The sequence below is a fragment of the Argiope bruennichi genome, chromosome 8 (assembly GCF_947563725.1).
Source record: "Argiope bruennichi chromosome 8, qqArgBrue1.1, whole genome shotgun sequence".
Lineage (NCBI taxonomy): Eukaryota > Metazoa > Arthropoda > Arachnida > Araneae > Araneidae > Argiope > Argiope bruennichi.
In genome coordinates, this window is record NC_079158.1 from 115,401,785 (window position 1) to 115,545,963 (window position 144,179).

At 29.9% G+C, this 144,179-nt stretch overlaps 3 protein-coding genes and 1 non-coding gene across 5 annotated transcripts in view; 3 read left to right on the forward strand and 1 right to left on the reverse strand.

Moving 5' to 3' along the window:
• Positions 1-2,709: 2,709 nt before the first annotated feature.
• LOC129981374 (prostatic acid phosphatase-like) lies at positions 2,710-42,978 on the forward strand. 2 transcript variants are annotated; one of them, XM_056092200.1, is made up of 11 exons: positions 2,710-2,842; positions 7,560-8,542; positions 8,668-8,854; positions 22,929-23,024; positions 26,302-26,382; positions 28,861-29,013; positions 31,366-31,461; positions 36,432-36,521; positions 37,697-37,817; positions 38,953-39,038; positions 41,650-42,978. In XM_056092200.1, the coding sequence occupies exons 2-11, from the start codon at positions 8,502-8,504 to the stop codon at positions 41,962-41,964; spliced, it is 1,266 nt and encodes a 421-aa protein (XP_055948175.1). In that variant the 5' UTR covers positions 2,710-2,842; positions 7,560-8,501; the 3' UTR covers positions 41,965-42,978. The 2 variants fall into 2 exon arrangements, with proteins under 2 accessions (XP_055948175.1, XP_055948176.1); XM_056092201.1 differs by having other exon boundaries at positions 2,736-2,831.
• Trnar-ucg (transfer RNA arginine (anticodon UCG)) lies at positions 14,964-15,036 on the reverse strand. Its single transcript has one exon. It is a non-coding gene; the product is annotated as a tRNA-Arg (tRNA).
• An 11,699-nt stretch (positions 42,979-54,677) lies between the features above and the next one.
• On the forward strand, positions 54,678-93,855 carry LOC129981127 (nose resistant to fluoxetine protein 6-like). The gene is made up of 15 exons (XM_056091818.1): positions 54,678-55,283; positions 59,506-59,678; positions 59,781-59,901; positions 61,391-61,484; positions 63,388-63,584; positions 65,423-65,599; positions 67,965-68,058; positions 70,924-71,016; positions 73,131-73,293; positions 75,782-75,861; positions 79,791-79,937; positions 84,734-84,860; positions 87,071-87,245; positions 89,776-89,918; positions 93,363-93,855. Exons 1-15 carry the CDS (start codon positions 54,950-54,952, stop codon positions 93,480-93,482), a joined length of 2,238 nt encoding a protein of 745 aa, XP_055947793.1. The 5' UTR covers positions 54,678-54,949; the 3' UTR covers positions 93,483-93,855.
• Positions 93,856-99,942: 6,087 nt separating this feature from the next.
• Positions 99,943-144,179, forward strand: part of LOC129980897 (nose resistant to fluoxetine protein 6-like) — a 45,923-nt gene continuing 1,686 nt past the window's right edge. Inside the window, exons 1-14 of the mRNA XM_056091358.1 lie at positions 99,943-100,539; positions 104,339-104,511; positions 104,615-104,735; positions 107,348-107,441; positions 109,472-109,665; positions 110,769-110,945; positions 120,010-120,103; positions 121,828-121,920; positions 127,545-127,707; positions 132,538-132,617; positions 134,811-134,957; positions 135,804-135,930; positions 137,347-137,521; positions 142,761-142,903. Coding sequence (XP_055947333.1) covers positions 100,209-100,539; positions 104,339-104,511; positions 104,615-104,735; positions 107,348-107,441; positions 109,472-109,665; positions 110,769-110,945; positions 120,010-120,103; positions 121,828-121,920; positions 127,545-127,707; positions 132,538-132,617; positions 134,811-134,957; positions 135,804-135,930; positions 137,347-137,521; positions 142,761-142,903 — 2,112 coding nt within the window. The 5' untranslated portion in view covers positions 99,943-100,208. The remainder of the gene's footprint in view (positions 100,540-104,338; positions 104,512-104,614; positions 104,736-107,347; positions 107,442-109,471; positions 109,666-110,768; positions 110,946-120,009; positions 120,104-121,827; positions 121,921-127,544; positions 127,708-132,537; positions 132,618-134,810; positions 134,958-135,803; positions 135,931-137,346; positions 137,522-142,760; positions 142,904-144,179) is intronic.

Below are 144,179 nucleotides of genomic sequence, written 5' to 3' on the forward strand. Positions count from 1 at the left end.
GTTTGGTATCCTTGTTACAGTTATAAAGAGAGAAAGGCAAGATTAAAAAATAAAAATGTATGAACCAAAGGTACAGAGAATTTACAATTTAAATAATTTGAAGAAAATATTGCCTGTACTTGCGCATGACATTTTAAAAGATAATTTTTCTTTGAACAAAAAGTAAAAAAGAAGGATGTAATTTATATTGTTTATTCATGGACTAGCAATGTTTATCAAACATGAATTTAGTACACTTTTTATTAAATACTTTACTTCCGCCAATTGAGCAAGAACACTGGCCAATCAATGGTGAATTGTAATTTTTTAATTAATTTTAGAAATGCTGAGATAGAAATTTGTAAGTTCAAAGTTCGGCTTAAAATGATAAACCTTTAAACATTTATAAATAGAAGAATAAATTCCTTGGCAGCGAAAAAATCAAAATATGGCAAAACTCCTTCATCAAATTCGTAAGAAAAATTCTAAATGTTCAAAAATATACGTCGAACGCATGCCATTTTATCGGAGAAATTTGAAAGCTTTCTACAAGAAGCGATGGGGGAGGGGGTCGAAGGAAACATTTAGCAGAGAATCAAACTTTAGCTACACATGTCTTTAATTTCAGATGATATCTGTAATATCTTTTAATTAAATAATTCTAAGTGATCATAGTGATGTGAAAGAGGCAGCTGACTGTTCGTAAAATAAAAGTTAAAATTCTCCTGAAGATCAAAACTCTTCAGAATTTTGTTTCAACATTACTAATTCTTTCCGACATGCATCGGAGTTTTTTAAATGAGATGAAATATATGTGAAAGCAAATGCCATTTGCATCAAAATATTAGCAAACAAAATTAACAGATTTGTGTAAAGTATTAATTTGTGTTAGACAGAAATTTAGTTTCACTATTGGGCATATTTCATTATTTTTTACATTAATCGATAGAAATTCGGTCTGTCAAACAAAAACGAAAAAATATCTGCAACTTAAATGTGGCTTTTATCAATAACTTTGATGTTCCTTTACAAATCTTGTGTTTTCGTATTATAATTTTTGATCCTTCTTGAATTATATTGGTTCAGAATTCTTACGTATCGTTGTATTCTCGATGGAAAATATAAAATATTTAAAAAAAATTGTTGAATATTGAAAAAGGACCATATTACTGAAAAGAAAGAATAATCGATATTACTGAAAAGAAAGGATTTTTTTTTGAATGACTTGAAACAATTTTGTATTGTAACATTTTCAGTAGTTATCGCTGAAAAAGGCTCAAACTTTGCTTGATTTTTTAAATCAAAATTCCTGGCAATTTTTTTAAAAGATCGCTTCGAAGTGCACATTCTTACCCTTCAAAGCATATATGTGCCAGGTTTGATAATTATCTGTCTAGCAGTCTAGCCTGTAGATCACCAACATACAAATACATGTTCATCTTTATTATGAGTAAAGATTTTTTTTACTTATTGTCAGAAAATTTTTTAATTTTGAAGTTCTTAAAAAGTTTAAATAATTTAAAATTTTAGTAATATAGTTTTTTATGTTCAAACTGACTATAATGATAAACAATATTTTATCTGGGTTCTTATGGCATCATTGCGAACAGGTTTCATTGTATAGTAAAAAAAAAAAAAAAAAAAAAAAAGAGAGAGAGAGAGAGAGAAACGTAAATATTTTTTCTTTTTCTTTTTAACAAAAAGAAAAGAAATGAAATGTGAATGTCAAAGGAAAAATTTTAAGTAAGTGAAGGACTATAAGTATGTTGAATTGTGATTTTATTCAAAAGAATAACATAATTTTTTTAAAAAAAATTTAGAATATATCTCTTATGATATTCAGTATGACTCAATTTCTGCATCATTTTGCTCTTTCCGTCATTCTTTTCATGAATTTTACTTTCACCTTTATATTTATAACGAAAAAGTGTTATTTTCTTCTATTTAGTTTATAATATAATCAATTCATTTTCAAAAATTTTATAGAATCTTTCAAACAATTTTTTACAAATTCAGTAGCAGATCACACTTGTCCGATTAAATCAAGAATTAGAAATAAAGTTCTGAAAATATTAAAGGAAATTATGTTGCCATCGAAACACCCTAATTATTCACAATTTTCGAACTTCAGTATGTCAGGAAGTCAGTGAAAAATCAATTAAAAATTCCTTACTGTGAAGAAATTTAAAGTAATGAAGAGATTAAAAAAGAGCGTATAAATTTGAGTATTTTCCAGAATAATTTCAAATGGAATTATATAAAAAAATTTATAAAATAATTCAACAATAGATTTAAAGACAAAAGGTTCCTTCATTCAATATTGAATTGCTACTTTAATGGAATGAAAGAAGTTTGAATTAGATGATAAAATGTATAAAACCTAGAAATATAAATCGTTTTATAATAGTAAAGATAGAGAACTAATATAAAATATAACACACATAAAAGGATAAATAGACGGAAAAGTAATTAAAAACTTGGAAAGATATTCATATAAAATCCACGCGGTTTAATATAATCAGTTAATATAACAATAAAACGGGAAAAAGTAAAGAAATTCCGCATTTATAGAAAAGTGCAAGCATATAACTGCAGTTTAATGTCCAGTTTTGAGTAAGTCATTCTCGTTGAGCAAATCGTCAGCAAATATTGACTGATATAATAGGATTTTAAATTCAGTCTTTCAGTCTAGAGTGGTTTTATTGAAGCCGTCATGTTTCATTTCTGACACGAAAGCAGATTCATTTCAATTGATATATATCTAACACGAGAGAAACAGATAAGCTCTTTCTGGCTTAGTTGTTACTGGAAAAATTAGTATTTGAAAGGTTTTAGTAGAAGAATTACAGAAGGTAAATTTATGGTAAATAACATTTTTGTTATTACTTTTTATTAATACTTTCATTCGTATTTTATTAACACTTTCAGTGCAGAAAAATGGATCATACGGATTAATTAACTAAGAATATCCATTCATTTGTCATTTGCATCCTGGTCATGCTTCCTTTTAAGAACATTAAATGCAATATGTGTAAGTGCGAGTACTGGTATTTGTTGATTACTGAAAGCAGGTTATTCTAGCGATGGCAAATCACCAGAATAAGAATTAGTTTATTTTGAAAGTTAAAAATAACGCACCTGACCTAGAAATGGGCCACAAAATTGAAAGATTTCTTGTGACTAACAGACACACACTTGTTTTTACTGCTTTAATTTTCATGTAGTTCACTGCTTGAAAGATTTCTTATGACTGTCTAACAGATAAGCACTTGTTTTTACTGCTTTCATTTGCATATAGTTCACTATTTAAAGGATTTCTTGTGACTGACTAACAGGCACACACTTGTTATTATTGCTTTATAAATATACTTTTAGGTAATGCTTTGCATTGCTCTATATTTACTGATTTTTATTTTCTAAGTTTTTACTATCAAAGTATCTTCTTCTTCTTCTTTTTTTTTCAGGTTTCCTAACTTAGAAATCAGGATATGAAAAATGTTAAATGTTTGTTTTGATAGTATTTTTGAAACTTTTCAGATTATTTTATTTCTCAATGTTTCATACTATTTTTTCTGGTTAATGATGCCGTATATATTTTGCAACTTTCCTAATATATTGTTTTTTTAATTTAAATTTGACCATATAACCGATATTTAATTCAAAACATTTAATATTAAGATGCTTTTATTTTGGAAGTAGGCTGAGAAATAGATAAATGATTTTCTCATAAATTTGAATTTTTATTTAATTGATATTATTTAGTCTTATCACGTAATAAAGGGAAGATTCTAAATAGTTATATTTTGGGTATTAATAGCTTAATAGATTTTATTTAAAATATTCTGGACAAACAAGTTGGTCACCAAAGGCGGTATAATATTTGTAAATTATCTTTATCGCGCAATGGGATTCACAATCTTTCGTTTGGATATGAGTGGTCTAGATTGTTTTAAACGGGCAACTACACTGCAAAACCTGGTTTGATGAAAATCTATAAATCACTGTAACCTGCGATTGAATTACGACAAAAAAAATGGATGACAAAGGAAGGGAAATAAGTTTTAAAGATAAAATTGCTCTTATCAGGCAAAAAAGTTTACCTAAAATAAGCAAATGCCATACTGTAGCTCAAATGAAATGAAATTTCATTTGAGCTACAGTATGATAAAAATGAAAATTTCACAAATTCTTCTTTGTAAAATTTTAAAAAATCGTGAGTTTTTTGTAAGCAATACCAAATAATAAATATTGATGATTACGACAAAGACGAATGTGTTGAAGAAAATCCTCCAATTTATAACGTAATGAATCAAACACTTGACATTTAGCAACCCATTGTGCAACATAACTCAATAAATAAATAAAAAAGAAAAAGAAACGACGCGTACAAATAATATTCAAATGAAGTGAAGAAATAATTGTCTATGAGTAACAAATATAGAATATATTTAATTGTTATTTAAAAAAAATTAATAAACACGTCGAAAGTAAATGTTCTTTTCTTTTCATTTGATATGATAAAAGGGCAGCTGATTTTAACCATTTGGTCTATTATCCTCAATCGTATAATGTTGGCAAAACTCTCAAATTATCAAAGTCTAGAAATAATCAAAATTAAGCAGCATTTACTATAGCATTAATATGGCCTTACAAGTTTGCAGTTGAGTAAAATTTAAAGTAATGCTAACTTACAAAAAATTGTTTGTTTACTATAAAGCAATAAGCTAATTATGGACTATTTGTTAAAATACCACTGCTAGTCAGCAGTGAAAAAAAAAACACTAATAGATTTGTACATTTAATCATAGCCTTTTCAATGTCAAAGGATTTCCAGTCTAGTAATTGAAGTCTTTTAATTTACACTCATGCCCATAAATCAAGAATAATGCAAGTTCAGGAAAAGAAAGAGTCAGAAGCAAAACAAATGTGATTTATTTGTAAAGCCTATTTATTAAACAAAAGGTAAAGAGCAAAAAAGAAGCTATATGTTTGATATCATTAATAAAAAATTGCAATTTTTTACTCCGTAGAGCAAATTACAAAAAAAAAAAAACAAACAAAAAAAAAAAAAAACGATGATGGTATGATTATGATGGTATGGTATGATGGTATGGTATGATGGTTAATAGTAGTATGTTTGCCAAATGATGCAATACAGTCCGTACAACGCCTAGGCATGCTGAGTATCAAATTATCGATCTTGGAGAATATTACACCACTCATCATCAAGCAATGCTCTCCAAAGTTCCGGTAGATATGTAGGAGGTGGTTGACGGGCTGCAACTCGTCGGCCAAGCATGTCCCACACATGCTGTACTGGATTCAAGTCCCGTGAGAATGCTGGCCAGTCCATACGGGTGAAATCCTCCCATCGAAGGCATTCGTTTACGATGTTTGTACGGTGAGGACGGGCATTCTCATCCTTAAACACGAGTTCTGAGCCCGTGGCGCCCCAAAACAAACGTACATGTTGTTCCAGAATGAATAATTCCTCCCCAAACGAGCAATCCTGCACCACTGTAACGGTGTCGTTCAATAATATTCTCTTGGTGGTAACGGGTACCTGGTGCTCCCCATATGAAAGTCCGGTGAGAATCAGACCGCAAGCTAAACCTGGACTCGTCGGAAAACATCACACAAGCCCACTGTTGCGGTGTCCACAATGCATGCTCTCTACTCCAGGCTAACCGCAGGCGACAGTGAGTTGCAGTAAGTGGAACACATCTGACAGGTCTACGAGCAAATAGACCAATCTGCCCTAAGCGTCTGTACACGGTCTGCCTTGAAACTTTCGTACCAGCGGCTGAAGAGAGCTGACTAGACAGGTCTGATGCTGCTCCGTCTGTTTCTTTTTGCAGTAATTGCCAAATACCGGTCCTCATTCGGCGTTGTAATTCGGAAGCGAACTGTACTTTAACGTATACTCACATTACCATTATCTTGGAATTATTGACAAAGCCTGGATTGGATTGGAATTATTGCCAACTCTGGGCTATTCCAAGTTCCTCGGATACTTCTAGCTGGGTACGCCCACATTTCAGACGGCCGATAATTCTACCACATAAAAAATCATCCAAATGCGTCCTTTGTGTCATAACTATGCGGTTATTGCACTGAAAGGCTTATAAAGCGCTTGCGAACAATTTTATTTCTTTGCCTGTATTCCTTATACACCACTCTCTTAAACTCACGTCATTGTGACGTACTATCGGTGTCCTCTGTAGAGATGCATAATCCACGATTTTTTGAATAACAAATAATATTGCTATTGTATATTTTTAAATATGCGTTCCAAATATCTGTTATTTCAATCATATTATTAATTAAAAATTATTACTTAATATTAAATATAAAATTTATTAATTGTAATTAATACATAATTTACTAATTTAATTAACGTGTGATTGAATTAATTTATCTGTTTCAGCTTACTTCTTAAATTTTATTTTGTTTCTCAAAACTATTTATTTAATTTATTTATTAGAGTGAACCATTTTCTGGAAAAGATGAGTTAAAAATATATGTAATTTCTTTAAAATGTTTACTTTAGTCCTATATTCTACCAATAGATGGCGCCAGCAGTAAACAGAGTACATGTAATCAAAGTCAATCATGTCACGAGCAATTCAAAATGATCTGTATGGAATAGTGCATCATCAAATACGAATATCGGTCACTCCTGTAAAGTGGAGTGGTGACTTCTCACTTTCCGGTGACATCACCGCTCTGATAAATTTTAGTGATATGCAATTCAATGATACGATACGATAATTCCAATAACCGGTCCGTTCACTTTTCAATCCAATCACAGATTTCTTTCGAGAGCTTCCATTGGACAGATCGTACCGTCACCGCTTCGGCAAATTTCAGTGATATCGTATCGATTGTTAGTTTCTATCGTGATCCAAAACCTGTAATCGAAATATCATCAGTAAAATCGTATGAAGGGTTTGAATCACACCCCTCTTTGAAAAGTATTGATCACTTGTATTTGTGACTTTTTGATATTAGTTACGTAATAACCGCTCTGAAAATATTCGTCATCCCTAGTCATCTGATGATCTCCTGCAATTTGCATATGATTTTTGAAGATGTGTGTAGTCATTTTACGGGTGATATAGGTATTTTAAAATTCGATTTCCGCGTGACTATGAATTATCCTTAACTTATGGACATGAGTGTATATTTTAATTTAATTACATTTCACTTGAAATATTGTTTTAACAAATCATAACAGAATTATACTCCAGATGATGCTATAGAATAAGACTTGTTCTTCATTTCTATGTTCGGTAACTTTTTTTGGTTATTCTATACACCATAATGTGTTATCAATTTAAAAGCTACACGTTTATAAGAATTAAAGGATATATTAATTACTTCAAATGAATACTGCCCTCTTTTAGAGTGGATGAATATTCAGATGGAACCGTTATTTCAAGCGTTTTTTTTCATATGATTAAAAAAAAAAACTTTCCAGTAAAAACATTTACAATATTACTAAGTTAATTATCACCTATATTTTTATCAGTATCTTTTTTATTATCTATTATCAACATTTTTTTTTCTATTTTTTTCAGCTTACTAAATTTGTTTGAAGACCTTCTTCAAACTGTTCCAGTCCAGTTGAAACTGAGCAAAAGAATTTTATTCTCCGCAATTTTGATCGAATATTATCTTGAGCAATTATCTCTTCAAGCAAAAAGGAGAAAAATAAAGAAAATCATGTCACTCAAAATTTTAACTTCGGAACAATAAAGGTCCAGTTGAATGAATCATGGTATTGTCAGTCTTTGCATTATTCTAGCCTAGTTGCAATTGATTTAATTTTGGCGCCAAAAATATTCACAGTGTGATAGTTCAAACCTCACTTCACCGAATTTTGTCACCGGTTTTCAGGCCCAAATGAAACTGAGAGTATCTTTGAACTAGGTATCTTGACATCATAACAATCCAACTGCCGCCCAGAGAACTTTGCATCCAGTAATCTTCACATCATCACAATCCAATTTCAGTCTAAAGAACTTTGCATCTAGTAATCTTCATATCAACACAATTAAACTGCAGTCTAAAGAATTTTGCATCTAGTAATCTTCATATCAACACAATCAAATTGCAGTCTAAAGAATTTTGCATCTAGTAATCTTCATATCAACACAATCAAATTGCAGTCTAAAGAATTTTGCATCCAGTAATATTCATATCATCACAATCCAATTTCAGTCTAAAGGACTTTGCATCCAGTAATATTCATATAATCACAATCCAATTGCAGTCTAAAGAACTTTGCATCCAGTAATCTTCGTATCAACACAATCAAATTGCAGTCTAAAGAACTTTGCATCCAGTAATATTCATATCATCACAATCCAATTTCAGTCTAAAGAACTTTGCATCCAGTAATCTTTACATTATCATAATCAATTTGCAGTCTAAAGAATTTTGCATCCTGTAATCTTCACATCTTTTCAATCCGATTAGAGCTATGTGAATCTTCATACCCGTCCCGTTCAGTTGAGAAGATGCATCCTATGCAACTGAATGATTTTACAGTTATTTTCAGGTACATCATACAGAACATCTTATTTAATATTGCATTCAAATGCATCATCATACCTTGTATTAATTGAATATTTAGACATTTTTAAAGGACAATAGAATGACGTGGACAGTGTCTTCTTCCTCTAGGCGATTGCTCGCACCATGCATTCGGAAACGCCGCTTGCTGTTGTCCATAGTCATTTTGTACGGCATCGCTACCTACTTTTTACGGGATCAAATAATGAATGCTTTTAGCCATATTAGTTTTAAGACTTCAGCTGTACAGACTATCACAGAAGAAACACCCATGAGAAAATTAATTTTCCTTCAAGTGGTAAGCGACCTTTTCTGTTTTTTAAAATCTGGTTTGTTATTTTAACTCTTCTATTATTTTATATTGCAAATTAATTTTCCCGCAAATGGTAAGAGGGTTTTTTTTTTGTATTTTGCTCTGTTATTTTAACTCTTCTTTTATTTTATCTATAAAACTAATTTTCCTTCAAATAATCAAAGATTTTTTTTGCATTTTGTTTTGTTATTTCAATTTTTCTGTTACTTTATCTGTGAAGCTCATTTTTTTTAAAAAAATGTAAGAGACATTTTTGTTTTTGTATTCTGTTCTGTTATTTTAACTCTTTTATTACTTTATCTACTGTAAAGCTTATTTTTCTTCAAGTGGTAAGAAATTCTTTTTGTTTTCGTATTCTATTCTGTTATTTCAACTCTTTTATTACTTTATCTGTAAAGATCATTACTTTTTGAAATGGTAAGATACTCTTTTGGTTTTTGTATTCTGTTTTATTACTTTAACTCTTCTATTACATTATCTGTAAAGTTCAGTTTTCTTGAAATGGTAGGAGACTCTTTTTGTCTTTGTATCAGTAATTCAGTAATTTAATTTGTTATCAGCGGATTATTCTTAGATTCTGACATCACGTTGAATATACTGTTTGTCCACCACGAGAACACTTTTAGACAACAGCCTATGTTTACAGCGGGCGTTATAGAAATAGGGTTCGGCAGGGAAGATCCATATTGAATGGGTGGAATCGGATGGAAATCTGGGGGTTATTCTTTTTCTTGGCATCAATTTGAAGTGATAAAAAAAAAAAAAAAAAAAAAAAAAACCTGTTGCTCATTCGTCTTCTCGCTTTAGCTGCAGTTGCACGTGTCTTTATATTCGCTTAGCTTACATCTTTTATATTTTATTATTATGTTTATTCTTTGCTTAATATTAACTGCATTTCATTTTTTAATAATTTTTTTGTCTCTTAAATTTTAGCATCTTTTAAAATGCTTTTTCAATTTAAGAAAGCAGAGACTTTAAAATCGCAAAAACTTAAAATTATGCATAAGGTTGCACAGTTTTGCTCCGAAGAAGCTGCAGCAAAATCTTTGAAAGTTTATCTTTCACACGCTATGAAAAGAGCTTCTCAAGTGACTGGAGTGTTGGAATTTATTATTAGGAAAATTTAAAATGAAGTTTCGACACTGGATGAAAAGGAAGTTTTGAGAACACTTAGAAAGTACCGTAAAAGACCTATATTCACCGAAATTGTGAAATTGACGATTTCGACAATTGTATATTTCGGCAAACTTTCCAAGTCCAACAAAAGAAAGTGTCTTCTTTAAGAAAATTACTTTCCGTATTGAGAGAGAAGTTAGATTAAAATAAAAAGAATAGTCGAGCAAAGTTTTACATTCCATAAATTTTCACTGGAAGAAATGCGCGAATAAAAGAAAATTTCTCATCGGAAGGCCTGATGTTATGTTGACTACTTGCGAAAAATGAGGCAGTACAGAAAAAATAAATGCCAGATAGTTTTTATTAATGAAACGTGTGACGACAGTAATTTAACATTTAGAAAATGCTTGCAAAGGGATACAATTTCAGAAGCCTAAATAAATGTTAATTCAAAAAATCGATTGATTGTTGTGCATTCACAATATGAATGTTCTCATAAAATAAATTAATTGTTTAAAAAGATTTTTAAGTTATAAATATATATACAATATTTAGAAATATGAATTTATATTATTTCTATTTATAATCAAAATTCCATATAAATAATATTTACAATGTGATAGATAATAACAAAACAAAAAGTACAAAATCAACTGTTTGTTTCCTTTACATTCAGGGAATTCCGTCTTGTTTTTCTACTTTGTTGTGAATTTTTAATGATTTACATTAAGTGACGTAAGACATACAAATATTTATTCAGTTTTTCTATTTGATTTGCATTGTTCTTTGTATACATATGACAGGAATATCAGATATTTTCAATATTCTGAGTACGCAAATGATTTTTAGCTTAGTCAATTTTTTTTTTGAATTTGTTTTCAAAAATTAAATACAATAATAACAAATATCGCCAATTTGGCGCTAAACGTGCCAACGTAAGAAACTTGAATGAATTTCTACCTCTGCGAAATCAACTCTTCCTACAGTAACCTGTTTCTATAACGCCCGCCGTAAACATAGACGGTTGTCTGGAAGTGTTCTCGTGATGGAAAAAAGTGCTTGTATCTAGAATTAGTTCATGTTAATGTGTACAGATTTGTTTCTCTGTTAATAAATCATATCCCTAGAAGATAACAAACAGTGTAAATTGACAATGAAATATTTTTAAAGATTAGTAGAAGTCTAAAAATATTCCTTCAATAAGTTGGAAAGCGATGATAGATTCCTATCGTCTGAAGATATTAAGAAAAAAAGTTCACATTTTCTGATATTTCTATCATTAATTTTACAAGAAATAAATATGAGGATGTGTGGGAGATGCTGCAACTGATGAAAGCTTTCGAATTAGCTTAGTATAGGTTAAAAAGCAATCGAAGGTATGGATTGGAAATCATTTTTCAATTCATAATTTTTTTAGTTAATGGAGCAATTAAAAATACCTTACTTTGAACTAAAAATTTTCGAACTATTTCGATTCCCCAAATTTAATTCAGTTTATTTTTCTATCTTCAATCAAAATGAAATTTCATCCTGTCGTCAACAATTAATCTCATTTGGTTTGAATAGCCTATTTACGAACAAGACGAGACTTGTATCCTCAAGTCCCATCAAAATTATTCTAGTAATCTTACGAATCGGATGATTATGAAAAACTATCCCGATATATGAGACATTAACTACTATACCGTTCATAGGAACGAAATAAAATTTTGATTCAAAGTATTTGCTCAAGAATAATGTGAAAAACCACAGCTAAACTCTAACAGTTGTGGTTACAGAATTTTCAAATGTCAACAGCAACTTTTTTTCATTTGAATGAGTTCTCCATAGCAAAAAAGCAATAAATGGCATGGAATGGTACCTGTATCAAGAAAATCACCTTGCGATAGAACGGAATAAAAAGAAAAGAGAAAACAACCAATAACAGCAGAGAAGAAACAGAAAGCAAAATATTTTATCATTTTTTTCCAAATATTTTACTTCACCTATTTCAACTATGATGACCCTTTAATGCGGCAGATGGTGCCTAGAACCAAAGCATGTACCATGCCTAAAGGAATCTGTTGAATTTCACGTCTCTGGTAGCACACCATTGTTGTTTTCTAGCGCTGGTTATTTTCCTGTTACAGGTCCCGTTCCAACACTATTAATTCTTTTTTTGCTACGGAGAACACATTCGAATAAAAAAAAATGATGTTACCATTTGAAAATTTTTGAAATTTTATCACTGTAACCCTAACTGTTAGAGTTAGGGTTACAGTAATACACACACACACATACATACATATATATATATACATACATACATACACATATAATATATATATATATATATAATCACCCGGTATTTTTTTTTCTTACTTTCTTTTTTCTTTTTAATTTTTTCCTTTGGAAGGGTTTTATTTTTTTAAATGTTTTATCCCTTCTTGTACAACATGAATTTTTTCAATTGCGCAGTTTGAACTTTCTTTAAATTATAGCTTTACTGATTTCTTCATGATTAAGCAGAATGTTTAGCTTGCAAAAATTTACTGTTATTACTTGGAATTCGAATGGCACATTCACTTCAACAAAGTAGAAGAAGGAAAAAGAGTCAGTATGAAAGCAATCAGAATGTATGTAACTTACGAGAAGAGGATTCACCGACATTTTACGGAAATTTAACTGATTTTCACATGATATTACACGTTTAGCAATTGATGTTACAGATATTATAATAGATCCTGAGATTTATGGGAAAAATCAAAATCCTGCGGGAATTCAGAAGTTTGACTCCAAGTGGTTCAAAATTCAAATATAATACCTAAGAATTAATACTGTTCGTTTCAGGATTCCGAAGCTAGCACTTTTTAACACCTGCACTTCATTAAATAGTGAGGCCGCGGTGACCTGGTGGTAAGGTCTCGGCTTTAGAACCGGAGGGTTTTAGGTTCGAGACCCGATTCCACTAAAGAACCGTTGTGTAAGGGGCTCTGATGCACGTTAAATCCGTCCGTGTCAAACGCCCTCCAGCTGGTGTGGGGTGGAAGTTCGTAGAGGCGGATGCTAGCTCAGTTGTTGTCTTGGCCCTCTGACCGAGGTAAAAAATTATGAAGTACGTCCCAAAATAGCCGTAGTGTTGCTTTAAAAAAACTGGACGTTATTGTAACTAAACTAAACTAAATTCGTTAAGGGATGATATGCAGAAAGATAGCGGTTATTATGTCTCTTAATTCCACAAAAATCATCGCTCACTTTGCCGCTAAATGAAACGCATCTCTTCTCTCATTCCTTTTTTGATGATATATGTAAATCCTGACGCATGTGCAAAAGGGTTTCGGAATCCGATATTGATCAGTAAAAAGTAATTAATTTTAAGAGCGCAATCAGTTTGAATTTATTACACTCAATAGATCTAATAATGGTAGCTTTAAAAGATCATATTTTAAAAACTGGAATTCTTCTAAATTTCATTCCCTGTCTTTCTATTTTCCTGTCGGCTATCTTCAAAGGCGCTTGTTAGTAACCAATTACACCGTTCTAATTGGCTAGTCAATTTTTTTTATCATCACATTTGGTCCTTTATGAACGATTAGGTGGGGGGTGAGTTTTTACTTTTTTTCTTCTTCTTTAATAAATATCAATTTTTTTTATCGTTATTTTGTATATATTTCAGTACATACTTTTTTTATATTTTAGGAGACTTGTTTTTTTTATCGATTTGTTTTGGAGTGTGGTGGTAATGGCTATTATTTAACATCAATACGTTGGTCATATCGTAGGAAAAAATATCTTTTTGAAGAATGGTATTGGAATAGCTTTTTCCCCGAAGACATTTTTTTATAATCTTTCTATAGATTTTCTTCTTATTTTTCTGTTATATTCCATTTTTTTGTATGTTTATATGTAGCTAAGTAATGTTTAATAACAACAACAAAAATTTCAGAAATTATAAGAAAGCCGTTTTCGTATTATTAGTAACTGTATTATACATAATTATAATAATGATTCACTCAGGTGACATGTATTATATTTATATAATACACGTTTCAAAAATATAATTATAATTCATGCAGATGAAAATGACAATACAATTTTTATATCGCTCATTTTATTTATATTGCAAAATTATTTTATATATATGCAAAATTATTGTATCAATATAAGTAAACGTATTATGTATAAATATAATTATAATTCCTTCATGTGACAATCTTTACTGCCATCTGAATAAATAATTAATTCGCACAATATCGCTTTTTACAGTGGTAGTCAAAAAGAACGTCCTCATTGCCTTTTCTTTTCTTTTTTTCCCCAAATTCTTTAACATTTGCACAAAAAAAAAAAAAAACTTAAATATAAAAAAAAAACTTCTCTAAATTTCAATAACTATTTAATTTTTAATTTATTTATTAATGATTATTATTCATTTTCATATTTATTTTACATCTTGAGGATATAACAAAATCCTTCATTGCAACGAGACATTTTTCCTCCCTAAATAATCGATCACATAGGAAAACGTTATTTCCGAATTTATCGGCACTGAAAATTCACCAGCTGTATATATTTTGGTCTGAGTAGGTCAAAATGTGAGCAGCTGGTATTTAAAGATACCAAATAAATCATCTGCGCGCCAATTCAAATCCATGTTGTTTTATCACGATGACACAATAAACTTATCATTTTTTGATAGCGCAAATGCAGCCTTCGCTTTTTTTATATCATTTTTATGTGTCTTATCCACTAGTTTGATTCAGCCTTATATATTTCGGAGTAGAGAATATATATATATATATTTGTTTGTTCCTTCATATTGTATTAGTTTTCAAGAGTTTGATAAAATAAGCGATTTCAATGACACACATACATGAAAAATTCATACCATAAGAAAACATTGCAGACAATATACAAAATTAAGATAAAATCATAAAATTATTGAACACTTTTTTTTAAAATACTAGTTGGTGAACGTCTAATTTTAAAAATTGTTGCTCATCGTCCGCGACAGGACTCGAACCTGCAATCTTCTGATTCGAAGTCAGACGCCTTATCCATTAGGCCACGCGGACTACATACGATGCTTAATTATTAAGACAAATTTTGGCATTAACATTTTATAGCATTTGTGGAAACTGTTGTCATACACTGAATTGAAGTTCCTATAATTATTTTATATTAATATTCTTAATGGCACACGATTTTGTGTTATATTTTCACGACATTGAGCGATATTCTGAATGCCCGATGATAATCGTAACAATATTGTTGACCATTTCTCTCCAAAAGCTTAGAGGCCAATAATAGGTATTGTACTAGACAAAAGAATTAATTTATTAAAATTTGTGAATCGAACGATATATATATATATATATATATATATATATATAATATATTTTTGGTTGAGGCAGAGTACAGGTTGAAGACATAGACGAGACGTTGTATTTTTAATTCCGTTTTATTCTCTCATTAATATATCCATCCAGAAAAGCATAATTATTAACAAGAAGGCGCAGCCCGGCACATAAGCAGAAGTAAGAAAGAATGCAAAAAAGGGACGAACAAATGATCACTAGTCTTATATCGGATTTCTGGCCAGGCGCCAATTCAATACACGTGGTGACTTTTGACACCTTTTCAAGGTCAACCGAAGATACCACTTTCTCGATACGTAGTACTTACTGATGGCGCATTATTTTTACAGAGGAATTAATTAAACCGAAAGTGGAATTGGATCACGAAATAAGAGAGTATTTTAGAATGAAGTTACGATGAGCTAAATTAACATAAAATCTTAGAAATTAATTTGGATTAAATTAAGAGTTTATAATATCATTACATTTATATATATATTTAATTATAGCTTTTACATACATGCGCCAGTACTGATTGGCAGATGGTGAATTCATATTCGGATTTTGCCAAAACATCCAATACTGATGATAAAATCCTATACTAAATTTTAGCCATATAACATTTTATATTTTTTTATACATCATGTTCATTGAGCACATACTTACATAATACATACATAGGCATGCCTACATAAATACACATATAGACATGCAAGGGCTACATAGAGACGTATAGACGGGTTTCACTCAAAATTTGATAGAAATCTATAATTTCATTATAGATGCTAAATTTCATCCATCTAGCTCTTTGCGTTTTTCAGATGTTGTGTTCGCAAGCAGATCGCTATACGTAATTTCAATAAGAAATACAAAAAACTTTAAAGCTAACTATTTTTGATATTGTATTTAGAATGAAAAAAAAAATATTTATAAAAAATCTGGAATTAAAAACTGAAATTGTAAAAGCCTAAGAATCATATTCAAATACTACAAGTAGATTGCAATTGCAATGATATTTATTAAGTATTTTAATTTTTATGTCATGAATGTTTAAGGATATTTTTTATGATAATCATGGTGGATTTACGTCCTCCTCCTCTCATTTTCATGTTTTTACGATTTTTCTTTTATCTCCAAGATTTTTTTGTAAGAAACAATTAAAAAGTTTAAAAAAACACACATTTTTATATCCATTAATAAAAAATAAGCATTCCTAAAACGTTTTTTAATTTTATATTATTCTTTTCTAGTAAATTTTTTATTTCTTCTTTTTAATTATTATAATCTATTAATTTCTTTTCATCAAATATTGACTATGAAAGGTAATTCCACTTCCATTGTTTGAGTTATCTGCTCTGGCAGTAGAAATCTAACTTGAGCTCTCATAAAAGACCCAAGCTTTAAGGCTTAATTTATTATTTATTTTCTTTTTAATAAACCTATATAATTTTAGTGTTAATAAATCCCTTTTAATAATTTTTAAATGTTTATTACCTTCTAGTTATTTGCCCTTATTTAAAATGGCTGAAAAATATGAAGTAAATTATTAAGTATCATACATCAGAGCTTCTCACATGGGTGCTATATCATCTTGCGCAAGAAATCATCTTATTAAATCGTATCTTTTACTCCACATCCATCTCTAAATATTTGTATAAAATTTTGAGCTGAACAAAGTTTCTGAAATATTATATATTAGACCATGAATGATAATTCGATTACAAGATTTTATCTTCATAAACAATAAAGAAATTAAGTTTTTGATTTTTTTTAGAATGTCCTTTTTTACCAATGACCAAAATGAATCTTTCTTTATTTTTCACTGGCAGAATGCCAAACAATCTTTGTCTCGTTACAGCATTTTGAATGAAATATAATTCACTATTCAGCTGTCAGCGAGGACACTTAAGGTGTGAGGATGGGAATTTTGTGGTGTAGTGGTTGTTTCTCGCTTTTGTGGTGTATATAATAATGATGTTAGTTCGAGTTACCTCCACTTAACGATGAAATGAATCTTCTTTTGGAGGCGTTGCACTTTGGTTGTTTATTAGACTGTTCCATTGTGCAAGAGGGCTAACAGAGTATTTGAATTCGTTCTTCATTTTCAGATAATAACACTTGAATCAAGTAATAGCATGGCAATGAAATTATTTATTAAATGGTTATGCTTTAAGAAGACATTGTAATTTTCATTGTACAATTAATTATAATTTACTTAAGAGGTGAGGGAAAAATAGAGTAAGAATGAGAGAGTAAGTTTACATAAATGAATTATCGGCAAAATTCGGTTCAGAGTCAATATGTTGGGCAAATAACGTTGCTGGAGTTATTTTAATCTCACAGAAGACGACAGAGACACCTGGAGTTCTCTGGAAGCTTGGTGAAATAAGGTTGAATTTCTTTGACTACAGTTTTCATTTTTGCCCAGTTCTTCGAAGAATTTTTTAATAATTTCTTATGAAATCCGTTAGTCACTGCAAAATGAAGGTCTTTGCTTATGTCATTATTTCATACAAACTACGGAAATCTTAATAATTTTGTGGAATAGTATTAGAACTCTTCCATTATATCGGCTTTGATACTTCAGCGTGGATGGTGGCCTATTATATTATCCTTGGATTCTTTAGAGTGGACCGGATATAACTTCGGCAGTTATCTGCATACAGTATATAATTTTTTGGTTTAATGGTTGGTCTCACTTTTGTGTTGAGCATAATAATGTTGTCGGATCGAGTGACCTCCTCTTCGATGATTATATAAATCTTCTTTCGGAGGCGTTGTACCTTGATTAACTGAATTTTATCATGCGCACGATGTAAATAAATTAGCCCATGAAGTTCTGTTGCAGAATTATGGTTTGCAAATGAAGTATTTTCTTCCATCTCAATTTCATTAAAGCATCGATTTTCATACATTAATTATTTTTATAAATTCGATATAATTTCGTCAGTTATCTACATACAGTATATGATTTTTTGGTTGAATGGTTGGTTCTCACTTTTGTGGTGAGTATAATAATGTTATCGGATTGAGTCACCTCCTCTTCGATGATTATATTAATCTTCTTTCGGAGGCGTTGTACCTTGATTAACTGAATTTTATCATGCGCACGATGTAAATAAATTAGCCCATGAAGTTCTGTTGCAGAATTATGGTTTGCAAATGAAGTATTTTCTTCCATCTCAATTTCATTAAAGCATCGATTTTCATACATTAATTATTTTTATAAATTCGATATAATTTCGTCAGTTATCTACATACAGTATATGATTTTTTGGTTGAATGGTTGGTTCTCACTTTTGTGGTGAGTATAATAATGTTATCGGATTGAGTCACCTCCTCTTCGATGATTATATTAATCTTCTTTCGGAGGCGTTGTACCTTGATTAACTGAATTTTATCATGCGCACGATGTAAATAAATTAGCCCATGAAGTTCTGTTGCAGAATTATGGTTTGCAAATGAAGTATTTTCTTCCATCTCAATTTCATTAAAGCATCGATTTTCATACATTAATTATTTTTATAAATTCGATATAATTTCGTCAGTTATCTACATACAGTATATGATTTTTTGGTTGAATGGTTGGTTCTCACTTTTGTGGTGAGTATAATAATGTTATCGGATCGAGTCACCTCCTCTTCGATGATTATATTAATCTTCTTTCGGAGGCGTTGTACCTTGATTAACTGAATTTTATCATGCGCACGATGTAAATAAATTAGCCCATGAAGTTCTGTTGCAGAATTATGGTTTGCAAATGAAGTATTTTCTTCCATCTCAATTTCATTAAAGCATCGATTTTCATACATTAATTATTTTTATAAATTCGATATAATTTCGTCAGTTATCTACATACAGTATATGATTTTTTGGTTGAATGGTTGGTTCTCACTTTTGTGGTGAGTATAATAATGTTATCGGATTGAGTCACCTCCTCTTCGATGATTATATTAATCTTCTTTCGGAGGCGTTCTACCTTGATTAACTGAATTTTATCATGCGCACGATGTAAATAAATTAGCCCATGAAGTTCTGTTGCAGAATTATGGTTTGCAAATGAAGTATTTTCTTCCATCTCCATTTCATTAAAGCATCGATTTTCATACATTAATTATTTTTATAAATTCGATATAATTTCGTCAGTTATCTACATACAGTATATGATTTTTTGGTTGAATGGTTGGTTCTCACTTTTGTGGTGAGTATAATAATGTTATCGGATTGAGTCACCTCCTCTTCGATGATTATATTAATCTTCTTTCGGAGGCGTTGTACCTTGATTAACTGAATTTCATCATGCGCACGATGTAAATAAATTAGCCCATGAAGTTCTGTTGCAGAATTATGGTTTGCAAATGAAGTATTTTCTTCCATCTCAATTTCATTAAAGCATCGATTTTCATACATTAATTATTTTTATAAATTCGATATAATTTCGTCAGTTATCTACATACAGTATATGATTTTTTGGTTGAATGGTTGGTTCTCACTTTTGTGGTGAGTATAATAATGTTATCGGATTGAGTCACCTCCTCTTCGGTGATTATATTAATCTTCTTTCGGAGGCGTTGTACCTTGATTAACTGAATTTTATCATGCGCACGATGTAAATAAATTAGCCCATGAAGTTCTGTTGCAGAATTATGGTTTGCAAATGAAGTATTTTCTTCCATCTCAATTTCATTAAAGCATCGATTTTCATACATTAATTATTTTTATAAATTCGATATAATTTCGTCAGTTATCTACATACAGTATATGATTTTTTGGTTGAATGGTTGGTTCTCACTTTTGTGGTGAGTATAATAATGTTATCGGATTGAGTCACCTCCTCTTCGATGATTATATTAATCTTCTTTCGGAGGCGTTCTACCTTGATTAACTGAATTTTATCATGCGCACGATGTAAATAAATTAGCCCATGAAGTTCTGTTGCAGAATTATGGTTTGCAAATGAAGTATTTTCTTCCATTTCAATTTCATTAAAGCATCGATTTTCATACATTAATTATTTTTATAAATTCGATATAATTTCGTCAGTTATCTACATACAGTATATGATTTTTTGGTTGAATGGTTGGTTCTCACTTTTGTGGTGAGTATAATAATGTTATCGGATTGAGTAACCTCCTCTTCGATGATTATATTAATCTTCTTTCGGAGGCGTTGTACCTTGATTAACTGAATTTTATCATGCGCACGATGTAAATAAATTAGCCCATGAAGTTCTGTTGCAGAATTATGGTTTGCAAATGAAGTATTTTCTTCCATCTCAATTTCATTAAAGCATCGATTTTCATACATTAATTATTTTTATAAATTCGATATAATTTCGTCAGTTATCTACATACAGTATATGATTTTTTGGTTGAATGGTTGGTTCTCACTTTTGTGGTGAGTATAATAATGTTATCGGATTGAGTCACCTCCTCTTCGATGATTATATTAATCTTCTTTCGGAGGCGTTCTACCTTGATTAACTGAATTTTATCATGCGCACGATGTAAATAAATTAGCCCATGAAGTTCTGTTGCAGAATTATGGTTTGCAAATGAAGTATTTTCTTCCATCTCAATTTCATTAAAGCATCGATTTTCATACATTAATTATTTTTATAAATTCGATATAATTTCGTCAGTTATCTACATACAGTATATGATTTTTTGGTTGAATGGTTGGTTCTCACTTTTGTGGTGAGTATAATAATGTTATCGGATTGAGTAACCTCCTCTTCGATGATTATATTAATCTTCTTTCGGAGGCGTTGTACCTTGATTAACTGAATTTTATCATGCGCACGATGTAAATAAATTAGCCCATGAAGTTCTGTTGCAGAATTATGGTTTGCAAATGAAGCATTTTCTTCCATCTCAATTTCATTAAAGCATCGATTTTCATACATTAATTATTTTTATAAATTCGATATAATTTCGTCAGTTATCTACATACAGTATATGATTTTTTGGTTGAATGGTTGGTTCTCACTTTTGTGGTGAGTATAATAATGTTATCGGATTGAGTCACCTCCTCTTCGATGATTATATTAATCTTCTTTCGGAGGCGTTCTACCTTGATTAACTGAATTTTATCATGCGCACGATGTAAATAAATTAGCCCATGAAGTTCTGTTGCAGAATTATGGTTTGCAAATGAAGTATTTTCTTCCATCTCAATTTCATTAAAGCATCGATTTTCATACATTAATTATTTTTATAAATTCGATATAATTTCGTCAGTTATCTACATACAGTATATGATTTTTTGGTTGAATGGTTGGTTCTCACTTTTGTGGTGAGTATAATAATGTTATCGGATTGAGTCACCTCCTCTTCGATGATTATATTAATCTTCTTTCGGGTCGTTCTACCTTGATTAACTGAATTTTATCATGCGCACGATGTAAATAAATTAGCCCATGAAGTTCTGTTGCAGAATTATGGTTTGCAAATGAAGTATTTTCTTCCATCTCAATTTCATTAAAGCATCGATTTTCATACATTAATTATTTTTATAAAAGATATCAACAAATATAATTTGATAAGTACTTTTATTTGTTTATAATAAGGAAAATCAATAAATGTATTTTGGAAGGAAAATCAATAAATACAATTAATTCTGCTGAACAAATTTGAAAATATTTCTTTAATGGGAATCGTGAAATTCTTTATTCTTGCCTGAATCACCCAAAGATTTTTTTTGAGCACAAAACACATTCTTTTTTGACTGTTCTATACATTCTACTAGATTTATTTATCGTAACGTTTCCATATTTATATGTTTCTTGCATATGCAGATGAAAATGTGTAATTGGATTTTCATTTAATTTCTGGTGTGGTAGAGTTCTGAATTTTTTTTACGGTTATGCAAATTTTACAATCGTACAATATTTAATTTTTTAGAGCATAGTTATCAATCAATTGATTAATTTAAAAAATGGTTTTATATCAGTGACGCCATCTGGTAATCAATTTGAAAAAATTAGTTATAAGATTACTTAATGGAATATAATAATTATTTAAGAGAATTAAACTTTAAAAAAATATGTATATTAATTTCATTTTCCGCTTCTAAAAAATAAAAAACAAGATTATTTAGAATACATATAAATCGAAAATAAAACTTCTATCAAAAATTTAAGAGAACAAAACGAAAAGTAAACAATATCATGAGGAAATTTTGCTATAAAGAATTTTACAAGTTAGAGAATTCATATTAATTAAAGTTTGATCTACATATTTATGTGAATAGAATTCCAAATGGAATATTTTTATTAATGATTTTTGATTCGATAAAAATAATGTTTTGATTAATCTAATTATCATTTTGATTTTGATTATTTTTGATTATTTTCTTCATTTCAGATCTCTAAAAAATGCGTTTTAAATTTGTTTAAATTGATTAATCTAATTATCATTTTGATTTTGATTATTTATTGATTATTTCCTTCATTTCAGATCTCTAAAAAAGGACTTTTAAATTTGTTTCTATTTTTATGAATATTTTTTTAAAAGTTCTTCTTTTTAGAACTCCCTTCTTTTCACAAAATTTAAGCAGAGAACTTCTCTAGCATTAGATTTAAAATTTACATACTTTTCTTTTTCTTATAGCTATTTCGGCATGGTCATCATTCGCCTTTCAGTATTTTTCCGACTGACACAAATCCAGAAAGTTACTGGGTCGAAGGCTTGGGCCAACTCACGAAGGTAGAGAGCAAAATTCCTTTTTTTTTTCATTTCATTGCCAAATACGAATTCTTTTAATGTCGATCAAATATAATGGTTTGGAATAAAAAATTATGTTATTTAAAACAGTTATAACTATTACACATGGTTATTACTCTTTCGTCAACAACATTAGGAAGAAAATATTTGAACGCATTGCAAAAGTTTAAAATTATTTTTGAGGATGTAATAACCTGTCTTTTCTTTTCTCATACGAGCAAAGGAAATCACATTCAGATAATTCAGCTTTCGATAAATTCTCTCGCCAATTTTAATTTTCTTTGTTCGATAAAATGTATGAGGCTAATATTACCGCATTGACGAAAGACAGTCGTATCTCCATGGCCGAATGGTCATGGCACTGGTCTCATAATCAAGAGGCCGTGGGTTCGAATCCCACTAGAGACAATGCGATTTATAGTATATGTAAATATTTAATTCCTTAATTTTATGTTTTCCTTTATTTCATGTTCCAGAAGATACTGGACATTTCTTTAGTTTACCAGACAAGATACTGGATACTGGACTTTCCTTACTGTCTCCAGAAGAGCATTTTGGAACTTTCCCTGCTTGTATAAAAGCAGAGGATTTGTCAGTCACTGTATTCTCTCAGTTCTGAGTTCAGTTAATAAATTGGTTTAGCTCTACTTCGTGTGTGTGTGTCATTGAGTTCCACACTTGAGTATCTACGTGACAATATTGAATCTCCGAAACGGAGAGTCGTAATTAATGTTCTATTCAAAAAAGTTTCCTACGATTTAAAAATTTAAAATATTAACAGAACAATAATGTACTCATATTGCTTTCAATGTAGTAATTTATTGCTTGTTATCAGTTATTACTGACAGATGATAAATAATTATTGTTTTTGATATGTTGAATTTCCACAGTCTTTTTTAAATCCGTTTTATTTTATGTTTAAACGCTCATGGACTAGAGTTTTTACTGTTAGGTACTAATGGTGATAATATAATACTATAATGTTTTTACAACTTAATTAGGATCAGTTAGGGAAATTGAGAACAAATTTTTGCAGACTTTGTCATTTTTTTTTCGATTTGAAATGATTGTATGAGAGGGAAAATTGACTAGTAATTTATGTGAATGCATAATCATGCTCATTAAACCATTTTTTCCTGCTCATAATTTTTCCAAATTAATTCATTAATTAATCAGTAATATTTATAATGACGTTCATCAATATCTCGATTTGCTCCGAATTGCTCCAGAGACTTTGGGGTATTATATTCTACAGATACAGAGACTACGCATTTCAAAACGATCAAAAAATAGAAAATACAGCTTTCTCTTTAAGTAAAAAGTTCAATATTATATTCAATTCCTTTTTCTTTGACAATTATGTAACCGATAAAGTCTAATTAAACGATAGAAATAAATTTCTATCTGAATTGTGGAAATCGAACTATCATTAATCGCAAAATAAATTTGATTTACTCAAATTGATATTCTCCAAGCATGTCACATTCAGCGAGCCACGATTTATCATTAATTTCCCAAATTTACGAATAACAGTCTTCATCCTGATGATAACAACATAATCAATTAAAATATGAATATTTATCAGAAAATCAACCATGGATGACCCAAGAAAAAGAAGAATATTACATATCGAGGATGGTGGTAATTCCAAGTGTCAGCCAGCTTTACGTGCACTGCTAATCCCTGTAGCGGATTCTGGCATTAATGTTTCCATTCTTGCTGCCACGCGCACCGAACGTATTTGCCTTAGACTTGGTAGTCTAGACCTTACACGATCCTCCAGCGATCCAATTCCCTCAAATCGCTGAATAGGCTTTATAAGGCTTGCCACTCTTTTCCAGTCTTCAAACTTTTCTGAAGTTGGAATTTACTCAGTGCAACAGTCGCTGATTCTTTGTTCACTTACATGGTATGCAACGGAGAACTGGTCCTGGATCAAGAGCGTGTTTCATTTTCACATTTCCAACTAAGTCGTTCGTACCAGCGCCATCTGTCGGATGTTTTTTCGTATCTTAAAAAAAATCCCGTGACCTATCAATGCTCAGCCTGCAAACCGTTTTTTATTTTTCATATTTTTTCGGGTTTTATAAATTTTTAAAGTTTGTACAGACTTTTTGCCCACCCTGTATTTGAGAAATGTATAATACATAGCTGATTTCGTTGCCTTGTTTGTTTAGTAATTACTCTGAAGGCCGAAATGACCGAGAATACAATAACACAAATTTTATTTCCTCTCCTTTGGAAACTATTCCATTCTATTACGGAGAAAAGTGATATTCAATAGTGCAACTTTTAGAGATCCAAAGAATTTAACTGAATGATATTTGATTTGCAGATAGGTGCTACAACATTTTGAAATTTAAACAATAATAATTAAAAGGCTTTGTCCATATCAAGTATCATTTGCCCGGGTAATTGCATTTTTAAAAGTCTTGAATATCAGGATTTGCAAGACGGGTCAATGATATTTCACAACTGAAAATATATCAGATAATTTAGTTAGCTACATGCAAAACTTGCGGGAGATTATTGAAGGTGCAACTATGCTCAAGAACATGCTTTATAGTCAAGCCAGGAAATTGACTATGTCATGTTGTTTATAATGACACTTGCCAGGCGAAATCAGCGATTTTAAGCCGAGGAAGCGTCTCTTGTTCTAGCAGCGCTAACTGGGGCCAAGAGTACGTCTTAGCTACTCACGCATCACATTCGCTTGTACAACCCCTTTTTATAGAGGGATACATTCACACATCTCACAGATAGAACAGAGGAAGAACAACCATGCCCCAACATGGACTCGAACCCAGGACGCCAAGATCACGTGGAAGATGCGCTACCCCTATGCCAGGACGCCGACTACCATGTCATAGATATTGTCATCGTAATATTGAGGAGACACATTGGACAATTGCTACGCAAGTAAAATTTAAACTTCCGTATATATTGAGTTAAATCTTTTTTCTCCGTTCATTACAAACAAGGAAGTTACAGCCAATTGTGTTCGGACCAATTGTTGGAATTTTTTTATATTACTACTTTTAAATACGCATTTCCGGTAGATAATCTTCTCATTAAAACTGTTTTTATAAAAATTGTATAGATAAGTTTTGACTTATCTAAGAATCTAAGAACCCTTACTGTGTCTGAAATTAAGCCGATAAAAGAAAACTGAAATTGATTTGAAATTACTTATTTAAAAAGTCGAAAAGATAACATATATATTTTTTTCTTTCTTCTCTCAAATATACTTGTTTTGCAGATTGGCAGACTCCAGCACTACGTTCTGGGGCAATATTTGAGGAAGATGTACGAAGATTTCCTAAATCACAGCGTACAAGAAGTGAGTCAGGCTTTTGATTTTACTGATATTTATTTCTAAACGCTTTTTAAGATTTTATTACTCCTATTTTAGCACTGTCAAAAATTATGTATACATTTTTACCCATACCTGAAAATATTAAAAAAAATTTACAGAATCATATATGGATTTTAAATTTTGATCGCTTACGCCACATAACTTTGTAGGTAAATTTCCCTCCAACTATTTTAATTGATATTTCTTTTGTCCAAATTTGCTTTTCTGCAAATTGCTGAAGTTTTAAAGATTTTTTCAATTGAATTTTCTTTTTAAGAAAACTTTACTGAGGAAATGAATGATCTATGATCAGCATTGAGAAATATATCAGTTTCACAGATAATTAATTTTGTAAATTATTTATAAATCAAAGTACTGCAAACACGCCAATTCATGGGAATAATTGTATAACAATCCTAACTGCGCACACCAATAGCTATTTTGTGCTAACTGCTTTACGCTGTGTGCAAGGTTGATGTTCGAACTCGCTACGTTAGGGTTCATAGCCGAGTAACGAAGCCATTAGACAAAAGTATACACTCCTCTCCGGAAGTTGTTATCTGGCTTATGATGTCACCACCACAATACTTCCCCACCAGTGAGTCGGTGGAGTTTATCGCGCCAGTTATGGCGAGAGACGAATGTGATTATCGCGCCAAGCGTGTGTGAGTGGTTGCTGCCTGTAGATGGAGCCACGACAGCTGAACGAAGGATGTGGTTGTTCAGAATCAGGACACCAATGTGCACGGTTGAGGTTCGAACTCGCTACGTGAGAGTTGATAGCCGAGTAACAAATCCACTAGACAAAAGTGTACACTCCTCTCCGGAAGTTGTTATCTGGCTTATGATGTTACCACCACAGCTGCATTGTGGCATCATATCCTTTGTCCCAAATTATAGTGTATAAATCTTTGCTGCAAATTGTGCCCTGATTCCAAAATTAAACTAGAGAGGGACATTTGACGAATATCATGCGACTATGAGTTGTTTCTAGTCTGATTGCATCATAGTAGTTAAGAAAAAAAAATATTTTTTTTACAGGCATTTGAATTTTATGACTGTGTTTGTTTGAAGAGTAAAAATTTTATTATTTGTTACTATATTTAATTTTAAAAAAGTTAAATTTTAAGAGTGTGTGATTATATAGGGTAATAAAGTGGACAGGATTTAGAGTAGGTTGAATGACTTCCTCGACAATTGATACACTTAGGAGAGGACGAGGAACATGTTTTGCTATCATGGCCAATTTCAGAACAATGGGTGCATGACTGTTTACCACGACAACTATGAATGGTGAGGTCAAATTTTTGACATTTGTAGCAACGTAACGGGTTTGGAATTAATGGTCGAACTGAACAGTTGTAATATGCAATTTTAACAGATTTAGGAGGACAGGCTAATTAAATTTTAATTTAAGGTGCATTGTTGGGAGAAGTTTCCCAGCTCGTTTAATTTTAATTCTTTCCACTGAACAAACATTTTGAGAATTCAAAGATTCTAAAATAGAAGATTCTGTAACATTTTTCAAGTCCCTTTGTGACACAATACCACGAGAAACGTTGAGCGAGTTATGTGGACAGACTGAAACTTCATGATTTCCGATGTTTTTTAATTGCATAATTTTATTAGCCTGCTCAGCAGATGAAACCTCAATAAGTAGGTCACCAGAAAAACGTTATTTAATATTTTTTGGTTCACCAACGATTCTAACAAATGTTTTGCGTATCAAGATTGAAGACATAGTTTTCAGAGTATCAGATAGAGATCTGACAATAAAAAAACGAGAATAATCGAAACTTTGACGCTGAAAGTAAGGACCAATGCAAAGAGAACAAAAATTCGGGTTCCGACGGCACCACCCACTACCGAATCCGACAAGGGAAGGCAGTTGCCGGCTCTGGGCATTCCCAGCTTCTACACCCACTTTGGTGCTAGTGAGGACCTATACTCTCAGGGCCACTTCCGGGAACGTTGACCACCCTTAACGCCAAGCCCCGGAAGTTGACCACTTTTGCTTGATTTCCTTGATCATACCAGCCATGTGACCAGGATACCAGCCGATTGGTACATCAGGGACCTAAATGCTTCACCCATCTGAAGGGTCGCCACGCACGGCCAACACATGGGGTTTTTGGTTGTCCATGAGAAGCAGGAAGCAAACAGAGAGGCGACGGCTTCTCATGTAGAACTCCTTCGCTTGCCGTCGAGGGATGGAAGGATCAAGTGGATAGCAGAAGGCGTAGGGCAGAATAGGCATAAAGGGAGTATAGATCCCTAGGAACCTCGGGATTGGGACACCCGTACTCACCTAAAGTAGGCGAGCCTCTAAGGGGTGAAAAGTTAAGAAAAAAAATCATTTGAAAAACATATTGTAAGTAATTTAACCTCCAAATTTCCTTTCTTCACAGACTTCAAAGTTCTAGGGCTAGTCTCAAGTTACTGAAATTAAACATATTTGTTTAGGTAGAATGTATGAGCTCGCTCGCATCCCGCAGTCTCTATGGGGCCTACGCCTTTCTGGCAGGCTTCTACCCTGCTCCACCGGACAAAAGAGTGGATGAAGATCAGCCTTATCAGCCCATCCCTTGCTCATACCTGCCACTGGAAACAGACATGGTGAGAAAATATCTCTATTTTACTTTCAAAAGCATTTCAATTCTGAGTTCAAAAGGAAGAGAGGGAAACTTGGACAGGTTTTGATCTGCCTAAATACAAGTACTGGATCAAATGAAACGAAAATTTAGTATTAAGCTGGCCATTGATGAATACAAATTGTCTGACAAATCCCACCATTTCTTTTTAGTCCCTTCGCCTCCTGCCGCTTTCTTCGATTTTCCGGGTAAACATTTTGCTACAATATAATATATAGTTCTCTTCATTTTGCATTCTGGTGGGAGCCACACCATCAGGCTTTATACCATTAACTACTCCAGCAATTCATTCTAGAAATGAACTCATTGCTGCTATTCTAAATAGCATTCACAGAAAAGAAATTAGGTTGATTGAATAACGATTCTTGCGCTCGCCACCATGCCATTTTTGACCGGTTTCCATTTTGACAATAATTCTGGTGAAGGATGGTAGAATTTCCATCACGTGGAACTTCAAATGGATATTTCATAGTATATTATAAAAACCCGGGTATTCATTTTGGAAATCTTTCTTTTGACAATTAGGTTCAATATTTTATTTAGATGTACAATATTGGTTTCAAAGCCAATAAAAAATTTCATTCATCTAGTTGACTTCATTTCTGAACTATCATGCTCACGTACACACTAACAGACAGCAAATAAACAAATAGCCTATCCTTTAACGATTTTGTCCTTAATACAGAATACGTTTCAGGCAATGTTCCATTTTAATGATATTCCGCAGCTTCAGTCTGCATTAATCACGCCTTTTGATAGAAAAGGATGTTACAAGTTGTCATTCATTTTAGATCCCAATACTTCCGTTACGCATATATAGTGTGTAATGGATTGTTATGAGCGAGGACCTGGGACCTTGTGGTTCGCAGCCGAGTAACAAGACCACAAGACAAAAGTAATTACCCATGTAGAGTAGCTGTTATCTGACTTATAAGCTTTCACTATGAGTTCCAGTATAAAGCTGATTTGTTTAATTATGCTTCATCTTAAAATTTGTTGGATCTCTTGGAAATAATTATGAATCAAATTTCGCTGTTTTTTAAATACCGTTTTTCAGTGTAAAACCAATGGATATACTTTCTGACTTATTTTTATAGCAATGCAATTTAAAATTTAAATGCCAAATGTGCCTAAATATTTTACAGTTTACATTAATCTGATATCGCGTATTAATTATTTAATGAATTTCTAATTCTTATAATTTTAATTAGTCTTGAAAGGTTCAGAAGAAACCGTGCAATCCATAGAAGAATGTTACTTATTTTCAACTGAAATTTATATTTTAAGTTCAATGAGGTTTTTCTCTTTTATATCTTTGTTTACGTGTGTAGTAGAAAACAATGAGGTGGAAATTATCCTACCAATTCATATAATCCTGTTTACAATGGGCCTGTTTATTGAAAGTATTTAATGAAAACTAACAATCCTTTTACAAATATAAGCAATACTTGAAAATGAAACAAATGAAAGGACAAACAAACAAACAAAAAAAAACACACCAAGAATGACCCCCCCCCTGAAACTTTTTTGAATACTTCCTAATAATGACAATATTTCTATTCTTTCTTGTATGAGAATTGAGAGCCTTTGTCAAAGCCATAAACGCCACGAGTGCTCAGATTTTATTTTCAAAGCTCAGCGCTTTGTGCATCATATCATTCTGAAGAAAACCCATAATTCATTTTGAATCTCTCTCTCTTTCGTTAAATTGAAACCAAAATTCTGTTTTAATAAAGAAGGAATATTAAATTTGATTTTTCTAAATCCTCGCATTTTTGAGTTGTCACGTTTATCAGCCATTACTTGCAATTAATTGCAATGATGTAAATCCTGAAAAGTATACGAGCAATGTCTGTCAAAGTTTCCATCAAAATAAAAAATACACGAATGCACATGCAAATTCTACAAAGATGTGTTATCTACAAACGGATGAATTTGTTTGAAAATTTGATAGCTTAAAAACTACGCACCAAATCTTATCCATCTACCTCCTTCGTTTTGTAATTATTGCTTTCCTTTGTATTCCAACACAGAAACTTGAATTTCATTCAAATTGGATAGAAATCTACAAATTTAACCTTAAAAGAATATACTACATTTATCTCAAATTTTTATTTCTGAAACAAATCAGTTTTGAGTTTCTGTATTCAAAGACGAACATAATTCCAGAAATGTGCTTTTCGGACTCGTTGAGGTTTAAATTGCTGAAATGATAATATCTCGTTACTATACTTGGTATACGAGAAAGTTAAACAGACTGCTTATAAAAAATGATTATTGTGAACTGAGATATATTTCCCTTTAATTTTGTTGGCAGTATTTGCAATCTCTTCCTAACTGTGCAGCATCCGAAATGGACAAGACCACGATGCTTCTCACCAAAGAGGCGAAACAGTTTATGTCTGGATACGAGGTAAGTACCGACACTTTCTATAGAAACCACTATTCAGATTCAATTCAAATAGCATGTAGTATTACCCCCTCCCCCTTCTTTTACTTTTACGTTTTCGAATATCTTTTTTTTGCAACACTTTTTATTGGGTCCTTTAAAAATCCTATGATCCTACTGCATTGAGGTCTTAGAAATTTTTTTCCTTCATAAACGTAATCCTGAATTTGGCGTTCAGGAAATTTTATGCCTCCTGTCGTTTACGCCATGTCAAGCAGCAGCGATATATCGATGAAAAATAACGTCACAATCAGACAGAAATATTTTTGAGTGAACCATCTGTAGAAAGGGCCGAAAATTATTTTGCTAATTTTTATTAATTGCTAATATAAATTGAAGACATAAGAGATGCGAGCATAAAACTATCTTAGATTATAACATATTTCGGTAGAAAACTGGGATTAATGCTTTATATCTGAAATAAATGTTTATTAACATTTTTAATGCGTATTCCGTTTTCTTTCAAGCTTCGATGGATCACACAATAAAGACAAGATCAGAGAACAAAATTAATTTATCACGAAAAATTACGTATTATTATGGTTATTTTTCGACATAATCACTGTGAAGATTCAGGCATTTATTATATTGTTGGGTTAATTTCTTACTCCCTCTTGTTGAGAGTTGTCACCAGTGCCGTGAGATGTGTTTTAATGTTCCTTTGAAACTATTTATCAACTTAGAAATTCTTTGTATTTTCTTCTAAATAAAGAATTCGGAGAAGGAATGTCTAAACATTATCTTTCCAAAGCTGTAATTTTGAAATACTGGTCATCTAGCTCGTTTTATGGGATTATGGCATCCGATGTTTATCCAGTTGAACAATCTGTTGTGATTTCGTGCCCTTTCATGCAGAATGTGGTTTAAAACGAAAGGATTTTCATCTCTTTTTTATTGAACTGAAGAGTTGGTGGAGAGACAAAAATAATAATTCTAGAATTTGAAAAGAATATTTAAGCTCATCTCAAATCACTGCCGCCAAAGTTGTTCGAAGAGGGAATCGGACTATTATAGGAAACCTGATTTATAGATATAATAAATGCCTCAATCTTCAAGGCAGTTATTATGGACATATAATATACTAGCCGCCTTTGGCAACCAGCCGATTCACTAATCTTAATACTTGATAAAATTTTCTATTAAACATATTATCATGTCTTTCTATCATGTCATGTATTAAATATATCCATGTCTTTTAACAGCTTCTTCATCAAAATATTTTAAGCATCAAATTTTGATGGTCATATTATTCATTTATATTATTATAAATCCCTAAGCCATAATGTACTATGTATCTCTCTAATTTTCTGTCAGCTTCCATAAAATTTCTGTTTTAAAATAAAGCGGAAGTGATTAAACTCCAATTAATATTAAAAAAAAAACATTTTTTTTTCTTTACTGAAACCAAGCATTTTTTAAAATATGAGTACTGAAAACAGAGTCATTCAGCATTTAAGTTTTATGTGCACTACAGAATAATTTTCATAATTTATGTAAAATCTTAACAAAAATTTCTCAGATTCATCATAAAATTCATTTTTTTTTTTTACTTTCAAAACAATTTAAATTACTTGAATAACAATATTTTATTTTGTTTCGGTCTATAAATATACTTCAAAATATTATAAAATAAATTAATTATAAAATAATTCATAATTATAATAAATAATTATAATTAAAATAATTACTAAAATTATAAAATAATTTTAAAAGTCTAAATTTTATACAGTCTTTTGATCCTAAGTAATTATATTCTGCGAAATATTCTTGTCACTTCAAATTTTAAATAAAGGAATTAATGTTTCAATCCTCTATTATCAAATCTGATCGATTTTTAAAGTTTTGAATAGAATAATTTAGAACACTATATTTTCATAATCTTAGGCCAATCAGACTTGAGAAACCTTGGACATTAGGGTGAAACGAAAAAATAAATTTTTGATTTTTAATTTGTAATAGCGCAGAAAAGTTGCCTTTTAGTATAAATAAGATAAATAAAAATTATAAAAATATTAGAGTATATCTTGAGGTGGTGCAAAGTTAAAGTTTCATAAAAACACACTTTTTGCAACTTTTTAAGAATTTTTGTGGGCCTCGATTATGAAATAAAAAGCTTTCATTAGGCATTGTCATATGAATAAAAGTTTAAAAACAGTTTTACTATTGCACTGAGTCGTCGCCGGAGCTGTTGTTATTGAGGTAAGGTGGAGATTTGTCTGCGTCCGGTAACAAGGACAAAGATGGTTACAAATCAGTAGCTTTACCTAATTTAGTTGAGTTGGCGTCTCCCTTCCTTCTATTGTATAACTGATTTGTTAGTTTGCGCTTGTGTGCTTTGCTGTGAGTAAAAATGGCTCAGTTTAAGTTAGTGAAGACTAGACAATTATCAAAGTGTTCTATTTTTGGGAAATTTAGTGTTTTGCTTGAAGTTGAACACACTATTAACGAATCTAGTGCTACTGTTATATTAGACATAACTTCAAATTGCTTCAGAGAAGGATCCTTCTGTAAGCGAAATGTGTGATACTTTAGTTCCCATAATAGAACAAATATGGTCAAGAACTTCCATTCCCGTTCCTTCTAGCAAAAGAATTTCACAAATTATAAAAGTTTATCATGCTAAATACAGGAATTTATTAAGGTATAAAAGCAGAAAATGTTGTTAAGTTTGATTTCAACCTCACAGAATTAGAGAAGCTGGACGTTTATTTGCTATTGCTGACTTGTATTAAAAAGAAGTGCCAGTTATGGAATAAAAGATTCTTAACGATCAATGCTCTAACAGGAAAATGGTTATAGGTAATATTGATATTGCTATAACAAGCGCTTTGAGGAAGAAAGACTAAAAAACTACAGAGAATAGTTAAGTTTAAAAGAGAACGGGCAGAAAATAATAGTGCAACAGAAACGATTACTGGCTGCAATGACAACGAAGAAGCGATAAAACTAAATTATTTGTGCGGTTTAATATTTAGTTAAAACTTTATACAAAAGGCATCTGAAGCTGAACCAAATAGTATAGGAGACTCGATTATCGACTTCCCTGGCTTCTTTGTCACATACAAGAAGTGGAAAGAGCTGTGAGACTGGTGGCCGAATCGGCTCAAAATCTGTGGTTTAATCACCAGAGAAGGATATAAAAGAGTAAAAATTGACTCACGTTTGAATATGTCAAAAATTAATTTTAAAAAACTGTTTAATGTGATAGTGAAGTAGAAGCAAACATTTTGCAGCAGTAACATTTGTAATCATTAAGGATACTGAATTAAAAAACACAATATTGGACATAAAAATATATTTTTTTATTAGTATACTTTGTAATTAATAATTTTTTCCAATTATAATGCTTATATATGTATTTAAAATCATCTTTTGTTACATTATATGAACAAAAAATTCATAAAAATATTTTATCAAAGTTTATAATTTATCAAAGTTTTTTTACAAACTTTAAGCTCTTTTAGGTACCTCGAAATATTGTTGTATTACAAGCAGAATTTTTAAAAAAATACTTTTTGAACCTAAAAGCTAATTTCTTACCACTATTGTCAAACTAAAATCTAAGAAAAATTTTTAAGGCTCTTTTTAAAAAATTTCCATTTTTTTGATTTTTTTTACAAATTTGAAGCTCTTTGTGGCACCTCGAGATAATGTAATATTGCAACCAAATTTTTAAATATTGTTTTTGAACCTAAAAGGCAACTTTTCCGCACTATTACCAAACTAATATCTAAAAAATATTTTTAAGGCCATCTTCGTTCCACCCTACTGGGTACTGATTGGCATATCATTTTTGAGACGGCCGATAAAGTGGTCTAAAATCGGTTTAAAATTTTTATTAAATAATATTCAAATTTTCATATATCAGTAAGTTTTAGTGACTGATATCGTTGATTGAATTTCAACTCTTTTTACTTAGAATATTACTGTCGCAAGAACATTTTTTAAGTGTGATTTACAAAATAGAGGATCTAGATAAAAGCTAAACATTTGTAATTGATTAAAGAATTTATTGATTCAAATTACATAAAATAAAACTATTTACTTCCTTTTGATCATGTTAACACATGTATTTCTATTATTAAAGGTTTACAAATTAGCTATTGGCCCTGAATTGAAGGGATATATATTAAACCATGTCTCCTTAAATAAAGCTGATTTACTGAAATAACAATGCAGATACTGTAAAAGGTCATAAAAAACTTTTTCTTCCATTTTTTAAAAAAATATTATTTTATATTTCTTATTTATTTCATTCCATACAGACATGTGCTAAAAATTACACTTTGTTTGCAAACTGTGGTCATGGTGCCTCGGAGAGCTTGGATTATCTGATCGAAAAGCACCTTGCTATTTTATAATTTTAAAAAAAAATTAACATTTTAATTCAATTTCGAAGAGTGCAGTACTTTTGCAAAAAAATAAAAAATAAATACATAAAAAAATATAGAAAGGTAATTTAAGGTGAATTTTTATCTCACCGAACAAAAGACTCTTGGGCAGAAAGCTTCCTGATAGCTAGTGCGAGGTTGAGGACTGAGAAGTGATTGCCAATATTTAACTTTACAATTTTTTAACCTCAACTTGCTGCACTTCTTTAGCTCCCTTCTCCCCACTATCTTTTATCTTTATGCCCCTTACCTTTACGAAATTAAAAGAAGACAATGTTAAACTTTCTTTTTCTCATATTATGCAAATAAATAAAATCCATCTTCGGTTCCCGGTTCACCCAGAAGAATTTCTTTCGAATATCATAAGATGCTTTTTATTTATTTTTATTTGAGTTATATAAACATTATTATTTTGCAAAATGTACTTGCTCAAATCTTAGATAGGACATTCTGGAAAAAAATTCGGATTCAGCAAATACGTTGAGAGTTGAAAACCTTTGGAGATCGTTGTTATAGTTAATTATTTTCTGCTTTTTTTTTCAGGATCTTTACAGATTTTGGTCTGCATATAGTGGTCTTCCCATAGATAACTACGGAGCTGCTGGCAGTCTCTTCAAAACCCTATTGGCTTTGGTAAATTTTACATTTTGTATTATTTATTTACGTTTTAAAATATTTTGGGTTAGTCGAATGTACCCTGTAAAAAATATCAGGTGTTCTCTCCCATATATTTCCAAATAAGAGCATCACTTGAAGAGTATGTTGAAAAATATATTGCTTAAGTTTAAAGCAGTCAAAGGTTCTCCCACTATCAATAAGAATATTTAACAATATCTAAAGTTTTCTAATATGTATATATCCATTTTTCTCGTATGGTTTGACACCAGTTTCTTCCTTCCTTCCTTTCTTCTTCTTCTTTCTTCTTCTTCTTCTTCTTTTTTTTTTTGTTTCGGTCTTTTTCATTTTTCTGGTCAATAATTGGAAAGAGTAAGTTCTTGTCCATTATTAATATGAGATTATTAACTTAACACTGATAATTTAATTAAAGAAAGAAACATTATTTCATATTTTAAACAAAGTTAACTATTTTATTTCTTATTTTATATAAGTGGTGCCATCTAGTTGTCGATTTCAGAAATTATTGATTGCAAATTGCAAATAAAAAAAATCATAGAACTACGATTTTTTAAATCTTTTATAAACTGATTATTATATTTTTAAGTACTATAATAAAAGCACGGAACAGCATTTGATATTATCTGTAATAATCCTGATATTACAATGTAAGATTGTTAAATGTTAATTACTGGGAACTTTAGGTATTCCGTCTTAAGACTATGACTTTTATATCTATAAATAACTGACCATCAAAAACAAATGAAGGTCAACTTCTTTATCATTACATTGTTTGTTACTAAAAACTAACATTTTGAAATTCATTTAGTTTATCATTTAGAAGATTCACAAATCTGTAGATGATTAAACAAGTCTTTAATGTAACTCGTAAAATATGGATTATACCATAAATACTTTCGATATACTTCATAATGTATGTTTAATAATTGTAAGTAACTTGTTATTGCAGCTGAACTAAAGCTGTGCATGAAGACTTACATCACATATATTTGCTTTCCCAATTTATAAAATCTTAGAAAATTTCTAAAACAACAAAAAGAAAAACCTAACTAGAAGTTTTAAAGACAGATAATATTTCTCGCGAAAATAACAAAGATATTAGCGAAAAAACCTTTAAGTTGTTTTACAATTCCGTTGATTGAAATGGTTGACTACATTTATTTTTCTTTCAGAAAACCGAAAACTTGACCATTCCGGATTGGGCAGTGAGTACCTGGGAGTCTCTGAAGCAAAACAGTGATATCTGCTATCATTTTCACTTTAAAACAAGACTGCTTCACAGATTGAGAGCTGGTAAGATTTCATATAATTTAAAACAGAAATAAACAAAACAACAACAAAAAATGATTTAAAGAATTTTTGAATTCCTGAATTCATTAATGAATTAGAGAATGTAATTCATAATGCTTGTTTACATATAACTGGAATTTAAACAAATATAAAATATATACAAGACGAAATGCAATATAAAGATGGCAAAAGAAGAAAATATGAACTCAATTATACAATTTTAATTTAATGAAGGACAGAATGGTATGAAAATATTTTTGCTTCGTTGGAGGTAGAAAATAAAATGATTAAAAAAAGATTACATTTTTATATAGGTTTTGTAATGTAAAAGTGCCAGTTAAAGGTTCCTCTTACATTAATTTATATTTTATTATTATTCTTACATTTATTTATTTAAAAAGTTCTTCTTAAATTAAGCTTTATATTTATGAATATATATATATATATAAAGTTTCATGCTCCTACCAGCAAAATTTACAAAGATATAATTCTAAAATTTAAACCGTTAATAAAAATTAAAGAAATTTCCAATTACGTATTCTGTATTCATTTTGATTATTCAATAATTGAAAGCATTGACTTTATAAAAAAGCGCCCACATAAGAAAATAAGAATTTAGAGCTCAATGAATTAAGTCTCACTAAGAAAATTCTTTGCTCACAATTGGGTTTGCAAATATAAACTTTAGCTGAATCAGGCCATATTTCAGAGTAAAGGCAAATCTGAAAAAAAAACTAACTACAATAATTAACATTTTAAAAAAATTCTAATTTTAGAATTCTAAGTATTCTTTCCTGATTTTATTATTATTAATGATGACCAATGTCTTATGGAATGTGCTTTATGAATATTTTGAAAGGATTCCGTCAACTTCAAATTGAATCAGAGATGTGTTGATTTGGCCTTCTTTAAATTTTTTTTATAGTTTCAATTGCATTAATATTCATTTTCAGTTTAGGTTATTCTTTTTTGTTTAAAGTTAGTTTGACTTCATCCTTTTTTTCTGATCAGATTTAAACGATTCAGAATTAAAAGAGATTCGTGAATAAATTAATATCTTTTTTGAGGTATACATTATTTTACGAATACTGATTGAATGAATTGGCGGCGCATTTTAAGTATTCTTTTACCTTTATAGGTCCAGTGATTGGCGAGATTGTGGGAAAAATGAAAGATAAAATACAAAATCCGAAATCAAAATTGAAGGCTTACGTATATTCAGGAGTAAGTATTTAACAGCTTGAATATCTACTAGCGATTAACTGCTGTTGATGTTTTAATGTACTGACATTTGAAAGGTAATTGGCATATTGATATAAGGATGAGAAAGAAAATGATCTCATTATAACAGATATCAGTGTTGAATTGTAACAGATATGAGTGTTACAGAATATCTTCAATATTTTCCAATTTAGAAATATTTTTCAAAAGGAAGAAAAGTTTATCAATTTAGTTCACTAATTTTGCTGGTCTCCTGGCATAGGGATAGCGCGTCTTCCACGTGTTCTGGGTGTCCCGGATTCGAGTCCCGGTTCGGGCCTGGCTGTTCTTCTGTGTTCTATCTGTGAGGTGTGCGAATGTGCCCCCTGTAAAAAGGGGTTGTGCAAGCGAATGTGACGCATGAAGTAGCTAAGTCGTTCTCTTGGCCTTAGTTGACGCTACCGAAAATATAAGAGGTGCTCACTTGGCTTACATCGCTGGCAATTAACTGTTAGCGGGCTTGTAAAGTGCCATAAGTCACAACAACAGGTCACTAATTTGAAGTTAAATATATAAAGGGAAGAATAGAAAAAAGATGCCATACCGAGAATACCTGTTCAATCTGTTGAGACCCGTACTTCTTATTCGAGGAGGCTAGGTTGATATGCGTCTTCCATACCCAAGATAACATTTGCCCCAGTTATGCCCTAATTGTTCAGGTCAATTCGCTACATTAAGCTATCGCCATATCCAAATGGCTATTGTTGTGAACTCCAAACATACATTAGTCATACATTGTGCGAAGCGTTACATTTCCTACGTTAATTACGAATCCTGTTTGAAATTTAGAATCTGTGCACTTTTACGACAAGATGCCCCATCTTGATTATTGTATGAACAGTTTGCTAATTTCTTAGATTATTTTGGAAATCAGGCTACTGGACATGCCCTTCCAAAGTGTCTGCAGAAGATTTTAGATCGGGTGGGGGGCACCTAGAAATGAGGATGAGATGCTTCCGGCATGGTGGTTGGATCTCGCCACCCTGGAGGGTGCACAAATAGGTGGGGGGATCTGACTCCTCCCATCAATGATGGGACGTACTTCCTTCGGGCAGGGTTGTACCGTGGCCGGTGATGGCCCTTAGGACTCAACCACAGTTCCTGCAGGTGTTGCTGTTGCGGCGGTCCCGTCATTCAGCCTTATGGTTTAAATCCGTGTGCCTTCGTGGCGGATCGGAGAGTCAATTGGTTGATTTTCTATTCGAAATCCTTTCTAGATATTATACCGAAATCCTTTCTAGATATTATAAGGTTAGATATTATACCCAAATTCAATGGTAATTATCAATTCAGTATTCCTTTGTAATGTTCATAATTCTGCAAATATTTGGATATTATTTAAGTGGAAGAGCTGGATATTTAATATAGCTAAATGGGCTTATTTTCTATTTTTTGTCCATAAACTAGAATTTTAGGATTGGAAATTTATCGGTCTGAAAACATTGGGGAATCCCAATGAAAGTCAGTTAATAAGGATAGCTATGATTGAATTTTTATAAATATTTCTTACAAGAAGCTGCATTAAAATATTTCGTATCCAGTTTTTTTTTAAAATGCTAGTAAAACTGCATAATACCAAATATACATGTTTTTTTTATTCTTAAAATTGCATTTTAACTGAAATATAGGTGATTATTGATCATTAGAAAATAAGCTTTTTAAATTTGGTTTTACACATTTTCTTGACAAATATTTAATATGCACATAATTCTGTACAAATGCAGGTAATCTAAAAATCAATACAATTTTAAACTGAAGGAAAAATATTGAAGTTGGGAGTATCGTTTTATACAAATGTTTGTATCAACAGTTGCAGTAAGCCTGATTAGAAATCTTTCTCAAACAAAATAAAGTAGAAATTATTCTCTGTGAAAATCTGTCACTTATTAAAGAGTATTAATACTTATGTAAAGTCTCCTATACGATGCACATATTTGTAAAAGATTAATTTTCGAAGCACTTCATGATTTTTTTTTCATTTGCTTACTTTCAATTGTTAGTGGCCTTTAGTTTCAGATGATTGAATTAAACGGTTTCAATGAAGATGATTGCTTAGTTTTAAAATGAAAAATAATTTTCTAAAGTCTCATTAACAGAATTAATAATTTCGAACCATTTCTTACGAATGTATTATACATAGGGTGAATGGGTAATAGTATTTTTCCATCATATCTCGCCATACTTGGCTTCACTACTTTTGTTGACTTCTCAGGATGATCTCTATAAGCATTACTATGCTTGGACTTGCATGTTTTGTTAACTCTTCAAGATTCAGGAGTAATGCTCCACATGCATTACTTTGATTGGATTTCTTACTTTTTATTGATTCCTCAAGATGAATTAGTTGCCTTTTACATGCATCACTATGCTTGGCTTTACGCCTTGTTTTGATCCTCAAGATGAAGAAGTTGTAAACTACATGCATTACTATGCTTGGATTTATATCTTCTGTCAATGCCCCAAGGTGAAGGAATGATCCTCTAGTCGCATTACTATGCTAGAAAAAAATTCCGTTTCTGTATACATTCTTCCTATTTGTTGACATGAGACTCTTAAATTCAATTTTTTCTTTCAGCATGGCAGCAACGTGGCCGCCGTCCTCAATGCTCTTCGAGTGTTCAACCACCGAGTTCCAACTTATGCATCCACTATTTTGTTCGAACTGCATAAAGAAGGGGAAAGAGGACACACCGTTAGACTTCTCCTCTCCAATGCAACTCAGCCCGAAAAGCATATCCCACCTCTTCACATACTGCAACTGCCCGGATGTGGCGAGTACTGCCCACTGGAGGAGCTAGAGAGACAAACAGCCGATCTTTACCCTTTGGATTGGGAAAAAGAATGTCAGGAAATCGATAAAGATAGGATCAGGCAGCTTGTGTATGAATAAAGACTGTTCGCCACTTTTGCTAAAAACAGAAATCAAATTCATTTAAAACATATTCAAGGAGTGTGAAACCATGATATCTTAATATTTAAAGAAGGAGCACTTGCTTATTTCGTTTATCTGCTAGGGGATCATTTGGTCAAAAAACATCAGAATTGAAGTGAATTGATAAATTCATTTAAAAGCAACTTTATAAGTTCTTTAGAAAAAAGAAGGCCGAACCGCTAAATAAAGAGAGAGGAATGGCAGCATCCACAAGAATGATAAAATACGAATATCATGAAGGAATATTTCGAAATATTTTGTAGCAAGAATACGAATTATCTCGAGGGAAGAATACGAATATCTTGAAGGAAGAATACGAAATATCTTGAAGGAAAAATACGAATATATTGAAGAAAGAATACGAAATATCTTGAAAGAAGAATACGAAATATTCTGAGGGAAAAATACGAATATATTGAAGGAAGAATACGAAATATCTTGAAGGAAGAATACGAATATCTTGAATAGGGATTGCAATACCGGACCAAAATTTCAATACCGGTATTCGGTATTTTTTAGATCTTAATACCGGGATACCGGTATTAATACCGGTATTAGAAATTTTAGAAAAAGAAAGAAAACACAGGTGTTTCTTTGTTTTATTTGCCAGTTTTATAAGAGAGTGTAAATATCACAAAAAATAATATGAAACTTATAAATTATAACAGTATATAAAGAATCACAAAAAAGTAAAGGAACAACTTATTTATTTAAATCACAAAAAAATGTAAATATCACTATTCAGTCTGTGGTACTATTACAAATTTTTGAAATGTGATCTTAAAAAACATGATGCATCAATTGTACTGTCATTAAAACTGAAAAGTAATTTCGTGTAAAAATTACCAGCTGTCGAAAACGCTCTTTCGGCATCTACGCTAGTTGGTGATACTATTAGCAATACGCATTATACTTTTTTCAAGTATTTACCTCTAAATCCCTCATCTTCAAATAAATCGATTTCTCGTCGGATGGTTTTGGATATAGCTGATTTCTGTATTGTATTTTGGTTCGTTGAATTTTTTTTATTTTTTTTTATTTATCGCTAATTCTAATTTTTGTTCCAGAGACAGTTCCATTTCACTATCGACATTAGTGTCATCATAATCTTCGATAACTGAGCTGAATTCTTCTGAATGAGGATAGGTTTGTGGGTAAAAAATTGTAAGAAAATTTACTATAAACTTAATCAGATTTGAATTGATTATTTTCTTTCCTTCTTTTTCATTTTCATTTTTAAAATCATTATAATTATGTAAATACCATAAGACATTTTCTATTTCGGTATGCCTTTCTTCTGTGCGATTTTTTAATGTAATATATAATTCTTCAGATAGTGATGTGTGCTGTTCTTTCATGATTGCAACATGAAATTTATTGTTGCATTAGCTGTTAATAAATTAAAATCTCTCCGACTTAATGCCTCAATAGTCAGTTTTATTGGAAGTAGAGCTGATATAGTTCTGGATATTAAGTCGAATTCACTGTCTGAAAAATTAATTTGCAGGTTGAAGTCGATTATTGCTTTTTGGATTGGATTTCTAAATTTCTAAAACCGTTCCCTCATCAGGAGTAAACTGTTCCAAGGGTCATAGAATCTATTATTAACATATATTCTGTTTTATTTTCAGTTAGTATATATTTTTATAATATGGCATTTTTTGTAGGGGAAAGTTTAAATATCTTAACAATTTTTCTAACTTTATAAATTATAGAAAGCAATTCTTGAAGGGTTAATATTTCATCCTCATTAGCAATATCAACTTCCACAATTACATTGTCATTATCTTCATTGTCAATATCACTCTCACTCTTACTCTCTTCAATGTCGGAATCCGAAGTTTCTATAAACACAATATTTGGATTCTTCTGTTCTTTATTTTTTTGGTATAATACATCTATTACTCCTAATTGAATTCCATAAGAATAGCACAATTGCTGATTAGCACCAATCAACTTTCCAAATTCTTTCATAATTGTTGCTCCATCAGTCGTTATGGATACAATATTTTCTTTCAGGTATAATCCATGTTTCGCTAATTTAGATTTAAGCAATTAATTAAGCCATTAATTAGATAATTAATTTTGCAAGTTAGGGAGACATAAAAACAAAAACGTATACTACTTTGCTATGTTGGCGATCCCTGAATATATAGTGGAGACAATTTTAAAAATTTCTAGTAAATACCGAAAAACCGGTATTTAAACTTGTGAATACCGGTATTACGAAATTGTAAAATGGCTCAAAATACCGGTATTCGGTATCCCGGTATACCGGTATTGCAATCCCTAATCTTGAAGAAAGAATACTAAATATCTTGAAGGAAGAATATGAAATATTTTTTCCTTTCAATTATTGTCACTTATGCGTTATCAGTAACTGTCCACCCATGTGTTAGTAACAAATTCTTCCTGATCTCAGCTTCCCGAAATTCATACTTAAGTTTTGAAGAAAATTCTTATTTTCATGTTGTGGGAGGAAATGATAACACTACGTAGAATTTTACTATGTTTTACGCCGCAGATACGGGCCTTGGTATCAAATTCTTATATTTGTACCTATAGGTCAATTAAAAAAAAGACTACAAATATTTTTTTAAGGAAAGAATCGTAATTTATTTAATGATATACTAATAGGGCTTTAAAATAATTTGTTTATTAGAAGTTTTCATATTTGAATCTTATGTTTAAAGAGTTTTTCTTTTAAATTGAATAATTCGGTTATTTTTTAAAATTTTCATACAATTTTCACACGCGCCGTAGTATTTTAAGCCAAGTTATGTTTTGAGATGAAAATATTTCGGTGGAAAGAGGGACGAAATTGGACATAGTCACATAATCACATAGTCTCATGTAGGTTTCAATCATCCAATCCAACTTTCCAATCATCCAATCACATAATCACATAGTCTCATGTAGGTTTCAATCATCCAATCCAACTTTCCAATCATCCAATCACATAATCACATAGTCTCATGGGGGTTTCAATCATCCAACTTCCCAATCATCCAATCACATAATCACATAGTCTCATGTGGGTTTCAATCATCCAACTTTCTAATCACCCAATCACATAATCACATAGTCTCATGTGGGTTTCAATCATCCAACTTTCCAATTATCCAATCCAATCATCCTTTCCAATCATCCAATCACATAATCAGATAGTCTCATGCGGGTTTCAATCATCCAATCCATCATAGTCACATAATCACATAGTCTCATGTGGGTTTCAATCATCCAACATCAATTGTTACAACTCAAAAACCTATTAAACTCAGTAAATTATTGATAGCTCAAAGCTGGGATTACAGGAATAATAATCTTTGGAAACTTCACATCATCCATGTCTTTTCTAGTTTTCAATCATCAAATGTCATTATGAATTTTTCTACTGAGTTAATCATTGAAGGTTCTAAGAATTAGATCAAAGATTGAGACGAATGGAACATTTTTTGGAAGCATCTTATTAACTAGTAATCCAAAACATATTTGGATGATAATAATGTGGTTCAATCCAAGGAGAAAGAAGCAAATAAAATTTCGACAACAGAATAATTTTTAATCGTATCAAATAAAACTAATAAAACGATATGGATTCCATGAATTCCTTCTAAAAGTTTTGTTTATTCTTTTCATCAGGAATTCCTTTAACAGAAGTTTCTTCATTGCGGGATTTGGATTAATAAAATATTTACTTTCCTGTGGCTATCCTACCAAGATAATCCTCATACGGACATAAAACTGTCAAAAGTTAAATCTCAGAGTGACATCTCAGCAAGAATACACTTTTCATATGATTTATTGCGGCATTAAACTATATTTCCTGTATTTTTAACTGTAAACTGTAAACTATGACACTAGGGACCAAAAGTTTCTTCCGTCGTATTGTATAGAGAAATATTGTACTAGAAACTCGAAAATTGCCTTTGTTAAATTTTTAAATACTTTTCTGTCAATGACATTTTTAAAAAATGAATTGCCAGAGGATTAATCTTGATTTAAAATATTTATTTAAATTGCGGCACATAAATACTTTTAGTTGAAATTTCATTTAGTTCTCATTAATTTATTTTTTATCTTCTTATTTATTTCTCCATTTTGAAATCCCAGCTATTATAAATTGGCATTGTACGAAAAAAACAATTCTTAAACCCTGGACTAAGCAATCTCAGTTAAAGCAAGATATTAAGATAATCCTTCATCCAGAGTAGTCAAAGTATTGAGACATAAAAAATGTTATAGATAATGATACCTATTAAAATTTATGATTGATTTGTTTCTGTTTTATTTTCTTTGTAAACTAAATAACCGATTTGAAACCGAACAAGTATTCTAATTCATACGCAAACGACATGAAATAGAAATTTCCTAGATTAAAACAGAGACACATGTTAACCACAAGTCACAGATTTTGTGATATTCCGGATACTTATATGATGTGATCAACTTCATTTGAATTATGCATACAAAAGTAATGATAAATGTTAAGAAATCACGCATTTTTTTTCAGTATTTTGTAAAATTCCGTAATTAATTAGATGCATTCAAGAAATGTGAATTACCGATAGGATTTCCTGTTTCTATAAATCATTACAGTTTCTTAAAAATTATGGGTTTATCGTAAAAAGGAATTTAACACATTTTAAATTAAATGATTTTCCACTGCACATGTATTATATGATAACAAAATAAAAAAAAAATGAATGAAGTATATATGATATTTTTTCAGTTTCCGAGAGAAAGCTCATTCAAAATATTTTGAAGCCTGGCGTAGGGGCGGCTGTCTAGGGGCAGCATCCCAAGGACTAAGAATGTCCAAACAGCGCATCTGAAGCCCCATCTGAAACAACAGCATTTATTAATATTTCAAAATTTATATATGAAATATCTTTTTCCAACCGGAAACAAGTATAAAACGCTGCATAAAAAACCTCAAGCAAATAGTAATGTCCCGTTTTGAAGTAACATATAAGTTATTCGAGGAATGTCCTCATAAATTTGAATCAAAGTTAAAAGATAAGGACAACAATTGAGATTGAGCACCTTTTCAGGACTGCCTCAAAATACCAAGGAAGACATCTGATACCGACGTCATACATATTTATGTTGGGCATATATGTGCATTTTATTTAAAGGTCCTTTATTGTTTGCAAGGATCCCACGTCATCAAGTATAGTTTGTTCCTTCATGCTAGGTGGGGTTGCTCTTTGGCGGCCCCATCAAGTTTCCCAAATGGCCTCTGTCGAGATATCGCACGTCTTGAAATTGGGTTTTGATCCTGGAGCGTTTAATCCAGAACTCGAAACCTTTCCACTATACCACGAAAACTCCGTATCCAACTCTCCAACGAGAATTAAAATTAAGATAAATATCATATTTAGAATCTAACAAGCAATAAGTTTAATCATGAATATAATTCAATAAAAGTATCAAAAATTACAGCAAATATAATAACAGTTCTGCGATATATCAACATTTATATTATATTAAAAAATTCAATCAAAACAAATCAAAATTTACATATATAATAATAATTCTGTGATGTATTAAAATTTCTATGATATTAAAAATTCAATAAAAACAAATCAAAATTTACATATATAATAATAATTCTGTGATGTATTAAAATTTCTATGATATTAAAAATACAATAAAAACAAATCAAAATTTACATATATAATAATAATTCTGTGATGTATTAAAATTTCTATGATATTAAAAATACAATAAAAACAAATCAAAATTTACATATATAATAATAATTCTGTGATGTATTAAAATTTCTATGATATTAAAAATTCAATAAAAACAAATCAAAATTTACATATATAATAATAATTCTGTGATGTATTAAAATTTCTATGATATTAAAAATTCAATAAAAACAAATCAAAATTTACATATATAATAATAATTCTGTGATGTATTAAAATTTCTATGATATTAAAAATTCAATAAAAACAAATCAAAATTTACATATATAATAATAATTCTGTGATGTATTAAAATTTCTATGATATTAAAAATACAATAAAAACAAATCAAAATTTACATATATAATAATAATTCTGTGATGTATTAAAATTTCTATGATATTAAAAATGTCAATAAATAGAACAATTCAGTGTGTAAAAACTTAACACATATAAATAATTTAAATTTGAAAAGGATGCCCTCAATAAAAACAATAAACAAGCATTAAAACAAACTCACCAAAAAAGACGCTGACCGCAAATTCAAAATAAACACCAATTAATTATTTTCCCAAACTAAAATTTGATCAATAACAGTTTTTAAAATTTCACAATACCTTTGAATCCTGTATAGTAATCCTCCTTTAGTTAAAACATTTTTATCATTTTTTTTAAAATCTGTATAGAAGTTCATCTCAATGATACGTTGATGTAAAAGATCAATTTAAAAGTAGTGATAACCGTCATTTAAAAACTTATAAATATACAGTAGGTTATTAGTGAATCTGAAATAGTGATTTTCATAAATAAAAAGTCTATAAACTGAATAAAATATTTCAGAATTTATAAATGACTAATACCATAAAATCCAGTAACAACACACACACACGCGCACGCGCACCTTAATTATAAATAAACATTACAGATAAAAACTATTAACTGTAAACAGTTCAATTATTGCACTTTGTTTCATAATCATTTTGTTCTATTGGTTTCAAAATTAATCCAGAAATTGACCAAAATTAAAATAAGCTATTTTTGAATCCTTCTTTTCATGTATACATGTAGAAAAACAGTATTTAGTTCGTAGCAAAAATGAAAACAGCAACAATATTTCATATATTATCGCAGCGGATTTAGTAATTTTTTCAATCGTTTTATTATCTAAGTTTTCTATATAAATTTGCGTCCAGAACTAATCGGAACATTTTTTTAATATTAAAAATAAATATTGATTTTGTACGGCAAATTTCAAGAACCTGAAGATATGACAAACTACCTGCGAATACATTAAATATAACATTATTTTACAAGGTGAAAAATTTTCCACCGCCAATTTGATGAAATAAAGAAATATGAGAATGTGCGTAAATTTGAAAAGCAGACATATGTAAAATTCAGACTTGCCATATTCATAGAATTTTACCTTTATATTATAATACCCTCGAATTTTAATTATTAGATATTAATTTCCAAAAATAATGAAAATAATTTTGCAGTGGTTACGAACAAGATAATATTCATATATTTTATAAAATTAGGGCATATACTGATTTGAAAAGGATAAGAATTGCTAGAATCTAAATTTTCTTTCTCTTAACAATGTCTATAATATTCAAAATATTAAATTAACTTATTTCTTTGAGATTAATCCATTTATCTTATTTATTATTTTAAGTTATTTTTTAAAAGTTATTTATCGCTAATTATTTGTGCTTTCTAGTTTGGTTTGCATAACAAAATTAAAAAAAAAAAAAAAAAAAAACATGAAAATTTTATAGTTGCCCGAAAGTTTTACCACTGTTTTTCAAAAAGTCAATGAATTGTTATGAATTTTTTTTCGTTCACACTGTGACAGATGGAATGATTTTTTTACGAACTTGAAATAAACGAAAATATATCGAATGGAGAAAAATACTTTTAGGTTTTATATTTCTAGCCCTAAGAGAAGCTGATGCTACAAAATTTCATTTCAAATTTTTCGTGATAATAAATGTTTTTTTTTTGATATCAAAGTTTCTAAAAACATTTATCTATTTATGCTCGAAAGGATAGACATTTCTTTATCATGAACCCTTTATACTAATTAGCCTTTAATTTATGATTCATCTTTAAAAATATAAAAGAGTCTGGAAATAAATTTTTGCCAAATTCATTGCTAGATGATATCTTTCATATGGAATCAAAAATTCGTTCAATTAATCAGTTATCTCAGGATGAAAGTTTCAAAATATTAACATAAAAAATTGTCATCAAGAACACACAAATATTCAGAATTTTCGAACTCATATCAGGAAGTGGAAGATTGATTTGAAGTCATTGACTTCAAGATTTGACTGCCATGAAACAAGTCGAGTCAACTAAAGTGCATAATACCAACATGTGAAAGGAGATTAAGAAAAATTATAAATATATTTTTATATCATTATATAATTATATATTTAATGGCTTATTAAAACTAAAAATTTTAACGAAGTTTGCTATTAAATTTTTGTGTCGAATGAATTATAAACTCTTCAGTGGATGGCTGTTAAAAAAATTCTGGCTGAAGAATTAAATTAAACATTTAATATCTCTAGAAGAATCAATAATTCTTAACAATAATAATGACGTCAGAATGGGAACAACTCATTTACAATTTTCAATAGACAGAAATTAATCTTCATCTTCGCAGTTTTTTTGTTGTTATTTAAACAGCAATATTCGAAATAGATCTGCTCAAAATAGGTAATTAAATTAATAACTAGCAGAACATTAAAAGCAGCTTAGCAATTGATTATTTGAATAATAAAATTTAATCAATTGACCGATTATAAATATTTTTTAAAAGTAGGATGCAATATCAAAATTGGCAATGAGGACTACTTATTTGTGAGGAAATTACAGTTCTTTAATAGATATAAAATTCTAGAAAGGAAGGATAATAAGCAAAAGAGACGGAAATAAGCAAATGAAAGTAATGCAACAATGTGGAAATCATTTGAAAAATAATTAAAAGCTATATTTCCTGAACCTGCTTTCAATTATTATAGAACTAGCTATTAGATAAAATGTTTATCTGATAAAAATATCTGAGAAATAAAATATATAGATAACTATCTAATAAAAAAAAAGAAATTCCTCCTCAGATTATTATACTGAAAATGATCTCATATTTCCCAATGAGTTGAAATCACGATATAGGCTCTACTTTTCAATAACTGTCCCTTTTATCCCCAGAGCTCTAAAAGTTGAAATGAATATATAAAGTTGAAGTGTTTTTCAATTTTGAACAAGAATATTTTTATTGTTTTCTTTTCTAAAATATTGTCGTCATTTTTTTGAATTAAGGGATTTCTCTTGTTTTGTTATAAATAATTAATGAAAATAAATTTCTCCATATGTCACTCAGTGCAAAACCAATTTTTTTTTCTCGCAAGACCATCTCCAGGATAGAATCGTTCAGTACAAAATATTTGAGAGAAGTGAATATGAATTTTGATAATAAGGTACCATCTAATCTAGGAGCTCATGCATGTGCTCTAATCAATTATTTCAAGCACACTATTTACATATTGACAGCTACCAAAACTTTAATCTTTGAAAAATTTGAGAATTGCAGCAAAATATTTATTAAAAAATTTCGCATCCTAATTGTTTAAATTTATAATTATACAAAATTATTAAAAACTACTTATCATTGATAATTGCGATCGAATCATTTTATTGATAATTATGACCAAACTATAGAAATAATTATACCCGATTTTTACCATTTGACTTCATGTCGTAATTAACAATGTGCATCATTTAAAAGAGGGTTGCTTCTTTTATTGCTAAATTGTAAGAATACAGTTTCCTATAATAATATATTGGTGATACATCTATCGATATAATTTGAAAAACTCTCTAAAGATCAAATGAAACTCACAAACATTTTTTTTTATCAAATGACATAATCTTATATGCTTCCTTTTCAAGTTACTGTACTCTTGATAATGTAAAATGATAACACTTATTTTATGATATATTCTTTTATCATTATTTTGAATTTTCTTGTACACAAACAATTCTATTCTTTTCATATTCCACAAGCATCTCCTATCACTCTGTTCTTGAACTGGACATTTGACAGCCGGCTTCCACCTTCAAAGGCTACCGAAGTCCCAGCAGTAAGAGACAATCACAGTGTCTCCTGTACATCTGCGGAGAATCTGCTGAAAGCCCTCAGTGACTTTTATCTGACGTTATAAATGCTTATAGGACTAAATGAAATATCGGTTTTACAGCAACGGTCAAAAGGGTTAATAAGTTACACAAAAATGTTTAGAATTAATTGAAAATAATGATGAGATATATCTCAAAGTTCTGAATTTTGGATTTAGTTACTTTCACCTGAACAATAATGATACGAGGGGTGATCCAAAATAAAGTTTACAAGGCAAAGGAAAAATGCTTTATTAACAATAGACACAGGATACAAATGGCTTATGAGGCAATTAATAGATATATGTGGCGGTCACTTCCCTACATAATTACCAAACCTGTTGAGGCATTTATCACACCTCTGGACCAATTTGTTTAACTCGTCTTAGTAATAATCAGGTCCTTGGCTATTGACACAGTTCTCGGCACCTTTTTGAACATCCCCGTCTGATATGAACTTTGTTTCGAATAAGTTTTTCTTTAATACCGAGAAAACGAAATAGTCACTGGGAGCCAAATCGGGGCTGTATGGGGGGGTGGCTCCAGACCTCCCACCTAAACGTTTCCAGCAATCTCTCTGCCCGCTTCAAAAGAACGACACCATTTCGCCACCTGTTGTCTACTCATTGATTCGCCACCGTACACTTCAGCAATTTGTCTGTGAATGTCCGATGGGGACACATTCTTGGCCCATAGAAATCTTATCATGGCTCACACCTCTGTGCGAGACCATTTCTCTAGGCATCTTGCCATTACTGTCTCTGTTTCAGGTCTCAATACTAACACTATCTGCTCGAACGACCGGTCTAAGACAACTAGCGCCATCTGTTTCCTCTCTGGGTAATAATAATCCCATCCACAATTTCTACTTTCCAAATACTGCTGCTAGTAAACTTTTTTTTGGATCACCCCTCGTATGTAATATGTTTTAATCTTTAGTTTCAGACAAAAAGTAAACATTTTGGGTTACTTCAACTACATGTGAAAAAGATGCTGTTTATTGAATATGAGCACAACAAACAATTTGAACTAAAACAGTAGACTATGCATGGTTACGCGATGAACACAAAATATTGGATTCAAATCATGTCGCTTTTGACTGTTATGTTAGTTGAAAAGTAGAATAGCATTTAATGGGATTCATTTATGTATGTTCGCCATATGTGTTCATTGAGTTATTCTACAATACCTAAAACAATTGTTGAAGCAAAATGCACAAATATTTTCACAATAAAATATATTTTTCTCAATAAAATATTTTTTTTTTCACATTCAAAAAGTGTTAATAGAGATGTCATATTAATACATTTTTCTCAATAAAATATTTTTTGGCCTTAAAAAAGAGTTTTTAATTTTATATAAGTATTGAAATAATGAAAAGAAAAATCACACTAGTAAAAGGTTAAATGGAAAGATAGAATGAAGAATAAGAAGAATAAGAAGATGATCAATAATCATTCCACAATAAAATACATTTTTCCTAATAAAATATTTTTTAGACTTAAAACTTTTATTTTTATATAAGTATTTAAATCATGAAAAATAAATATGAACTAGTGCAAGATTTGAGAGAAAGACAGAATGACATGAGTGATAGGAGAGTATGTAGATGACCTTTCACAAGAAAAAAAATTTTTTTTCAATAAAATATACATTTTTTATATTTAAAAAGTGTTTTTATTTTTATACAAGTATTGAAATTATTAAAAAACTGTGACACAACGCTTATCTTGAATATATTTGAAATTTTGCTTTTAATCAATCATTAAGAATACATATTTTTGTTCAAAACAGGAATATAATGAGAACGCCTAAAAATTATTTTAAAACAATTCTGTTGAAAAAAGTTGTAATAAAATTAGGCAATTTCATTGCAAAATAAAGACATGGACAAATAAAATAGAAAGTGTTTTGATATTCAGACTCAAAACAATACGCATTTAGATGTTGGAAATTTAATGTTTTAAAACTATTACTTTTATTAATTTAAAATATTGATTACAATTATGAGAATAAGGATTAGATAAACATTGTTTTGATTTAAGAGGCATCTTACATTTTTTTCATTTATTTTCATTCAGACTCAAAACAATACGCATTTAGATGTTGGAAATTTAATGTTTTAAAACTATTACTTTTATTAATTTAAAATATTGATTACAATTATGAGAATAAGGATTAGATAAACATTGTTTTGATTTAAGAGGCATCTTACATTTTTTTCATTTATTTTCATTCAGACTCAAAACAATACGCATTTAGATGTTGGAAATTTAATGTTTTAAAACTATTACTTTTATTAATTTAAAATATTGATTACAATTATGAGAATAAGGATTAGATAAACATTGTTTTGATTTAAGAGGCATCTTACATTTTTTTCATTTATTTTCATTCAGACTCAAAACAATACGCATTTAGATGTTGGAAATTTAATGTTTTAAAACTATTACTTTTATTAATTTAAAATATTGATTACAATTATGAGAATAAGGATTAGATAAACATTGTTTTGATTTAAGAGGCATCTTACATTTTTTTCATTTATTTTTCCTAAAAAGTAATAATAAACAGTATTGGAACGGCTTTCCGCTGTGTTCCGGCAACACAACGCTCTGAGTCAATGACAGTGAATTACATCGAAATGTGCAATAAGGAATTAGATAACAGTTTCGCTCTATGACGTCATCTATTCGTAATGCATCGACTATCAAATAACCCTTCATGATTTTTTTATATTTTTTTATTTCCATTGTTATGTGTTACAAAACTTGCGGTAACAAAAGAAAGCAGACAGTGGTGATTATTTTGCAGCGTCACATGGTTTAATATGTCGAGGAATTTAATTTTAAAGTTATGGCAACTGCATGAAAATTAACGATAACTGAAACCATTCATTGTTTTTATTTTCATGTGATACAGCTGTATCTTATCCTTATTTGACAATGCTTTGTAATTTATTGACAAATATAAAGCGTAGTTAATTTGCTTGTGTAATTGACAGAAAACAGTTCCCTGTGTTTCGAGAAGCAGTTCGGATACATCTTTAAGAAGGCATAAAAATGAATTGGAGTATTAACAAAATTATTTTAATAGTACTGACTATATATGCGTTATCTGTGCGCTGCCAAAATGTGGATGATGCGACCTCAATTCATAATTACGATGTTTCCAAATCAGTTAAGAAATATGCGGAGAATATTAATTTATCAAAAAGTTTAAAATTAATTTCTGAAGAAGATAAAATTTTTTTAAATGGATTCCAGGATTTTCTGCCGCATGCCATTCACCCAATTTTACTTGAAATGCTGTCTCAAACCACATCAGACAAGTGTGTTCAGGATATACAATATGCCTTTAAACGCCTTTTGCCACCGTCTGATTGGTCAATGAAAAGTAAGTAGTAAACATTATATTTTAATATTTTTTAATGAACAAAGTTTGAATTTTTGTTTTTGCTCTTTTTTAATTTTAAGATTAACACATATGGCAAAATAAGTATGTAATAACCAAAACAATTGTCAGTGCCCCTCAAACCCCATACTACTTTTGATACTACTATTATGACTAGCTTTGTTTTATACAAACATGTTTATTTCGTGAATTTAAAGTTTTTAAAAATCACTTCAAAAAATATTGCCCGCCCGTGGGAATGTTAGACTGTGTAAACGTGCAGCCATTAAAGCGTTGATTATATTATTTTTAATTTTATTAAATATTAATTAACAAAATCTTTGAAACTCAAGATGTGCTAAATATTATATTATATATATATATATATATATATATATATATATATATATATAAACCTAATTTTGTAGATGCTAGGTCGAAAATAAAAATTTTGAAATTTACTTCAATTTACTTTATAAAGGAGACATAATTTGTACACTGAAAGAGTGATAAGATGCGCCTATTCTCATCGCAACAGAAGGGCAAAAGAGACAGAAATTTTTCTCATCAGCGATTTTACTATGAAATTCTGATAGGGATTTCGTTGACGTTGTTGACTAAAGAAAGGGAATCTTAGACATCTTTAAAAGAATGCTTCAGGCATTAGATATTTTTATTCCTTCGGTCAGAGCGTGAGAAATTGTAATAATCATGAGTTTCTTAGAGCACCTGTGAGATATAATCAATTAAAAAGAGGGATTTTGATCAGGAAATAAGGGAACATTTTAGAATTAAGTAGCTTGGGTTAATTTAAGATAAAAATTGGGTTTTAATTTCGTTTTGGAGTTAATTAATATTTAAATCAGATTGAAAATACAATACACACACACAATATATATATATATATATATATATATATATATATATATATATATATATATATATATATATATATATATATATATATATATATATATATATATATATATATATATATATAATTTTATTTTTGTTATTATTGTTGAAGATTTTTATATGAAGTCTGTAAATAAAGTTAATGAGATTGATTTTTTTTAATCTTTATTTTGTTGTTGTTCAGTTAAAATTAAAATCCCGTATTTTCTCATTCAAAATAATTGCTTTGAAAAGCCACACGGCGGTAGAGATGATTTTTTCAACTACTCACTGCTATGTTGGATTTGCCTTTAATTGGTCACTTCTGGGTATTTTAATGCTGTCTAGTATTTAAAAGTAATGCCTTTTGAGCCCGACTTTCAATCTTGAAAATAGAGAAAAATGTGACATGGATTTAAGCTAGGAAATAAAGAGGTTGAAAAAAAGCAAGAATGATTTTACTATTTTTCCTGCACATGTTGCTCTTGTTCTTTGTTAATTTCTGCGAAAGGTTCTCGGAACAATTTTATCACACATTTTGTACACTGACAATTCATCGGTTATTATTTGATGAATGGTAGCTTGATTTTATTTCAACTCTCTCAAATGTTTATGGAAATACTTCGGAACAAATATACAAAGAAGACATTTTTTAAAATTCTTCTTTTTAACATTGGCAATTAATTGCTTTAATGAATGAGATTAAATCCCATGACATTACGAATTGCTTATTATATTTAAAAGATATAATTAAGACATAAGATATATTTAAAAGATATAATTAAAATATATAATTAAGGATTTTTAAAAAAACCAGTGTTCGGAAAAGAAACTGACGGACGTCATTAGATAGGCATTTTTTTTTAGTTTTAAAATAATATAAAAGTCATTTTTATAAGGCATTAATTTTGGAAATTATGATCATCAATGCCCATGCGTAATCATAGCGGTTACCCATCTGGAAATGATTTATTTCACGCCCGTTTAAACTTTGTTTGACACTAAGTTCGTGGTTTCTTTTACATCTTCTTTCCTCTTAGTAAAATAGTGTTTGGTGAGTCATATTTAGAGTATTTATAATAGTATTTTTCAGCTTCAATAATTTGCGAAGTGTTGAATTACAACGTTCAATGAAGAAATGAATGTCATGTTTGTGTAATGATTTGATTATATATGATTGTTGCCATTCGACCACATGTAATAATCGATCGATGTTTTCGCTGTAATGAGTTATGGTGACGCAATCAGTAACCCACAATAACAAATAACTCCGTTTGTTAACTAGGGATGGCGAATATTTTCAGAGCGGTTATTACGTAACTAATATCAAAAAGTCACAAATACAAGTGATCAATACTTTTCAAAGAGGGGTGTGATTCAAATCCTTCATACGATCTTACTGATCATATTTCGATTACAGGTTTTGGATCACAATAGAAACTAACAATCGATACGATATCACTGAAATTTGCCGGAGCGGTGACGATACGATCTGTCCAATGGAAGCTCTCAAAAGAAATCTGTGATTGGATTGAAAAGTGAACGGACCGGTTATTGGAATTATCGTATCGTATCATTGAATTGCATATCACTGAAATTAATCGGATCGGTGATTTCACCGGAAAGTGCGAGGCTTCACTGGAAAGTGCGAAGTCACCGCTCCACTTTACTGGAGTGACCGATATTCGTATTTGATGATGCACTATTCCATCCATACAGATCATTTTTAATTGCTCGTGACATGATTGACTTTGATTACATGTACTCTGTTTACTGCTGGCGCCATCTATTGGTAGAATATAGGACTAAAGTAAACAATTGTAAAGAAATGACATATATTTTTAACTCATCTTTTCCAGAAAATGGTTCACTCTAATAAATAAATTAAATAAATAGTTTTGAGAAAAAAAATAAAATTTAAGAAGTAAGCTGAAACAGATAAATTAATTCAATCGCACGTTAATTAAATTAGTAAATTAAGTATTAATTACAATTAATAAATTTTATATTTAATATTAAGTAATAATTTTTAATTAATAATATGATTAAAATAACAGATATTTGGAACGCATATTTAAAAATAACAATAGCAATATTATTTGTTATTCAAAAAATCGTGGATTATGCATCTCTATTGTTAGCACGAAAACACGAATGCATAGACGAAAAAACACAACCGAAATGTACACAAGCAATACACAGTAGCATTTACAACAAACAGCAGCTCGCAAATAGTAATCTGTAGTAAATAACCAGAACAGCACACAAAGTGGCCAGACTGAACTCAGCAAAAAGAAAGAATTCTTGTAGTTATTCACTAAAGTCTCTCATAATGCCTAGTATTTCCACTATCTCTTCGCTTTAGCAGTACCCAACTGCCGACTCACTATTATACAACTAGCCACTGAATACGCCACTCGATGTTGTTTCGATATTTGTCCGCAAGACTCGACGCATGGCTCTATCTTCAATCCGCTAATTGCTTGAGTGATCGAATTCTACACCTCGTTTCTGTAAGACTGGCCAATCCATTAATTACTTCTGATCAAACTAATTCATCACTGACTCAACTCTAATTAACTAAACGACTGACTCCGGCTTTGATTGCTGGACTTTTACAGCTTTCAGAGAAGGGTACAAACGTTTCGCGAAGAATCAACATATTCATCTCCTAATGATTCTATTGCAGAAAAGACCTGAAGATTCTAGTATTATCCATTTTGTCGCCAAAATAGTCAAGTGTTTTTGCCAGGTCCGGCTGTTAATGATCCAGCATCTAATCATCATCCAATAGCGCTTCCATAAAACTATCTTTTCTATATATATACTTTTTTTTCTGTTCTTCGACAGGAACTCAGTATTTTTCTGAGAATAATCTATAATAATATAAAGTTGTTAATCAAAAAATGCTTTCCGCTACTTAATAAAAAGCTTAATTTCACCACAGAATAATATATTTTAGTTATACCTCTTCTCTGTTCATAAAATATATTCTATTATTCATCAAAAAGATTAAGATTTGATTTAGAATAATCTGCATCTATATCCATCTCATATACAAAGATATTTCTAATGATAATAATAAGAAAGTTTATTATTCAACAAAGAATAGCCTGTATAGAAGCTCTCTTCAAAAAAAGTTTGTATTGTTCGAGTAAAAGTTTAATATCCAACATAAAATAACTCCGTTGAAGTAATCTGGTGAACAACATCTCATACAGTAATAGTGCAATATTTATCAGAAAATGTCTTTTACTATTTTTTCCAAAACATGTCATTTTTAGTAATGGAAATAGAAATTTATATATCTCTGTTTCTTTTCATCAACAAGTGGTGGATTCTTTTGGAAAACCAGAAAGTGGAATACTTCTCGGAAACTTTAAATGGCTTGGCGAATACGACGAATGCCTTAAGATTTACGCGCCTCCTAAAGGAAAAACAGGACTCGGAGATTTCCATGGAAAATATTGCACCGTTCAAATTCCTCTGAAACTGGGAAGCATGGTATGCTGCCATCAATTAAAACATTTTGTCTATTAGTTTCATGCATTACATTAAATTCATAAATGTCCTACATTTCTCATGAAACAAATAATATCTTTTTAGGCCTTGCCATTATCTACAGCAGTGTGTTTGCCTGATTCTTGCAATCCGAATGCGACATTTAATGGTCTGTTTAATAGCTTACAAACGAATCTCACCGGTATGACTCAGTTCAATCTGGCAGGTAAGTACGAGACATAATCTTTTAAAGTTCATTTGCAAAGACGTTTCAACCTTCTCATGCAGGACGTAAAATGAGAAATTATTCGCCAAAAAAATTCAAATTAAAGACTTTGATAAAACTCCAAATGTGAGATTTTGCTGAGTCCCAATTTATGTTGGTCCCCGGGCATGACAACTCAAAAACGTTTAGATTTAGACAAATGAAATTTAACAGACATTTCCGAAATGTTGCGATAAAGATACACATCGATTCAATTTTATCTTGACTGAATGCAAGTGTTATTATAAATATTTTTCAAATATAAATAGTCTGGTGCTTGATAATAAGTCATTGTAGATAAAGAAAATTATCAATCATCTCATCTGTTGTTATTAAACAGGTTATTCTGCAATTAATCTTAAAAATGTCATTAATTTCCGGAAACTTTCTTTTGGCCATTCGCCTTTTACTCTCAAAAATACGCGCGCAAATCAGTAGTTTCTGAAAACATTTTTGTGGGGGTTATTCGAATTTTATTCTGAAACGTACGTATAAAAATTATTAATTGTTGAAATATTTTTTTGTCATTCGAATTTTACTCTCAAACAATCAGAAATCCTTAGTTTCTGAAAACTGCCTGTTTGATCATTTCCTTTTTACTTGTAAAAGTACGGGAAGCATAACCTGTAGAGTAGAACAAGTTTTCCATTTGGAAAATAAAAGTAGTGATTTTTGATTTTCTGCAAACCAGAAAATAAATTTCATTTCCTTTTTTTCGGGAGATATTAGAAGAAAATTTTATCTCTACCATCGTTTTCTCTTCTAATTTGACCTTGAAAAGTATAAAAAGGTAAAATTTAGTAGCCTTCTTCTTGTGTACAGCCGACCACCCAGCCACCACTGAATGAAGTAATGTCGGCAGAACAATGCAGTAGCTTGTCACAAATTCAGCAAATATCATATCAGAGAATTTCAGGCTTAAGGAAAGAGATAATTAGTGACGATTTATTTAAAAAGATATCCATTTTAAAAAGAAAACATATATTTATTGCATAAAATATAGTCAGATAAAATAAACACATAATAAATGTTGCAAAACATTAATTTCTAAAATTATACTATGCATAATTATGAGAAAATAAAAATTAAAATCTGAACGGTTGCTTATTATTTACATAGCGATAAGAAAACTGATAGCCGCAAACAGTGATCTGTTACCTGTTTAACTATCCTCGTTCGTCAATCTGGAAAGGACAAATTATTGAAGAGTCCGAATTATAGAGGAGCTATTATTTATTTATAAATATTTATTAATTGCACGAATTTTTTTAATTTTATATTATATAATTTTTAAAGTTATTTTCATTGCAGAATCATAATCTACATTTTCTGTAATCTTCAAAAACATTTTTAGACTGCTTTCCTTAAAAAGAAATATTATTGAATTTCGACTTAGAAAGAATGGAGAACGATTTTGCTAAACCTCCAATCTTTTGATTTTCTTTTTTAGGTATGGATGAAAAAATGGAATCGATATTAAGTAATGCAACTATAAGTTGCAAGTCTAAACCAAAAGAATTAACTACTGGTGCTATTGTTGTTATGTAAGTTATTTTTACCATTCATTTTAAATAAATACTACTGAAAATAAGAATTTATTTCTTTAAGCGTGGTAATACTTCGACTAAAGCTGACAAGAATCGAGCGAATTCGAACTTGAGCAATCTTTTATTTTCTCCTCCTTCCATACAGTTTCGAATATTTCCAATTTTAGAACATAGTACAAATATATGGTACAGAAATAAAATGTTATAGAAACAAGAAAGAAAATTTTTTCACTCTTCTTTCAAAAATAAAGCTGAAGCTATGGCAAAAGCTCAAATTTATTCATGAAATAAAACCAGCGTGAGTGATCATTTTGAAACTTTCTCGCATATTTTCTAATAAAAGTGATGGCCTCCAACCCCCGCAAAATATTGTGGATTTCGAGCAAAGCAGACAAGGCCTTCTATGGCAGTAATTACGAAATATTAACCAATGGACATTGGTTATATTAACCATCAGCATTTTTACTGAAACTGTACACACGAACGAATGCGATATAGCTGTAACAGAGATAAGTATAAAACCAGCAAACCCCCCAAAATAAACAAAAAATAAACCCCCCAAAAACTGAAAGAAAGTATTTTTGTATAAGATATTGAAATAATTTTCGAAAATTTATTAAAATTCGAGAAAAAATTATACTGAAATAAAATCAGTATCACGACTCAAATTTTTTTCCTAAAGTGGTGTAAAATTGGGTACAGTTTGTAAACTATTGTAAAAGTATTAGAGAAAAAAGAATTTTTAACTGTAATTAGAAATCCGATTAAGATTTTGAAAAATGTATTCTAAGAGAGCCTTTACTATCCATCAAGTACTAATTCTACTAAATTTTATAGCTCTAGATCTATCGTACAGGCATTTTAAGCGATTTTTTTCATCGTATATTATGGAATTTACAGATAGTTTGCCAACTTTTGAACATGATAATTTTAAAATTATTTTTTTAAAATTTATTATCTATTAATTTTTATTTATGCAGCCGTTTCTAGCTTGTAATTAGCATTTGCAAAGCGATATAATTAAACGTTGTTAAGCATACAAATTAAGCAGAATCGAATCATGGCTTTTGGACATTTTTTCGATCCATTTCATGCAACTGTAAAAGGTAATTTGCATTAAAATAACTGAAATATAGATACATTCAACCATTTTCTGAATTCACTTTCGCAGATGAAATGGAATTAAAATTTGTGTACCGAATCTTATCTATCTAGCTCTCTTCGCTTTATATTTAGCGTGTTAACTTATATTCGAACAGCTGGATAGACATAATTCCTCTGAATAGAGAATCTGATAAAAACCTACAAGTCTGGTGTAAAGACCAATTTCTTCCGTCTAGCTCAACGCGTTTTTTGAGACTACTCAACGCGTAGTGGTCTTAGTCGAGACAGAGATGCTTCCAAAAGGTTTTTTCCCCAAAAAAATTTGCTTTTTCGGGCTCAGGAAAGTCTAAAACATGGAGATTTGTAAAAATCTGTGTTCGAATTTTTTTGTTGATTACTGTACTTTCTCTATATTTCACATACGATAAAGTGAAAAGGCAACTTTTTGGCTCTTAAGCTACTGAAAAAAAAATTACCAATTGATTAAATGTATTTTGATGCCTATTTCTTGATCTATTTTAAATCTTCTTTTCTGAATGGAGTTTTTGTTGAGCACTATTTAGATAGTTTCTAACAATATTTTGCAGCTTTATTAATTATGGAAACATTAATTTATCAGTGGCTATAAAAACGTTCCTCGGAGCAGATCGGATGAACGTATCGTTCGATGAAACTATCGTATAATGATTTGTTTAAATCTGACTGTTGCCACTCGTCAATATGTAATAAGACCGATTTCTGTATCACGCACTTCAGAGCTTCATTTTTATATTTTTTAATTGCTCTTTCCTTCTAGAACATTTCTATCTGTCATCACTTTCCTAGCTGTGATAGGAAGCTCCATAACTGTTTTGGAACGTTACTTAAAACGGGAAACCGTTACAGGCTGCAATGCTGCAACTAGTGAAAAATCTTCACTTAATGGCGACGTTGAAACGGCATCTCATGATGATGTTTCTCTGATTGGAGCAAAGAGTGATGCCAGATTACCAAGTAATTTTTCGAATATTACCACATTTCACATTATTTAAGAAATGTTTCTATAATGTAGGGGAACGTTACCGAATTTGGATATTGGCTTTGATTGGTAACTTCAATTATATTAACTATTTGGGTCCTACATTACATTAAAACAATGTAAATATATTTTGAGAAATTATCATTTTAGAGAAAGTATTTCGTAACTACAGCTACGAACAAATAATCGCAATCAGTTATCGCCAATTAAATATTTTAACAAAAGACTAATTGTCTTTAAAGACTTTTAATACAAGTTGCAAAATAATGTTATTATATATTGTCACGTAGAACTATAGTATAGAACTCAATGACACACACACACAAGAGGTGGAGCTAAACCAATTTATTAACTGAACTCTGAACTGAGAACGCAGTAACTGACGAATTTTCTGCTTTTATACTAGCAGGGAAAGTTCCAGAATACTTTTCTGGAGACAGTAAGAAAAGTCCAGAACACTTGTCTGGTAAACGAAAGAAATGTCTAGAATCTTCTGGAACATGAAATAAAAGAAAACATAAAATAAAGGAATTAAATATTTACACAAACTGTGAATCGCATTGTCTCTAGCGTGATTCGAACTTACAATCTCTTCATTATGAGATCATTGCTAAGACCATTCGACCATGGAGAGCCGACTGCCTCTTGTCAATGCGGCAATATCTTCAGAGAGAAAATTTGTATGATTTTAATTTACAATAGCAATTTTATTAAAAAAGATAAACGATAAGATTAAGTGAGTTTTGTTTTCGTTGTTACCAAATGTTTGCCAGCGTAGAATACAAAAACATTTGCCATCGGAAGTGAAATGTCTAAATCAGTGAGGTCATTACCTTGAACGATAGCATGAGTCTAGCAAACAATTATCATGAATATAGTCCTCACGAATTGGAAAACTAAAGAAACACTAATAACATCAATTAGTAAACGAGCGGGAATATCTACCCAAAATTTTTCGTATACTCTCTAATACACTTATCATGCCAGAATACGCCTTGTATGACATTGTAGTATAATAGTTAAGAAATACTAACTTTAGGCTTGAATTTGACGTTTTTACTGAATTTGGCGAACACTCTTGGCGAGTGTTTCAGCGATCAGTCTTTGGCATGCGATTAATAGTACCCGAAAATCGAATTTGTGCTTTAGACATCTTTTCTCAATCGATTGAAACAAAAATTTGACATAAAACTGCATTTGTTGACATAAATGACCCATACCTAATTTGATATATTTTGAACATTGCGTTTTTTGAATTATCGCATTTACATGTTTCTGAAAATACAACCGACAGACAGTCAACCAGTTTTTGTTTTTGACTCAAACTTTGAGGAGACTCTACTCTATAGATTTTAAATCTGTGTACCGAATTTTATCTGTCTAGTTACCTTCATTTTGTAACTATTGTGTTAACTTATATTCGAACAGCCGGACAGACACACTCCCTCGGTGTAGATTTTACTCACAATTTGATAAAAATTTGCAAATTTGGTTTAAAGGGATTTTACCCGTCTTGCTCAAAGCGTTTTCGAGTTCTCTTTATCACAGACAGACAGACGGACGGACATTTTCCAAAAATGTGCTTTATGAACTCAGGGATTTCTAAAACGTGGAGATACGAAAAAGGTCTGAAACGTGAAAATGTAACTTCCTTCAAATAAGGATGCTAAGCATTAATAAGTTAAAATGTGATAATCTTTCAATTTTAATTTTAATTTATTTTAATTTCCGGCTCATTTTCCTTTTCTGATGACTATTTCTCTTTAAAAAAACTAAATTTATTGAAATAATTTTTTTTTAAATTTTTTTTCAGCCTGGTTAGAAAAGTGCAAGCCGTTTTTCAACTGTTTTTGCATTTTCACTAATGGTGAAAAGATATTGAATACGGCTAGTGCTGAGGGTCAACTTCCTTGTCTTCACGGCATTCGATTCTTAAGCATGACCTGGGTAATAGTCTGCCACTGTTATATGTCAGTGGCAAATGCTGTAAGTACGTATCTCATTCTTTTATTCGAGTAAGCATTAGAAAATCAAAGACTTTGTGTAACTCTTTCCACATATCAATAAATAGTGTTGTACCAAGATGATCGTTGACTGATCCGAAATAACGAAATTCAAAGTTTCATAACTCGGCTAGTTTTGATAGAAGATTGGAACTTTTTTTGTTTTAAATATTAGTTTATTAAGAATATTTTATTAAATAGGAACAAGACTATATAAATGCTTAGTTTTAATTTTTTATGTATTTATTGATATAAATTATATTAAAATAATCCTTTATTTCATTTAAAACATTTTCCCAACTGGGTTTACATACTTATGTCTGATGATTTATTATTTAGGTACTGAATCTCTATTAGAAGAGAACCAAGTGAAAAGGAGAGCTTTCTTAAATATTTAAATCTATTCCATTTAGCTAAAGGAAATAAATTTTACTATATTGTTATGTAAAATCTGTCTGGTGGGTGCACGGGGGAAATTCTACACTCTTTATTCTATGCGAAACGCAAGTAACAATAAATAGACGAAGTGTAGAGAAAACAAGATTTGCGGATATTAATTACAGACAAGCAGAAAACAGTTATTTAACTATCGCAATAGCACGAAGATGTCGGATCGGCTTGGTGGAGATCAAAAGTTCATGGAGAGAATTTACTCGACTTCTCCTTCTCCTGACTCAACTGATTTAACTTCAGATCTGTCTCTCGGAATTTTTAAGTCTCTATGATAGAAAAAGAATGATATCATATCTTCGCCCGTAATGGAGATAACGCTAAAATTTCAGTAATTTCGAGAACTTTTGTTTTAATCACTAAAATCGCCAAAATTTATAAATCACCAGTCAGATTTGCCTCTAAGACCGAATGGTTATTGACCTGGCATCCATTCAGAAGCCATTAATATATCTGTAAAAATTTCTTCCTTGCCATGACATTAGCTACGCATGGAAACATGATTATAAATTCGTAATAATATTTTATTGACTTGATGTTCTTAAAGAATTACATATTTAAATGAAGATTCTTTTGTACTGATACATTTAAAACCGAATCAGTTTTTTAAAAATTAAGTAGCAGAAATAAGAAATTCAGCATTCAGTAACTAATAAATACTTTGGAGGAAAAATCTATTATGAATAGACTCATATGACAGAGATATTATGTTGGCAACTATTTTTCCAACTTGTATTTTTCTGCATAAAAACATAAATAATAATTTTTAAAATGTATTAATAATAAAGCTTTTGTTTTTGTTTCTTACGAATAGTTTTATAGGATTTTGACTTTGATTAATCGAAAGAAAATTATATGATGATTAAAAAATATTCGAACCTCTGATACGAATTTTTATATTATGTCAATTTTTTAAACTGGATTCATTTTAATTTTAATATTTATTCTTAATTTAAGCAAGGGTAAAGTGCACACAAAAAAATACATTTAACATTTTTTAACGCACATGAGTATAAACCCAATAACTAAAATAATGAAAAATATTAATATGTGGTCAACAGAAAAATACTTAAAAAATTTATTAAATTTACGGAAAATTTGCGAAAAATTAGAAATTTTAATGAAAATTTTGACTACTAATGAAACCCCTCTAATATCGACTACTGTTACTATTAATATTAAATCTATTTCTCCTTTTTTACTAAAACTGATATTACTGAAGAGTAAGATTTTTAATTTTCAAAGTGACATGAAAATGGTTTTAGTCTATTAATGCCCTCAAAGCACTTTCGCAGACGTTAGAATTTTTTAATTAGAATTTTGAAGGGAAAATTTTTTTTCGTGAGCACATACTGACCACATGGTAACAACATATCAAATTTGATTGCTCTAGTAACAGTGGCCTACTCATAGAAACCTTTTTTTTGCCATGCTCGTCACAATTTATAGATAATATGTCAACTAATAATAAGCATTATCATATTAAAATCAGAAAGTAAAAGTTTCTACAAAAATATAACTTTTTGCAATTATTTATCGATTTATTCGATCGCTTTCTTTATTAATGATTCAGCTCTTCATTTAAAATATTTATTCTCTCCATTTAATTTCCATATTTTCCCTATTTGTTGTTCGGTACTTGACACCCCACTATATATTGTAAAAAAATGCCAACCACTGCCAATCGATGTAATTGATATTTGTGTAATATGAAAATCGCTAACTCAGAAATGCTTGGAAAATCTTGGCATAATATGGAAATCGCCAAGTAAAACTGGGAATGCAACCATCTTGGCATCCTCTTAGAATATATTGATCTTATTGAAGTATAGTGGAACTTGGCGATTTTTGATTAATTTGAAAATCGTATCTAATTAATTAATACTATATTATATTTTACAGAAAATCCTCTTGAGGCCATTGACTACGTTGACAACTGGACTTTTCAAATCATTATGAATGGATTTTTTTCCGTTGATTCCTTTTTTGTACTCAGGTGAGATATTAAATTAATTCACAATCTATTTATGTGATTTTATTATTTATAATTTTTGTTTTAATTCAATTATTTTATTTGTATTTTTTATTCTCTGTATACTTATTCATATAGTAAAAATTAATACTGAATATAGATGGCGCAGTATGCTCTATACCATATGTATGTTTGGAATGTGAGGGAAGAGAACTTAAGCTTTTTTTTATTGTAAGCACTTCAACCTGAGAGTTGAAGTGTTTACAATAAAAAAAAGAGAGTTGGTGTAAAACTGGTGCAAGCAGGCACCGCTCGCTCTTTTGTTAGCGGCAAAAAGAATTATTCGTTCGCTCTTTGTTAGCGGCAATTTCTACTTTTAAATGTATATATTATGTGTTTCCTTATATATGTGTGATCATCGTCCATGTGTGTTGTTATATATGTGTGTGTGCGAAAATAAATAAGAAAAAGACAAGAAAGCATGTTTCCTTGGATTACACCCACATGTTTTATACCCAATGGCGGATTTCTAATCAGGCAGAATAAGCAGCTGCTGAAGGCCGAAGAAGACTGTAAGAAAGTCTAACAACGCTGCGAAATGAATGAATTTCCAAAAAATATAATTATCACTGAATAGTAAAATTTTAAAAATATGAGCAATTAGGCTTAACAAAGTTCTCTTCGTCAGTTCATATTTTATTTAGTTTATATTATACTATCTGTTTTCATTACCTTTATTTTTTACTATTAGTAACATTGAATATTTGCTTAAATAATAGTATTTACAAAGTGGATATGGTAATTCGTAATTGATTCATAATACGTAAATAAAAACAACAGCACTTCACAAAGTTACTAAAATGAAAAAGTCATTAAAGAGTCATCATTAAAGAGTCATTATCATGATGATAAGTTAATTGTGTGAAACTATATTGTCCAGTTTCTTAAAAGAAGGATCTCCCATTTTTTACTCAAAATACATTTATATACAAAATCTGCCAATATTAACAGCTAAGAGATATTTTTCGGTATTTTTCTTCGTCATTTTACAAGAATATTGATTGAAGAACGATGTAAAGTGACACAAAATAGGTTTTGATGGAAGAATTTAATAAATATTATATCCTAAAATATTTATTGTACATTCTTTTTCATTGAATTTTATTTATAGGATTAACAAAAAATTGAATTCTATTTTTAGAATTCCTTATAGGATTAGCAAATTAAAAGTTATTATAAAAAAACAGTTTGTTGAAAATTTAGGTACTAGTACCTGAGCAGTGATGTAAGAAATTTAAAAATCCTTGCAGTTTATTAATTACCGCTTTAGTTCGATATTTCTAATATGGTGCTTCTGAACAATGCTAGCACGATTTAGATTTCGTCACAAATTTCTTGCATTCAGTTTGCAAGTGAAGCTACAAGATATACTGTACTCCTCAAATAGAATATTTTTTAAAGTTAAAAAACTCTGTTTGGTATCCATTTAATATGCCAGAGGTACCATTTTCGTAATCTTTTAATTCATACATTATTCATGATTTTGCAATAGAACTCTATTTGGTCGCTTTTTTGTAATTGTGTAGACATACATATTTGTATATATAACTATCAAAAGTGGCTGTCAAAGCGATACTCAGGGGCGCCATCTAACGACTAACTATTGAATTAGAGCGGTATATCCACCACTGCGAAAATACCGAAATTTAAAGAGTATTCAGAGCAAAGCAATATTTTTTCAACCTTCTTATACTATTTGTCTTTGAAAATAAAAAACGAATGAGTTATTTCTCGTTCCGTTATGAGGAATTAACTACTGTATTTTTTGAACAAATTTACAAGGTATAAAATGTACAATTCAATAAATAATTAAAAGAAGCATTTTTTGTTAAATGAGATTTTTCAACTTTGATTAATTAATTTTTTGTTTCAATTATAAAAAAAATGAATATTTCATTTATATTTATTATAAGTTCATTATAATAATTTTAAATTTTGTTGAATTACAATAATTTTAAATTTTGTTGAATTATAATAATTTTAAATTTTGAAATTTTTTTTATTTCAATTAGTTTTTGCCATTTTATTCTGCTTTTATAAACTATTTGTGTTTTATGTTATTTCACCAATTTTCTTCATGTAATATCATTTCTCTCATTAAATAAAAGTTATTTTTTTCATTTTAATTCACATTTGGTTATTTTTTCCTCTGTGAGAGGTCTATGAATAACCAAAATGAAAATAATAGTAAACATATCTCCTTTGCTTTTAAGAATAAAAACGAAGTAACAAGTAAAATATATATGAATAAGTATTAGACACATACACATGGATTGCACATTGAATAAATAGCATTCGGAACATAAAAATCGGCTTCCTATGCATAATTAAATGACACATCTGAGGGAAAAGTGTGACGTTACCATGTCTTAAACATAGAAATACTAGAGCTGAAATTTTAGCAGCTGGGATTTGGCTCACAGCCAAATTACGCTTTTCTTTCTCCTCATCTCTTAAGGCTCAACTTGGGTCTTTAGTTCAGTTTTCCTTATTATTTTTTAGTATTTATTTTCTTGTTGGAAATTATTTTTCGAAAAGTGGTGCGATGATAATTTTCTAAAATACAATTAAATAGTTTGAACTATTTTTAAGTAAAGCTACTTTTCAAGAAAATATTTTTAAAATTCATTTTATGTTTTTTTAACAACATTGCTCGTTTGTTGTCCCTATGAAAGTGGTATTATTTTATTTTTATTTTAAATCCGAAATTCCTTTATTATTTCCTGTACTTGATTTTAGCTGAACCATTCTGCAAATTTTTAAAAGGATGAAATGTCTGATTTAATGCTTTTATAAGAAAATTAGTTATTAATTGATATTTTTTTGCAGTGGTTTCTTAGTTGGTTATTTATATTTTCAACATGCTCCTAAAACAAATGGAAAAATCCCATGGTTTTATTTTTACATTCATCGATATATAAGGTAAGGTATCATACATAATTTTATTTCAATGTATAAATATTTTTTCTTCTTATAATTCATGTTAATTTTTGAAATAGTTGAAATGTAATAATAAAAAAAAATTATAAAAATACTTTTTGTTCTGAACATCGTTTATAGAAAGTAAGTTTCAGTAAGGAGTTTATGATGGTCTCAATATTTCCTTAAAATGGAAAACTAAAAATCAGAAGAATGTAAAAAGAAATATTAAAAGAAATTAAACATACTATTAAGAGTAAATTTTACGTTCGATATTTATATACGAGATTCCATTTCTTTATCCCAGTAATTTTAAAAAAGAAATAAAGCTACAAGTCATATTTCAGAAAGTACCACGGCATTTTTTGGAAAAGAAGATATATTCCTACGAAGTTATGGTTTTTTTTTTTTTTTTTTTTTTTTTTTTTTTTTGGAAAAGTGTTCTTTATATGCCCCAACCCGCAAAGAACGATGAATTTTGGGAAGTAATAAAAAAAGAATGAAAATTCACATGCTTGGAAATTTTTCAGAAGTCCCTTCTATCATGAAAACCATGATGCGAACTTATAGTCCAAATATATATGTAAACATATTTTAGAAGATGTGTGGCCGAAAAGAAGAAACTTTTGAAATTTTAAAACTTTGATTTATTTCGATTTAGGCAAATTTTACGTGCAGAGAATAACTGACGAGAAATACGTCAGTCTACATCGCGACACAAAAGGAGAAGAGACAAAAAAATTTTCCCTTCTGTGGTTTAGGGATTTCTTTGACACTTGTAGAATTATTAAATAAAAAAAAGTGTGAATTGGATCATGAAATAAGAGAGCCTTTTAGAATGAAGTTGATAACAGCTCAGTTAAGATAAAAATACGGTAATTAATTAAGATTTAAAAATATCATTACACACATACAAGCACGCGTACACTTATATATCGAACAAGAAGAAAGAAGCGAGTAAAAATGTTCCCTCAGAGAATTTAACCTAGAGATTCTTATAAGGATTTCTTTGACTCGTGTCGATTTAGAATGGAAATTTTTGGTATTTTTGAAAAGAATACCTTGGTTAGAAAAATTGAATAAAGTAGTGGGGTTTAGATCAGGAAATAAAAGAACATTTTAAAATAAAGTACATTTTTTAAATCCAATTTAAGATTTAAAAAAATAGGAAATTAATCTCGAGATTTAAATTAGATTAAGAGATAGCATTACACTCTCTCTCTCGCTCTCTCTCACACACACATTAGCCACTTTACTCCTTTCTGTATAGATTCGTTGCAAATACCAGATGTATTCTGTATATTCCTGTCAATTTAATTAAATATACAACAGCGTTATGTTCAGTATAAAAGCGTAAATGTAATAACCAACTGTTGACGTAGAGGTCTTTGTCAAAGTTTCGTCTTGAGATTTCTCTCGAAAATTGGAGGGATTTTGTGCGACAAGCAACGACTGACGACATATCTAGGAAACCATAAGCTTTCATATGAAATAAAAATTGGCGAAATCAGTTAAAATCAAACTTTTCTGAGATTGGAAAACTCTGAATAAAAATTGAAAAATCAGTGCATTTATTGGCATTAAGGATTTTAAATCATTGATTTTTACCTTCTGTTTTAAATATTTAAATTCTAGAACTGGGCTAGCCATGAGCATCGAATATCTTTTTTTGAAATAGAAATTAAAAAAGAAAATATAATTATATGAAATCTAATTTTTCCCATTTTTCAGAATGCGCAGCTGCAAAATTGGTATATTAAATTTAATTTTAGAGGTTTCTTGAAATATGTGCATAATTTTGAATAAAACATTTAATTAAACATAACAAATTTCAAGTAAAATATTCATATCTAAAAATGGGAAATATATTTCATAAGTGTATTTAAAACACTAATGAGGTAGATTAAAATATTTGTGCAATGTTAATAAATTTGCATAATAAATTACAATACTCTTAAAACTTTTTCATAAAATATGAAATAAAAAAATGCAGAAAAAAGGTAAGATCTTTAATTTTTTTTCCTTTTATTTTTATTTTTTTATTTTTTTCCATTTAGATTTTTTTCCAATTCAAATATTCAGAAACATAGCTAACTTTTTTTCAATTTTTTTTCCAGGCTCACTCCAGTATATGTGATAGTTATGTTATTTTTCACATTTATTAGCCCGTTTATGGGATCTGGCCCACTTTGGCCAGAATATACGGTTGTTCAAGCATGTAAAGATTATTGGTGGTGGAATTTGCTTTATATCAATAATTTCCAAAATATGTCTGATGAGGTAAGATTTCATAAAATTAAGAAAATATTGTAATATTTTTCAGATTTTATCTTTATTTACGTCATTAAACTTGGTGTAAACTGATGATTTCTAAATTCTTTGAGATAGTTATACACAAGGTTATTACCAAAAGACTATCCCGATATATGAGACCTTAACTATTATACTATTCAATGAACGGAATAATATTTTGGCTCAATGTATTCTGAGGCATGCACTCAAGAATCATTCGAAAAACAACAGTTCAGCTCTAATAGTTGCGGCTACAGTGACAAAATTTCCAAAAATTTCAATTGGCAACACCAACTTTTTTATTGGAATGTATTCTCCATAGCAAAATAAATAAATAAATGCCTTGGAACAGCATCTGTAGCATGAAAATCATCAGCGCTAGACAGACTGAGAAGAAAAGAGAAAACAACTGCGGTGTGCCTAATAGAGACATGAAATTACCAGCTTCTTTCGGCATGGCATATGCTTTGGTTCTAGGCACCATCTGCCGCAAGCAAAATGTCATCGTGGTTGAAGTAAGTTAAGTAAAAAAATTGTGGCTGCTGTTGGATATTTTCTCTTTTTTTCTTAGTCTGTCTAATGCTGGTGATTATCATGTTTCAGGTATCATTTCAACTCTATTTATAGTTTTTTTGTTGTGGAGAACACATTCCAATGAAAAAAGTTAATGTTGTAATTTGAATTTTTTAGAAATCTTGAAATTCTCTCACTGTAACCCTAACTGTTGTTTTTCGTATGATTCTTGAGCGCATAAGACATTTTAAGACATATGCCTTAAAATATCTTGAACCAAAACTGTATTCCGTTCCTGTGAATGGTATGATAGTTAAGGTCTCATATATCGGTATATGTCTTTTATAATCACCCAGTACTTACAAATGGAATATATATATATATATATATATATATATATATATATATATATATATATATATATATATATATATATATATATATATATATATATATATATATATATATATATATATATATATATATTAACCCTTTCTAAGGCCGTGGGAAGTATGCTTCCCACCAAATTTATCAATCTTTGCATGAAATTATGTAGGTTGGCATAATTTCATGTTCAAGTTCTGACAATACTTTTTATAAAGACAGAAACTTAGATGTTTCAGTTCTATATCTCGCACAAAATGATGTGTCTTGGTTTGTTACTTAATTATTAATTAATCAAATTAAATTTATCTAATAAGCTAAATGAATCCTTTTTCTTATTCTAATTTCAAGCCTAAATATATTTTAACAGCCTAAATATATATGACCCTTTAAAAGGTTAAATGACGTGAATGAATGTACAGCTGAAAACATTGCAATGTCTGTATTTTTGATATAATTCTCTTGTCTCCTATTTAGTAAAATAATAGTCTGATTATTAGTAAATGTTAGATATCAGTGCGAGAGAGTCAAACAAATCAGTGCAAATTATTGATAGAAATGGAATGTTCTATTCCGTTTCAATCAATAATTCGTCCCCTGAGTCTAGATCCAACTACCATTCCGCGTTCAAAGTCTATTCATTTCCAGCATGCAGTCATAATTACGTGAGAAATTTTTTCACGTGAGTCACTTGAATACAAATGAAAACTCTGACAATACACTACCCATTTATATATTTTGTATGCAATATTACTGTTATTTGTATATCTGCACGCTGCAATCCCATGACTTTTGTTACTTCAGTGTCTAATACTATTCTAATTCACCTTTTAGATTATTTTTTTTTCTGCTAAAATCACATTACTGTAAAAATAAAGTTGGTTGCTGCTATTTGAAATTTTCAAAACTTTGTTATTGTAACCTATGAGAGCTGGATTATACTTTTTAAAATCACACTTGAGTACATGTCGTATAATATGTGCATTCAAAAATTTACCTCGTTCTCTCGAACAATATTGCATCTAGGGAATCAATTATAAATGTGTCTAGTTATTTTATAATAATTTTGCACTTTCTTATTTCATTACACAATTTTAATTTTCAAAACTAATAACCAATTAATCTTTTAATTTCATTTGACTTTAATTGAATTCGAGGGGAGGGGCATCTGGTAGTAGATTTAAAGAATTAGCCGCAACGTTTTATAATAGGCATAATAATAAATTAGGAAAGTCAGCCATCTAACTCTCCGATCCGCCACGAAGGCACACGGATTTAAACCATAAAATTGAATGACCGGACCACCGCAGCAGCAACATTGGCGGGAACCGTGGTTGAGTCCTAAGGGCCGTCACCCGCCATGGTACAACCCTCCCCGAAGGAAGTACGTCCCGTCATCGATGGGAGGAGTCAGATCCCCCACCTATTAGTGTACCCTCCAGGGTGGCGAGATTCAACCACTATGCTGGAAGCATCTCATTCTCAATTCGAGGTGCCTCCCCCCGGGGGTCTAATAATAAATTAGGAAAACTTAAATTTTTTCTGTTATAATCATTAAAAATGTTTCTTTATTTTCCAGTGCATGGGCTGGTCATGGTATCTTGCAAATGATATGCAATTTTATATTATCAGTCCCTTGTTCTTAATTACTTTGTACAGGTATGAATGTATTTTCTTTTTGCGATTTTATTTTATTTTATTATTAATCACAGTTTTAACTTCTAACAGTAAACTAAACATAGAAAAATGTAATTTTCAACATGCGTCGGTATGAAATGAAATAAATAGGAAATCTGATATTTTTAAAAAAATTATATGCAAGAAAATGTTTTCTGTGAGCTTTTTAAATATCTATGTATTTAATTCAATAATTCAATTTCATTTTAGAAACATAATGTATATGTATATGGAATATATTCTCTAATCAGGCTAAAAGCAAATTTCTAAAACGTTAATAACCATATACATTTAATAAACCGGCGGGAGTAGTCTCTCCAAAATTTTCTCACATGTTTTCTAACAAAAGTGTTAATACCAAAGAACGCCTTACATGGCTTTGGCGCACAATACGAATTTACCATTTTTACCGAATCTATCATGCCATCTTTGGCGATTAATCCCTGGAATGTTGTTAATTGTATCTGAAAATAAAATCTGTATTTTAGACGCGTTTTTCACAACCGATTGAAACAAAAATTTGACAACAAAATGACATCCGCAGTCACAAAACTAAATACCAAATTTGATATATTTAAATCATTGAGTTATCGTGATCGCATACATGGAGATTCATCAAAATCTCGAGTTTGAATACTTTGATGATTACTCCACTTCTATGTTACGTGCACGAGAAAATATAAATGGGTCCAAATGAAGTCAATAATTATATTTTATGTACAAGTAGCTTGAATTAATAAACATTCTGATGATTTATGAATTTTATATTTTTATGCAGATACTCAGTCTTGTGTCTGAATCTATATTTATAATAAAGCTCAATGTGTGTGTGTGTTGGCGCTCTACAGGCCAGACCGTTTGACCTACAGCTGCCAAATTTGGTACATGTATACCTTGAAGGTCGGGAATGTGCACCTGGGGTCCTTTTTTTGAAATTTGAGGCTGGGCTTAACATTTTTCGGCCGATTATTTCAAACGATTCTGTTTATTTTCTTAATATTTGATGCATTTAAAATTAAACATTGTTAATCAATTGACCTTTCTGATTCATTCTGAAGTACTTTTGAATTAAAATAAAACAGAATAAAGAATAAAACAGAATAGCGTTACCCCAACTGGCGTAGAAAAAGCACGCATTTGCGTTACCATAACTGGCGTTGAAAATTCAAGCATGTGCATTGTGTTCTCATTTTTGACAACTATTTTCAACGGACGCTGATTTAATTTAAATTATTTTTAGGCAAGTTGTATGTTTTTGTAATTCAATTGTATTTATGTTAGTTTAAGTACATCGTTTTTTAAGTAATTTTTTTTTAACCTGCCTTCGACCGATTATTTTAAACGATTCTGTTTTTATTTTCTTAGTGGTTGATGCATTTAAAATTAAACATTGTTAATTAGCATAAATTAAGAAAGATATTATTTAGTGCCCATAAGGTTTAAATGCTCAGTGACTCTGTTTTCAGTAATCATATTATAAAAAAATGCTTTGCTTCAGTAAAAAAATGTTCTTATATATAATTGCAGTTTAATCATTTCCTCTTTAATTTAAGGCACATATGAGAGAGATACATATTACGTTATGACTGAAAGCCTTTATAATATTATGAGTGTATTATATGACTATTAAAATTTGAAGTTCTAAAATATTTTGATCAAGAAGCTATTAAAGTAGGAATTACATAAAATATTTAATTATTAAAATTTTAATGAGCATTAAGATTGGCGAACCGGCTGGTGCCAAAGGCGGCTAGTATTTAATAAAACATTATTGATACACTATTATTTTAAGACTTCTTCATCGACCGCTTTCATCGAAAATACACCAATCAGCGTCGGGAGATTCCCCAAGTCTGAGTGGCATAAAATAATGAAATTGTTGATTGTCCTCCAATAATAACATTCAAAGCTTTATATTTCGGTCAGACTTTATCGCAGGAGACTGGTACATTAGACAGTCAAAATTATTTTGGAGAATATGATTTACAGAATAGGAAGATTTTATAATATTTAGACTTCAATTTTTTTTTGAGAAGTATGTTTATTGACTAAAATAAAATAAATTAACCGCATTTAAAATTTTTATTAGTAAAACTGGATCATTAGACTGTCAAAATTATTTTGGCGAATAAGATTTACGAGGATTTATAATATTTAGTTTTCAAATTTTTTTGGAGAAATATATTTATTGATTAAAATAAAATAAAATATTACTTACCGCATTTAATTTTTAAAAAAGTAAAACTGAAAACTGAATTGGATGATAAACCAGATAATATTTTTTTGTAATTCTTTCAGATTTTTTATAAATTATAAAATTATTATGCAGTACGCATAAAATTTCAATGTTGAAAAATTCTATTTTTGATAATTCTATTTTTTTTAAAAAAATGTGTTTAATTTCAGAAAAAAAGTTTTTTATTTTTTTTATTTTATGAAGTTTTAGCACGTCCTCTTCAATTTCAAGTTCAAATCTTACAAGAGCTGAGAGGAAGTTAGAGAGATATCAAAATAAGTTATCAAAGAGTTATTATAGTATTAGAGAGGTATCAAAGTTACATAAGTTATTAGAGAGTTATCAAAATAATGGAAACACCTTAGATTTATAAAGAATCCGTTATTAGAATGGTATAGGACCGTCTTTGGAATGTAATAAAGCTTGAATTCGTCTAGGAATCGATTCATATAAGTGCTGAATAGTGTTTAGAAGTACAGTGTACTATTCTTCTTGGAGATATTGTGAAAGTTCTGAGAGAGATGCCGATGAAGGACATGGATATTTCGTATTAACACTCTAAAATAGACCATAACGGCTCAATTATATTGAGGTCGGGTGACTGTGCGGGCAAAGGCAGATGTTTAACTTCATCCTCTTCATCATGACTGGACAAGTCTCCCTGCATGGATAGGTGCATTATCACTATGGAAAATTCCATCCCTTGCAGGAAACAAAGTTTACATCATAGGATGGACCTGGTCAGCTAAAGTTTCTTTATACTTCTCCCCAGTGATCCTTCCTTTCAGGGTTACGACTGGTCCAGCAGAAAACCACGACATGGCTGCCCATACCATGATAGTTCCATCTCTAAGCTTGACAGTTGGAAGGAGACAATCACGATCATACGCTTGTGCAGGTGTCCTCCAAACGTGCACCCGTTCTGTTGTAGCTAAAAGTGTGAAACACGATCCGTCAGACCATATTACTTTTTTCCACTTATCAATCGACCAGGTTTTGTTCGCTTTTTAGACACAATCCGCTTCAATACCCGTCGGTGTCTTTCGGTGAACTTCTCTTACCTCCCACTACTTTGCTTCACCAAGCTTGTCTTGCCGCACTGTTGTATGCTGTCATGACTTAAGTTGGGATGTTTCGGCCACACTTGCTTCAGCTAGACGGGCTCCTACAATTTGACCTCTTTGAAAATCTGAGACGTCCGACATTTTACGCTTTTGAAGAAAATCCAAGAACTACAGAGCTTCAAAACATCCAACACACACTACTAGAATGTATACATTGCTTTTTATAAAAAAAAAAGTGGTGGCTATTATTATATTTTAATGGTTACGAAGCGCATTCAAAAATGTCATTTTTATTCACAGGTGTTTCCATTATTTTGATAACCATCTATACATAGTACAATGAACAGAATATCATAAGGTTTCTATAATAGTGTCAGTTATATGATTATAAAAATTTGAAGGTTAAAAATATTTTGCTGAAGAATCTATTAGGAGACAAAGTTACATAAAATATATAATTGAAAATATATTCTGGTCGCCAAAAATGGTTAGGAAGCAATGCGTCATGCACGTTAGTGTTTTATATAGAGAGAGACATTTCATAGAATCAAAATATTTAATTAATTAATTTGAATTAATTGTTTTTTTTATTAATAACTTTTTTCGAACAGATGGCCGAAAATTGGATATTCACTTCTAGGATTGTTCTTCTGCATATCATTCACGGCTAATTTTGCCATCACCTATGAATACAACTTGGTTGCAGGAATGGGCAACATCCTTGAATATTATCAAGATCTGCAGACTTATTTGCCTCGGTAAGGCTTTCTTTAATCCTATGCTTTATAATAAAATAATTTATAATGTATTCAAATCTGTATTGTTAAACTTAAGATAATTACTAAAAAGTTACGATTAGCGGAATTTGACTAGACAATAATCAAACAATTTCTAAAATTCATAACAAACTTATAGCTTTGTAACTAGGGATTGCAATACCGGACCAAAATTACAATACCGGTATTCGGTATTTTTTAGATCTTAATACCGGGATACCGGTTTTAATACCGGTATTAGAAATTTTAGAAAAAGAAAGAAAACACAGATGTTTCTTTGTTTTTTTTTTGCCAGTTTTATTAGAGAGTGTAAATATCACAAAAAATAGTTTGTAACTTATAAATTATAACAGTATATAATCACAAAAAAGTAACGAAACATCTTATTTATTTAAATTGCAAAAAAAGTGTAAATATCACTATTCAGTTAGTGGTACTATTACAAATTTTAGAAATGTGATCTTAAAAAACATAATGCATCGATTGTACTGTCATTAAGCCTGAAAAGTAATACTGTGCAAAAATTACTAGCTGTAGAAAACGCTCTTTCGGCATCTACGATAGTTAGTGGTACTGTTAGCAATTTGCTATGTACTTTTTCCAAATATTTACCTCTAAATCCCTCATCTTCAAATAAATCGATTTCTTATCAGATGGTTTTGGATATAGCTGATTTCTGTATTGTATTTTGGTTGGTTGAAATTTTCTTATTTATCGCTAATTCTAATTTTTGTTCAAGAGACAATTCCTTTTCACTATCGACATTAACGTCTTCATAATCTTCGATAACTGAACAGAATTCTTTTGAATGTGGATAGGTTTGTGGGTAAAAAATTTTAAGAAAATTTACTATAAACTTAATCAGATTTGAATTGGTTATTTTCTTTTCTTCTTTTTCATTTTCATTTTTAAAATCATTATAATTATGTAAATACCATAAGACATTTTCTATTTCGATATGCCTTTTTCTGTGCGATTTTTGAATGTAATATATAATCTTCAGATAGTGATGTGTGCTGTTAGGAGTAAACGGTGCCAACGTGTTTTAAAATCTAATATTAACATATATTCTGTTTTATTTTCAGTTAGTATGTATTTTAATAATATGTCATCTTTTATAGAAGAACGTTTAAATATCTTAACAATTTTTCGAACTTTATAAATTATAGGAAGCAATTCTTGATGGGTTAATATTTCATCCTCATTAGCAATAACTTCTTCAACAATTACATTGTGATTATCTTCATTGTCAATATCACTCTCACTCTTACTCTCTTCAAAGTTGGAATCCGAAGTTTCTATATCCACAGTATTTGGATTCTCCTGTTCTTTATTTTTTTGGTATAATACATCTATTACTCCTAATTGAATTCCATGAGCATAGAACAATTGCTGATTTGCACCAATCAACTTTCCAACTTTTTTTCATAACTGTTGCTCCATCAGTCATTATGGATACAATTTCTTCTTTGAGGGATAATCCATGTTTCGCTAATTTAGATTTAAGCAAATAATTAAGCCATTCATTAGTTAATTAATTTTGCCAGTTATGGAGACATAAAAACAAAAACGTATACTATTTTGCTATGTTGGCGATCCCTGAACATATAGTGGAGACAAATTTAAAAATTTCTAGTAAATACCGAAAAACCGATATATAAACTTGTGAATACCGGTATTACAAAATTGTACAAATGGCTCAAAATACCGGTATTCGGTATCCCGGTATACCGGTATTGCAATCTCTATTTGTAACATATATCGTCGAAAAGTTGAGAGTTTAAAATTGCATAAAAACATTTATTTCATTGTTTGCATTCCAGAATACTGCAATGGAAATGCAAAAATCAAAGTCAATTTAAGTAACAATTTATTTTTTTTACTTGGCGAGGAGTTTGGCGCCAGTTTATCTTAGTTTTATTAGACGTCAAGTTTAAGGAAGGTGACTATATTGAAAAGTCGATTTTTTGCGAAATTATGATTTTTTTAAATTTAATTTTTGGGAAGGTTTCTTTATAAAACTGTTAGAATTTTGTTTCTAAGTTTAAGTTTTGGGAAGTTGAACAGACTTTTATATTTGCATTTATTTAAGTAGATTTTAATGCCATTGTACATTTAGAACCTATTTTCTCAAATTCTAAGCTTTGATAGAATTTTCTCATAAATTTCAGCCCAGAAATTAAAATCTAATAGATTATATTTGTCAAAATTTGGTATAATAATGTCTCAATATATCCTACAGTTTCTAAACTAAAGAATAAACTATCTTTTATTTAGAAATATTTTATAGTTGTTTTACTACTTCACAATGTGAAAAAAAAAATGAAAATGTGAAATTCCGTGTTATTTATCAGTCAAGCCCAATATTTAAAGAATGCAAAGAAATAAAGCTTATTTTTTAGGTCAGGTACTAGAAAAATAAGAAGTTATCTGCAAAATTTTAAGGAAATCATTTTATAAACTTCTAAACTAGAAGATTTTTTCCTTCTACCTAAACTAGAAGATTTCTCCTAGAGTAAGATAATACAATGGCTCAGACAATTGAGCGTACACCTGATTTTTACTTAATAAATCCGACTTTCAATATAAATAACACATTAGCGAGCAGTGCAAACATGTTTTTATTTTTATACATAAAAAATGGTTAAATTTAAAGTAAAAATAAAGAACAATGAACGAAAAAATTCTAAATTGAAAAGTTTCAGAACCATTTTAAATTAACATACGCAGATTTTTGTCTCAAAAAATTGAGAATACACCTATGAAATTTTTGTAATAGTTCGCATAGAAAGAAAGTGTCAATATTTAGTTGAATGTCTTCTTTTGGCTTTTATAATGGCCCCTAAACGTAGTGGTACCTATTCGACAATTTTCTGTGACATCTGAAGATATTTTATCCCATTCCTTTTGCAACACTTGTTTTAAATGGGGTTTGTTTATATTTTGTGTTTTTGGACCGTGTTTCTAGTTTGGCTCACAGATTTTCAATGACACTGATGTTGGGGGACTGTGGTGGTGTCTGAGACTTCTGTTTATAATGAAAAATACACCATATTTTGATGTTACGTGCGGTGTGTTTGGTGTCGTTGTCCTAATGGATCTAAACCAAATTTTTTGCATTTCATTTTCCTTCCTGCGAATTATATCCAAGTAAACAATATGGTACATCAAACATGCTGCAGAAATTTCTCAAATCATAGGAAGAGGAGTAAGTGCCCAACCGTACAAAATGTAATGAGACAATCTGGATATACAAGTCGAGTTCTTTGAAAAAAAAAAAAAAACGTTCATCAGCTTGCAAAATCAAAAGAAGCGTTTGGAATTTATAAAAACTCATTAATTGAAGACCAATAACTTTTGGAGGAAAGTTATATTTAGTGATGAAAGTAAATTATATGTTTTTGGCAGTGACAGCCGTCTTACCATATGAAGAAAGCCCAATACTACTTCAGATTCAAAAAATTTATGTCCTGCATTTAAACATGATGGTGACTCACTCCATCAAGGTTTAGGGTTGTGTTTCTTCACTCGGGGTAAGAAATTTAGTTTTTATAGATGGAATTATGAACCATATAGTTTACCTGGATATAATTCGCAGCAATCTAAAGGAAAGTGCTAAAAATTTAGTTTAGATGGAAATTTCATTTTCCATCAGGACAACGCCCCCAAACATAATGCATGTAACTTCAAAATATGGTGTCATTTTCATTGTAAACAGAAGTCACACACATCACCACAGTTCCCCGACATCAGTGTCTTTGAAAACCTGTGGACCACACTCGAAACACGGTCCAAAAGCATAAAAATATTGACAAACCCATTTAAAACATGTGTTGCAAAAGGAACTAGGTAAAATATCTTCAGATGACACAAAAAATTTGTTGAATCCGTAGCATTACGCTTAGAGGCCATTATAAAATCCAAAAGACCTTCAACTAAATTCAACTAACACTTTGTTTCTAAGCGTGATATTGCAAAAATTTCATTGGTGTATTCTCAATTTTTTGAGGCAAAATATGCGTATGTTAATTTAAAATGCTACTGAAACATTTCAATTTAAAAATTTTTCGTTGATTGTTTCTTTGTTTTTATTTTAAATTAAATCATTTATTATGTGTAAAAATAAAGACATGTTTTCACTTTTCGGCAATGTGTTATTTACATTGAAAGTCGAATTTATCAAATAAAAGTCAGGTGTACTCTTAACTATTTGAGCCACTATACTTCTGTTTTGCCAAAAAAAAAAGCCTTTTTTCCAATTTTTTTAAAACTTTTGCAACTTAATTGGTATATTTTTGTTTCAAAGATATTGTTTTAACTTTTTTTTTTTATGCAATTTCAAAAATATAACCATTTTCCAACATTTTTCAAAACATTCATTCCTAACACAGTTACATACTTTAACATTCCATTTTCTTAGAGAAAGAAGATTTTGTAAGAAATGTTGACTATGCTATCATTTCTGATGTTATGTTGAACTTTATATAATTTATAATCTTCTATTTATCATGTCTCCTTGAATGCCTAAGAATTTCTTCTATTATTTATAATTCCGTATTTAAGTAATATAAAATTCCGTAAAAAAAGATTTATTCGAATATTGAAATCTGTTTTCACATATAAATATTTAGTCTTAATTCTTATATTTTTTAAAATTCATAATCCTCCTTATCTTTTTTCTTATAACTTTACCTCAATAAATAAAGAAATTTTAACAGTATCAGCAATAAAAAAAATATATCCTTTTTTACAATTTATTTTAATGGTTCTTTTTTCAGAATGATGGACTTTTTCAATAAGGTTTATATCAAGCCTTATACCAGAGTAGGGGCCTATTTAGTTGGCCTTCTTGTGGCATATATTGTATGTAAAAGAAAACAGAATAACTCTCCGAAACTGAACACAGTAAGTTGCCTAATTTATAGGATGTGTATGCGAAGTTATAATAATAATACGGGGTACAACTTGATTTCCAAGGCGACCGTAATAAACTGCCAAATCATGTAAAAAAAAAAAGCCCAAAGTAGCCAAAGTACCGCAAAAATACTCTAAGAGCAAACATACACACTTTCAATGTGGGTTTCTGATTTGGCGTTATTCTTGGCGTCGTTGGAATAGCGGTCGCCGTGGAAAGCAGGATTTACCTTATACAGTATTTAAAATATCTTTCACGAAATATTTCTTTTGTCAGTAATAAGCATATCTTCTTTAATTAAAATTAATATTTCATCTGGCGTTTCAATGGTATTATTGATTGAGCAATATTTTGTTAACATTTTTTATTCGTAGTTTTATCTAAATAATTTCCCTATCAGTGTTTTTAAAACTTGACATTTTTATCGATTTTTTTTTATCTTGTACTGTTTTAAAAGCCTTTTCTCTATTCTGTTTATTGAACTATGCGCCTACATATCTATCTTCTCAATTGAAGATAGATAGATAGATACACACTTTCAATGTGGGTTTCTGATTTGGCGTTATTCTTGGCGTCGTTGGAATAGCGGTCGCCGTGGAGAGCAGGATTTACCTTATACAGTATTTAAAATATCTTTCACGAAGTATTTCTTTTGTCAGTAATAAGCATGTCTTCTTTAATTAAAACTAATATTTCATCTGGCGTTTCAATGGTATTATTGATTGAGCAATATTTTGTTAAATTTTTTTATTCGTAGTTTTATCTAAATAATTTCCCTATGAGTGTTTTTAAAACTTGACATTTTTATCGAATTTTTTTTTTATCTTGTACTGTTTTAAAAGCCTTTTCTCTATTCTGTTTATTGAACTATGCGCCTACATATCTATCTTCTCAATTGAAGATAGATAGATAGATACACACTTTCAATGTGGGTTTCTGATTTGGCGTTATTCTTGGCGTCGTTAGAATAGAGGTCGCCGTGGAAAGCAGGATTTACCTTATACAGTATTTAAAATATCTTTCACGAAATATTTCTTTTGTCAGTAATAAGCATGTCTTCTTTAATTAAAACTAATATTTCATCTGGCGTTTCAATAGTATTATTGATTGAGCAATATTTTGTTAAATTTTTTTATTCGTAGTTTTATCTAAATAATTTCCCTATCAGTGTTTTTAAAACTTGACATTTTTATCGAATTTTTTTTTTATCTTGTACTGTTTTAAAAGCCTTTTCTCTATTCTGTTTATTGAACTATGCGCCTACATATCTATCTTCTCAAGTGAAGATAGATAGGTGTATCTTCTCAATTGAAATCAAAGTTTTGTTATGTGTATTATTGATTATGTTCCGTAAATGACATAATATCTTAGAATAATTTTGTATGGAGTATTTTTGTATATCTTAGACTATTTAATAATAAAAAAATCAGATTTAATAATAAAGTAATTAGTAAGAAAGAAAAACTTTAAGCTAACCAGATGTTCCGATCTCCAATAAAATTTTTCTCGTATACTCTTTAATTAATGTACATGTCCATTATCAGCTGCATGCCATTTTCAAAATTAATGGAATTACTATTATTTTGTTTTAACAACTTTGTAGTACATAACTGTACAAAAACTATCTATACAACATTTTAAGATTCAGAAATTAAGTGTTCCGTTATAATTTTTCTAATTAAATTAAATAAAAAAAATTAAGGATATTTTAGAAAATTGTTATTGTTTTAATTATTAGACTGATTAAGTGGCAAAATATTGATGGTGATGTCGTGTCCGCGTTACCACAGAAAGGGGGTGCAATAGCTTCTGAGGATAAAGACCCCTTAGCACTCGAGGGCAGAAGTCTGACTTCTAGCTCATATGAAGATGACACACACACATTCGCTTGCACAACCCCTTTTTACAAGGCGGAACATTCACACGCCTCACAGATAGAACACAGATGAAGAACAACCATGCCCGAACCGCGATTCGAACCCGTGACGCCAAGATCACGGGGAAGAGGCGCTACCCCTATGCCAGGACGCCAGCGGCAAGATAATTAAATACATTTTTTTTGCATACCATATTTGCTATTTAATTAAAACAAATTTTGAAAATATAACAGATAGATAATTCCACCTTAAGAATTATCATGTTGCAATGTTCTTGACTAGATGTTCGAATATTTTTTTTAATTGTTCTTTTCCTTTTTCAGATAACTTTATGGGTAGGATGGACACTTGCATCTGGTGTAGCCTTGGCTTGTCAGTTTGGTCTTTACCATCACAAACTTTCACTTGTGGCAACGTCTTTTTACAATGCCTTAAGCCGAATAGGTTTCTCCTTAGGCTTAGGGTGGGTTATTTTTGTATGCGTCATTGGACAGGGAGGTAGGTCTCTGATTTATATCATAAAATTAATTAGTATCAAGAGTGTTTAAACAAATTTTGTTATCAATATAAAAATTATGCGTGAAGAATGTTTGAAAGTTCAATGTTTTTATTCTTTTATTTTTCAATTCAATCTCGATTATTTTCAAAAATGAAATCTAAATCAGTTAAATCTTTCAATATTACGTTAGTATTTGAAGCAGTCAATATCTGGACATCTAAAAACTCTGACAGAGACTAAAAATTCAAAGACTGAAAACTCAACTAACTCAGGCAGGATTTTTTTAAAATTATTTTTGCGAATACGTCAAAATTAATTATGGGATCGTAAACTTCACGTTTTATTTACATTTTTTTTTCATGCTGGGTTTTAGGAAACACTCAGAAGTGTTTATGAGTGTTCTATTAAGTATGATGAAGGACTTGATAAAAGATAAAAATTTCCATTTGGTAAGAATGTTATTACACTGAAATTCCATACCGCATTTCGTTATATTCTTATTTTACGAGGCAGTTGAGAGTTATTTATTTATTATGTATTGGTATTGCATTTTTTTTCTTTTAGTGGATTACTATTTGTTTGAAACCGATATTAGTGAATGGTTTAGTTTTACATTTTCATAAACATCACTGCATGGAAACAAAAACTTATATAGTAAGCATATATTTACATTTAAAGTGTAGTATATATAATATTTTTTTTATTAAGGTACTCTACCAGTGTACATAAGAGTTTTTACTAGTTAATATGTTATATCCAAACCAAAAATATTGTTAACAGGAAAACAAACCGTGTAGAACTCATCAATTGACGTATTTTTTTCTAATTTTCTAGCTAATTCTAAACAACGACAATTGTTAAATCGCAATGATCACTCAGAAAACAATTTATTCATTAGGAAAACACTTTATTTCCAGTAAAAGCCCATAGCGAGGTGATATAGAACTCGTTCAACGTTTGTTCATATATATCGAAATTGCTGTGATGCTTTGAATGTAACTATGATGCCATTTTAAGGTGAAGTAGATAAACATCAACTTAGCAAAAAATCAAAGATTTTTTTTTTATTAGTCTATTCATTTACGATGTTTTCTGTTTCAAGAATGAACCTCAGTTTTCTATCATTATTTTCTTGAACTCGACATATGTACGACATATATACGAGTTGTACATATATTATTGCTTTTGAATATATTTTTCAGTCAAACACTCATTGTCGGAAGCAACATATGACGTACTGAATATTGAAGAATTTGATTTTTTTCAACCTCTTTTAAACCTATTTTTCAGTCAAACTCTAATTGTCCGCAACAAGATACGACGTATTGTATATTGAAGAATATGATAGTTGCAACCCTTTTTAAATCTATTTTTCTGCCAAACTCTAATCGTCGGAAGCAACATACGACGTACGGCATACAGAGATTCTGATGTTTGTAAACCGTTTTTAATCTATTTTTCAGTTAAACTCTAATAAATAGAAGCAACATATAACGTACTTAAAATTAAAGAATCTGATTTTTGTAACCTCTTTTAAATCTGTTGTTCAGAGATTCTGATAGTTGCAGCCTTTTAAATCTATTTTTCAATTAAACTCTAATTGTCGGTAGCAACATACGACATACTGATTACTAAAAATTCTAATAATTGTAGCCACGTTAGTTGCTTATAAAATTTGCACATTTGTTGTGTTTGTTCTTTGATTGATCATTCAGATAAAAAAAAAAGGTGCCTCTATGGTTAAAGATCCTGTTTTTCAAGATAAGGCTTATATCGCGAGTATCTCCCGGGGGGGGGGCACCTTAGATTTGGGGATGGAAAGCTTCCAGTATAGTTGTTAGTTCTTGATGTCCTGATGGGTTCAAAAATGATGTATGGTGACAAGCTTTTTCCAGTTCAGAGAGCGTGCCTCCTTCTGGAGGGAAGTACCATGTCCGACGACGGCCCTTAGGACTCAACCAAAGTTCCCGCCTATGCTGTCGCTCCGTCCGGCCATTCAGAATTTACCGTGTGCTTTCGGGCTGGTCGGAGTAATCAGCAAAAAAGTTTATAATCCCGTAATTAATTATTGCCCATTCGCAGACATAAAAAAAATCCCGTCTGAATTAGTTGAGTTTTTAATCTCTGAGTCTTATTCCCTTTCTGAATCTTTAGACTTCAGACATTGAATGCTGCAGATACTCACATAAAATTAATTGAAAGAATACTGATTTAGATTTTCTTTTCCAAAAATAACCAACATTCAATTTAAAAAGAAATAAAAATAATTAAAAGAATAAAACTTAATAGAAATGTTGAACTTTAAAACATACTGCAAGTGTCATAAAAATTGAGCTTATTTTCCGATTAGATTAAATTTTCTCACAGCCATGTAGGTTATCAATAAAATGATATAAGCCATTGTTTTTTTATCACCTCTTAATTCCCAACAAATCAGCAAATATCAATGAAAAATATATAAATACTTGTATATTAATTTTAATGTATTCAAATCTATACTTTTTTCCCTTTATTAATGTATTTTTTTAGATGCTGTTAACAGTATTCTTTCTTGGAAAGCTTTGATTCCTCTAAGCCGACTCACTTACTGCGCTTACCTTGTTCATCCCGTTGTTCAAACTATATATTTTGGATCAATTAGGCAGTTGATTGAATTCAATCATATTAATGTGGTAAGTACGTTATTTTATTTTATGCTAATTTGCAATTCTTTATTTCCCCTTCTTTTTTAATACTTTCATTTTTAAAATTCGAAATTTACTATTTAGAATTAATTATGCATTACTGACAAGTTTTACATTTTTTTTTACGTAGGGAGTACAAGAAAGTAAAATATTGTAATTTTAAAAAGAAAAATGGATCTAGATATGTTTTTATCAGTTCTCAAGTTTGGGATCTTCCCCGAAACAGAAATTAAATTTTGAGGATTTCTGTCTGTCTGTCTTTCTGTAAAAAAAGTAAACTTTAAAAAAAAGAACAACTGACGTAAGAATTTTATACTTGATCTTTATATTATAATTGTACAGATCTTGTCAGTGGAAACATCCTTTCCGTTTCTTTAGAATAACTGTAGATCTGCATCGTATTTTGTAGCAAATCAATTAAAATGATGCCTAATGTCTATTCATGCTTTTATGAACGCGATAATTAAAAAACCCGCGCTATATGAGTTATTTTACAGAAAAATGTTTAATTTTGAGCAAAATCAATCAAACTGAAAAAGTCCCAAAGGCATCCTCCATCTCTTCCCTAAACTACGAAACTAAACACAAAACAAGCAACACTGTGGGAATATCGTCGCAATGAAAAGAGGCAGTTGACTCTCCATGGCCGAATGGTCATAGCACTGGTCTCTTAATCAAGAGATCGTAAGTTCGAATCCCGCAAGAGACAATGCGATTCACAATCCGTGTAAATATTTAATTCCTTGATTTCATGTTTTCCTTTATTTCAAGTTCCAGAAGATTCTGGACATTTCTTTAGTTTACCAGACAAGTGTTCTGGACTTTTCTTACTGTCTTCAGAAAAGTATTCTGGATCTTTCCCTGCTTGCATAAAAGCAGAAGATTTGTCAGTCACTGTATTCTCTGTTCTGAGTTGAGTTAATAAATTGGTTTAGCTCTACTTCTTGTGAGTGTGTGTCATTGAGTTCTATACTAAAGTATCTACGTGACACTATGAGAAAATCAAAAAACGATTCTCATGCTCATTTACTAAAAAAAAAAATTAAGATTTTAAAAGGCACTTTTGTCTAATTAAACAAAATAAAATCATATTCTTTAATTATTTTATCAAAATGAATGTATATTTTTTGTTACTATCTTTATTTGCGTTTCTTTTCTTCTATTTTTAAAGCATTTACAACTGGAATTTTTGGAACAATGATATCAAATATCTGCAAGTCTTAGTGATCCTTAACTCACTGAAGAGATAATGGTATTGGTACAATCCTTCAACAAAACATCCAATAATTGTTCTTTACTCGGAAAGTAATTACCTCGCAATAAAACAGTAAATGCCTGCCACTATAGAAACATGTTTTCTATAAGTATATGAAATATTTCTTTATGTAAGAGATTTTCAGCGCTCAACTTCTGATTCTCCAGAATAATATAAGCTAAAATACATATAGCATTTTGTAATTTTGAATCAATGGTCGAATATTATAAGCAATTGAATCCGCTTTTTAGGTATATTTCAAGATATAAAAAATATTGGAAAATAATTATTAATTTGCTTTAAAACATTTAGTAAGCTTGACCAAAATGATGTATCTTTCAAAGCATGAAAGTATATTTTGTATTCTTAATTTATTTTTAAATTTATAAGCTAAAAATTTGGGAACAGAAACTTATAAATATTTTTATGCCAATTGGAGGATCAAGACCTAAAACATCAATATTTCAAATTTTATCCATTTTATCAAATAGTTTTTAAAATATGTAGCAATAAAAAAAAGCTTTCAAAATACCATGATAAATCCATGATTGGGGGGGGGGGTGGAGTGGATATATCATCTTCGCTAAAGAATTTTCTGACAGGAATGATAAATCCTTAAAATGGAAAGGAAAACAAAGGATATCTTTCAAGGTTGCTTTAGATTAAGGCTATTTACTTTTTAAAATAAATTTTAAGGAAGTATCATTTGAAGTATCATCATTCTAAGGAAGTATCAAATTTTATCCATTTTGTCAAATAGTTTTTAAAATATGTAGCAATTTTCAAAAGCTTTCATAGTACCATGATACATCCATGATTCGGGGGGGGGGGGTATCTCAACTTCGCTCAAGAATTTTCTGACAGGAATGATAAGTCATTAAAATGGAACGGTAAACAAAGGATACCTTTCAAGGTTGCTTTAGATTAAGGCCGTTTACTTTTGAAAATAATTTCTAAGGAAGTATCATTTGATACAATAGGGGGACGATTACAGTTGACGAAGCGACTCGTGATATCTTGCTTCAGAGATAAAAACTTGAATTTGAGATAAAAGCTTGAACTAGAGATGAAAGCTTGAATTAGAGATAAAAGCTTGGAAACGAAATTCTATACTAAATACAAAATTTAAATAGCATGAAATATATGAATAAATAAAACAATATTGAAAAAAATATATAAACGTTATTCCATGAGTAAAAATAACGCAGTTTCATAAAGCATTTGCAAAGTACCATTTTTTTAAATGAAACAAAAGTTTATAAACAGTTTGATAATTATTTTTTTAATGAATACGCTTTCTGATTAAACGAAGTTAATTATAATTTTTTTTTTAAATTGATTTCTATCTCGTTTGGCATAAAATTGAGTAAATAAATCAATAGTATAATGTTATTATGTTCATGTTATAATGAGATGTTCCAGAAAATAAACATCTGAATGGCATTTTTCAGATACTCCAAAAGCTTTTAATTTAAACTTGTTTTAGTAATATTAATTGCTTAACATATCAAAAAGTTTTGATTATTTTAATCAATTTATCCTAGAAATTCTATTTATCTATTATTTATTTCCAATTAAGTATACAAATAAAAAAAAAGGATTTCGCATTTTTAATTAATTTTGCTTCATTGCTAACAACAGCATACATAAAAAAAGAATTATTAATTTTTTTCAGAAAAAAGTAATTGTATTAATGACTGAAATAAAAAAAGTGTTATAAGAGAGACCTATTTTCTATGTTTGCGTATATTGAAACAGCCCCATAATCGTTTCTTTCTCTCACTTCTATGGTTGTTTTCATCCGATTTTTCAAAATTGTTATACCTGGAAATTTTTCCTTATTAATGAACAGTTAAAAGACGTAAAGTTAGGAGTTGCAATGGAAAATGTGAAAGTTATGCAAAATCAAATGTGTGGATGGGTCCTTATGTGAAAACAATTTACATATTTTAAAAGAGCACATTCTTCTTCCATCATGAGTGAAATTTTTACATTGGATTGAACTTTTATAGATTACGAACATAACATCTGGATATTTTTTGATAGACTATACATACATTGCTATGATTGAAAATAAATCTTTCCATTCATGAAAATAAATTATTTATAGTAAATTTGTTTATCTTATTTATAATCATCCAAATATCTTCAAAGATTTAATATTCTTTTTCTTTCAGATCATGTTATATTTTGGTACTCTTTTTATTTCCTACGCTGCAGCTCTGGTGACATCTTTGTTGTTCGAATCTCCGGTGATAAGACTGGAAAGACTTCTCAGAAACAAGTTTTCATCTTAAAAAATAACTGATTTTAGCGCTTAATTAAGAAATAATAAGAAATATTTTTCCATATTTTATCAGTTTATTTTTACTCTGAGCCATTCATTTATTTCTTTATTACATTTGCTCATAAAAAGGAAGCAAATTATATAGTTTAAAGAATATTTTTATTAAAATAATCGATGTAATCATTTTGAAACAGTTCCTTTTTCTTCGCAAATAATCATAATAACTTTCATCAACTGAAGTTTTATATATGTTAACATTAAAGTGTACAATTATTTCATAGAATTCCTAATTATTTCATGAAATAACTAATCATGATTTATCAATTATTTCAAACATATCTAGTTACTTTATGATATCATTGATCATCATTTTTACAAAATAATGGATTTATTATTTTAACGGTGACATAATAAAAGCGAAAACATATGTATTGACTATATATAATCATTTAATATTTTATAAAAATTCGTTGAATTTTGTATAATAATAAAACAAATAAAAAATGAAATGAAAAAAAATGCTTAAATTATTTTTTTAAATCATTGTTATTTCATCGGATATTACTTTGTAAAAATTTGCTTTTTGTTTATTTATTATTTGTCATATTGTACTTGTGAATGCTTTTTATTTCATTTTTTGTATAAATTATTTTAAAATAAATTTGTTGAGTTTACTTTGTTATTATTTTATTCACGACACTGATTGTTACTCATAGTATTAAAAACACAAAATCATCATAAAAAGTCAATTTTGATAAGTACAAAAAGGTAGGCATGGACCAATACTAATTATTCGTATTCCAAACAATATTACTTTGTAAATAAAGTATTCTTAAGTCCCAAGCAGGAAAATATCATTTAATGATGTAAGAAATATATATACATATATGTAATGTTATCTTTTAATTTCAAACCTAATTAAATTTCTTTTATCTTCAATTAGTCCATGTTGATTTCATCCTAAAATGATCTCTTATTTCCTGATCTAATTTCCAACGCGCGCATAGTAAAATTGCTGACTTCATAGTTCTCACACCAGGAACAAAGGGATAAAAATTCCTAGCATTTACACATACTTTTTAAAGATACCTAAGATTCCCTTGCCTAAATCGACAAGTGGCAAAGAAATTCCAATCAGAATATTATAGTAAAATCACGGAAGGGAAAATTTTTTGCCACTTTGCTCTTATAGCAAGATATAAATAATCCTCAGTTTAGTCATTGTTTCGCTTACAAATTATGACTACCATGGTAAAATAATTCAAAGTTAAAGTTCCTTCTTAACGGTCACGCATCTCCAAAATAATGTTTACATATGTATATGTATGTATGTATGTATAATGGACATGGGAAAATATTTAATATATATGACTATGATTAAATGATTTTTTCTATAAAAAATATTTTATGAAATATTTATATTTATGCTTATCTTTGTATGAAAATAGATTGAAAAAACACCTATGAAACAGATATTTATCAACTGAAGGTCAAAAAAATTAAAAAAAAAAATTAGAAGAAATATGTTTTTTTAAACCTAAAATGTTATTAGCAAAATCTTTTATCTTGGAGATTTATCAAATGATTTGTGCAAAATTCTTGCGTGTCATTTGAGATATATATTAATTTGTTCAAAAATTAAGAAATAAGTTGTATTTCCAATTTGTAAATATCGAGGATCAGCTGGTTAATAAAATAAAATTTTCGATTTTTTCCGGATTGGGAAGAATTAAAATAATTTGAACAAAAAATATCTTTAGTATTTTAATTTATGAGGTGTTTCTGCAGAAGGCTTTATCAAAATTTAGTGAAAATAGTTGTGAAAAGACGTAAATTAGCATTAAAACGAGAATTATGCAAATATAAAAAAAACAGCGTACCTCTCTAAAGATTGAATTTAGGAACTAAGCAGAAATGTTAGTTTTTTATGTTTATGTTTTTGCTTTATGTTATGATAAATTATTTGTTTTATTCTTTAGTTTCAGACAAAAAGTTAAAATTATAAGTTACTGCAACAATATTTGAGAAAAAAAAGTTGCTTACTGATTGGTAACGCAATAAACTCATTTGAATTGGAATAGTAGACTATGCGTGACTAACAGATCATGTTGTATTTGATCTAAAGTAGGAACACAGATAATGGATTTCATTTATATACGTTCCGTATTTATATTCGTTGTGTTATTCTTCGATAAATGAAATTCTTGTTTAAATTGTATAAATATTTATTTAATTATAATTACCTGTGAAAAAACCACTGCTTAGTGATGAGTATTTAATATTTAAAACAATTTTAATCATTATTTAACACTTAAAAACATTATTTTCAATTCTAGATCTATCTATTAAAGACTATTTTAGTTTAAATGAATTATACAAAAAATGCAAATGAGACAAAATGTATCATATACAAACGGAAATAGAAATAAAAACATAGTAATAATTTTATGAATAACATGTTAAGTTTAATATATCCAAAGAAACAAATTACTATGTTTTGAAATGCTGTTAACATTTTATTTTGGAAAACAAAAATTATCAACATATAACTTAAACCTATGTGAGACTATGGCCGTTTCTCTCATATAGTGTTTATGCAGTTTCCAATGTTATTAACATCAATAAGAAATAATTATGCGAGACAATACAATATTTAAACAATGATTCTAGAATGATCTAGATTGTTGTGAGTCTCTATCTGACGCTATGTACTGATATCATAAGGATAAATTCTGGTAGAAGAACCAGACAAATAGACTTTCTCTGAATAGATTTTGCTTAAAATATGATTGAAATCTACAAATGCGGTGTAAAGACCATTTACCAAATTTCACCCGTCTAGCTCAAAACGTTTTGGAGTTATCTTTGTCATACACCGACTGATATACAGGCAGACATAATGCAAAAAAATGTGTTTTCCAAACTGAGAGAAATCAAAATTAGGAGATTCGAAAAATATCTTGAGTTCGCATTTTTCGACAATTACAATACTTTCCCGATGCTTCATATATGAGAAAGTACAAAGCTTTTCAAGCTCAGGCAAGAATTGTTTTCTGCCAATGATTCAATTATAATTAACCCGTTAGTTGAAACGATCTCTATTTGGGGATTTTGGAATTCTACATGCACGACTCGGCGTCAAAAAATATATTTGATACACATGACAGTTTAATTTGACTCTATATAAATCAGTAAATATTGTGTGTAGCAGAAAGTATGTGTTCTGTTCTTCCTTTCTTTATAACAATACTTGAAATTCGTCTGTTAGTTGAACGGAACAGAATTGTCATATTTGAAGCATTACATTTGGTTTGGTTTTTACCTTTACTTATAATAATGCTTAATGTGTGTGTTGGTGCTCTACAGGCCAGACCGTTTGACCTACAGCTATCAAATTTGGCACATGTATACCTTGGAGGTTAGGAATGTGAACCTCGCAGCATTTGTTTTGAATTTTTAATTAGGATTTTAATTAAATAAAAATTAAGAAAAGTTTTGGCGTTTTTTCGCGATAACTTCCGAAAATATTATCGCACAAAATGATTTTTACATCAAATTGAAGTCCAAAAAACTACATTTTTAATGATGCTAATATTTTGACCAACAAATTAAATTTCTATTTTTAATGAATTTTGAAATAAATAAATTTTTCAACAATTTATTTCCCATAAAAAAATAATTTAATTTGCACGAGCACGTTTCGCGTGTATGGAAAAAAATCAGCTTTTATTAACGTGTTGCCATCACATTGATAAAAGCTCAAATTCAAAAATAAGTTAACTGTTAATGAGAATTAAATCTTGGAAAATGTAATTTAGAGCACGTGTGTGTATGAAATGAAATATGAATTATGATGTTTTTTAAAAAGTAAATGCAAGAAAACGTTTTCTGTGATCTTTTTCAATACCAATACTGATAATTCAGTTAAACAGTTTTATTTAAGGCAAACGTGGTTTAATATCTTCAAGATATCTACTCCAATCGAAGCCTAACAGCTAATTTGTAAACCTTTAATAATAAATATACATCTTCTAACAAATGATCGAAGTGAAATAAATAATTATACTCGACATAAATTGAGTCAATAAATGCTGATGAATTACGACTTTTAAATTTTTATTTTTATCATCTGCCCTGTGAATCATATTTAATTGAAATGTTGTAAATCCTATTCTTCAGACGTTAATATCTTAAATAAAAAAAATGTATTCGAATCAACTGAATCAATCATTAATGCTGACCGATTTATGAACATTTCAATATCACTATTCTATAAAAATTGGCGATTTTAGATCACTTTATTGACCGTCTCAAAGATGCCAATCATCTCACGTTTTTTTCAAGAGTGATTGGCTTAGATTATGAAAGTGTTGATTGTTCTAATATTGAAATATTCAAAATACATCAGTGATATTTGATTGCAGAAGATAGAAATGTTTATTTATTAATTTATTTAGAAGTTGGAGTGTCAAGAATACTTTGCAGAATATGAATCTATAAGACCAAGGGACTGTCTAAAATTTAAACTTCACAATTTTTTGAAGTATATTTATAAACAGGAAAAAATAAAATATTATTATTTACAGCATTTATATGCTTTTAAAATTAAAGTTAAAAACTGAATTTTAAGAAGAATCTATGAAAGTTTTATTGAATAATTCTTAGAGATATTAAAAATTATGAAAATCATAGTAAAATACTTAAGACTTCAATGCCGAACAACTCTACTTTCACTTTTTATATTTTATTTAAAGGATATGTTTGGTTTCAGTAAAAATGTATCGCTATCAATTGCAGTTTCATCAGTTCCACTTTAATTTAAAATTGAATTTGACGGGCGCCGACAGAAAATTAGAGAGAGAGGGTACAATGAACAGAAAGGCTTAAGACCTACATAGTAGTATAAGTGAATCTATTATGATTCCAAGTTACATAAAATATTAATTGAACAATTTAGCAATAATTAATGCTGGCGAACCGGTGGCAAGTATTATAATAAAATGTCTTACTTAAGTATGTAATTTATAAGTTGTAGTAGCGATCTGCTACCTATTCTGTCTTTTTTTTATTGAAATGATTTTATTGATCATTTTATATAGATACCATTTCAAAAATATGAATATTTCTAATAAATATAAGTATAATAAATGAAATAAATAATAAATATATATATAATTTAAATATAATTATATTGTTGCACAACTTCTTGTGCATATATGTAATGTATCCAGGAAAATGTTTGTCAAAAAAATTGATAATTAATGGGTAAAGTATATCATATACTTTGACCTTGGGAAAGGTGGAAGGGAAAGACAGAATGGCATGTGATAGGAAAGATAAGCAGATGACCACTTCACAATAAGTTTTTTTTTTTTTTTTGATAAAATATGTTTAACGTATTCAAAAAATTCTTTTATTTTTATATAAGTGTTGAAATCATGAAAAAATAAAATATAAGCTGCGAAACAACGCTTATCTTGACTATATTTGAAATTTCACTTTTAATAAATCTTTAATAGATATTTTAGTCCAAAATATTAACCATGAAAATACTAAAGCATGATTACAAAATAATTTTAAACAAAGTATAGTAAAATTAAGTAATTTCGTAGAATTATATAATTTACCCATTGCAAAATAAAAGCAAGACATGGGTAATTAAATAGAAAATATTATGGTATTCAGACTCAAAACAATATACATTTTCAGGTTTGTAATTATAATGTTTTTAAATTATTCTTGACATTGCTGTATCGTGTTGAATATGTTTAACGTGTTCAAAAAATTCTTTTATTTTTATATAAGTGTTGAAACCATGAAAAAATAAAATATAAGCTGCGAAACTACTGTTATCTTGACTATATTTGAAATTTCACTTTCAATAAATCTTTAATAGATATTTTAGTCCAAAATATTAACCATGAAAATACTAAAGCATGATTACAAAATAATTTTAAACAAAGTATAGTAAAATTAAGCAATTTCATAGAATTATATAATTTACCCATTGCAAAATAAAAGCAAGACATGGGTAATTAAATAGAAAATATTATGGTATTCAGACTCAAAACAATATACATTTTCAGGTTTGTAATTACAATGTTTTTAAATTATTCTTGACATTGCTGTGTCGTTACTTTTATTAATTTGAAATATGAATTATAATTATGAGGAAAAGGATTAAACTAATATTGCTTTGATTTAAAGTAGCATCTTACGATTTTTTTTCGTTTATTTTTTCTAAAAAGTAATAATAAACAATACTGGGACGGCCTTCCGTTGCGTTTCAGCTACACAACGCTCTGAGTCAATGCTAGTGAATTTCGTCCAAATTGTGCAACAATGAAGTAGATAACAGTTTCGCACTATGATGTTATCTGTTCGTAATGCTCCTGTTATCAAATTCATCATTTTTTTATTAATTATTTTTTTTGCAATTGTATTTTTACAAAACTTGCGGCAACAAAAGAATGTTCGCAGGCGGTGGTGATTATTTCGTGAGTCACATGGAATGGAGAGTCATATTTGGAATAAATTAATTCTACATTTATGGCAATGAATGAAAACTAACGATAATCGAACCATTCATTGTTTTCAACTGTATCTTATCCTTATTTCCATCTTTTGTAATATGTTGATAAATAAAAAACGCACTTAATATATTTGTATAATTGATAGAACACATTGCTCTGTGCGCCAAGAAGCTGTTCGGATGTATCCTTAAGAAGGCGTAAAAATGAATTGGAATATTAACAAAATTATTTTACTAGTACTGAATATATATGCGTTTACCGTGCACTGCAAAAATGTGGATGAAGCCAACTCGATTAATTACGATGTCTTCAAATCAATTAAGAAATCTGCAGAGAATATTAATTTGTCTAAAAGTTTGAAATTAATTTCTGAAGAAGATAAAAAAATTTTAAATGCATTCCAGGATTTTCTGCCGAATGCCATTCAACCAATTTTACTTGAAATGCTGTCTCAAACTGCATCAGACAAGTGTGTTCAGGATATACAATATGCTTTTCAAAGCCTTTGGCCACCGTCTAATTGGGCAATGAAAAGTAAGTAGGAAGCATTTTGTATTAATTTTTTTAAATGAACAAAATTTGTGTGTGTGTGTGTGTTCTTTTTTAATTTTAACAATAGCCACTCATATTACATGTACGTTGATAATAGGAAAAATTGTTAGTATCCTCTCACAAACACATGTGTGCTGCTACTTGTGTGTTTTATGTGCATGTTTGCACATGTTGAATTATTTCATACATTTACATAAAATTTTCTAAAATTAATTCTTTAAAAAATATTGTCGTTTAACTGCGTGGATGTGCAGCTATTAAATCGTTAATTATATCATTTTTAATTTGATTAAACGAGCCATTTATTTTGAAAGTGGGGCAAGTCCATTTTTGAAAAAAATGGAGATAATTGTAGTTGTAGATAAAACTTGTTATCATTTTTTTATGCTTAAACAATTTAAAGTAAAAAAAAATCAGATACTAGAATTTTGGAGATGGAAATTTTAGCTGTTAACAGTATTGAAAATCTGTTTATTTTGAAAGTGGTGCAAGTCCATCTTAGATTGAAATTATTTTTGACCTTTTACGGCAAAATTTAGCTTCTGTTGCTGTATGGTGAAGCAAATGTGCCCGTCTGATATCATGTCTGAAATCTAGGGTGTTTCTATCTATCTATCTTTGATAATGAAAATCGGTGGTTGTACAGTATTTCATAAATAACAAAAAGTATATCTTAATTTTGTGTTTCGATAACAATACGTTTACTTCCAACACCGATTATTCAGTCCAGTGACAAGGAAATAAATATCATTGATCACAAATTTTTGTTGCCAGGACAGTCAATTTTACATAAGGATCGTGATTTTGGAGTGGTAGATCTGGCAATCCGGAAAACCAGTTCCTTGTATATTACCCATGATTACTGTAAAGTAATACGAAATTGTCAAAAACATAATAAATGTTAGTTCATGAAATTAAACGCGGATATTTATTTTCAACCCAACTTCAGGAGAAAGCGGTTTTAAAAAGAAATAAAAATATAGATGGAGAATTGTTTAACTATACGCAGGATCAGATTTACAAGGGATGCACCATACAAAATATTCAACAAAACTTCCATAGAAGGAGATGCTGAATTTAAAATGATTGATTTGCCACCACAACGAGGAAGACCATGTAATTTCAGAAATATAAAATTATCTTTTTTTTGTATGAAAAAATGGAGATCTATTACATCTGAAATATGCGAGGACATGATGGATTTAGTATAATATATACATCCTATTCATCATGAACATTTTAAAATGTTAAATCCTGAATAAAATTCAATTTAATTATACCTACGTATAAACTAAAAATGTATAATTTCATTGAAATTCTTAATAAAACTGAATTGGTTTTTTTATTATATTTTCTACAAGAATATTCTTTGTTTTGATTCACTTTTTATCAAATGAATAAACAATTATACATTTTTGAATAGTATTTTGTTTTCATTATTAAAAAAACGGCTGATGCAACTGAAATATTTCCCAATTAAATGAAAGTTTATAATAATTTATTAATTTTGAAAGTGAGGCAAGTCCATTTAATTATAATAAAACTCTTATTTTTTTTAGTCAGCACTGTAAATACTATTGGATTATAAACTCACATTATTATCTGGTACCACAAAATACAAAAAAAATATATATTTATTAACACTAACCAATATTTTTAAATTTATTGAAATGCAAACCTTTAAATATCTCGCAATAACAAAAAATGGACTTGCCCCATTTTAAAAATAAACGACTCAATTAATAACGAAAATAATCTTTGGGACTCAAAATTCATTAAATATTTGAAATATGTATATATAAAAACATTATTTTACAGATGCATGGCCGAAAAGAGGAAAACTTTTTGAATGAATTTAATTTATTTTACACGGGGGGTATATTTTGTACACGGGGAAGAGCGATAAGACACGTATATTCACATAGCAACACAAGAGCAAAAGAGACAGAAATTTTTTCCCTTCAATAACTTTACTACGAGATTCTGATACTGATTTCTTTGACATGTGTTGACTAAAGGAAAGGGAGTCATGTATCTTTAACCTTTTCTAGGGCCGTGGGAAGTATGCTTCCCACCAAATTTATCAATTTTTGTTGGAAATTTTGTAGGTTGGCATAAGTTCTGACACATTTTTTTAATAAGTCAGAAACTTAGATGCTTCAGTTCTTTATCTCAGACAAAATGATGTGTCTTGATTTGTTACTTAATTATTAATTAACCAAATTAATTAATTAATCAAATTAAATTTATCTAATAAGCTAAATGAATCCCTTTTTTTATTCTAATTTCAAGGCTAAAAATATTTTAACATAATATGACTAGAAAAAAAGGGCCCTTTAAAGGGTTAAAAGAATGCCGTAGGCGTTAAAGATTTTCACCCTTCTCTCGGAACGTGAGAAATTGCAATAGCCATCAGTTTTCTAGAGTGCGCGTGAGAAATAATCCATGAAGTGGGGATTTGATCAAGGAATAAGGGAACACTTTAAAAAAAAGTAACATTTGTTAATTTAAGATAAAAATTTGGAAATTAATTAATATTTAAATTAGATTGAAAATATAATTACACCACAACACACACACACACACATTATATATATATATATATATATATATATATATATATATATATATATATATATATACAAAAGTATTAAAATCAAGTTAATAGGAAAATCAAATAAACCAAATAAAAAAGAATCCGGCCTGAAGACTTTTTCAAGGGTCACCCTCAGGCAGGGATTCAAAGAAAGGGATTTTTTTCTGTGAGGAAATACAGACAAAGGTCTAATAATGATTCCTCGTGACCCGAAAATCCCCTGAAATTAGGCACAAGAGATATACCATTTTAACAGAAAGGAAAATACAAAACAACAAATTAGAAGAAAATAACCACCACAAAGTAAAAATACAATAACAAAAATAACAATATAGACAAAAATATCATAAAATAGCACAAACGGGAAAACGAAAAGGCAAGTACTTACCATCAGCAGTCAAGGAAATTTTAAGCTATCGATTGTGATTCTCGCTTTTTAAAATACACTAACGGTAAATTAGGTAAGAAATTGTAAGCTCCCAGCGCCATCTATTGAGTTGATATATATATATATATATATATATATATATATATATATATATATATATATATATATATATATATATATATATATATATATATATACATCCTAATTTTATTTTGTTGAATATTTTTGTATGATTACTAGAAAATTAATTATGATTTAATTTAGATTAAACTAAATCATTAAACACACACGCACACACATAAGTTTTAAAATTTTCTATCTGTTCTTTGACAGGAAACTCAATATTTAGTTCAGAATAATCTATGTTAATATTATGTGGTTAGTTTAAAAATACTTTCCGCTATTGAATAAAAAACTTAATTTCAACACAGAATAATATATTTTAATGATACTTGTTCTCTTTTCTTAGAATATTTTCTATTGTTAATAAAAAAGGTTAATATTTGATCTAGAATAATCTGCTCTAACATTATAATTCTGATGATTATAATAAAAAGTTTATTATTCAACAAAAAATTGTCTGTATTGAAGCTCTCTTCAAAAAAGTTTTGTATTGTTCGACTAAAAGTTTAATATTCGACATAAAATAACTCCGTTGCAGTAATCCGGTGAACAACATTTCAGACAGTAATAGTGCAATATTTAATGGAAAATGTTTCTAACTTTTTTTTCCAAAACATGTCTTTTCAGTAATGAAAATAGAAATTTATATATCTCTGTTTCCTTTCATCAACAAGTGGTGGATTCGTATGGAAAACCAGAAAGCGGAATCCTTCTCGGAAACTTTAAATGGCTTGGAGAATACGACGAATGTCTCAAGGTTTACGCGCCTCCCAAAGGAAAAACGGGGCTTGGAGATTTCCATGGAAAATATTGCGCCCTGGAAATTCCCCTGAAACTGGGTAAAACGGTATGTTGACATCAATCGAAACCTCTTGTTTATTAGTTTCATGCATTACATTAAATTCATAACCGTCCTACATTTCTTATGAAACAAATAATGTCTTTTTCAGGCCTTGCCATTATCTACAGCAGTGTGTTTGCCTGACTCTTGCAATCCGAATCGGACAATTAATGGCCTGTTCAATGGTTTAGAATCCATTCTCACCGGTATAATTCCGTACAATCTGACAGGCAAGTGCAAGATTTAGTCTTTTTATACATTGCTATTATCTGCAGTAGTGTGTTTGTCTGACTGGCAATCCAAATGCGACAATTAATAGTTTGCAACCGAATCTCACTTGTATGATTCCCTTCAACTTTACTGGCAATTTCAAAATTTAGTCTTAATAAAGTTCATTTTCAAACGGTTTATGCCTTCTCATATATGATGTATACAAAGAAAAAGTATTTCAATCGACACACACACAACTAAAAGTTCTAAATCCTGGATTTTGACGAATCTCCAAATCCAAAAATTTGATATCATGTTGAATCCCAGTTTATGTTTTTCCACGAAAGCGATTACTCAAAAATGCTTACAGCAATTTAGCATGTGATGTTTATTCCAAATTTATAAATTTCTGTCAATTTCTGATCTAAATTCACTATCCGGAAATTTGTACAGATTTGAACACGATGATTATAAAACATGAAGAACTGGATTGATAACATTTTGGACAACGTTTTAGCATCGAGTGTTGTGTGTGTTGCTTTACACTCAAAGTTTTAGCATCGAGTGTTGTGTGTTGATTTACACTCAAAGTTTAATCCCCGGGTGGGCACCTCGAAATGAGGATGAGATGCTTCCGGCATGGTGGTTGGATCTCGCCACCCTGGAAGGTACACAAATAGGTGGGGGATCTGACTCCTCCCATCGATGACGTGACGTACTTCCTTCGGGGAGGGTTGTACCGTGGCCGGTGATGGCCCTTAGGGCTCAACCATAGTTCCCGCCAGTGTTGCTGTTGCGGCGGTCCGGTCATTCAGTTTTATGGTTAAATCCGTGTGGCTTCGTGGCGGGTTGGAGAGTCAGATCGCTGAGTTACACTCAAAGTTTTAGTATCGGGTTAGCAATAGTGTTGATTCGTTTCAGTTTTTAAACGAAATCCGTCAAGGCGTTGACCATTGGTTGTTCTGTTCATTGGCATGCATGTACATATGATAACTTAAAAACGCAGCTATTTAGATAAATGAAATTTGATATGTGCTCTTGTTACTAAGATTCTTATTGTGTACTATGTTTTGGTTTTAGATGGTTTCAAAAAGAAGACCAAAATACTTCAACTCGTCCCTTTTCTTCGTTATTTTAAGTTGCAGAAACGATCAGGATTCTGAAAATAAACATTTAATAAAACCTGAACGTTTCCTGCGGGAGATAACATTTCCCTCCATCCATTCGATCTAGGTTAGAAAATATTTCTAAATATAAGCTTTTATCGGCTCCAAAGTGAAAATTTACTTTTTAAATTTTATCACATTCTCTATTTTTTCATTTGAGTGAATTATTATGGGTATTATGTCTGTTGTTGTTTCTTATGGCACTTGCCATGGACAAGCCCGCTGTTCGAAGACAGCCGATTTTAGCCTGAGGGGGAGCGCCTCTTGTTTCTATAGCAGCGCCATCTAGGGCCAAGAGAACGACTTAGCTACACACACGTCACAACCCTTTTTACGGGGCGGACTTCATTCACACATATCATTTACTCACAGATCGTAATTTAGATCTGAATCAGAGAACGATCACCCCTGATCCAGTACCCCCAGTGGTATTACTCTCGACATGGAGGACTTTGTGACCACGACAGATTTAACGCGCGTCAGCCACCAAGCACGCGGTGTATTATGTCTGAATATATTAACTATATCAACAACAATAAAAAGTGGATGACCGGTAATTTTTAGCCTAAATGCACAAGACCTTCAGCACTAACCATTAATGATTGGATATGGAACTTAATATAGTTTACTTGGAGAGTTGAACGGGAGTGAAGTATATCATACGAATCTATTTTGAAGAATTAATAAGAAGAGAAAAACAGTTTGCCAGATTTGGCTGAGTTTCGCTCTTACATAATAGGGAGTGAAGATAACTGATAATAGCACAGTCCGCACTTCCTTGCATAACATTGTTAATCAAAATCAAAATGACATAAGCTATAAAAATGGAGCAAACTGGCGGGAATAGTCTCACCGAGCCTTTCTCGCATACTCTTTTGTGTATTATCAACCGCATGTCATTGGCGAACATTAGTTAGAAAAGAGCCTATTAGTGCACAATCTTTAGTGATGTTTTTTTTGGCGATCAATCACTAGAATGCGTCTGTTACACAAGTAACAGATCACCGTATGTATGTTTTGGACTTCTTTTTTTCATTCAATTAAAATAAAAATCTGTCATATGACTAGGACTGAAATCATAAAATCACTTACTAAAATCTTAAACTAAGTTAATAAATCTCTTTACTAACTTAATAAATGTTTAATCACTGCGTTTTTAAAGTTATAGCCTTTACTTGTTTGAAGAAGTACAGATAGACAGACGGTCAACTACTTAAGGGATTTGATTCCAAATTTGATAGACAGATGATGTTGAGTTCGAGTAACGAATTTATATCTCTAGCTCTTTTCGTTTTGTAGTTATATCGTTTCACAGACAGACAGACAGACAGACTTAATTCCAAAAAATGTTTTGGAATGACAGTATTTTAACTGCTTTCATTAAAGAGAAATATTATTAAATTTAGACTTTAAAATAATTACAATAGTTTTTGCTAAATCGCCCATCTTTCGATTTTCTTTTTTAGGCATTGATGTAATAATGGAATCAATAGTAGGTAATGCAACTATAAGTTGCCAATCTAAACCAAAAGGATTAACCGCTAGTGCTATTGTTGTTATGTAAGTTATTTTTTTATTATTTTTAAATAAAACAGATAAAAATACAAATTAATTTTCTAAGCATAGTAATGCTTCAACTAAAGCTAACACTAATCGATCGAATTCGAACCTACGCAATCTTTTATTCGATGCTTCCTTCCTCCTGCTTCGAATATTTCCAACTTTAGAATAAAGCACAGAAACAAAAAGTAATAGAAACAGGAAAGAAAACTTTTTTCACTCTTTTTTCAAAAATAAAGCTGGAAAAATGACAAAAGCTGATATCTATTCATGAAGTAAAACAAGTGGCACTTGCAAACAATTGGGGACCTTGGGTAAGGCAGAGAACACCTTGCACCGCCATTCGTGTACAATAATTACGAAATATTAAACTATGCTTTTATATGCTATCATTATTTATAACAAATTTTATTTTATTAAAAATAAATTATTTAATTTTATTAAAAGTAAATTTCAAAATAAAATTCTTAACATAACCCTTGCCAATGTAATAGGACCTATTTATAATTTTTTTTAGTAAATACGTATTTATAAGAAATTTGAGCCTCTACTTCTAAATATAGAGCAGGATAGCAACAGAATGGGGAGGGCAAGAGAGTTATAAATGCCACTGGCAGCATTCTTAGATCTCATGGAGGAAAATTGGCGGGTTTATGTCTATTTTAAAAAAGAAATATTACGAGGAGATGAAAAAATAATATCATGTAACAGACGCCACTTGCCACATAAACATGATAATGTTTTAAACTCGATATGTACATCTTACATTTACTTTTAAAATATGAACTATTATTTACATAACACAAAAAAAAAGAACATAAACAATGAATGTATACTCACAGAAACGAATATAACATCACTGTAACGGGCATAAGAATGAACCAAGTAACTAAAAAAGTATTGTTTTGTAGGAAATATTGAAATAATTTTAAAACATTTATTAAAATTAAAGAAAATATTGAATAGAATAATATTGGTATAACAACTTATCACACCGCCTTTGGTTTGACAACTAGAGCTATCAGAACCTTTTTGTTAAAGTGATGTAAAATAGGAATTTGATGAAAAAATAATGTGAAACCACCAGGGTAAGAATAATTTTTGATTATAATTAAAAATCTGATTAATTTTGAAAAAAATCTACTCTGAGGGAGCATTTCCTACTTATGGAGTAACTTTTGATAATTCTAGTTCTTAAGATCTGTCTTACGAAGCATTTCATGCAATTTTTTCAAAATATATGATGAAATTTAACGACGATATGCCATTTTATAAAAATAATCATTTTAAAATCGTTTTTTGAAAAAATTATTAATCGTTTTTTTTTTAATTTATGAAATTATTTTTGATTTTCAGTTGGCATTTACACAGCAACAATATTAAACATTGCTATGCAGTTGAACTAGGGAGAGAGTTGCATTGTACCTTTGGGGTATTTTTCCGATCCATTTCATTCAATGGTAAAAGGTAATTTGCATTAAAAATAGCCGAAATGTGACTGAACTCTAAAAATGATTGCAATCATTTTTTGAATTCACTTTACGAGCAGTTTTAGAGTGAAAATGGAGCTAAATACTCATGAATGCTGATGAAGTATTTAGAATAATTTTGGATTTTGCTATAGTGCATTTCTAATTTTTCATTATACATAAGTCTCGGTAATTCTACCTATATCTCAGCAGAGAACTGCCAGATTAACAAAAACGCTGGATAAATGGAGGTTTATTTTTAAAAAACGAATTTTCCTAAACTATGCCTATTCCACAAACGATGTAAAATTATGTAGAGACTTATACTATGCATAATATATACTTCAAAGTACAAAAATATAAATTCAAAGCAGCAGCTTATTGTTACTGGTAAAAATATTGATAAGCTGTGGCTTGTTTTTCTTTCTATGCTTCCCAAGGCGTTCTATTGGAGATACTGGACTCCTGCAGAGGTCGGATAGGTGAGGCACAGGATTATAGAGAAAATACTATATTTCTAAATATGAATTATTCATATGTTTTATTTCTCTTTACTTCTAGAACTCTTCTATCTATCATCATTTCTATAGCTGTGATAGGAAGCTCCATAACTGTTCTGGAATATTATTTGAAACGTGAAAGAACACAGAGTGCTGCAAACACTGGTGATAAAATTTCACTTAATGGCGACGTTGAAACTGTATCTCGTGATCATGTTTCCGAGCTTGGATCAAACAGCGAAGTCAGACTACCAGGTAAATTTTCAGAGATTTGTTGATTAACGGTTAAAGAAACAAAACTCGCCACATCTAGCATCAAAAGCAAATTGGCATTGCAATCCTACGAGCGCGGGCTTCCAAATTAAGAGAAGGGAACAAGTGTCTATTTATTTCAAGTTGTTTATATTAGAAGATATCAAAATTTTTGATGTTAAAAGATGAAAAAAAAAATGTCAAGTCGAAATTATCAAAGATGTCACGAATCATGAATTCTACACCGTTAATTAATAAATACCATTTTTCGAATATTATCATGTTTCAAACCACACAAGAAATGTTCCTATAATTTAGGAGGTAGTTGCCGAATTTGGATCATGACTTAGACTAGTAACTTCAACTATATTAACTATTTGGGTTCTAAAACAGACAATTTATATGGCAACGATATAAATGTGAATTAGAAATCTTCACCAATCAGATATCATCAATTAAATATTTCAACAAATGACTAAGAGTCTTTAAACTTAATTGCAAGTTATGTTATTATATCTTAAAAAAGAAAATTTACATGGTTTCAATTTATTGTTGTAGTTTTATTAAAATAAATGAAAAATGTTTGATGAGTTTTTTTCGATCTTATCAGAAGTTTCCCAGATAAATTAAATATATAAATTAAAAGATTTAAATAATATAATAATAATTATAAATTATAATATAAATATAAAGATTTATATATATAATAAATAATATAAATTAAATATAAATTAAAGATTTTTAAAATATAGTAAAATATTGGAAAGCATAAATTATATTAGATTTCCTTGTATTATCTCGAAAATAAAAATAAATAAATTGAATAAATTATATTAGATTTCCTTGTATTACCTCGAAAATAAAAATGATGGTACTTTGATATCAAAATCTGACTCATGTTAGGTTATACTACGGAAGCGAAATGTAACTATCTTCAAATGAAGGATGCTAGTCTCTAATAAGCTAAATTTTGATAATATTTCAATTTTAGTTTTATTTATTTTAGTTTCTGGTTCACTTTCATTCTCTTATGAGCGACTATTTCTTAAAACAATTTGAATTTATTGAAATAAAAATCAAAGTATTTTTTTTTAAATTTCTTTCAGTCTGGTTAGAGAAATACAAGCCATTTTTCAACTGTTTTTGCATTTTTACCAATGGTGAAAAGTTATTGAATACGGATAGTGCTGAGGGCCAACTCCCTTGTCTTCACGGCCTTCGATTCTTAAGTATGGTGTGGGTTATAGTTTGTCACAGCTATTTGGCATCGGCATCTTATATAAGTACGTATCACATTCTTTTATTCTAGTAAGTAAAAGAATATCAAATATTGTGTAACTATATGCCTTAATTTTCTCATATCAACAAACAGTACTTCCCCAAGATGGCTGCTGATTGAGATAAAAAAGGAAATTGAAAGTATCATAACTCGGTTAGTTTTGATAGCAGAAGATTGGAACTTCTGTTTAAAATATTCGTGTATTAGGAATATTTTATTAAATAGGACCAAGGAAACTATACAGATATTTAAGTGTTAATTTTTTCAGAGATGTATTTGTTGATATAAATAATAAAAAAAATAATTCTTTACTTCATCTAGGACATTTTTCCGGCTAGGCATATATACTTATCATTGTTGATCTAGAAATTAGATATTCAGTCACTATCAGAGTAGAACCCAGTTAAACAGATTTTTTAAGCATCTGAATATGTTCCATTTCACTTTCCAAATAAATGTTACTGCATTTCTACGGCAAACTCGTCATGTGGGCGTACGGTGAAAAGATCAACATAAAAGATTACGACGCTTTATTCTCCACAAATCACAAATAACAATAAATAGACAAAACTTATAGAAAACAACACTTGTAGAAATCAATTACACTTAAACAATAAATCGTTATCAAATGACCGCAACAGGACAAAGAACTCCAGGGCCGGTCATGTGGGGGGTGAGATGGATGCTATACACCGGGGCCCCGCTGTTATCAAAAATTAAAATAGTGTTCTGAACAATAAAAGCGTTTACACATACTGAAAGTATATGTTTGTTTCCCCGTGGCTGGCTGAGCTTCGATTTACGCTGTTATTGGGCAACGATCGCAGTGATACTTATGAAAGGGGGGGGGGCAGTTCATTTATGAAAAAGGAAATCCCATTCAGACATGTTAAGACAGAGAAGCTAGACTTCTGGGCGCATGCGGCTCCCAGAATTCGAGAATGAGGCTGGGTTCAAATTTACTTGAAATTCATCAGATACATTACTTGTAATGTATCTACTTTTTTTCTACATGTAATGTAATATATTTTATGTATGAATCTGTGCATATTTGTTTATATTAAGTTGTTGAAACAAAAAGTAAAACGAAGATAAATTAAACGATCAACTCTTAGCAATGCACGTTGCTTTACTGCTTAAACGGCCATGACCGGAATGAGAAGAATTAAAAAAGTAGTTTAAATGGAGCAGTCGACGGATTTTGAAATATGTATATATTATAGTCTAGTGCAAGTGTGCAAGTATTATAAGGTAAGTGGATTTACAGACATTTATCTCACTTACTACATAATGGCGTATAGTATTAATTTGATATTACATAACTTACTTACTACATAATGGCGTATTAATTTGATAATTCATTCTATAAACTGCTTAATGCTGTTAGATATAACCATGTCCATGCCAATGAAATATCGCTCTGGGTGTCAAAAAAGAAAATTATCAGAAAAGAAAAAAGAAGAAATGCTAAACCTCAGAAGAAGTCACAAGTACATCACTTTTCTTGGCTTCAAAGTAATTATGGTAAAGAAATTGCTTCAACTTAAGAAATGACAGTTTAAACTTCAACTGGGGAAGAAATTTCTACTCCAACTACTCAGTCTTGCAATGAAAATATTGAAGCGATGAAATTTGTTAAAGAACCCTATATTTGATCGAATCAGAAAATAATGACGGAAATGACAATAACAAATACTATCAAGAAAGTATAAATGATCGTGGTTTATGGCCAAGTATTATAACTGATAAATTTAGAATATTTTGAGTTAAAGCAGACCTGTACAGCACATGGGAATTTTTGCTAAAAATGATGAAGGTAGATCATTTTCCACAACGTACTGCTTTAAAAAAAATTCCAAATGGTGAAACCCAACTTCGCAGATAGTTAATTTATTCAAAAACACAAGACTCCGTGTTTGTTTTTGTTGTATATTAATTTTCAAAAGAAGAAGATATGATCAAACTTACGCGATTTATAGGTGGCTATAATAACTGGAGAAATCTTTCAACTGTAAACCAAGATCATGGGCGTTCTAATTGTCATTTATTGCTTGGGAAGAATTACTTTTAATCTGTTTATTGCTTGAGAAAAATTACTAAAATGACTTAATCAAATTAAATAACAAATCAAGTTAAGTAGTTCTATTTTTCTAATCTTTCACTTCGAGGAAATCGCGAAATAAAAGGATAGCCTAATAATGGAATTTTTTTTATATTTGATCGAATTAGTAAGTAAACACGACCCTGTGCTAACGGATCATATAAACAAAATAATAAATTCGAAAAATAGAATTGTTTATCATTTAGCACATAGTTCCAAATAACAAATTATCTCTGCATTAGGAAATGAAGTCCTTAACACGTTCGCTGCCACGACTCATGCCTGATATTCGGGCCATTTATCTAATTAAATGAGCCCGTCTTAGCTATCTCTTAACTGTAGTAGAGAAGAGATCATCTAATAAGATAGATGGTTTGGCACAATTACATATTATCTGTAACGCACAGGCGCGTCATGCGTCAGTCAAAGTGTTAACAAAATTAAACATGATATAAAAGCAGCCATGTACTATAGTATTTAAAGGGATTGTACTCCTGATATTTCCCATAAGGAACAAATTTCAATCATTATTAGGTATGTAAAATTTGAAGAGAAAAGGTTAACTATAAACGAGTCATTTATAGGGTTTATTTAAGTAACTAGGGATTGCAATACCGGTATACCGGGATACCGAATACCGGTATTTTGAGCTATTTGTACGATTTTGTAATACCGGTATTCACAAGTTTAAATACCGGTTTTTCGGTATTTATTTGAAATTTTTAAAATTGTCTCCACTAAATGTTCAGGAATCGCCAACATAGCAAAAGAGTATACGTTTTTGCTTTTATATCTCTCTAATGGACGAAATTAATGGCTTAATTAATTGCTTAAATCTAAATGAGCGAAACATGGATTATCCCTGAAAGAAAATATTGTATCCATAACGACTGATGGAGCAACAGTTATGAACAAAATTAGAAAGTTGATTGGTGCAAATCAGCAATTGTGTTATGTTGATGGAATTCAATTAGGAGTAATAGATATCAAAAAATAAAGAACGGAAGAATCCAAATACTGTGGATATAGAAACTTCGGATTCCAACTTTGAAGAGAGTGAGAGTGAGTGATATTGACAATGAAAATAATGACAATCTCATTGCTGAAGAAGATATTTCTAATGAGGATGAAATATTAACCAATCACGAATTGCTTCCTATAGTTTATAAAGTTCAAAAAATTGTTAAGCTATTTAAACGTTCCCCTATAAAAAATGACATATTACTAAAATATATGCTAATAAAACAGAAAATAAAACAGAATATATGTTAATATTAGATTCTAAAACACGTTGAAACAGTTTACTCCTAATGATGGAACGATTTTTGAAACTGAGAAATCCAACTCAAAAAGCAATAATCGACTTCAACTCGTAAATTAATTTTTCAGATAGTGAATTCGACTCAATATCCAGAACTACATCAGCTCTACTTCCAATAAAACTGACTGTTGAGGCATTATGTCAGAGAGATTCTAATTTATTAACAGCTAATGCAACAATAAATTTCATGTTGCAGTCACTGACAGAACAGCACACATCACTATCTGAAGAATTATATATTACATTGAAAAATCACACAGTTGAAAGGCATACCGAAATAGAAAATGTCTTATGGTATTTACTTAATTATAATGATTTTAAAAATGAAAAATAAGAAAAGAAAATAACCAATTCAAATCTGATTAAGTTTATAGTAAATTTTCTTAAATGTTTTTACCCACAAACCTATACACATTCAGAAGAATACGGTTCACTTATCGAAGATTATGATGACATCAATGTCGATAGTGAAAATGAATTGTCTCTTGAACAAAAATTAGAATTAGCGATAGATAAAAAAAATTTCAAAGAACCAAACTACAATACAGAAATCAGCTATATCAAAAACCCCCCGACGAGAAATCGATTTAGTTGAAGATGAGGGATATATAGGTAAACACTTGGAAAAAGTATATCGCTCATTCCTAACAGTACCACCAACTAGCGCAGATGCCGAAAGAGCGTTTTTGACAGCTGGTAATTTTTGCACAAAATTACTTTTCAGGCTTAATGATAGTACAATTGATGCATTATGTTTTTTATTATCAAATTTCAAAAAATTTTAATAGTACCACAGACTGAATAGTGATATTTACACTTTTTTATGATTTAATTAAATAAGATGTTCCTTTACTTTTTTGCGACTCTTTATATACTGTTATATTTTATAAGTTACAAATTAGTTTTTGTAACATTTACACTCTCTAATGAAACTGGCAAATAAAACAAAAAAAACACCTGTGTTTTCTTTATTTTTCTAAAATTTCTAATACCGGTATTAAAACCGGTATCCCGGTATTAAGATCTGAAAAATACCGAATACCGGTATTGAAATTTTGGTCCGGTATTGCAATCCCTATAAGTAACTGATGTGACTGGAGAAGAGCTAACAAAAACTCTACTGAAAAGATTTACTGAGCTTGATTCAGATATTATGATTTTAGAGGGCAAGCATATGACAACGGTAGTAACATGAAAATAAATGTAATCCGCATGCAATTTATGTTGCCTATCACATTCCTTTAATTTATTAATTTGTGATGCCACTTCCAGCAGCATATATAGTAAAAAAGAAATTGCAAAAAATTGTAATTTTTCTGAAGTAATTGATGCTATAGAAAAAAAACGCGCATTTAATAAACATGCATTAATAATATATGTTTAGATTTTTTTTTTGCTTTACAAAAAAAGTAGGGCCCTAAATGACTTCTTGCACCCATGACCCTTTGAAGAGAAGACCGGCTCTGACCATAAGCCCTTTAATCTGCTTTGTCATAACCAGCTAAAAATATATGGTGACGAATTATGTAATGAATTTGTAAATTTTTGTGACTATTTTCATTTTTTAGCATAAAAAATATATAATTCTTACGTATATCTAAAAAACATTGCAGTTGTTACTACCATAAATACACGTTCTGTATTTTCTGAATTTGATGCTTGTAATGAAATTTTGGGGCATTAAAACGCGAAATCAAAAATTAGGCGTGCAATTTTCTTAAACTAAATAAAAAGTTCATTATTTGTTTCATACTTGGGTAGCCTCTTAGCCGGTGCAATTCCAAAGAACTGCACCGTTGCCCAGGGAACACCACGTGGAGGTGGGCTACTTTCGTTCCCCGCCCACCCACCCTCCATCGCTGCATCCGAAGACAGTTCTGATCTGAAAACTGCATCGGGCAGCCGACGACAGTTTTGATGTTAAACTGCGTCCTTCTGCGACCGGTATCTCACTGGAATGTCCAAGGCTAAGCAGAACTGGTAGATCTCGAAAGATTCTACCACTGGCACTCCTACAGGAGCCATCCGTGCAGGCAAACCCAAAGCAGAACACAGCTTGTAGACCATATAGGATTCTACAACAGTGATATCTGACTTCTGGGTAGCAGATGGAGCCAATTTCGCTGGAAGTTCTAAAGCCTGGCATATCCTAAATACCATGTATGAGCGAACCACTGGGACGGATTCTACTCTGGTCGCAGGTGGATTAGATGGTGTATCAACATCTTGATCTAAATCGGGATCGAAAAACAGATCTCCGATTGAGGGTAAGTGAGGGAACATGTAATATTTCAACAGTTCCAAGATCGTCCATAGGACGATCCATCCAATGATGGCCGTAGCCTCATTGAAATGTTCACAAAACACACCAAGCATTGCTCAGCAAAAAAAAGTCACACAACGATCAGTTGCAAAAAGAGAAATGATTCTTAACAGAGCAGCAGAAGGTGGATTCATTGTTTCATCTATAATATTGTTTGTATTTTGTCCGTTTGTTTAATATCAAACAGTAATATTTCTGCTAACAACAGTAATGAGAGTGATTGTTGAAACCTTCTACGTCCAATAACAACTGAAATATAACCAATGATTATTACTAAGTTAACAATGGAATAAATCTAATAATCAAGCATAGAATACTAGAGGAGGGGCAAAGAGGGGAGTTAATATTTAATTACATTATCTGGGTTTTAATGTATATATTTTTTCGAATATTAACTAGATTTTTTATGAGGCATTTAAAACGAATACTATCGATCGAGATTGAAATTGATTAAAATTTGTAAAAAATTTGTTCAGTAAAATTTGAGAACAAATTTCCTTTTTAATATATTTAGAAATAAGTTTCTGCCCTGTGCAGTATTTGAGGTAAATTGCCATCTCATATTAGTGTAGTAATTAGTTAAACAAAGGAAATGGAAGGTAAAAGAAAAGTGGAAGATAAAAAGAAGAAACGCGCAAAAATATGCTGAAAGATAAAATTCATGCGAAACTAATGCATAAAAAAACATCAATTGAAGAAGCACCAATTTACATGAGCGTTTAGTGCTCCGTGGAATAATGAAGAAACCCGAATATGCATTTTGGACTCTCATTTGTCAACCAAATGAAACTCAAAATTCCATCCAAAATTATTATAATGATAAGATCAATTATCAGATTAAGTCGCTGTTACTACGTTTACACACTTGTAAACGAGTAGATCGACAGACGATCAATCCAAATTTGAAATACTTTGAACGTTAAATCACCGGCTTCTTGGCCTAGGGGTAGCGCGTCTTCCCGGTAATGCGGGCGTCCGGGGTTCGAGTCCTGATTCGGGCATGGTTGTTCTCCATGAGAGAGAGGTAAATAACGCACAAGGCATATTGCAATGCATACTAAATAATAGTTATAATGAGTTATTTCTAAATGTATTAACTGTGTTAAAGCTTTTCTTTATGTTGCCAGTTACTACAGCAAGTGCTGAGCTCTCTTTCAGCAAATTGAAATGAATAAAGAATTATCTTCGGTCAAGCATGTGTTCAGAACGCTTAAATGCACTTACTGTATTAAGCATCGAAAAATGAATTGAAAAAAAAATAACTCATTAAATAAATATGCATTATAATACATGTTCAGATTTAAAAAAAAAAATTAGAGCTCCAAATGATTTCTTGCACCCAGGCCCCTTTGAAGAGAAGGCCGGCTCTGAAGAACTCGGAGAAAGCTCGCAGGGAATCAAAAGTCCAAAGAGAGAAGAATCCCATCTTCTCTCAACTCGACTGACTGACTTCAACTCTGTTTCTCAGATTTTTATAGTCTCCGTGAAAGGCCAAAAAAGATTCTAGAATGATATCGTATCTCTATTCTTAATGGACACAGTGCCAAAATTTCAGTAGTTTTGAGAAATCTTGTTTTTACCGTCGAAATAATTAATAAATCACCGAAATAATGAATAAATATTAATAAAATTGATAAATCACCCAATAATTGGCAAGTTTGCCACTAAGACTAAGGTGTCATTGACCTAGTATCTAATCAATAGCCAATAAATTATAAAGTACCTGTAAACTTATTTTCCTTGCCATAAATCTAACTGCACAGGGAAGTGTTATTACAGATTTTTAGCAACATATTTATTGAATTGAAATTATTAAAATTTTGCATATTAAGAAAAATTATTTTTGTAAAGACAGATAGAATCTAATAGGTTTCCATGCGTTGATAAAAAATAATGTAGCAGAAATTTGAAATCCAACATTCAGTAACTAATAAGTACAGAGAAAAAAAATCTGATATGTATGAGGTTTTATGTCAGCAATGTTTTTCCAATTTGTAACTGTCTGCAGCAAAACATAAATAAAAGCTCTTTAAATGTATTGTTAACAAAAGATTCAATTATATTTCTTACGAAATTTTCTATAGAATCTTAAATTTCACGAAGAGAAAGGAAATTATAAGATAATTTGAAAGAAGAAGAACATATGTTACAAATTTTTATAATATGATTCTTTAATTTGATTCATTTTAAGATTTGCTCTTAATTAAAGCAGGAATAACGTGGACACACAAACAATCTATTTAATATCTTTATGAATGAATTGAGTATAAATCAAGTAACTGAACTAATGAATAATATTTTCATAATATCAATATAAAATGCATAAACACTATTAAAGAATCTAAATTAGAAATCTAAGGAAAATTTAGAAAATCCTTTCATAGAGAGCCGTTATTATTAATTACAGCTACTACTGCCGGCGTCCTGGCATAGGGGTAGCGCGTCTTCCCCCTGACCTGGGCGTCCTCGGTTCGAGTCCCTATTCGGGCATGGTTGTTCTTACTGTTCTATCTGTGAGAGGTGTGAATGTGCCACCCTGTAAAAAGGGGTTGTGCAAGCGAATGTGAAGCGTGAGTAGCTAAGACGTACTCTTTGCCCTAGTTGGCGCTTCTAAAACAAGAGACGCTCCCTTGGCTTAAAATCACTGACTTCGTCAGCGAGTTTGCCCATGGCAAGTGCCATTATAAACAACAACAACGGCTACTACTAGTAAAAGATCTACCTTTTCCTTATAACTAAAATTTATATCACTGAAAAGTCTATTTTTGATTTTTAAAGTGGTATAAAAATGACCTTAGACCGTTAATCTGCCCTAAAACCACTTTGGCAAAAGCTAAAATTTCGATTAATTTTTTATCTTTTTTTTGTTTAGTGATCTAGTATTGAATATACTCTAGGTCCAGCTGTTTGCCCTGATAAACGTTTGAACGATTTTTTTTATCATGCTTGTCACTTTGTAAATAGCATGCCATCCTATAAGCATTATCATATTAAAAATCAGTAAGTTAATATTTCTAAAAAAATATCACTTTTTGCAATTAATCATTTGTCCAGTTGCTTTATTTACTAGCGATTCATCCTTTCGTTTAAAATACTTATATTCTCCATTTAATTTTCATAAGCTTCCCTATTTCACACTTACTTAAAACCCTTGATAAATTGCCGAAAAATGTAAACCGCTGCAAACCAAAGTAATTGATATTGGCATAATATGAAAATCGCCAAGTAAAGCTGAGATTGAACCCTCTTGGCTTCCTTTGTATAGTAGGCAATCTTGGCGTAATCTGAAAATTAATCTGATTAATAAATATTATATTTTTTAGGCAATTCTCTTGGGGCCATTGACTACATTGACAACTGGACTTTTCAAGTCATTTTGAATGGATTTTTTTGCGTTGATTCCTTTTTTGTTCTCAGGTGAGAAATTAAGTTAGTTAACAATGCTTAATTTTACGTTTAATTTTATGTTAACTTGTTTTACACCCAATGGCGGAATTTCCTGACTAAGCAAATTAACCAGCTGCTTAAACCCCATGGGCTGAAGTGGACAGCAGGAAAGACGAAGCACATTGCTAAATTAATAAATCTATAAAAAAATATAATTATCAATGAATAATAAAACATGACCATTTAACCATTTATTATGACATTCAGATCATTGACCAATTATGTGTAAAAAAGTGTTTATATTATACTATCTGTTTCATTACATTTATTTTTACCATCACAGCACTTATTAACATCGAATATTTGCTTTATACAAAATGGATGGGTATAATAAAAAATAAGAAAATAAAGTCATTTCACAAAGTTACTCAAATAAAAAAAAATAAAAAAACCCACCTGAAAAGTCATTAGCATATTGTTAAGTTAAATATATGTTGATATATGAATCCATATTTTCCAATTTGTTAAAAGACGGACCTATTTATTAAAAAAAGGAAGGATCATTGTTTTAAAGCCTAGAGCAGCAAAATGCCTAAATTTACCGCTGCTAATAAATATTCCACAATTTTCAATATTTTTCTTCGTCATTTTTTAAAGAACAGTTTGAACAAGAAAGAATGACATAAAACGACCCGAAATGTTTTGATGAAAAAATTTAATGAATATTATATCCTAAAATATTTGTTGTATTTTCTTTTTCATTAAATTACGCTTATAGGATGAATAACTTAATAATTATTATAAAAAAACTGTTTATTAAAAATTTAGATACTTAAGTTCCTGAGCATGAGAATATTTAAATGTTCTTGCATTTGGCTATCTATCTATCGCTTTAATTAGTTCGATATTTCTTAGGTGGCGATATATATATCGGCAAGTTCCCACACTCCGGATGAAAGGATAAAAATTTGTCAAGATATGCAAATTCTTTTAAAGATATCTAAAATTATCTTTCCTACAACTACAAGTGTATAGAAATTCTTATTAGAATCACATAGTATAAAAGCACCTGGAAAAATATTTCGCTCTCTCTTGCCCTTCTGCCGTGCTGTATATTGACATATCTCGTCGCTTCTTGTTTGTACATAAATTATGCCTTCGGAGATGAAATAAATCCACTTTATAAATTCAAAAATGTCTTCTCTTTTCGGCTATGAAACTGCTAAAATAATTTGTGTTTTTACATTATATATATATAGTGAGAGAGAATTTCGTGTTGGTCATAGAATTCAGAATCTAGTAGCTTCTCTGGCAAGAAATTCTCGAAAATTTGTGTTCGCGTTGCTCAGGAGCGCCATCTAACGAATAACTATTGAATTAGAGTGGTATATCCATTGATGCATGAAATATTTAAATTTCAGTAGTATTTAGAGAAGAGCATTATTTTTTCCCCTCTCGTACGTATTGTCTTTGAAAATAAAATAAAATAAAAATCTAAGAAACTTGTTTCCTAGTCAGTTTTTTTTTTTTGTGCAACACTTTTTGTTTCTAAGCTGATGAGCAGTCCGTATGAAAATAATATTCTTTTATCCCAATTTTTTATTCAATGCTATTCTTTTTTCTCAAACCCCAATTTTTTTAATCATTAATTCCTGTACTTAATTTCTGTTGAACCATTTTCAAAATTATTAAAAAAAATGATACTTTTATTTTTTAAAAATATAATAAGTTCTAATTTGACAACATTTTTTCAGCGGATTCTTAGTTGGCTATGTATATTTTCAACATGCTCAAAAAACAGATGGAAAAATCCCATGGCTTTATTTTTATGCTCATCGATATATAAGGTAAGGTATCATATTTAACCCGATTTCAATGAACAATTTAAAGAAATAAATGTTTATTATTATTTTTTAATTGAAAGTTGAAATTTATTAATAAAGTAAAATAAAATAAAGAGAAGAAATCTAATAATAAAATAAAATAAAATAAAGAGAAGAAATTTATTAATAAAATAAAATAAAATAATTTAATCAGAAACACCGTAGAATTATAATGTTTTAAATTTAATTCATCCATCTTTAAATTGGTATTTAAATTTAATTTTAATTATAAAACAGCATTAACATGTATACATATACACAAGAAATATATTAAATATCTTTAAATAATGCATACAAAACATTTTTAAAATTTATTAAAAATAGATAAAAGAAATTACAGGAAAATAAAATTGATATAACTGAAAATTTAAAATTCTAATTAACAGTTTAATTAAAATTCTAATTTACACTTTACAAAGCTCAAGTATCAAAGAAGTAACTATTTTCCGACGATTTATATTGAGGAGCATTTTGAACGATTTTTTTAAAATTCCGTATGTCATGCCCGCTTATGAATTTTATGAAGTTTATAGAAACAGCGGGAAACATTCATTTTTATACACTTTATTTAATTTAATTTGATAAATTAATTCTCTTAAAAAATTTTTTTGAATAATTCTTGCCAATCTTTAATAATTTTTCATTCAAATTTCTTCATATTTATTCAACTGATTTAAAAATATATAGGAATGTATTAAAGAATTTGAATTAATTTGGATATTTTATACAAACGATATTAATTAATTACATTCACCAATTTAGTTTAATGAGGTTGAAAACTTACGTTGCGAATGAACGAGTATTATAGGAAATTTCCTAGAACTGGAAATTAATCTGCACAGTAATATATAGTAAAAAAAATTTCCATAAAGTGCTAATACACTTTATGAATGAACGAGTATTATAGGAAATTTCCTAGAATTGGAAGTTTATCTGCACAATAATATATTGTAAAAAAATGTTCCATAAAGTGCGAATACATTTTATGAATGAACGAGTATTATAGGAAATTTCCTAGAATTGGAAGTTTATCTGAACAATAATATATTGTAAAAAAATGTTCCATAAAGTGCGAATACATTTTATGAATGAACGAGTATTATAGGAAATTCCCTAGAATTGGAAGTTTATTTGCACAATAATTTATTGTAACGAAATTTTCCATAAAGTTCGAATACCTTCAGTAATATTCATAGAAGGCGCGAATTTTCTACCAAGTTTTATGATAGTTCATTGTACTAAGCGTTTGATTTAATATGTAAATTAAGTAGCTTGAAATTAATCTAATTATTAGATATAAAGGAAATGCTTGTAATTTCATTAACCCTCAAAACGTCAGCAATTTTTCTTATCAAGAACGGAAAAAACTTGTTTAACAATATAGCAAAAACTATAAAAAATATGAAAAAAAGCATTTTATATATTAATGAATATTTGATAAATACTTACTTATATTATGATAAAAAACAGAATATGTATTACTGCCTTCTGAAAACGCACTTTTCCTTCTTTTCAAATGAGTTAAAGAAACACAGCACCAAAGAAACACAAAAATTTAGATTTTTCTTTCATTAGCATATTGAATTAGTTTCATCATTAAAAGTTTAAAAATAATCTTTAAATATTTCAAAAAATGCTTAGATTTTTTATTTACAATAATAAATTAAATATATTCGCAAATGACAAATTCGTTTTAATTTCTTCATGTTAGATTTGTATTTAATTCCATAGATATACCGAAAATATTTACAAATTTTTAAAACGATTTTGATAAAAAAAAATTTAAGTAGAAGAAATAAAATTTTTTGGCAACAGCTTGTTATTGAAATAAAAAAATATATATCGTCTGTTGCTTTTAAATTTATTCTTCTTTTAAAACGTCGTGTGTAAACAAGCTGTGGATTAATAGATATATTTTTGTGGTTTTGTAGTTTCTGAAGATAAATATTCCTATTCGATAATTCAAAAACTTTGCATGGTATTAAAGTTTCTAAATGCAAAATCAGCAATGTTATTAAACAGAAAAGTACAAACTGAGCAATCATTATTTCAATGTGGAAAGAAGATTTCAAACGAATGCCCCCAAAAAGTATATATTGTATCAGATATTTCTAAAATAAAAATCGCAAACATCAAAAATAAAATAAATAAATAAAATCCATCGACGCTGAAATCAAATCCAAAATCTTTAAATACACTGTAGCAACAATAAATAAAATAATAAACTAAGATTTACAACTTCAAAAATCTAAAAATCTTATTTTTCACCAACGTTTGGAGAGATACAGTGGCTCAAAAAATTAAGAGTACACCTTACTTTTACTCCATAAATCCGACTTTCAATATAAATAACACATTACCGGGAAGTGCAAACATGATTTTATTTTTACGCATAACAAATGGTTTAATTTAGAGTAAAAATAAAGAAAAATCAACGAAAAATGTCTAAATTGAAAATTTTCAGAAGCATTTTAAATAAACATACGCAGAATTTTGCCTAAAAAAATTTAGAATACACCAATGAAATTTTTGCAATATCACGCATAGAAACAAAATGTCACAATTAAATTGCATGTCTTTTGGCTCTTATAATGGTCTCTAAACTGCATGGTACCGATTCGACCCCTTTTTGGTGGTATCTGAAGATATTTTACCCTATTCTTCTTGCACCACTTGTTTTAAATGGGTTTTGTTTCTAATTTTGTGTTTTTGAACTCCTATTTCGGGTATGCCCCACGAATATTCAATGGCATTGATGTAAGGGTACAGTGGTGGTGTGTGTAACTGCTATTTACAATGAAAATTACACCATGTTTTAAAGTTACGTGTATTCTGTTTGGGGTCGTTGTCTTACTGAAAAATGAAATTTCCATCTAAACCAAATTTTTAGCACTTTCCTTTAGATTGCTGCGAAGTATATCCAAGTAAACCGTATCATTTATAATGTCATCTAAAAAAATTAAATTTCCTACCCCGGATGAAGCCATGTAACCTCAAATCATTACAGAGTCACCATCATATTTAATTGTAGGACGTAAATTTTTTGGATACAAAGCAGTATTAGGCTTTCTCCATACAGTAAGATGGTTGACACTGCCAAAAATGTTGAAGTTTCTTTCATTACTAAATATAGATTTCTTCCAAAGGTTATTGGTCTTCAATTGATGAGTTTTTGCAAACTTCAAATGCTTTTTCTGAATTTGCAAACTGGTGAACGGTTTCTCTCTAACAATGCTACTTTTATATCCAACTTGTTTAATGGCATTTAGCACAGTTTCAGCACTTACACTTCTGCCTATGGTTTGAAAAGTTTCTGCAACAAGTTGGATGAAACATATGGTAGCAGCAATCTAAAGGAAAGTGTTAAAAATTTGGGTTTAGATGAAAATTCCATTTTTCAGTAAGACAACGACGCCAAACAGAATACACGTAACTTCAAAATATGGTGTATTTTTCATTGTAAATAGCAGTTACACACACCACCACTGTACCCTTACATCAATGCCATTGAATATTCGTGGGGCATACCCGAAATAGGAGTTCAAAAACACAAAATTAGAAACAAAACGCATTTAAAACAAGTGGTGCAAGAAGAATAGGGTAAAATATCTTCAGATACCACCAAAAAGGGGTCGAATCGGTACCATGCAGTTTAGAGACCATTATAAGAGCCAAAAGACATGCAATTTAATTGTGACATTTTGTTTCTATGCGTGATATTGCAAAAATTTCATTGGTGCATTCTCAATTTTTTGAGGCAAAATTCTGCGTAAGTTTATTTAAAATGCTTCTGAAAATTTTCAATTTAGACATTTTTCGTTGATTTTTCTTTATTTTTACTCTGAATTAAACCATTTGTTATGTGTAAAAATAAAAACAAGTTTGCACTTCCCGTTAATATGTTATTTATGTTGAAAGTCGCATTTATCAAGTAAACGTAAGGTGTACTCTCAATTTTTTGAGCCACTGTATGTTACTCAACGCAGAGCAGTTTGATAATTTTGCATGAAAAATCAATTAACAGGAGATAAATGGAAATACTTTGCATTATTTCATTTGGAAAAATTGAACCTTTAATGAATCATGGGTTTACCTAAATAACTGACAAAAATAAATCCACTTACTATCGAAAACAGACAGGAAAAATGTAAATATGTCAATGCAAAGAATGTTTCAGTAAGGAATTTTTGTCGCAGGGTTCTCCTACAATGGAAAATTAAGATCAGAAGAGTAATAAAAATTGTAAAAATTTATTCAACGTACTATTAAAAGAAATTTTTATGTTCGGTATTCACAAAATAAATTTCATTTCTTTAACCCACTTACTTTCAAAGTGTACAATTTCATAAACATAACTTTCAAGTCATACTTCGAAAAGTACCATTGCATTCCTTGAATAAAAAAGACATATTCCTACAAAGACCTCTGACGCTTCATGTACGAACTACTGTGCCTCTGGTTTTCTGAAATAATTTCTTTCTAAGCTCAAAACCACTATGAATGATGGATTCTGGAAAGTAGCAAAATGGAACCCAGGAAATTTAATGAAACCTTTTTCTTCTACCATTCTAAAAACCCTTCCAATCTCTAGTAAAGAAAAGGACATTATATTGAGCATTTAAAAAAGTAGTCTTTATATTTTAAATATAATTAAATGTCTCTGAAATCTTTCTGAAAATGATTCACCCTCTAAACTGGTGATATATATATACTAATAACTTAACTGCCTTTTGAAAAGCAGTTCATCAAATTATGAAATCGTTGCAGGTATTGAAGGCAAAATCGAAGTTTCGAGCGGAGATTTTTCTCGAAAATTTGAGAACCTTTGTAGGACAAGCAATCATTGCTGAAGTATCCAGGGATCATGAGCTTTCATATGAAATAAAAAAAGTCGAAATCAAATACAATCAAATTTTTTTTGGTGGTAGTGGGGGGGGGGGAGGGAGTCGGAAGACTCTATCAAGTTTTCTCCCATAAAGGGAGAAAAGTGAAATTTTTGAGTTTGATGTAGAGTGGTATTGGACATGCCATCATTAATGACGTTTTTAAAGGTTAATAACAAGGAATTAAACTTCGGAAGTTCAATGCATTGTTAAGGGTTTGGGATTAGATGTTTGATTTTTCTCTCTTATTTCAAAAATTTAAATTCTAGAGTTGTGTGAGCCACGAATAATTTCTTTTTTAAAAACTAAATTAAAAAAAAACGAAATTTAAAATATAGGAGTTCTAAATTTCTTCTTTTTTTTGCCACAATACGCAATAGAAAAATCTGTATATTAAATTTAATTTTAGAGGTCTCTTGAAGTCTATGTACAGTTTTAAGTAGTGCATTTCATCAATTATGAAATCAAATTTCAAATAAAAATATTCATATCTAAAAAAAGATAAGTACATTTTAAAAATGAATTAAAAACATTAAATGTTAGCTTAAATTAAGATATTTTTCAATACGATTAAATTTGCAATACAAATTACAATAATTGCAAGAACTTTTCAATCAAACTTCAAATGTGGGTAAATGTAATTTTTTTTCAGTTCAAATACTTAGAATTATAGTCAACTTTACTTTCTTTCCATATTTTTTTCAGACTTACTCCAGTTTACGTGATCGTTATGTTATTTTTTGCTACTATTAGTCCATTTTTAGGATCTGGTCCACTATGGCCAGAAGAAACAGTTGTTCAGGCGTGTAAAGATTACTGGTGGTGGAATTTGCTTTATATCAATAATTTCCAACCTCAGACTGAAGAGGTAAGATTTGATAGCATTTAGAAAATAATGTAAAATTTGTCAGATTTAATCTTTATTAAAATTTACTGAATATACAATTATATTGAATTATCATTTTACTGAATGTCCACTTTAATCGTGACCCAATTGTAGATATCTGAATACTTTGAGATAGATATGCACTTCAAATGGCCTAAAAATTTATATGTATATTGTCTGAATCAATAAATGTACAGTATAAAACATTATAATGTCTATATTTTTATATAATTCTCCATTCACAGATGACGGCCTAAAAAAATGTAGAGAGTTTTTCAGTAACTTCACCATTTGTTTTCAGGTATTTTTGTTCTCTTCAATTAATTATCACTTTGCTAAAACATTAAATATAGCTCTGACAAAGATGGAATAATCTGTGGAGATCCCGTGATTAGTTTGTCGTATTTTTCTTTCTTTCTTTTTTTTTATATATATATTTCTTCTTCTTCCTTCTTGTGCTCACCTAACTGCCTAGATAGCTCAGTGTTATAGACACCAGGGGTGCAGGATGGCCTTATATTATGTCCTATTGAGTCAAATAATGATACCTAATATTTACTAAATGTTAGTAAATATTAGATATCAATTCTTTTTTCCCTTCTTAACCCCGCTATCCTAAAGTAGAATCTTCTGTAAAAGTAGTATTTAAAGTAGAATTTTAATAAGCTGTCAAAGCTGTGCATGCGACAAATAGTAAATGCTTATGTCATGTATTCTTCACGATTGTGAATCTTTCTGACGCTATTCCTCACTTCCTTTCATGTTCTTCCTTATTAATTTACTGTAATGTCTTTGTGTGTTGTTGTATAAATAAGTGCTCCTGAAGTTTTGCAATATTCGTACTCCAACGATAATAATAATCATAATTAATGAAGTACTCGTAAATAAATGTATAAAATTCCACTCTTCTGTTACTAAAATTGACTAATACTAACGTTAAGTAGAATTTTTGGTAAAAGTAGTATCTAAAGTAGAATTTTAATAAGCTGTCAAAGTTAAAATTACTTATGTCATGTATTCTTCACGATTGTAAATCTTTCTGACGCTATTCCTCACTTCCTTTCATGCTCTTCCTTATTAATTTACTGTAATGTCTTTGTGGGTTGTTGTATAAATAAATGCTCTTGAAGTTTTGCAATATTGGTACTCCAACGGTAATTATAATTACAATTAATGAAGTACTCGTAAATAAACATATTAAATTCCACTTTTCTGTTACTAAAATGGACTAATACTAATCTAAACTAGAATCTTCTGTAAAAGTAGTATCTAAAGTAGAATTTTAATAAGCTGTCAAAGCTGCGCATGTGACAAATGGTAAGTGTTTATGTCATGTATTCTTCACGATTGAGAATCTTTCTGACGCTATTCCTCACTTCCTTTCATGCTCTTCCTTATTAATATACTGTAATGTCTTCGTGTGTTGTTGTATAAATAAGTGCTCTTGAAGTTTTGCAATATTCGTACTCCAGCGGTAATTATAATTATAATTAATGAAGTACTCGTAAATAAACATGTAAAATTCCACTCTTCTGTTACTAAAATTGAATAATACTAACCTATGAAGCTTTCAGTCATACTATTTTCTGTCATTTCAGATCATTTTAAAATCGCCAAAATGATTAATGGACGAAATTTCTTTGAAGTTATTGTTGATTGATAATGGAAATTAAAGCTTCCTGAAGCAACCAGTTTAATTCACAGAGCAATGGTGGGCTGTATAAAAATTAAGCTTATAATTGTTTGCAGCCTTACATTTACTGATACAAAATATATATATGTTACGGCCAAAGCCCGAAATGCGGCCAGTTCGCGAACTGGCCAAGAGGTTTGGCCAAAGTCCGAAATACTTGCAATTAATTTTGTATTTTCTACTTTGGCTGGCCATTTCGCGAAGTGGCCGGGCATCCTTGGCCAAAGCCCGATGTGATAATCTATACTTATAAATGAAGCTCAATGTATGTGTGTGTGTGTGTGTGTGTGTTAGCGCTCTACAGTCCAAACCGTTTGACAAACAGTTATCAAATTTGGCATATATATACCTTGGAGGTCAAAAATGTGCGCCCTGCAGCGATTTTTTAAAATTTTTAATTAGAATTTTAATTAGAAATTAAGCGTAATTTCGGCGTTTTGTCGCTATAACCAGAAAATATTACAGCGCAAAATCGATTTTTGCATCAAATTAAAGCTTTTTTTTAATTAAAGCTGAAAATTTAATTTATAAATTATGCTTAGATTAAATTATGCTAAAATTTAATCTGCACGAGCACGTCAAATTAAAAAAAAATATATCTTTTATCAACGTGTTGCCATCACATTGATAGAAGTTTAAATTAAAAAAATAAATCAACTATTATTGCAAATTTAATAAACAAAATTGTAATTTTCGGCAGGTGTCTGTATAAAATGAAAAAAAAAGTGAAATAAGATATTTTCTGAAAAGTAAAAGGAGGAAAAGTTTTCTATGAGCTCATAGGTCCTCTGCCCTTTGAATTATATTTAACAAAATATTCTTGAGACACCAATATTTTCAATAAAAATTGTTGAACTCCAACCAACTAAATCAATTACTAAAACTGACTGATTAATGAAATTTCAATATCACACTTCTATAAATAAAAACTGGCGATTTTAGACCACTTCACCGACTGCCTTAATGAAGATACGCTAATCCTCTGCAGGGTTTCTAGACAGTGATTGGCCTGTGATTATAAAAATGATGCATAAAAACTTCATAAATCGGCCAGATTTCACTGCTGAACGACTCTGATTTCAGTTTTCATATTTAAAAAAAAGACATGGTTAGCTTTAATATAAAAAGTTTTTATATTGATTGCAGTTTAACATTTCCACTTTAGTTTAAAGTAGAAATTTTATGGATACTGACAGAACATTAGGGAAAGTAGTACAATGAAACAGAACTGTTTAAGGCCTACATAAAAGTACGACTGAATCATATAACTACCAAAATATGAAGCTCAAAAATATTTTGCAGAAATAGCTACTAAGAGAGCAATTTACATTAATTGAAAATTTTAGCGATCATTAATACTGGTGAACCGGATGGTCGCCAAAGGCGACTAGTGGTAAATAAATATGACATTCATGTATAAAATATAAATAAGGACATGTTGTAGGAGAAATTCGACAGATGGCGCCAACAAAAAAAATGTCTTTAACTGATATTAATAACAAAACTATATGTCCTTCATATTTGTTTTAATTAGCCCTTATTTTTGTTATTTGCCTTTCCAAAAAATTTCATATTTTGTGAAGCGACATTTCGAGAGACAATGTGATCTGGGATCTTTAACATTAGGTCCATGGAGCAGAAAAAGACTAAGGATCACCCTTAAAGGAAATTGAAAACTGAATACTCAATTTGCCTTTGTATTCATACACGATACGCTTTTGCTCAAGATATAATTATTTCATTTTGAAGGGCGTAAATCTAATCTTCACGCTATCTTGTTACTGTATATACGTTCACTGAATAATTTCTATTATGGCTTTAATATGAGAACAGAATAACACGAGATCATATTTTTATATATTACAAGCTTATTTTTAACTCCGAGGTGTCACTTATATTTGAACTCGTTTCTGAAACAATTGTACTTAAAAAAAACAGTACACAGAAGTACTCATTTTTAAATACTTCATTTTTAACAGGGTGTAAAACAATGTGCTCTTGATTCCTTTCTTCCTACTTTGGCCGATCGTCCCCAGCCATTTCGCGAACTGGCCGGCCAAAGCCCGAAATCAAGAAAAGATCGGACATTGGCCGGTAAGTTTACAGCAACGTTGGCCAGATCGCGAATTGGCCGGCCAATTCGCGATCTGGCCGATTTCGGGCTTTGGCCGTAACATATATATAATTCTTTACTTTACTCCAAATTCTATTTTCAAGCTTTTGCTCCATTGGAAGTAGATACGTATTCCTAATAGTTTTGAAATCAGTTATTAAGCATAAAATTGAGGGCATATATTGTATATTTTAATGTCATATCAGTGTCACCATTTTATTTAAAATTACTGACATACCGTATTTTCTCTTACTTAATAGACAAATTTGTGCAAATTTTTAATATGATATTTTTAAATTTATGTCTTTAATTAACTTGTTTTATTTTTATCGATAGCCCTTGGTAAAATAATAAAAAATTTTTAATTTATAAAAAATTAAGAATTGTATTCTTATTGGAAATTTAATTACTTCTTTATGCTTTTTAAAATATTAAATTATTTGAATATATTTATTGTTGTTTATTATCAAATATTACGATATTGTTTTTCAAATACAATAATTTAATTTTCATAAATGAAAATTAAATATGATAATTTAGTTTTCATTATAAGAGTTTATTTTTTTATATTTTTTAGTTCTTTTTTTTATAAGATAATTTTAAAATTACCTATTTAGTTATAGATTAAACTGAAGAAAAAACTTTCTGTCATCAAGATTGTATATTATCAGACTTCAGTATTCGTTATATTAAGAATAAAATTTATGCGTTTTGGATTGCAGAATTTCCAAGTGTTTACTTTTCTCATTTTTATCAATAACATAACTTTGTGATCACGATAGATTTATACGTGCACCAACCACTATACACACGGAGCGCCTTCGACCGGCGGGGCTCGAACTCGCAACCCAATGGACGCTAATCCGACGCCCTACCAACCAGGCTATCCCGGCCTTTACAAGCGTTTGTGATAAATATAACAACAAAAAAAAATAAGGAATACTTGAACATTTTTTTTCTTCTTCTTTTCTGTCATAACCATTAGAAAATCTTCTTTATTTTCCAGTGCATGCCATGGTCTTGGTATCTCGCGAATGATATGCAATTTTACATTATCAGTCCTTTGCTCTTAATTACTTTGTATAGGTATGAACACATTTCCATTTTATGATTATTTTTTATTTGTGATTTTATTTTATTATTACTTACAATTTTGCATTGTTATGTATTAAATCCAATCACATATGAAAATAGTATTATTAGTACCGTCCCCATTTTGTTTATTATTGCTTACAATTTTGCATTGTTCTGTAGTAAATCCAATCACATATTAAAATAATATTATTAGTACCGTCCCCATTTTGTTTTTTGCCATGTGGTGAAGTGGAAGAGATTTTTAATGAAATTTGAAAAGCCATTTTAATTGTGTTATTGAATGTGTTTTGGGAGTTCGGAAGATAATAATTTAAAATAGTGGTATAACTCAGGTTAAAGTCAGATTATGAGGAATTTTTAGAAATACAATCAAATGCAAATTTATCATTTCACTATTAACAAATTTTAAGATAATATTATTTTTATGCTGAGTATTATAATAAATATATTGATCTGCCAAAATATTTGTCCCCTTTTTTTTTGGCCGTTTCTGAAGGAATTTTTAGATACCTCCCACAACCAGCAAAAAATGTTTCAATAATAATATTAATAATAATTAATAATAATATATAATTAATAATTAATAGAATATTAATGATAATATATAATTAATAATTAATAACATATTAAATATAATGTATAATTAATAATTAATAAAATATTATTTTAATAATGTTTTAAACAATATTTTTTTAGTTCTACCTTGTGTTATGATAAATACATTAATTTGACGAAATATTTTCTCCCTTTTTTGGTCATTCCTAAAGAAATTTTTAATTACCTACAAGAACTAGTTAATATTTCCTCCCATCAATAAAATTTAAAAAATTATTACTATTATTTCTTTAGTATCTACAATTACATCGATATCAGTAATGGCCTCTGAAATGCTGAGAACTATACAGTCAAACAAGTAATATAAGTACTTTTGTAAGTCATGATTTTTATAATCAACTAGCCGCCATTGCAGACGAATTTTTTAACCCAGATTATTTAGGCTGTTACAACATAAATATCGAATGTATTAAAAAACATGAATGTATTTTCCTTGTTATTTGATACAACTAAAAACCACGAATTCAGCTGAATCAGTTTACTGCAAATTATGATGTACATATGCATATTACGAAATGAAAGCAGAAATAAAAATTCAACTAGGGATTTAATGATTAGCAAAAATGAGCGATTGCTTGTTTTGATGGAAGAATTTTAACTCCATCATAGCATTTAAAAAACATTGTTACGGATAGTATTTCAAACTGAATTAAAAGTATTATTAAAAGTGAGGAAAAAATTCTATGGAAATAAGATTAATATTTTTAAAAGGGTAATTTTTTGAATCTTAATAAGGTAATCGTTTTTAAAGAAATTTTCCAACTTTTCTTTAGATTAGCAAGTCATTACAATTACTCATATGACGTAGATTTAATCTATTTTTGCGTTCATTGAACTTTCTGTTTGTAGTCTAAGTAAGGATCGGCCATGTTCTCTCACCTACAAAGCAATATTAAGGCCAAATTTTGTATCCCGGGAGTCCCAGGTCACCCCTGAACGCATTGACCTGAGGAAAAAGGATAGGAACGAGAAGAGAGCGAGAAGAGATTTGTCCAGGTCGCGTCTTTCGACATGGCCAAATGAAACTCGATTTTATTTCCATGCTTATCATTTTAAACCGTGTATGAAATATGTAAATTTATGTAAAAAAACAACAATAATCTAGAATTGGATTAGTTGTTGAATTATTTCTACAAAATGATCACCATTGATCCGTATTATTTCACAGAAACGGCCGCTCAAGCGTAGGTGAAAAGGTGACACCAGCCATTTTGGAAGTAGTAGCTGGTTATACACGGGAGAGCGGGAACTTTACTGTCTATCTGATTTCTTTCATATCTTTTTTGTTATGACTAAATGCACTTTTTATTAATACAATGAACCGTCTTCAGAAGCTTTCTTATTATTTTTCAGTTCCATTAATTAGATAAGTGAAATGTTGATTCAATGCAGCTCTAAAAACGTTCAATGGAACAAATCTGAAATGAATATGGTACATCTGATTGGTCCATTCAATAAAAGTGATTTCTGTGCCTTTTATATACAAATATGCACTTAATGGATCAAAATATTTAATTAATTAATTTGAATGAATTACAATCTTACATTAATAATTTTCTTTTGGAACAGATGGCCGAAAATTGGATACTCATTTCTAGGATTGTTCTTCGGCATATCCTTCACAACTAATTTTGCCCTCACCTATGTATACAACTTGCTTCCAGGAATGGGAAACATGATGGAATATGCTGATGATCTTGAGAACTATTATCCTAGGTAATAGTTTCTTTAATGCTATTCCTACACTTTTTTTAAAAGTAATTTTTAATGTATACAAATTCGTATCGTTAAATTTAAGACAATAATTTAAAAAAATTAGAATTAGAAGAATTTAACGAAATGTATGGATAATTATCAAATCATTTTATAAAAACTCATGACAAAATAGTATCTTTTTTTAACCACATGTATTGTCGAAAAATTGAGTTTTGCTATTATATAAAAATATTTGTTTAAATGTTCTTTTAAAACTATTATTTTGGATTGACTGATTGGAAAAAAGTTTTGTTTTCTGAATCATTTATTTTATAATAGAGTGCTGCTACCGGCGTGTAAAAATCAAAATTTCAACGAAGAAGCTAATATTTTATACTTGGCGAGGAATTTGGCGTCAACTTGCTTTAATTTAAACAAATATTGAATTTGATATTTCATTTCTTTTTAACGTTAGATTAAGAAGATTTTGTAAGGAATGCTGACTATGGTATAATTTCCGAAACTATATTGAGCTTTTCATAATTGATATATTTGGTACACCATACCATCTTCATTGCTTTCAGAATTTCTTGTAATATCTCAAATTTCACAGTAAAGTAATATAAAATTCTGTAATAACATACTCATTCAAGTTTTGCTGATCTATCTTTTCATGTAAGTATTTACACTTAATTCTCGTGTATTTTTAAATTCTCAATCAATCCTTATTTCCTTTTCCAATAATTTTACCTCAAGGAATAAAGAAATTTTAATAATATTAACTGTAATTTAGTATTTTTAGATAATCAGCAATGAAATGGTAATATTCCCTTTTTTTATAATTTATTTTAACGGTTCTTTTCGCAGAGTGTTGGACTTTTCCACTATAATTTATATCAAGCCTTATACAAGAATATGTGCTTATTTAGTTGGACTTCTTATAGCATATATCGTATGTAAAAGGAAAGAGAATAACTCTCCTAAACTGAACACAGTAAGTAATTCATACATGTTTATATAATAATAATAATACTGCATTATAATAGCATTTACAGGATATTCTTTCTTTTGTCAGTAGTAAGCATGTTTTGTTCATTTAAAACTAGGTTCATTTGCCTGCCAGCTGATTCGCTGGTTTACTGATACGAAAGCTTTTGTTTAAATATTGTTACGAATCTGTGATGCTGCTTCCCAGCATAGTTGGTACCATCATCAGAAAGACTGTTTTACAGTCATCGGTGTTGGACGGAGTCCGGGTGTCGCGTCGGAGGTCCCAGAGCTTGGCGACAAACTTGGCGACCATTTGGCGACTTCGCGACGAATTTGGCGACTTTGGCGCCAAAATAGATTATACCCGAAACATCGAGAATTTTCTCGATCCGCCCATTAGGAACTGAGATACGCCTCGAAGGTTCCTGATTGGTTGAGAGGCTTCTAGCCCCGCCTCCAGAGACCTATAAAAGGAGGCAGTCTGCAGCTGCCAGAGTAGAGTAGTCGGTATCGACGGTGAAGAATGAGTCTTCCAGAGATTAGCAGAGCAGCGACGGAGTCAAGCTAGTTCTGAACTAAGCTGTGCGCTACTGTCTGCAGTAGATTCTTGTTGCGTGCACGTCTCGGCTGAAGATAATTGTCTTCTCTGTGCTGCATATAGTTGTTGTCGTCTTTGTGCTGTCCTGTGTGTCTTCGTGTAAATAAACGTCGTTGTTTTTTTCTACTGCCGCCTGCTGATTGAGCGTTCTCCACACCATATAACTTCCACTATCCAAACGAACCCGGAAATTTCGTAACAATATTTTATTCGTAGATTTGTCTCAATGTGTCCATTATTAATATTTTCTCTTTTCTTACCATTGCGCTATGCGTTTACCTAACTTTCATTGCCTGTCATCTCAATTAAAATTAAAGTGTTGATATGAAACGGAAAATAATTCAGAATCATCAAATGCAATATATTCCGAACTCAATTGAAACTTGCTGACAAAGTATATACGAATAGTAAGGAAATTCCATCAGCATCGTAATTTGTGAACTATCGACGACTAGGCCTAAAACATTATCATGCAATAATGTTATTTCAAAAAAAATAATCGAGTATTTTTTTTTAAATAAAACTTTTTATACACTATTTTAATATCAGAAAATAAGTGTTACAGTATAATTTTTCTAATTAAATTAATTGAAAACATTTTTAGGATATTTTACAGTTGTTGTTGTATGATCAGATTGATACTCACACAAGTGGCAATATTATTAAATACATTTTTGATGCATGTTATCTTTGCTATTTAATTAAAACAAATTTTGAAAATATAACAGATAGAAAATAATTCAGTCTTAAAATATTATCATGCTACAATGTTCTTGACAAGATATTCGAATATTTAAAAAAAAAATCTTTTCTTTTTTTCAGATAACATTATGGACAGGATGGGCACTTGCATCTGGTGTAGCCTTGACTTGTCAGTTTGTTCTTTACCATCAAAAACTGTCACTTGTTGAAACGGCATTTTACAATGCCTTAAGCCGAATAGGTTTCTCCTTAGGCGTAGGGTGGGTTATTTTTGTATGCGTTATTGGACAGGGAGGTAGGTGTCTGATTTATGTCATGAAATTAATTATTATTAAGTGTTTTTAAGCAATATATATACATATATTGAACTTGTTTGAAAGTTTAATATACGTTTGTGTTAACGTATACATTTAATATAATGTTTGAAAGTTCAAACTTTTTATTCTTTTATTTTTTAATTTCCTTTTAAATTCAATCTCGATTATTTTCAAAAAGGAAATTTATATCAGCATTATTTCAATTAATTTTATGTTAGTATTTGCAGCTGTCAATATCTGGATACCTAAAAACTAAGACAGAGACTAAAGACTCAAAGACTGAAAACTCAATTAACTCACACGGGATTTTTTTTATTTCTGCGAGTGTGTCATAATTAATTATAAGGCCGAAAACTTCACGCATTTTTACATTTTATTTTCATTTCTTTCATGCTGGGTTACAGAAAACATCCTAAAGTTTTTATGACTGTTCTGTTAAGTTGGATCAAGAGTTTGATAAAAGATAGAAATTTCAATCCGTAAGAAAGCTATTAGACTCGGATTTCTCTTAGAAGTTCGTTTAGATATCCGGAAATTATCGTTTCTTACCGACGTCCTGGCATAGGGGTATCGCACCTTCAGCGTGATCTGGGCATCCGGAGTTCGAGTCCCCCCCCCCCATGTAAAAAGGGGTTTTACAAACGAATGTGTGAATGTCTTATTCATTTGAGCTAGAAGTCCGACTTTTACCTTCGGGTTTTCTGAGATCTTTACCCTTATAAGCTACTGATTCTTAATATTCAATATTTTTCGTTCCCTTTCCGTGATAACGCGACATCATCAATCGATTCTTGTTCTATGAGGCAGTTGGGAATTATTTATGATTGATAAGTTGAAATCTACTGATTCTTAATATTCAATATTTTTTGTTCCTTTTCAGTGGTAACGCGACATCATCAATCGATTCTTGTTCTATGAGACAGTTGGAAATTATTTATAAGATTGATAAGTCGAAATCTACTGATTCTTAATATTCAATATTTTTCGTTCCCTTTCCGTGTTAACGGACATCATCAATCGATTCTTGTTCTATGAGGCAGTTGGGAATTATTTATAAGATTGATAAGTTGAAATCAACTGATTCTTAATATTCAATATTTTTCGTTCGGTATTATTTTTATTTTGTATTTGTTAGTATTTTTATTTTAATTTTATTTTTTGTTAACGGATCACTACTTGTTTCGAGTGATTTTAGGGATTGAGTTTTGATTTAAGTATTCATAAACATCATTGTATGAAAACAAAGTTTATAATGTAACTATATGTTTATATCTTACGTGTAGTACAAATGATATTTCTTTTTTATTTCTTTATTACTCTGTCAATGTGCGAGAATTTCATTGCAATTTTTGCTAGTTAATCTGTGACAATCAAACCAGAAATAGGATAATAACCCGCTTAAGGGAGCACATTTTCTAGTCATGAACATTGTCTCGTCAATTTATGTGTTTGTTTCTAACTTCTAGCCAATGCTGAACGAAGACAATTGTTAAATCTCAACGATTATTCAAAAAATATTTTATTAATTTTGGAAGCATTTTATTTCTAGTAGCAACTCATATCGAGTAGTATGGAACTCGTTCAACGGTTGTTGAAAATGTTATGAATAATTATAGAGCCATTTTAAGGGGAAGTGCATAAATATGAGCTTTGCAAAATATCAGACATTTTTTCCCAGCAGTTTATTTACTTATGACGTCTTCTGTAACAGGAATGAATCCCAGTTTTCCATCTTTCTTTTCTTGAATTCGACAGAATGATTTCTTCTTTTTACAGTAATCCTACAGAGAAATCAATGTATTTTTGCTTTTGAATCGATTTTTCAGTCAAACTCTAATTGTCAGAAGCAATATATGACGTACTGAATACTGGAGATTCTGATAGTTACGAATCCAACTTTCAGTTCAATGCTAATCGTCGTAGCGACATACGACATACTAAATACTAAAGCTTCTATTTTTTACAGCAGAACTGAATCTATTTTATCAAACTATATGCTAATAATCCGTAGCAACGTATGCAATATCAAATACTGAAGATTCTGATAGTTGCCACCACCTTTAAATCTACTTTTTAGTCAAACTCTAATCGTCGGTAGCAATATACGACGTACTGAATACTAAACATGTTAATAATTGCAGTCTCATCAGTTATTTATATAATTCCGTAAAAACACATACCGTACCGAATACTGAAGATTCTGACAATTGCAACCACCTTTAAATTTATTTTTCAATCAATTGCTAATCAATTCAGATCAACATATGATATACTCAATACAGAAGATTCTGATGATTGCAGCCACGTTAGTTGCTTATAAAATTTGCACATGTGTTTATTCCTTCATTGATCATTCAGATAAAAAATAAGGAGCCTATTTGATTAACAATCCTATGATTTATCTTCGGGATAAGGCTTATATCACGAGCAACCCCCGGGAAGGACACCCTAGGATGATGGGGATGAGATGCTCTATAGTAGTGGGTTCTAGCAGTCCTGATGGGTACAGAAATGGTGTAGGGTAAGAACCTACATTATTGTGAGTCTTTTTGTGGGGTGTGACTCCTTCTGGAGGGTAGTACCGTGGCCTATGAAGGTGTCCTCTTGGTGTCAATTATAGTTTCCGTCTATGCCATCGCGGCGTCCGGTCATTCAGATATTTTCGTGTGCCTTCGGGCAGGTCAGAGTAATCGGCTAAGAAGTTTAGGATCCCACAATTAATTATTAAACATTCGCAGGCATATAAAAATTCCTGTTTGAGTTAGTTGAGTTTTTAATCTCTGAGTATTTAGTCTCTTTCTGAGTTTTTAGACGTTAGACATTGACTGCTGCGAATACACACGTAAAATTAATTTGTATATATAGTATTTATTATATACTAATTAGTAATAAAAACCAAGTTAACAGGAAAAAATAGAATCAAAATTCAACCAAATAAAATAAGAATCCGACCTGAAGACTTTCCCAAGGGTCACCCTCAGGCAGGGATTCAAAATAAGGGATTTTTTCTGTGAGGAATCTGACTTTAGTCCAACAGTATTGGCCCCTCATGACCCGAAAATCCTCTGAAATTTAGGCCTAAGAGATACACCATTTTATACATAAATGAAACAAAACAATAAATTATAAAAGAATACGACCACCAATAAAGCAGAAAATACAATAACATATAATAAACTATATAAAAACTCTCAGAACCAATTATTTAAAAAAAAAAAAAAAAAAAAAACATACCAGCACCAGTAAAAAAAAAAAAAAAAAAAAAAAATGTCCCATCTTGTTTCTATTTGTTTCCTGCGTCTTCTTCTGTTTCTGCTTACGCCATTCAAGGTAATAAATAATTGGAGGTTTATTTTAGGTAAAGGATTAATACCGAATCACCTCTTTTTTTTAAATTAAAATATCAATATTGCAGTAGTTTCTGAGAAATTAATTATTAGTTAAATTTTTAATGAGATTATTTGTTGCTTCAATATAGGAAATTTTGTTATTACACACTCTATTAATCTTGTGGAATTGTGAGAAAATTTAATTTTTGAAAATTTTAGAGTTTAGATTGGAATGGTAGTTACATTGTTTTGTTATTTTAAAGTTGAAATCATCCCTTTTATCGTATATACCAACTATTGTTTTATCATTAGCAATTTCGATTTTTAAATCCAGAAAGGTAGCTTCAAGTTGATTTTTATTTGTTTCTGTTAGAATTAAATCTTTTGGATAGCAATTACTCACAATATTGGTATTATCAAAGTTTATCAAAAATAAGTCATCAATATACCTGCAACCGTTTTTTAAATTATATTTAATTATTTTTTTCTCTTAGTAATTATAGGAAAATATTGGCTAAAACACTTCAGAAAGCTGTTCCCATTGGAATGCCCTTTACTTGTTTATAAAAATTAATTCCATTAAAAATGTAATTTTCGGTAATATTAAAATTACATAATTCAACCAATTATTTTTAGTAATAACACCTTCATTTAAATATGCGTAATATATAAAAAATACAATCATTTATTAATTTTTCATGAGGCAGATTGGTGTATAAATTTTCGAAATCATAAGTATTAAATTTATTAATGTTGTTATCCTTAAGAAAATCCAAAACTTCTTTATTACTATTAATTATAAAGTTATCTTCATCTTTGATTATGTCCAGGATAATGTTTAAGAATTTAAAGAAATGTTTTCCCTTATAGTAATTATAACTGCCAGTGCTACAAGTCACGAATCTGAATTTTAATGGGTTTTTTTTTTATGAAATTTAACTGTTGGGAACAAATAAGGATAGTTGAGAGAGCAAGTCTTTTTTTTTTTCGCGAAAGTTAGCATTCTTTTATCCAATTCCTTTTTCCGCGTGTTCTTTAAAATATTAGTTGTTTCAGAGTTATATTCATTAATTAATAGCTCTTTATAATAATATTTACAAATTAAACAGAAATTATTTGTTAATTTATCTATTACTGTAATAACAAATTTTTCCTTTAATTTTTTTTTAATGTTTTGCTAAAATAAATTTCTCGTTTTTTCGATCTGTTCTTGCTATAATAATGTATTCATTTTTGTTTTAATTTCCTCTAAAATTCTCACTTTCCATTCACCGAAACCTTCCGTAGGCCAACGGTATTTTCTAAATAATTTAGCAATAAAAATATCCAAATCTTTTCCAATACAAATTAAGATTTTATTATTGTTTATTTTTTCTCTTAATCTAAATTTAGTTCCTCTTTCCATTAACTCTCTTAAAGAGCTGGATTCAATAATTTTTAAATTTCCTGTAATTATATGACCTTTATCCACATCTATAAAATCTTTATAGCTTTCTTTGTTACAATCTGTTTTATTTATTTTATCTAAATTTTTGCTATAATAATTATAATTACAAATTTGTTTCCTTAAAGTTGATGTATAACTAAACGCTATTGAAATAGTTGCTTTATCCCTTAAAGGAAAAAATAAATTATTGTTTTGCACAATTTTAGGCAATTTTAGTTTTTCGAAGTTAATATCCAAAAATTTTATCACACAGAATTCTTTGTTTAATTTATTTTCATTATTCATTAATAAATCGTTTGTTCCAATATTAAGCTTACATTTAATTACATGAGTATTTAGTATAAAAATATATAAGTACTTGTACATTAGTTTTCAGGTATTTAAATCACTGCACTTTTCTGTACTGCACATTAATGATTTTATTGATACAATTCTTTTTAGATGTTGTTAACAGTATTCTTTCTTGGAAACCTTTGATTCCTCTAAGCCGGCTCACTTACTGCGCTTACCTTTTGCACCCTGTTGTTCAAACTGTATATTTTTTTTCACTTAGGAAGTTGGTTGAATTTAATCATTTTAATATTGTAAGTACGTTATTTTATTTTATGCCAATTCGCAATTCGTCATTTCCTCTGCTTTTTTTATGTTAATATTGCCATTTTTAAAGTTTTAAATTTATTATTTAGAATTAATTATACAGTATTTGGAAAAACCAAGTTTATCTCGATAGTTGTTTGTAAAATCGTGTTTTTTTTCGGGGAAAATATTTAGATACGAATCCCATAGCGATTCCATATGAATATTTTTTCAATCTTACTTTCTTACTGGTCATATAAATAAAAAAAAATCATGAATACACTTAGTTTAACATATTATTTAGTTATAACCACCCTGCATGTACCGAAATTGCTCGTTTAAAACTATAAGATTTACGACTAGCATTACTTTTATTTTACACACGGAATGTAAAAAAAGAAAAAAATATTGTAATTGTAAAAGAAAAAAGATCCAAAGATTTTTGACTCATTCTCAAGATTGGGATCATCCCCGGAACAAAAATTAAATTTTGGGGATTTTTTCTATTTATCTTTCTGAAGAAAAAAAAGAGCAATAAACGAAAGAGTTTTACAAACTATCGTTATGTGGTGAATAGCATATAATCCAGTTAACAACTACGCTACCCGAGCGTTTTGTATCCTGGTTTAGTTACAGGACTGCTAACCACAAGGTCCCAAGTTCTATCCGCGCGCATCACAATTCCCTACATTGGTGACTTCGGACGATGAACCTTCAATCTTCGTAACAACTGTTGTGGCACCATCTACCCACAGCAAACCAAAGTCGTCAGACTCACTTGACGCAGCAACCACACACTCGCTAATCAACTGGGTACAGGCCCATTTAGACAACAGCTAGTCAATGCATCACCAATTAACAGTCATATCGTTCGTCTTACCTCCGACTCACTGGAGGCAGAGTACTGTGGTGGATAGCATATAAGCCAGTTAACAACTATGCTACACGAGCGTACGCATTTGTATCCTGGTTTAGTTACTGGACGGTTAACCACAAGGTCCCAGGTTCTATCCTAGCGCATTCAATACCGCTAAAGTTACATTATAATTGTGCAAACCTCGCCAATAAATAACATCCTTAGAATAACTGCAATTCTGCATTAAATTTTGGTGCGAATCAATTCAAAGGATGCACACTGTCTATTCATGATTCTATGAATGCGATGATTCAAGAACACAAACTGTATGGTTGCATTTTGTATCGGATTTTTACAAAATAATATTTAATTTTTGACGCAATTAATCAAAAAGAAAAAGTTCCAAATACATCTCATCACTAAACTAC

Bases quoted from the DNA above. Each gene is read 5' to 3' on its own strand.
- LOC129981374 (XM_056092200.1), top strand. From the start codon at position 8,502: ATGCATCCTATGCAACTGAATGATTTTACAGTTATTTTCAG. The intron at 8,543-8,667 runs GTACATCATACA...TTCTTCCTCTAG, and splicing joins GATTTTACAGTTATTTTCAG to GCGATTGCTCGCACCATGCA. The intron at 23,025-26,301 runs GTAGAGAGCAAA...CTTGTTTTGCAG, and splicing joins GCTTGGGCCAACTCACGAAG to ATTGGCAGACTCCAGCACTA.
- LOC129981127 (XM_056091818.1), top strand. From the start codon at position 54,950: ATGAATTGGAGTATTAACAAAATTATTTTAATAGTACTGACTATATAT. The intron at 63,585-65,422 runs GTAATTTTTCGA...ATTTTTTTTCAG, and splicing joins GAGTGATGCCAGATTACCAA to CCTGGTTAGAAAAGTGCAAG. The intron at 89,919-93,362 runs GTAAGTACGTTA...TTTTTCTTTCAG, and splicing joins AATTCAATCATATTAATGTG to ATCATGTTATATTTTGGTAC.